Here is a 121,896-nt window from a genome sequence, read left to right as displayed (position 1 = left end):
GGTTATGAACAACATATGATGTCGCACAGCTGCAGTTGGTGCTCCCACGATTTTGAATTTCTGAAATTTTAACAATTAAATCTGGAGGGATTTCTGCCAAAACCTTCTGGGTTCCGAGATTTGTTCCTGAGTCTCTGGGATCATGACTGTTAAGCAGCTTGATCAGGACCCAGAGAGGCCGTTTGTGGGCGGTGACTCGGGGTCTTGTTGGGATGGGGAGAAAAGGGGCGGCTCCAACCCCATCCCATGAATCCCCGGGTGTCTCCTCACTGAGGGCCCAAACCTGACTTCCCAGTGGCCTCTAGAGGATGTCAGACACCGGGCCACCAGGGGGAACAGGCCAAGGCACAAAACCTATTCCCACCTGGGGTGACCCAGCACCAGTAACCTACTGCAGGGACTGGACACATTTCTGCCAAAAGCTGCTGGATTCCAAGATTTGTTTCTGAATCTCTGGGATCATGGCCATTAAGCGGCTTGATCAGGAGCCAGAGAGGCCATTCATTGAAGGCACCTCAGGGTCTTGTTGGGGTGGGGAGGATAGGGCTGGCTCCACCCCCATCCCTGAGGCCCAGTGTGTCTTGTCATTGAGGGCCCAAACCTGACTGTCCAATAGCCTCTGGAAGATGGCAGTCACCGAGATGCCTCAGGAGAGCAGGTGGAGGGGCAGCACCTTTTCCCCCCAGGGGTGGCCCGGCAACAGTAACCTACTACGCAGTACGGATGCATTTCTGCCAAAAGCTGCTGGGTTTCGAGATTTGTTTCTAAGTCTCTGGGATCATGGCCATTAAGCAGTTTGATTAGGAACCAGAGAGGCCATGCCTCCAATTATATAGCTGAGCCGGAGGTGGTTTGTGGGTGTGTCTCCCACATACCTAACTTTTGGCTGTTTACTTTCTTTTTTTTTTTTTAATGTAGGAGTACTGCTATTTATTCAGCCACTGATTAGCTGATTGAATTGTGCATGAACTCCACGTGGCCGTTTACTTTCTTGGTAAAGTTTGCCCCAAGTTTTTGGGGTCTGGCCAAAGGTACAACAGCAATTTGGGGTATCTGGAAGTCTGAAGGCGCCATGAGGCTGCTGATGCACTTGCCTCACAGGTACAGATTGACCTGACGGCAGCACCATACACCATGTTTTTGTTTTTAAGAATGTTACTAAAGAAATGCGATTCACAAAGTTGTTGAGCTGGAGTGATAGCACATCAGGTAGGTTGTTTGCCTTGTACCCAGCCAACTCGGGTTCGATTCCTCCATCCCTCTCAGAGAGCCCAGCAAGCTACCGAGAGTATCCCGCCTGCACAGCAAAGCCTGGCAAGCTCCCTATGGCGTATTCGATTTGCTAAAAACAGTAACAAGTTTCACAATGGAGGTGTTACTGGTGCCCACTCAAGCAAATGGATGAACAACGGGAGGACAGTGCTACAGATACACAATATTGTAGCACCAGTCCCACCAGCATTGTCAACTTCCCTCCATTAGTGTTCCCAGGTACCCTCCCATCCTCCCAGCATGTCACCTTGACAGGCACATTTTTTAAGTTTGATTGTTATACTTTGGATCTTATATTCTCAGTGTTGTTAACTCTGTGGTTTAAATATATGGCTATATTACTCTTCTACATACTACCAGATGTACCCAAGGCACTTGACCTCTCTCTCCTTCTTTACTTCCCATCTGCCTCTACTTACTTCCCCACTTGATTTCTTTCCTTTCTCTCTGTACTTTGGGATCACAGGTGATCTAAGTACCCTCCTTTTACCTCATTGCATTCCCTTGTCCAGTTATTCTATATACCATAAATAAGTAAGATCATCCTGTGTTTGTCCTTCTGGTTCACTTAACATGAGAACAGTCACCAGCGATTTTGGGGAAAAGCAGACCTCGTTTAGGATCGTTTATGTATTTATTTTTGGTCACATGCAGCGATGCTCAGGGATTACTCTTGGCTCTGCATTCAGGAATCACTCATAAAGATGTTCAGGGAATCATAGCCAGCGATTGAACCTGGTTGGCTGCCTGTGAGGCAAGTGTACTCACTGTACTATCTCTCCAATCCAAGAAGCTTCTTTTTATTATTGTTTCTTTTTTTAAACTGAGATTCCTCAATTAAATGCTATTAATAATGGAGACACAAAATAATCTGGTAATAACCAAGCAACTCGCTGGAGAGATGCCTCTGGACTTTGCAATAGGTCAATTTCACGAGGCTACTCCAGATGAGAGCAGGTGCTATCCCTTTACCTGCCCCCTAGAAATCCCAGCGTCCACCATCTGCCAGAACTCAATGAGAAGCCCAGGAACATGGGAGCAGTAATGGCAAATGTCAGTCCTCATGGGATGGGGGATGGGCCGGCCCTTCTCATCCCTCCACCCCAGTGGGACCTTAAGCTGATAACCACCAACTGCTTCCAGCTATTACTTAAGCTCCTTAATGGCAGTGATCCAGAGACACACAAAAGAATCTCAGAACTGAGCAGCTCACTGCAGAGACCTCTGCAGGTCCTAATTATCTGAAATTTTAGAATTCCAGGAGTGCACGGCTGCTCTTGCAGCCATGTGGCATCTTATGCTATTCATAATAAGCAATACAAAACAAATTGTCTAGTATTGCTTTTTCGACAGGTTTGAGTGGTGGTGGGAAAATTCCAAATAATAATGGTGGGAATGAATGTAATCAAAGTAGAGAAAGAGTATTATGGAAATTGTCTGCCACACAGGCAGGGGGAGGTTTGTGAGTGGGGGATACTGAGGATTTTGGTGGCGGAAAATGTGCACTGGTGAAGGAATGGGTGTTTGATCATTGTATGACCGAAACTCAAACATGAAAGCTTTGTAACTGTATCTCATGGTGATTCAGTTAAAAAGTGGTTTCTCATGCACATAATTCCAACACCACACTCATCACCATTTGTACCCCCTCTTTTTCACAAGAACTCTAAGAAGCTTCTAAATTTGATATAATCCCATTTGTTTACTGTTGCTTTCATGTGTTTGATCAATGGCACTGAATCACTGAAGATATCTTTAGAACCAATGATTCAGTGCTTTGAAGGGTTTTGCATATGTTTTCCTCAATGTAATTTATAGATGCAGGTTCTGATATCAAGGTCTTTAATCCATTTAGAATTAACTTGTGCATGGTGTGGGATTGGGTTTTTGTGAGTTTTTGGAGGACTTTTTATCTGAATATTTATTAATATTAATGTTAATATTAATATTAATGCACCACATAATAAATTAATACCCAAGAATTTCCAAGATGTGAGTTTTTGATATGTTTTTTATGGTGTGGAATTATTTTATGTTTTATATAATAGACTAGTTTTACCAACATCACTTGGTGAAAAGGCTTTTCTTGTTCCACTTCAAACTTTACTCCTTTGTTGAGGTTTAACTGTCCATAATAACTGAGGTTCTGTATCTGGACTCTCAATCCGTTTTGTTGGTTTTAGAGTCCGTCTTTGTTTTGCAATGATTACTGTGTTGATTACTATAGCTTTAGGGTAGAAGATAAAGATAGGTGAAGAGAATCACGCCCCCCCCCATCTTTTTTTCCCCCAGGATTGTTTTAGTGTCTTTGGAGGGGGAGAGGAGATGGAGATGTATTATTCCAAATAGATTTTGATGCATTTAGTTTATGTCTCTAAAAATGTAATAGGTATTTTTATAGGGACTGCATTTAATCTGTTATTTTGACAATATTAATCCTTCCAGTCCATGAACAAGGAATGTGTTTTCATGTTCTTATATCTTATTTCTTTTGGTAGGGATTCCCTTATAAGCATTTTTGGTTTGAAGCCTATGTTGTCTGATACAAGTATGGCCATCAGATCTTTCTTTTAAACTACTACTTTTATACTGTTTTCCATCCCTTTGCATTGAATTAGTGTTTTCATAATCATTCAGATGTATCTCTTGTAAGCAACAGAAGGTTGCTTTTAGTTTTCTTACCCATCAGTCACTCTGTCTTTTGGTTGGGAGTAAGGTCACTGAGGTTAAGTGAGATTATTGAAATGGAGTGCTTCATTGTTATCTTTTTTATATAGATTCTGTGTGTCTATGAAATTTTCTTTGTTTCATGGCATGTTTTATTTCTGCCACTGTACTTAGATATCTTTCTTTTATGTAGTGGCTGGTTTTCAATTGTCTCTTCTTGATTGTGCCTTCTAAATATATATATTTTGAGATTACCATGTATTTTATACATAAGACTTTGAGTCTGTATCCCCATTTGAGTTCAGTACAGGTGAGTTTTTTTTTTCTTTTTGGGTCACACCTGGCAATACACAGGGGTTGCTCCTGGCTCATGCACTCAGGAATTACTTCTGGCAGTGCTCAGGGAACCATATGGGATGCTGGGAATTGAACCCGGGTCAGCCACATGCAAGGCAAACACCCTACCCGCTGTACTATAGCTCTAGCGTCACAAGTGAGTCTTATGTACACTGTTTAAGACTTCTATGTTCCTTTCATCTTTCTCTTGTTTTATGTTGTCTTGCCACTTCCAGGTAGGGCTTCTTTGCCTCTTATAAGTAGACCAGATAATCAATAGTGGTCAGGAAAGTTGTGGCCTCCTGTATAGGATGCTGTAGAGTCTGGTAGAACTGGCCTGCAATCCCCCTGGCCAGTGTTCTGGCCCCAGACATGACCCAGAATCCTAATCCAATTAGAGTGGCCTTGCCACAACATGATCGCTGTACAGCTTAATCTATGAGCACCTGACACCTGCTCTGGGTGAATAACTATGGCAGATTGTTCTGACTTGGATTTCACTGTGACAAGTTTTAGACATATCAAGAAATCTGTTACCAATTCTGTATATCAGGAAGTAAAATATCTTTGTCACATGAAAACATTCCAAAAAGGTTTTATCTGGGACTGGTGAACCCTGTGACATTGTTGTCAGCAGTGATGAGATGGGTGCTCATGTAGAGAATATCTGAGAGAGGACCATCTCTATAGAAAATAAGAGGAAGAGACACAAAGAAGACCTGGATAAGACTGGAGAAGAGCATCCTATAGATATTTGTCTATTGTTTCTTCTCAGATCCATCCTGAGGACATTGTGCATTATTCCCTGTTTAGTAAGAATGCCTGGACTGGAGCTGTAGCACAGCAGGTAGGGTGTTTGCCTTGTACACGGCTGACCCGGATTTGATTCCTTCGTCTCTCTTGGAGAGCCTGGCAAGCTACTGAGAGTATCCCGTCCACATGGCAGAGCCTGGCAAGCTCCCTGGGATGTATTCGATATGCCAAAAACAGTAACAACAAGACTCACATTGGACATGTTACTGGTGCCTGCTCAAACAAAGAGATGAACAACGGGGCGACAGTGCCACAGTAAGAATGCCTGAACTGTCACCACACTGCTTCCTTTTGGACCAGATTGTATAGAAGGCACTACATGCTGGATGATTTTCTGCCTTTGCACAGGCAACCAGAATCAATGAAGAAACAGCAAACTCTCTGCATCTTTATAATCCAATGTATTTCCTATGTATGAGCCATTTGGTGCTCAAACCTCCAGGAATCCAGCCATTACAGAAAATACTCCTAGTACAGTAAGAAATTCCAAATACTTCTTTCTTTTCTTTTTTTCTGGTGCAGAAAGATTGTTGGGAATAGATAGGAATCAATTTAAGAACTGAACTTCAAGTTCAAAGAACAGTAGTATAGATTAATGAATATGTGTATGGGAGGGTTGCAGCTTCTCACTCTTCCACTGAATATGCAATTATTCATATCAATCCAGACTAAGACTGCTACCTATTGCAAGTCACCACCTTCAATTTCATGTTTATGCAATGGAAATTATATATATATATATATTCTTTTTGCTATCTATGTGAGCACAAATTTGCAACATTATCTGTTATACTGATTTCCCAAGGTTCATTTTTCTCTATGGACGTCAGAAGCTGCAAATTCAACAGGATATACAAATCATTTTGAATCCAGTACACAGTGTTTGGCTTTTTGGCGGAATCCTCAGTATCTATTCTCCCTGTGAGTATAGTTACACCTTCCTATCCCCAGAACAGCCCTGAGATAGGAAAAAAATTTAGTAGTCAGATTCCAGTTTGTAAGTGGCCTTTGGATTCTATATCTGGTTAGTAATTCAATTGCTCTTGAGGTTCCTGAAGCTTCTGTTAGGGGGAAGGAGAATGTTTGAATCAAAATGAAAAACAAAAGAATTTTTTTTTTAGTGAAGCGAAATAGTTTTTATTCAAAAAAAATTTAAAGACAGAGGAGAGAAAAAGGAATACATATTCAAAAGAAAAAATGGGCTTCTCTCCAATGGAAAAAGTCAAAACAAAAGACAATTTAAAAATACATTTTAAAGTAAAATTTTGCACTTGAAAGCGGGGAAATCTGGTCACAATTTCTGTGTTAAATCTCATTTGACTTTCCAAACAAGGAAGTTTCAGTATTCCCTATGATCAGAAGTACCTTAGAGGCCTCAAATTGTTGCCACTATTGCTTCTAATTTAGCAGTTCCTTAAATTCAAGAAGATTTTCTCTTTTGTTTTTTAAAAAAAATTATATATTTATTTATTTTGGCTTTTTGGGTCACATCCAGCGATGGATACTCAGGGGTTACTCCTGGCTCTGTACTCAGGAATTATTCCTGGTGGTGCTTGAGGGATCATATGGAACGCCAGGGTTCAAACCTGGGTTGACCGTATGCAAGGCAAGTGCCTTCCCAGCTGGACTATCGCTCAGACCTCTTTCTCTTCCCTTTTACCCTTTTTCAGAAATAAAGCAGATTGCAGACAAATCTTATAAGATTGACTTGTGTATCTTTTTAAAAAAGTTATCTTTGAATATTTAGTGTATAAATATATTTTACAAAAAAACCTATTAATAGTCATGTAATTCTTTAGCTTTTGTTTATCTGTAAAGCTTTATGCCACTCATTCAAATACAAACAAAAACCTTATTGAACAGAGTATTGTTGGGATGTTGGGATGTTTATTTCGTATGTAAAACCATTCCCTCTGGTCTGTAGAGGTTTTGTTTTGCTTTTTTGATCAGCTTCTATTGTGAGTCTTATGCGGGCTCCTTTACCTGTAAGTTTTTGCTTTGCTTCGGCTGCACTCAGAATTCTCTCTTTGACTTTTTCCATTTTCATTAAAACATTTCTTGGAGTTCTTCTATTTGGTTTATTTTGTTTTGAACTCTGAGCTTCTTGGATGTAGGTAGATGACACAATCCCTCAGAATGAAAAATTCTTTCTTCAGTCGATTATTATTTGGTCAGTTATTATTATTATTTTTATCAACAATCACGGTCACGGTCCTCCCGTTGTTCATTGATTTGCTCGAGTGGGCCCAGTAACGTCTCCATTGTGACACTTGTTACTGTGTTTGGCATATCGAATATGTCACGGGGAGCTAGCCAGGTTTTGCCGCACGGGCAAGATACTCTTGGTAGCTTGCCGGGCTCTCTGAGAAGGACGGAGGAATCGAACTCGGGTCGGCCATATTGGCTGCGTGCAAGGCAAACGTCCTACCACTGTGCTATCGCTCCAGCCCATTTTTATCAACAATAATAGCATTAATATAATTTCTATTAGTAATTGTAATTACTAATAGCAGTAGTATTTGGAAGGTAGTACTACTGTTGGGGCTCATCCATTTGGATTTCAGTGATCAAACCAGGGTCGGCTGTATGCAAGGCAAGCACCCTCCCTACCTTCTGTACTATCTCTGCAGTTCCATACTTTATTATTGTTATTATTATTATTATATCATCATCATCATCACCATCATTATTAGCCACTTTCCTCTCTCCCCTAGAACTAAAATTCAGTTGCTATTTCTCTTCAAATTATCCCATGGAGCTATAACACTGTCTTCATTTTTTTCCATTCTTTTTTTTAACTGGATGATTTTATGTCTCCTGTTAACCAGCACACTAATTTATTCCTTGGCATCTGTGCATCTTCTATTGAACTCTTCTAATGAATTTTTTTTTAGTTCACTTGCTATGCTATTCAATTCAATGAATTTTGATGTCTGTTTTCACATACCCTCTCTCATACATTCTCTGTGTTTGTTGGAGGTCTATTTTATTGTTCAGTTTCTTGAACATCTTTACCATTGTCCTTTTGAATTCTTTGGGACTAAGGGAGTCTTGGTGCTTAGGGATCTTCCTGGGCTTTTTGTCTCTATTCACTAATTATGGCAGGCTCCTCTACTCTTCACTGTGTTTTATACACAGTGAGGCTAGGGATGAGGGTTTGGTTCTAAGCAGACTTGGGGAGCAATCTAAGGTTCAAATGCATCAATTCTATATCAGATTCTGTGGGGCTGTGTTTGTGTTGTTTCTGTCTGGCTTCTGCTGAGTATTTTCAGTAGAAACCAGCACTATTTCCCTGAGTTCACAGTTCTTGGTCCCTCAGTCTAATCCTGTTGCCACAGTCCTTGCATTTGGACAGCTATGCACAACAGAACCAGCCCTCCCTACTCTGTGGATTAACTCTCCTCTTTGATTCTGAATGAATTCATGTATTCAAATGCACCATGATGCATGGGAAAGCTTTTGTCTTCATGTGGCTCAGGCAGCTGTCAACCTGCCACCTCAATCTGAAATGTTGGCCTGGGGCTACAGCTGTGCATCCTGCTGTAAATGCTGGCTTGGGACCCTGCCAGACCCAGATTTGTCCTCCTGCTCAGGCCTAAGCACGTGGAGATTAATAAAGCTTCAGGTAGGTTTTCAGCTCACTAATTCCTTCTCCTGGCTGTGATCAGTGAGTACATCACTCCTCTAATTTTGTGGGTGAGCTACTTAAACTCCTTAATGTTCAGAAGTTACTTAAGCAAAATCTCTTCCATAATTGTTTACTGGTTACTCCTATTATATTTTCTCCTTGGGGCTGTATTCAGTATTCTGTGTTTTCTTCTATTTTATTGCAGTGTGAACTCTGTGTAACCTCGTATGGAACCCTTCTTTGACATATTGGTCCCAACCCCTTTTTATCTTTGATTGAGTTTTATTTTTTTAATTTTTAAAATTTTTTTATTTTTTGCTTTTTGGGTCACACCCAATGATGCACAGGGGTTACTCTTGGCTCTGCAGTCAGGAATTACTCCTGGCAGTGCTCGGGGGACCATATGGAATGCTGGGAATTGAACCCGGGTTGGCCATGAGCAAGGCAAACACCTTACCTGCTGTGCCATCGTTCCAGTTCCTGGATTGAGTTTTAATAGTTAGTTCGTGGTAAGCAGTCCAATACTATAGTGGAGAGGACTTATTTTGCTTCTCCTTCTGAGATATTAGGGATGTGAAAACATTCAGGATCATGTCACCATATATGAACCCCATGTGTTTGTGGTTATGGTCTATGTGTTGGTTCTGCATATACAAATCCAGAGACCTAAGTTCACATACCCAAACTCTGCCTAGTGACTACAGTTAGTTCTTGGATAGAAATCTTGCTTTTCTCCTAGAAAGATAGTTTTGCCCCTCAGATACATTTCTTTACTTTGTGTGTGTGTGTCTTTCTCAGAGACAATTTATATGTTTTGATTAATATTTTAATTCTTTCTATGCAGTTCTTATCTCCAGGAATAGAATTCCCATATGCCAGGGTATCTGCCACATTGTTACTTATACCTCTTTATATTAGTTTCTATTACTTTCTAACAAAATCCACATATCTATCAGCTTAAAACATACAAGAGATTATTAGGGTAATTTTACAAGCTCACAAGCAAAGTGAACCCAGTTCTTTGACTGAACAAGGCAGAATCCTGTTTGACTTTAACCTTAGGATCATGTACAGACTTTGGGTTCAGTTGTCTAGATTGAGTTCAAGTTTCAGCACTTACTAATTGCCTTGTTGTGAACAAGAGGATAAGATATCCTCATTTAAATGATCACAACAAAGTAATAATAGTGTTCGTTATAATATTAACAATGCTTCTCTCTAGTAGAAAAAGTCACAAAACCAGAAGGTGGTAGAGTCTTCATTTTTCACCATGCTAACTCTGTAACATACTTTCCACACACTTGGACTTGAAATTTCTGAAATTAAACATAATTTCCCTTTAGCTGCCTCCAGCACTTGTAGAACCCAGTGCAGAACTATAAATAGAAGCCTACATAAGCATATGTTTAGATATTTACAAGTTATAAATCAAGACGAGAGTTGTTAAACAAAATTAGTTTTGTCCTCCTACTTTGGCAAATACACCTTGTGGAAAATAGGAGGGGAAAGATTTTAAAAAATTGTTGTCCGACATTTCCTCAATTTGGGGCAATTATGGAAGGGTCGCCCTGACTGTAGAGCTCTGACCCCAAAGGATGAGCTGAGGTCTGAGTGTAATCATGGAGTGCCAACTTCCCTCATTGCCAACCCTTCCTTCCCACTTCTTACATAAGCATCTCCTGAGAGCGTGCCCCTAGGATCCTGGCAAGCTAACTGATTCTTGGGAAACCAGATCCGAGACAGCCCCCTACCTCACCTTGTCATGTAGAGATAGGATCTTTAATCTATTTATTTCTCCCTTCAAGGGCCCTTCTCCTCTGAACTATTCACTCCTGGGTCCCCTCCCTGGGGTATGCTGGCACACATTCCTGGATTCCAAGCCTGGAACCCTGGTTCAGAAGGGAATCAATGCAGTGATCTATTTAATTCTAGTTGTGCAGCTCATCCGGAATCCTCTGGCAGTGTGCTACGTGAGTGTTCCCCTCAGGAGAGCTAGCACTGTGTGTTGATCACACCTAGCACTTAAGAAACATTTCATTAGGTACAAAGAAAGCCCCTGTTTGTTGGTCAGGGAACTATATATATGTATGTGTATATATGTAGTAAACTCTAGTTATATATCTATAATTATTATAATAGGTATTATTATTATACAGATTATAGTATCTATAATATTATCTATATAATCCGTATTATCATATAGACTGTATTATTATGTAGACTTACTATTGTTATATATTATTACTTCCCTACAGACTGGACAAGTTTCAAGGATAATAAAAATGTTCTTGTAGATTGTATTTTGAAAGTGATTGAAGAAAATACCCTATTCAAAGCCTAAGTTTGACCTTTTGAGGGAGGGAAGGAAACAAATATTCCTAGAAGTCTCATGTAGCATGAGTTCTTCTGACAGCTCAAAATTGTGTAACAAATCTTGACTTGCTCTAAGCACTATGGAGTCTGGTATTTTCTTCCCAATCTTTAGCTCTCCACATGGACTCATCCCTTTAGGTAATACTGATGATAAACCTGTGCCCAAATATCATTAGTGTGTCCCACTAGACTTCTTCCTTTTGACAACGATCTAACAAAAAAAAATGAGCACTGTCAGTTTCTTTTTTTTTTTTATTGCAAGCATTAAATAAAAACATGGTCTTATTCCAGGACTTCAAGTGTCCTTTCAGATGTCTCCCTGACCCCAGTCTCACTTTTGGCAGTCACGTCTCCTTATGTTTCCCTCTTATATAGATACCTGTGACCAATTAAAAGCTCACCCCAAGTAATCACTGTAATCTCTTCACATCAAGATTTTTAGGTTATTCACATTTGCAAAGTCTCATTGTCATAGAAGGTATTAGTCATAGATTCTAGGCGTACAACATGGATATCTCTGGGGATAGTTATTCAGCTGCTACCCTGCCTCTCTTCTGCACACTAGATCTTATCCCACAGTTTCTGCTGAGTGAGAATAGCATGTTTCAAAGGTTCAAAGTGGTCTGTCTAGTCTCACCTGTGGTAGTTGATGCCACCTGGTGGAATAAAGGTACCACAGCAAATATGTATCTAGTACACATCCAGAGCATACAGGGCAAGTACTTTTAAAATTTTCTGATAACTATATATTTTGAATGGTAAAAGTTATTCCAGTAGTATTTTATTTAACCAAATATGCCCCAAACATTATTATTTCAATATGCTATCGACAAAAAAATAATGAGTTTCCCATTTTCTCATATTATCTTTGAAATTACCTGTGTATTTCATACTTTCAGCACCTCTTGGTTCAGATCTGCACATTTCAAATGCTCAGCAGCCTGAATGACAAGTGGTTGCTGTATTGGGCAACGCAGCTGTAGAAAAATACTGAAAGACAGAAATACGAGAAGTAGGGAGAGTGAAGTTATGAGAGAATGAACTGGGGGCAGGGAAGTCTACCTTGGGTTGTAACTTGCTACTGAGGACAGGACCTGGCGTTCAGACCTGACCTTGGACTGCCACAAGTGATATGAGAAGGGTGGTGATAAGGGGAGGGATGAGCAGAGGGATGAGCTGTGTTGACCAGAAATAGGACTAGAAAAGTGGCAGATGCATCTCAAGGATAGAGCACTTAACCTTATTTGTGTGAGCCCTGGGTTTGATTCACAACACCAAGGGAAAGAAAGAATGAGAGAGAGAGAGAGAGAGAGAGAGAGAGAGAGAGAGAGAGAGAGAGAGAGAGAAAGAGAGGCAGACAGATAGGTTATAGTTTTACCCCTGTAGACTGACTCTGGGAAGCCACAGCCCTTACTTAGCTCACTGTACTGTTCTATAAGATGATGCTTGCCTTGCACCTGGGTTCAATTCCCTGTATTGCACATGGTCCACAGAGCATCACTAGGAGTAATCCCTGAGCACTACCAGGTTTTACACAAGGCCCTGAAAACCAAAAAAATAAAAACTAAAAATAGAACAACAAAAAACAAAAAGCAACTGACCAGAAGTACCCTGAAAACTTTGGTGTAAAATATTACCAAGATATTTCAAGAGTGAAAAGTAGCACAAGAATAGGAGAATAAGTTTGCAAAAATTTATTTTTTAAATTTAATTTTATTTTATAAAGTTGTTGACAGTAACTTATTACATTTAATATTCCAAACATCATTCTTACCACCATTATACCTTCCCACCACCAATATTTCAAATTTTCCCAACCACCATCCAAACCTGCTCCAACAGCAGTCCACAAATAATTTATTTTGTATTGCTTGTTATGAATAATCCACTAAAAATAGTAAAAAAAAGTTTACTTAGAAGAAAGTGTGTGAAGATTGTTGTATATGAGTCTTTAAGCCATTAAGACTATTAAGCCCTTGTATACAAGATTTACTCAGATGCTGTTACAGGTTGAGCTTTGTGTGCTATTTTTTTTTAATCGAGATCAGTTGCCTTCTACTTTACACCCATCCAATGTGGTGTGCTACTCCTGGTATATCAGTGGTGTAGAGTATGATATGTAACTTCAGAAATTCTAAAATTTTGATGGGATGATAGAGCTGGAGTTAAATTTTCAACTGAATAATGACTTTGGAGTCTGGAGGCGTCTCTGCAGCCTGTTAATATCTTCCAAGATTTATTTGTGAGTCTCTGGATCACGCCCAGTTAATGAGCTTATATGGCATCAGAAGCAGTTCATGGGTGTGACTGCCAGGCTCCTGAAAAGGGAAATGGGGGGAGATTGCCCATCCCTGACTCCATGATAGCCTGGAGATTTTGGTCACAAAACCCACATACCCGAGTTTTTCAGTAGATTCATTCATGGATGAGGTTCGTCTGAGCCAATGGGAATTGGCTGTCAGCATGGTGGTGATTGAGTCCTGATGGTTTTTGGCTTTCGGGACTCTGTTGGGGCAGGTTAGTCCCACTACTCTTCCTGCTCCAGGCTGCCCCAGATTCAGCCTGTCACAGGGTCTGGAGGCATCTCTCACAAAAATTTTTTACATAAGGTTCTGGTGTTCAGAATATATAAAATTTCTCACATTTACACACACATACACACACACACACATGAAGACAAATAGCCATATATATTTTTTCCCTCGAAAAGAGGCCAAACAGGTAAGACGTGGATATGACTGTTAGGGCTTCTAGAAGTATGGGTAAGTCATACTTCTGGAAGTATGGGGAAGTCGACTACCCTGACTCCATGAATGCTAGAGTTTTCAACCAAAAAAATTCTGGTGTACCTGAAAACAACCCCTCTGGAAAAAAGTATGGAGCGCTCCCTTAAACTTAGAATTGAACTGCCATTTGACCTAGCAATTCCACTTCCAGGCATCTATTCCCAGGACATAAAAGTGCGCTCTTAAAAGGACATATGCACACCATTATTCAATGCTGTAGTCAATACAATAACTAAGATATGAAATCAACTTAGGTGTCCAATGATAGATGAATGGATCATGAAGGTGTGGTATATACACACAATGGAACACTATGCAGCTTCAAGGAATGATGAAATTATGCAATTTGCTGAAATACGGTCAGAACTGGAAGATACCATGTTGAGTGGAATAAGTCAGAAGAAGAAAGACAAACACAGAATTATCTCATTTATCTGTGAAATATAAAAAGCTGGATGAGGAAATGTACTGTAGTAAAAAGGGGATGCTCGGAACATCCTTGACCCCAGAATTTAGAGAGGAGGCAGAGAAGGAAAGAAATCAAGGGGGAAAGAAAAGAATGAAAAGTAATGGGTTAAAAGGCATTAGGGCTTCAGTTATACCAGCGATATGTGTGAGGGCTATAGCTATATATGCAAGACACAGATTCAACAGAACTGGAAACATGAGATCTAAGCGGCAATGTCTGAGATTTTGTAATGTGCCTGTCCAGTTGACAGGAAGGAGTGGGATGGGGACAGAATCTAAGAACACTGGTGGAGGGACCTGTGGTTTCAGGAGGTCTCTGAACAAGAGCAGCAAAATTCAGACCTTGACCCCTTGATTCTAGACCTAAGCCCCAAAATAACTGCATCTGTTGACTGAAATAATTATGACTGTAGAGTGAAATTAAAATTTTGTAAAGGAGAAATTTATTAATAAATTTTATTATTGTATATAATTTTTTAATCAGGGAGGTTATTCAGAGACAAAAAGAGTTGGCTAGACCAAGGAGACAGACATCATATTTCTCTGGCTGACTGGCCCTGCTCTTGAAGTTTTGGTCTTGGGAACACAAATTCCCATGCAGAAGAGAACACAAATTTTTTTTGGAAAAGTAGGTATCTAGTTAATTTCAAAAATTTTTAGTTATTTAAAAGACATTAGCTTCTAATAGACTTACTCTATTGATAAAGAAAAAACAGTGTTCACAGATTCCAGGTAATTCTTTGATCTTACAGAGTTGATCTAGTCAGAGTTTTCTATATTTGGGAAGATGTTTAAGTCCTGTTTCCTAAGAGCATCCTGTAAACACAAGGGTGCATTCAGGTCCCATCTTATACTTCTAGCAGCTTGCAAACAGGATAGGAGCAAGCTTAGACTGTGACTGCAGACTCTATTGAACCTCAATTCTGCAAGAATAATGTCATTACTTGTTAACATTAGTTTTCTATGTATACCCTTCCCCCTGCCCCCCCCCCCCCCACACGCCCCATTTCAGCCAGGGTGAAGCTGACATTTTATTTTATGTTCTTTATTCATTTTTCTCTAACACCTAGCTGTGTTCAGGGATTATTCCTTGCTCTGTGCTCAGGGATCACTCCTGGAGGTGCTCAGGGGATCATATGTGGGGCCAGGAATTGCACTGGGTTCAGCCGTGTGCAAGGTAGGCACCTTTACCTCTGTACTATTACCGTGGCCCCCCAAAAATCTTTTTTTAGGGTAAGAAAAAATAAAGCAATCTCCAAAAATTGTGTTTCCCAAAAAATTCCTAGTTGGGGGAAATAAGAAAAACTTGCTATATAATCAGAGCAAATAATGAACAAACATTGGCATGTAATATTCAAATTAATAATCCTTAATGGGAGTTGCCCCCCAAGAGCAGCTCTCTGGCACAGCCATGGCACCAGACGCACATGGAAATAATCCAGAGCCCAGCAGCTTGCAGCAGAAATGTGAATGGACTAGGTGTTAAACTCCGGCACCATGCCCCCCCCAGGAGGGAAAGGGTGTCTGTCTCTTTTGCCTCACCCCCCCTCCCCACCACTGGCAGCATGGTGGCTACTGCCACAGAGCTTATTGGAGAGCCAGGTATGAGCCGGTGGTGACGGGGCAACTGCAGCCTCATGGGAAGGGGGACAGAATCGGCTCGTCCTTCATGCCCAACTGAGGCCATGAGTTGCCCCCCACAAGTGGCTCTTCGGAACGGCCATGGCACCAGACGCACAGAAAACAATCTCGTAATTATCCGGCTCTTGGCAGAAATCCCTCCAGACTTAATTAATAAAGTATCAGAAATCCAAAATCGTGCGGCTGCTATTGAGGCTGCGTGACATCATATGGTTTTCATAACCAGCAATAGAAAACAAATTATTTCACAATGCCTTTTCAGCAGTTCTGATTGTTGGGGGGAAATTCCAAACAACAATGGTGCATCTTTTGTTGAAATGATGAATGTATTCAAAGTAGAGAGTTAAGTAGAAATCATCTGCCTCACAGGCATCGGGAGGGGTAGGAAGGGGGGTATATTTGGGTTCTTGGTGGTGAAAAATAATTACTGTTGAGGGGAGGGATGTTTGATCATTGTATGACCGAGACTTTTAATCTGAAAGCTTTGTAACTTTTCTCACCGTGATTGAATAAATAAATTAAAAAAAAAAAGAACTCTCATACACTTTTGGTAGTAAATCTTAAAACAACTTATTCCAGTTGTAGTTGGCAAATATAAATCAGGAACCCCTAAATTCCCTTTAAATTATGCCCTATGATGCAGTAATAGATCACATTTTCAGGAAGTTTTGCTAAGCAAAGTGATCTGAAAAAAACAAAAAGATTTCTGTAAAAACAGTTTTCCAAGAAAAACTGAAAACAATAAAAATTTTAAGCAGGAAAAAAAATCCTTAATGGAACTTGCAGCAGCGTAGGTGCTTGGTTCGCGACTCTCTTATTTTCTGTTCCTTCCCAACACTTCCAGAAGCACTGGTTTGTATATTATCTTAACAAAGTGGGCAAAATATTTGGTAGCTGCACCAAAAAAAGAGCATTGTTGCCTCTAGCATTGAGATAGATAGTGAGATAGGTGAAGAGAATTTCTGCCACCCCTGAGACTGGTTGGGTGAGAGGGTTAAAGAGGTCAATTATGAGAAAACTAGCTTAGCCCTGAAGGTCTGTTGCTAGTTTTGATTATATATATATCTTTTTCATCTCGTGGTGTTCAGTAAATATTTGTTCAGTGAACAAAATAAATGTAAGGTCAGACTCTGCACAAAAGTCAGAGAAATCTCATTTCATGGAAAAGCTAGCTGAATTAAGGTCAGGTTTCCACAGTCATCTCTGTTTTATCTTAAGATGATCCCATGTGGGATCTGAGAGACTTTAGCACCAGGTTTTACTGAAAGGCAGAAATGGAAATACTTTCCCTGAGACCTGAAAGGCTAACTGTCACTACCTGACTCATGGTCCTCTGAGACTCATCTTACCCCTACAAACACTGGCTTATCCAATCTGACTAAGTCAGGTGTGGCAGAGGCATTAAAGGGGATGGCTGGAGTTTGGCTGACTTCTAATCCTGGGTGGTGGGTTGAATTGGACAAGTTATATAAATTCTTAGTGACTCCATTGACTCATCTATAAAATGGGAATAACAATATTTTCCAGTTCACAGAATGCAGATTGTATAGTTAAGTCACACCGGAACTTAGAATGCACACTGAACTTAGTATCTGTTAATTATTGTTACTGGAGCATATTTTTTCCTATGGATAATAAATATGAGTGAAACACATTTTTACTTAGTAACTGGCTTTACTGAGATGGGCGCTTTCTTGTGGCAGTGTGGACTGCAGCACCGAATCTCTCGTGAAAACTTAAATTTTTTTTTTGGTGTGGGAGGGGTGGTGGAGATGTGTACTGCCTTGTTCTACTGATGTCTTGAATATTTATTTATTTTGTCTCTTAGGTGACCCTCTAAACCCTCTTTCTGGAAAGGATTTGTCTGACAAGAACAGAACTCTGTCTCATTTATCCAAGGTCACGCACACAGGACTCTGTATGTGTTTATTATTACTGAAGAGAAGTTTATTTATGGATTATAAATATGAAAAAAACACATTTTTACTTAGTAACTTAAATTTGACATTCTTCGAAAATATCTTGTTTGTGTGTGTCTGTGGGTATCAGTGTAGGCAGTGAATGGAAATATGAGAGAAAATAGGGAAAGGAAAATGAGAGAGAAAGAAAAGCTGGGTTTTGGTAATGAAAAAACCAAAAACCACCTTGGTAAATAAACTGCCACAACTGAAGATGACCTTCTGAAGTTATCTTTAATTGTGGCAGTATATTCACATCTTATCATTTCTGAATATGTGTAATGACTTACGGAAGGTAACAACAAACACCATTAGTAATGGCAGAAGTTTACATACTATGCTTTGTTTTGTTTTTCGGACTTTGGGCCACATCCGGCTGTGCTCAGGGCTTAATCCTGACTCAGTGCTCAGGGATCCGTCCTGGGTGGTCTCAGGTTCAGCTACGTGAAAGGCAAGCACCCTACCAGCTGTACCATAGCTGTTTTCAACATACTATGTTTGTTCCCAGTGCCTTTTCCTCTACCTCCCATTTATTTTTGTAAACAAGTCGTTGGAGTTTTAAATTTTTGTTTAATGACTACTACAACACAAGCCTGCCGCAAGTGCTACACCAGGCATACCCTATTTCAAGACGTGGTTTATAAGCTCTTCCGAAAGGAGCAACAGTCCGCCGGCCGATAGAGGGCGCCGAGGCGCTGTCCCCAGCGTTGGTGGAGGTGGAAGGCGGGGCTCGTGAGAAAATTAAAAAAACAAAACGAGACGTCAGAAACCTGCTTTTAATTGGGCAAGCGCTTCGGCCCACCATCCAATCAGAAGCGTTTGCGTCATCACTTTCCGGAGCTAGGAAGTCACCCGCGGAAATTTGAAATGTCTTAGGGGTTGACGGAGGCTGCGGGACTGGGCGTGAAGGCGATGGCAGAGGAGTCTGAACACGCAAACGTGGAGGCCGACGAGGGGCTGGCGACCCCCGGGAAAGGTGAGTGGCAGCCGGGCCGGAGAAGGCGCAGCCTCCTCGCGACGCCGGTTTCCGGGGTCCGCTTTCCCTGGGCAAGCTTGGGTCGCCGGTGTCTGGGTCCAGCTTGGCCCGGGCGGCGCTGCTGCTGCCTGCGCGAGGCCTGGAACGTCCCAGCTAGCGGGGCTGTCAGAGTTCCCGAGGCAGCGAGCTCCACCTCTCAGCCCCACCTGGCGCATCTGGACCGAACCAGGACCGGACCGGATCAGCCTGCCTGGATGCCGGCAGCGCATTGGGGGGCCGGGGGGTGCGTATTGCTTGGTGGAGAGCGGGCGCATCTTTTCCATCGACACTCTCTTTTCGGGAAAGAGATGCAACTTGAACACTTGGTCTAGAAATTTGGTCTAGAAACTCGAATCCTCCATCTAGATTCTCAAAGAACCTATCAAAGAACACACACACACACGCACACACACACACGCACACACACAACCAAAGAAGCTAGGGAGCCAGTTTAGACACACACACACACACACACACACACAACCACAGAAGCTAGGTGAGCCGGTTTACACACACACACACACACACACACACACACACACAACCAGAGAAGCTAGGTGAGCCAGTTTACACACACACACGCACACAAAACCAAAGAAGCTAGACGAGCCAATTTAGAGACACACACACACACACACACTCTCTCTCTCTCTCTCTCTCTCTCTCTCTCTCTCTCTCTCTCTCTCTCACAAAGAAGCTAGGCGAGCCAGTTTAGAACTGCCTGAAAGCAAACCCCTGGTCTCCTAAACTTCAGTTTTCCTGATGATTTTTTTGTTTTGTTTTGGTGATATTTTAAGGTGATTCAGTATTTTTCCGTTGTGTAGTGGAAAGAGTGCTGATGTTAAGCTGTGACTTAATTCCACGACCAATCTGTCGTGTGAACGTCTTTTGGCTTCTGTTTTCTCATCTGGAAAACAGCCACTAGTCCAGTGGAGTGGTGAAAAATATGTGAGAAGTAACTCTCAAAGAGACTGTTAAGGATTGTACGCTAAAATGTAAGGGTATTTCCCTCCTGCCCTTAAAAAATGTTTTTAAACGGGCCAGAGAGATAGTACAGCTGGTAAGCCTTGCCTGGGACCAACCTGGGTTCAGTTACCTGCACCCCACATGGTCCCAAGCACTGCCAGGAGTGATCCCTGAGCAATGAACCAGTAGTAAGTCCTTAGCACCTCTGAGTGTAGCCCTAATGAAACCAAAAAGTTGCCATAAAATACATATGACATAATTTACCTTCAACGGTTTTAAAACACACAGTCCAGAGGTACAAAACCAATGCTTTGTTGTGCAGCCATCATCCCATAATTCTCTTCATCTTGTAAAAGGGAAACTATTGGATAGTAACTAAATGAAACAAACCTATTGAACAATAATTCAAGTAACTAAACTTAATTCCACCACTAAGCTGTTTTTAAACTGGCAAATGTCTTTTGGCTTTTGTTTTCTCATTTGAAAAACAGCTACTAGCCCTATGAAGTGGTGTAAATGAATAACGAATAATGTTCATAACTTTCATCAATAGTAATAAATAGGCAAAACCAATTGAACTATGACTCCAAAATCTGTCTCACTGGCTAACTGCCATTCTGCCTTCTGCTTTTGTGATTTAGTCTATATTCAGTGAAATCATTTGTGACTTCTTTGTGACTGGCTAATTTTACTAAACACAGTGTATTCAAGGTTCAGCCATGTTGCAGCACAATGCAGAGTTTTCCTCCTTTTTAAGATCAAATAATACTTTATTATATGTATTTATTGTGTTTTACATGTCCGTACATCAACTTGTGGATACTTAAGTTGCCTCAGATTTTAGCTGTTGTGAATGATGCTGCATTGAACATGGATATGCAAATGTCCCCTGGAAACTCAGCTGTCAGTTCATTTGAGTTTATATCTAGAAATAGAATTGTTCAGTTTTTTGATAGCATTGCTAACTTTTGTCCTTCTTGCTGATTTTCTTTTGATATTATCCATCCTAATGGGTGTTAGGTGGAGGTTATTTCTTTAACAACATTTATATATGCAGTATATAATTATTGCCTTGCTTGCGGCTGACCCTGGTTCGATTCCTCCGTCCCTCTCAGAGAGTCCGGCAAGCTACTGAGAGTATCCCACCTGCACGGCAAAGCCTGGCAAGCTACCCATGACGTATTTGATATGCCAAAAACAGTAACAACAAGTCTCACAATGGAGACATTACTGATGCCCGCTTGAGCAAATCGATGAACAATGGGAAGACAATGCTACAATGCTACTATTTATTATATAAGAATTATTAAATTTGAAATTATTGATATTATATAAATATAATACTGCATATACAAATGTTGTCTAAAAACACATATACTGTGCCCTTAATTGAAGTAAGTATGTTATTTTCATTTTTCCTTTTTAGGCAAGGAAACTGAAGCATAGATTGTCACACTAAGTAAGATCTCAAGTTTGTGTGCATTGTTTGTGAATAGCAGGCATTTGAGTACATTTGGGTCATTTGTGGAGTCAATTAATCCTGGTGGCTTGAACAGGGCAAAAAAGTCTAAGGAAGAAGAAAATATCATGGGGCTGAGATTGAGATTGGTGAAAGGCTGATTGGTAATAATCTCAGAAATCCACCTTAGAAATAGCTTGCTGGTCTGAGTATTGTCCACAGCATTGTTTATTTAGTAGTCCTTTTTGTTTATTAAAAACATATTTGTAGAATCAGATTTGCCATTGGCCAAATCACATCTTCTGAGATCTAATTACATGTAGCCCTAACCTAATGTGATTAAAGGTAAAGGTAAAGGTAAAGGCCTTCCCGTTGATCATCGATTTGCTCGAGCGGGCCCAGTAACGTCTCCATTGGAGACTTTTGTTGTTACTGTGTCTGGCATATCGAATATGTCACGGGGAGCTTGCCAAGCTCTGCCGTGCGGGTGAGATACTCTCGGTAGCTTGCCGGGCTCTCCGAGAGGGCAAAGGAATCGAACTCGGGTTGGCCATGTTGGCTGCGTGCAAGGCAAACACCCTACCGCTGTGCTATCGCGATAGCACAGCACCTAATGTGATTAGCATTTTCTAATCTTTTCCTTAGATACAGTCATTGAAATTAGTGAGGAGGAACTTAGTAGCTTTAATGAATATAGCCTTATGCATTATTAAGAATCTCTCAACCTTGTTGGAATGAGAAGCATTGACAGACTGATAATTGTAGAAATAAAGGAGACTTCAACTCTTCTGAGGAAGAATATGAAATTAGCTCCTTATTTTAGTACAGACTTATAGAATTGTTTTGGAAAAGAAAATTACTATGGTATTTAACCATTAAGTTTGCTACTTAGCTATGCTAAAAATTAGAACTGTATCATTTGGAGAAGATTTTCTTGGGCGATTACCCCTGGATTAGGAAAAAGATATTTCCTCCCTGAAAAACATCACAGTACAACAGTCTAACAACCTGGTGAAAGATTTTTAAGTTCTTAATAAAATTTTACTAGATTTTGATATATTTTGAAGTTTAGAAAACTGAATTTTTGAGATATTTTGAAGTTTAGAAAACTGTTTTCTGCTGACAATGAGAAATGTAAATAAAGTATCATACTCAAACTCTTGTTTATATTTGGGGTTTTAAGGCAAAAATATCAAAATAAAAGGACTCTGTAAGCATTGGATGTACCTGAGATAGTTGAGCTTCTTATCTTACTATTTGTTCTTTTAGATTTGTACCAAGATGCAGATTCATGCAGTGATTGTAGCAAGCACGATCAGCCAGGAAGTAGTTTACAAAGTTTTGTGCTGGAAGGAAAAACTCTTTTCCCAGAAATGTTCCAAACAAGCCATCTTTTATTTTATGAACGGTTCAGAGCCTATCAAGATTACATTTTAGGTGAGTTGGTGGTCTCCTTTGCTTCTTTCATATTTTCAGTTTTATTGTAGATTATCTATTTTAGTTCCTCATTTCGAGAGTTGTTGGTTCTGAGAAAGTATGCTTTAACTTTGTTCTGCTTTATGAGGTCTCAATTCTTACTGTGTTTAATTTGTTTGTAGCTGATTGCAAGGCCTCTGAGGTAAGAGAATTCACAGCTGAGTTCTTGGAGAAGGTCCTTGAACCATCTGGATGGCGGGCAGTCTGGCACACTAATGTGTTCGAGGTGCTGGTTGAGGTAAATTTAATTCTGTTGTTAAGACATTTGTTTCTAACTAAAAGTACTTTCCTTCAGGCGGTAATAACCAAAGTGCTTATTTTTAATTAAAGTTTATGAGCTGATTGAAAATACCATGCTTTTCACATCTAATTGCCACAGTGTATGAAGTGTGCCGCAAATTTTAAAGGCCACTGAGAACGAGTTACCAGGGAATTGATGTGGTTAAAGTGTAAGTCTTTTCTGACAAGGAAGAACGGCTTTATAAACCTAAGAAGTAGAGGAGGTATTTAAGATCATTTAAAAATAGAGACCTAATTATGAAGTCAACCGGAGTTTCAATTAATTTTTTTACCTTCTTAGTTGTAGCCCATTAAGTAGCTCAGACCAAATAGCGTTTTAAAACAAGCCTCTTTTTTCTTTTGCCTAACAAATTTCTAGGTATGTGGTTAATCTCTTGATAATGTGTCTCATTGCAGAAAGTAAAAACAATCTTATTTTTCAACTGACTAGGCCTTTTCCATTAGATTTGCACTCTAATTACAGCTGTGAATTTTTCTCAGCACTTGTTAACCAGACCACAAAAAAACACCCCGTTAAACTATAATATTAAACCAGGGAGTATAAATGAATACAAGTTGTTACTGCATCTCCTTTAGATAATGACATCACATACTGCAGTGATTATGAGGCAGTGGTTTGCAGCTGTTCTTTGTGATTTTAATTTCAGATTATGTTAATATCTTTGTACAGGTAACAAATTGGACTTGATAGTTCTCCCCCCTCCCATCAGTTCTGTAAAAGCAGTTATAGGCTTTTTTTAAAATTTCTGTTCATTTATTTGTTTATTTTTGGTCGCCCAAGCAGTGCTCAGGCAACTCCCAGGGCTGTATCTAGTGATGTTTGGGGTGAGGCGGGTGAGGCATAAAATGCAGAAGATTAAACTAGGGTGGGTGCATATAAAGAACTGTGCTTAATTTCTGCCATGTCCCTGGTCCATAATCATTAAGAGAGTATTAAGAGAGAACTGTGTCATCGATCTGCTCTAAAATATTGTTTCTACCAAAGGCCTGATAGCTTTATGCTTTATGAAGTCTATCTCTGGCACAGAGCCTTTTGCATTTTCCTGCTTTTCAGATGGCTGCTTCCTTTTGTTCCTTTTCATTGTTCCCAGAAGCACTGCTTCTAACCATCCCAGCCAAACTAGACTTCATCCCTACTAGTTGCTATCTTGTTTGTTTGTTTCCTTGACATTCTTTTTCATTACAGATTTTAAAAAGCCCCTCTGCTCTAATTTCATGCTTTTAAAAACATCAGGCTATAATGTTTTATATTATATCACTGTCACTGTCACTGTCCTCCCATTGTTCATCGATTTGCTCAAGCGGGCCCAGTAGCGATCTCCATTGTGACAATTGTTACTGTGTTTGGCATATCAAATACATCATGGGTAGCTTGCCAGGCTCTCTGAGAGGGGCGGAGGATTTATATATGTGTTTTAATTTAAAATAACTTTAATCACCATGTTAAATCTCTTCTTTTAAACTTCAGGTCATAGATGTGGACTTTGCAGCCTTGAAGGCAGTGGTGAGGCTAGCCGACCCTTACCTCTGTGAATCTCAAGTGAGCACATTTACGGTGGAGTGTATGACAGAGCTCCTCCAGCTGAAGGAACATCAGTTACCTCTGCAGGAGCTGTGGGTGGTATTTGATGATTCTGGAGAATTTGACCAGACAGCACTTGCAATTGAACATGTCAGGTAGGATGAAAACTCGGTGAAAATACTCATGTGGCCAGAAACTTTGAATAAAATGCAGCAATTCCAATCTGTTATTAGACCCAGATTTTAAATTCATACTTAGGATAGAGGAATGGGGAGAAAACTCAAAGGGCTGGAGTGCATGCTTTGCACTGTGGGTCACTGCGTTTGAGTCCTCTCAACTCTGATTCTCCGAGAAACCAGGACTGACTTCTGAGCTCTGAGCTGGGAGTAGCCCCTCAGCACTGCCAGGTATGGCCCCAAACCAAAGTAAATAAATAAATAAAACTTAGACTTGTTCATTGCAATATTTAAAAAATATTCAAAGACAAGGGACTCTTTAAATGACAAACGTTTTTCTTGTCTGTTTGTTTTTGGGCTACATTAGGCTATGCTCAGCAGGCTAATCTGGAATTCCACAAGATTATAAATCAATGATAATAAGTAAAAATTTTCAAAAATTCTTTTTGTTCTAGGTATATAAATGGAAAGATAAATATTATGAATAATTTTTGTGTTAATGCATTTTAAGACTTATGAGATAGATAAATTCTACAAATAAAATTTAGCAAGAGTGAAGAGAATGAAGAAAAATTTAAGGGGAAAATCTGAATAGGCCTATAGAGGTATAAAAGTCCGCTTTATCCTAAGAAATGGAATATTGTCTTTATGTTAGAAAATGTATTATAGATAGCTTAAGTATCTGCATTAATAAGTAAAGGATTGTAATAAAATTCTCCAAGAGAACCTAATCAGATATATAACGTTTGACAAAAATGTTCATCTCCTATTGCGAATGTATAAAATACTGAAGTAGAGTAGGAGTAAACAAACCTTTCTTAGTCTAGTAGAGAACAGTCATAAGTGCCATGATTGAATGCCATGCAGGGTCGAATGCTGAGGAGTTTGTGTTGCCGTTTAAAGAAGCTTCTTTAATGCTTTTTACAAGGCTGGTTTTAAGACTGTGAATTCCTTAGCTGTTACTTCTCCCCAAGGCTCTATATTGTTCCTTTAAAACTGAATGATATCTGGCGGGATATTCTTAGGGACATGTTTATTTCATTGAGTTTTTGTATTGTATCCCTCTGGATGTGGTCCTAGAGGTCCCCATCACGGCTGTGGTGGACCAGGTGGTTCCTGGCATTGCAGGGCCTGAGAGCAGTTCCAAATCCTCTGGCCTTAGCATTGAACCTTCCAGAATTGCCCCCAGACTCTCTTAATACTGCATGGGATGTTAAGAGAGTCTGGGGGCAATTCTGGAATTGCCCTCCCCTCCCCCCAAAAAGTATAATGTATTCCTTCACAACCTTTGCTCAATAACCCCAAATGTTAACATGATATAAACATATTTATAAAGTTTTTGAAAGTTCATACTTAAGATTTTGTACCTGAATATCAGAGGAAGAAGACAAAGAGGGAAGGAGACTTATACATTTAATTTTTCCAAGGGACTATCTGATTAAAGAAGGCCATTTCCAAGATACTTAGGGAATGTGTACAAACCCGTCAGCCACTTTTGCCTTTGTTGATTTCCACTTGTACAGGTGTGCCTTATGTCCTAAATGAGAAGGAAGACTTTCTGTATATTGCCTTCTTCTAGATTAATAGATATAATTTTTTAAAAAGCTTTCAGAGAGATTTTTTGATAGAGTTCCTGATACAGACATTTTGGATCTTTTGTATATAAATATATTCACTATTTTTATTATTTATTTATTTGGGTTGTAGTGATAGCACAACTGGTAGGGCGTTTGCCTTGCATGCAGCCAACCCGGGTTCGATTCTTCTGCCCCTCTCAGAGAGCCCGGCAAGCTACCGAGAGTATCTCACCCGCATGGCAAAGCCTGGCAAGTTACCCATGGCATATTCGATATGCCAAACACAGTAACAAGTTTCACAATGTTATTGGGCTTGCTCGAGCAAAATCGATGAACAGCGGGAGGATAGTGACAGTGACAATGATTTATTTATTTATTTATTTGCTTTTTGGGTCACACCCAGCGATGATTAGTTACTCCTGGCTCTGTACTCAGGAATCACCTCTGGCGGTGCTCAGGGTACCATATGGGATGCTGGGAATCAAACCTGGGTGGCCGCGTGCAAGGCAAACGCCCTACCCGCTGTTCTATTGCTCCAGCCCCTAAACATTTTTAAAAGTTGTTGAAGAACGCTGTTTGAGAAACTGGAAGACTGGTTGATATAATGAGCATGCCATTAATATTGTTTGCTGTTTTGTAGTTTTAAAAGTACTTGCTAGTTTTGAGCTTGCTTCTGTTGAGCTTAATTTAAATACAAAGAAGCAACGTGTCCAGGGTCCTGCTGCTGATGTCCCCAGGAAAAATTTAATGTTATGCAAGAATTTTATTCTAAGTGTTCAATATTAGGTCTGGCAATATAAGTCTAAATAACTGGCTTCTTCCCAGAATGGAAACAATTCTCTGTTCTTCTCTCATTAAAAAACAACAGTAGAGAGACTGGAGTGATAGTGCAATGGATAGGGTGCTTGCTTTGCACCGAACCAACCTAGGTTTCAATCCCTGGTACTGCATATGATCCCTGGAGTACTGCCAGAAGTGATCCTAAGCATAGAGCAAGGAGTAAGCCCTCAACGCTGTAGAGTGTGACCTAGCCCCTAACCTCCAAACACCCCAAAACAAACAATAATAACAGCCCCCTTCCAAACAATAATAAAACCCCAACACATGAATTTAAGTTGGTAAAGGGATGACTAATAAGTTCAGGCAATTAGGAAACAGGGAGCTGATCTCGTTTAGCATAAAAGTTAGTAGAAAGATAAGTCTCTGAAATTAGTGACAGTTTTATTTAAAGAAAAAAAATTTATTTAAAACTAAATTTATTTTGAGGGTTCAGAATCTGGTCAGTATCTGGAAAAGGTCAAATTATAAGGATTTTGTTTGATTATTTTCTAAGTATTTGAGTGCTGGATTCTTCCTGAGTGAGGTGTGAGGTTTGACTGGTTCATGAAACAAATAGCCACTGAGGACCTCTTGGTCCAAAGGTGGAAGATGATTATTCCACAAAAATCTATAGCTGATTGGAAAATGCAGTGATAGCTATAAACAAAGTGTCCTAACACTAGCTTCTTTTGCAGTGTCCTGTTATTATTTCCTGGGGAATGGTTTTGCTGTGCTTAACTCTGAAGGTTTAGCTAGACGAAAGTAGTAGAGGAAAAACATTAGGAGCTAGGAGGTTTAAGGAGCAGAAAGACCAGAGCCAATAATGGGACAGATCTCCGAAACTAACTTAGAGAAGTACCAGGATAAAAGTTAGTTATATTAGAAGATATAGGGTTTTGTCAGCCTTTTTTTTTCTTTTCCCCATTTAATTTTTTTATATTGAGGCGATATGGTTTAAGAGTAATATTGAGGTCATTATTGTATAGTTGTAGAGTACTACACTAGTCCCTCCTCAAGTGTTTAAAAATCGCTTCACTGTTTCCCCATGATCTCTTCTCCCTCCTTCTCCACTGCCTTTCCTTGTTGTCTTTAAGAGCTGCATGTATAACCATTGAAGAGTTTCTGTTCAGGTACCACCAACTTTTGTTTAAAACGTTTTGTTCTGGCTGCTTTGTTGAAATGAGTTTATTGAGATGGAACTGCCAGACCGATTAAGAGAGTGGGACTGGAAAGATAGAAGAGGAGTTAAGGCAGTTGCTTTGGAGGCAGCTGACTGATTTAATCCCCAGTGTTGTATTGAGTTCACTGAGCACAAAGTCAGAAATAATCCCTGCGCACTGCCAAGTGTGACCCACCCTCTCTAACCCCTAGTAAAGACAGAATGTGGACTACAGTTGAGATAAGAAGAGGACAGCTTGGAAGCTTATTAAGACAGTGGGATGGTTAAGATTTAACGGATATGTGGATGAAAAGATGTGGGTAGATATGGGAGAAGTAATTGGCTCTCAGCTTTCTGTTGCCAGAGAATAAATAAAAGTGGAGAAGTGGTAATGTGAATGCCCAATGTCAGTGCCCACTGTGGAACTTGTGAGTTCCACAATATTTGAGCTGGGTCAAGAAACCTGAGTCTTCGCTTACCAATCACAGATTGCTCTTCCAGCAATCCAATTTGTTTGTCACCTGGAGGTTTGAAAAAGCTTGTGAAATTGGGAGCTTTCTTGCAGAGGTCTGAGTATCCGTGGGAATAAAGTTCAGACAAATATACTTTATGCTGGGACAACCAGTTGAGCAGTGGAGTATTTTAGTTTTATTTATTTATTTATTTATTTATTTATTTTGTTTGGCCATACACACAGTGCTCAGGAGACCATGTAGTACTGTTGATGGAAACTTGGCTTCCTGCATGCAACCCTGCACTCAGCTTGTCGAGATTTCTCCCCATCCCTAGTTGGACCTTTGAAATTACTCTCTTATTGTGTAGAGGCATACTCAGATTTTAAAAAAAAATTAAAAAAATGTTTTTAAAAGAGGAACTTTAGAAGAAACTGGCAGTCTAATTTACAAGAATTAAGAGATGGTTTCATTTCCCTGCTTCTTCCTTTTTATAGCAGAACTTCACAACAGAGTTACATATTTAGTTACAGTCTGTACTTACTGTCATTTCGGTAGTGCTTCTACACCTACACCATGACTGAAATTGTGTTGAGTTCTTCATGTTCTTGTATACAGTTGTCACTTTTCTGATCTCATCATGCTTTACCTGTTGACCACATTTTAGTTATTTGATACTTTTTAAAAATTTTCTTAATATATTCTAAGGCTGGAGCGATAGCACAGTGTAGGGTGTTTGCCTTGCATGCGGCTGGCCCGGCCAAGCCGGGTTCAATTCCTCCGCCCCTCTCAGAGAGTCCGGCAAGCTACCGAGAGTATCTCGCCCACACGGCAAAGCCTGGCAAGCTACCTGTGATATATTTGATATGCCAAACACAGTAACGACAAGTCTCACGATGGAGACGTTACTGGGCCCACTCGAGCAAATCGATGAACAACGGGAGGATTGTGACTGTAATATATTCTTGGTTTAATATACTTAATATACTTGTCATATACTTCCTGAGACAGCCACCATTCCAACGGTGCATCATTCTGTTGGCCATCTTGTCTGGCTCTTTTTTATTGGGGATAGGGGGTCCATAACAGTGGTACTCAGGGCTTATTCCTGATTCTGTGCTCAGGAGATCATATGCAGTACTGACGATTGAACCGGGGTCAGCCATGCATGTGGGCAAGCACCTGTACCCCAGTCTCTTATCTTGGCTAGCTCTTCCTCTTATACTTCCATGTATCCAATCACTATTCAGTTCTTGACACTACACCTACCCCCAAGTATCACAGGTGCAGCCCTGGAGGCCCTTGAAACCTCTCCATGTATGGCTCTAGAGCCCATCTAACATTAGAATGTTGAATTATCTGCAGTTCATTTCTAGGTTGTTTTCTCCCTTTCTAATCCACATTGAAAGTACATTGGAATCATGAAGGAATTTTCTTTATAGGAATATTCAAATTAGTACCTGAAGAAGGGATGACAGAATTAGAATATTTGTATTTTCAGCTAGTAATGTATAAAATAAAGATTCTAGATAACGATCATCAATGACTGCTTTGTAACATTAGGTGAAAAACAGATGGGAAACTATTGTAGATGTAGCAGGTTGATAACATCTAAACCCATTGATCAATTTTTTTGTTGTTGTTGTTCTGGAGGAGGGGTCAAAGGATACCGTGTTACTCAGATTCTGTGGTTCCAGGGATTATCAGGATTATGTCTGGTGGTGTTCAAGGCCTTCAGGACTGTATTCTATGATGCTTGGGAAATTGTGTGGTGCCAGGGGTTGAAAAAGGGTTAACTGCATGCAGGGTATCTACCTTAAGCTCTGTACTACTGCTCTGGCCCCCCCACCCCCCACCCCCATTGAAATCACTCTTGATTATCAAATAAAATGACCAGGTATTATGTGCTTTTAGATGGCAATACACTATATACTCTTTGATGTATTCTTACCAAATAAAAACCCTTCTCTTATCCTGATCAAGTCTCCTGATCCTTATCGGTTTGTAATAAAGGAAAGAGAAAATACCAAATGATTCCTTTGGAGATGCAGTCAAAATTCAAAGTGGTAAAGCTGTTAAAATGCAAGGATAAAAAGTGGGAAAGGGGGCTGGAGTGATGGCACAGCGGGTAGGGCATTTGCCTTGCACCTGGCCGACCTGGGTTCAATTCCCAGCATCCCATATAGTCCCCTGAGCACCGCCAGGAGTAAATCCTGAGTGCAGATCGAGGAGTAACCCCTGTGCATCGCAGGGTGTGACTCAAAAAGCAAAAAAAAAAAAAAAAAGTGGAAAGGGTAATTTAGAATGAAAGTGATTTAACTAAATATAATGGCTGATCTCAGTTTGGATCCTGATTTGAACAGCCCAACAATTGTAAAACAACAATAACAACAACAGAAGAGGCTGTTGGATAATTGGATATGAAAGAATGAAAACATTTTGTTTTGTTCTGAAGATTTTTTTAAGGTGGGGCCAGAGAGATAGCACAGCAGTTAAGAAGCTTATCTTCCAGTCAGCCAACCTGGGTTTCTTTTTTTAAAAAAATTATTAGGAAGAAAGATTAGGTCACAATAGTGGTACTCAGGACTAATTTTTTAAATTTGTTTTTTGGCCACGCCCAGTGGAACTCAATTTATGGGAAACCTTTAGCTAAATCAAAGAAAATGTGACTTACGACTATGAAAATTAGCAAACATGCACTGTCCTGTGCTATTGTTGATAGACTTGTTTTGATTTACTATTTAGCTCCCAACCTTGCAAAATCCTAACATTTTGAGACTGTGAATTTGAATGATATTGATTTTTATTTCAGGTTTTTCTACCAGAACATTTGGAGGAGTTGGGATGAAGAAGAGGAGGATGAGTATGATTATTTTGTCAGATGTGTTGAACCTCGATTGAGATTGTATGTATTTATAAATACTCTTGTAAATATAGAAAAAAATAACTGTCCTTGGCTTAATCTGTGATATATATATATACACATATATATACACACATATATATGCATATATATACACACATATATACACACACATATATATATCCAGGGGTCCAACATATATAAGCAGACTCATATACAAACTGTATAATCTGGATCAGAGAGATAGTAGTACAGGGGCTTGCCTTGTGTGCATCTGACCTCAGTTTGATCCCTGGCACTGCATGTGATCCTGCTAAGCACTGCTAGGGTGTGACCACAAAACCCAAACAGATAAGAATGAAGAGCAAATAGTATAGCCCATTGACAACTTTCTAATGTAACTCTTACAAGTGCAAAGAAACCTGTTAGATTTTATAAGTAAAGTCTGAAACTACTGACTCTAAAAGTAGAGAGTTCAAGATGACCTGAGTTAATAACTCAGTTTTGTAAATCTGAATCAGCTCAGTTGAGCTAATGTGTTAAATTCCTTTGTTAACTTCAAAGACAGTTGTTTAAAAAATGTGAGATTATTTGAATTATAGATGACCCCCCTTTTTTTTTTTGCATTTTTCAAAGTATGGTTTTACTAAGAGTTCTGCAATGAAACACAATAGGCTAATTTATCAGATTTGCTTCAGGATGTTATGTTAAACTCTTGTTCTTAAATCTTATTTCACAAATAGACGAGCGTATTAAATAGTTAATGTTAATATTAAATAAAATTTTCCAAAATTCTTAAACATACTATTAATAATTTATCATATTTTGACGGGGAAAAATTGTTTCATACAAAAATACCCCAAATAAACAAACCATGCAACTGAAGTAGTTGTTTTGCACTGACTATTAAATGTAGACTTTTAACTTTCCACTAGGTGGTGGCCTAAGATTAGCTAATTTTTTTTCTTGCACTCCTTAGTGATAATAGGCAGTGCTTTGAGAATAAAATTAGAACTTAAACTACCCCTCCCTAAATTATGGAAGTCTGAGTTTTTCCTGTGTGTGTTGATTTGATTACATAAGGCAGTAACCCTTTTTAATTCTGTGAAGCCCAGTTTGACTTAGTAGCTTTCACCTGGTTAAAATAACAAGTAAAAAATATGTGAAATGTCTGATAAATGGTTCTACCTGGTTTAGAACTATAAATGACTGAGTTCTTCATAAACTGGTTGTGATTTCTACTTAGACTTTCTAGTTTATTCATTGTATAGTTTGTATTTTCCCATTGTATATTAAATAAAATGCCAGAATTTCAGTAAACTTGCATATTTCCTGTATCTGGAATACTTGCTCTTAAAAAGCAGGGATTCATTTTGATTGAAGTGAATGAATAGTAGGTGAATATTGTGTGTCTGAAAAATTTCATCTTTATTTGGAAAAAGATTGCATTCTGATTTGGCAGTGTTACATGTGTGAACAAGAAATGACTTACATACATACCTTGTACTTCGCTGGCAGACGGGATCATATAAGGCAGGATTGTCTTCAGTTATGAGCAGTAGCTAATGGTACTTGATGGAGAATCTCGAATATTATCAAATGTAGGTTAGACTTTACAAAGAGTCCTGGGCTAAGATAAGAGTATAGCTATCAAGGGGCTGGAGCAATGGCACAGCAGGTAGGGCATTTGCCTTGCACGCGGCCAACCCGCGTTTGATTCCCGGCATCCCATATGGTCCCCTGGGCACCGCCAGGGGTAATTCCTGAGTGCAGAGCCAGGAGTAGCCCCTGTGCATCGCCAGGTGTGAGCCAAAAAAGCAAAAATAAATAAATAAATAAATAAATAAATAAATGAGTATAGCTATCAAAAGGCAATTAAATAATTTAAAAATTAAAGCCGTTCAATTTTGATTTAGATACTATGTATTATAGTATTAATAATAGAGTTGCAGACATACAGTGTATCGCCACATCCACCACCACAGAGTCAATCCCTCTGCCATGTCTCAAGGTCCCTTGACATCCAAGCATCCCTTTGGTAAACTCAGTTCTGGAGCACTCCTCTCAGGGGCTTTTGCTATTGACGACTTCTTTTTCTTTATTTTTTTGTGGGAGTGGGGAGTGGGGATTTTTCTTTTTTTGGGGGGGGCTGCACATGGTGGTGTTCAGGACTTATTCTTAGCTCTGTGCTTAGGGATCACTTTTGGTAGGCTCACGGTGCTGGGATCGAACCCAGTTCTACCACATGCAAGGCAAGTGCCCTACACTCTGTATTATTGTGCTAGCCCCCATTGACCATTTCTTACTTCGTTGCTAGGTTTCTTTATATTCCACATATGAGAGAGATCATTTTGAAAATTGTCCATATTCTGTAGATTAACTTCACTTAGTATGATATGCTCTAGTTCCATCCTGGAAGTTCCTAATTGCATAATTTTTTTCTTTTCTTATAACTGAGTAGTATTCCTTTGTGTATATCTAACCACAGTTTATTTATCTATTCATCTATTCTTGGGCACTTCAATTTAACAGGTAATTTTAAAGGTAAACATGGTATATTTTCCTGCTTTTTGTATCATGTATAAATACCTTTCTTGATCTAATTCAAACCACTTTGCTTCAAAACTTATGTCTCTAAAATAGTTTATACATTTATTTACAGACTTTGAGTATCACTATAATAGGAGAGATACATTGATTGGCATAAATATTGGAAATGCTAAGACTTATTTTAAATTTTGAATCTTAGTCATTTATAATAGATCTGATCAAGAAGACATTGATTTTGCCCCCAATTTCCTGCTTACACAGTGGGTATCCAGATGTCATTAAATGAGTATGGGTTAACTAATGTAGACAGAATCCTTACTTTTCAAACATCACCTAATTCATTTACTTGAAATGCAGAAAGCAAAGATATTTAAATGTATAAACATTTAAAAAATTAGATATTTGGTGGTCACCATGATTTGTTGTAGATTTGTTTAAAATGTGATTCTGTCCTTCCTCCCTCTGCCATCTTATTTAGAGCATGACAGTTTTTTAAAAAAAAAAAATCTTCCCCCCCCAAAAAATACAAAAACTAAGGCAATAGTTCTGAACCTTAACTAATTAGAAACCTCCTAGAGACCATCTAATTGGTCTGAATTGCATGACCTGTTCATATGTGTGTTTAAATGCTCTCCAGTGTTCTAATATGCAGTCAAAGTTGAGATAACTCTGACCCAAGGCATGGCTCATCAATATGTTTTTAATTGAGAAATAAAGCTATTATTTTAAAGCTATAGGTAATGACAAGAATATTGGACTTTATTTTAAAATCTATTAATTTCACATTCATGAATTAGCTTGATTGTGCATTCATAAATTTTTTATCACACCTAGAAATTGCATCAAGTTGCTTTTTCCATTTTTGTTCGATATATAGGAGATAATATATTTATACAAATCTTTGCATACATAATTATACATAATTTCTTTCTTTCAGAATCTCAAAGGCTTATGCTTTTTACATACTCTAATAATCTTCCTCAGGGAGTATTCAGCGTGATTTTGTGCCATGATACTTGAAATGTGAGGAAGTCCTAGATGATTTAAATCGTTTCTAATTTTCAATTCTACAAATATGGTATTTTATACATTCTAATGAAACAATTTGGGATGCTTTCTTTTCCACCCTAATGTCTAGTGCCCTCTGCCACCCACTCCACTAAGATTTTGAATTAATAGAAGAAACAATTCCTTTTTAAATAATGATTATAAAAAGTGCAACATTAATGTTTAGAGTTTCTAAAGCACAAATGATTGGATCAAAAAAAAAAAGGTGCACTTCTTCAAAAGGAGAAAAGGAGTGACCTTAATGAAGTGGCAGTGCTTAAAACTTTGAATAACTTCCACTTAAGATGAAGTGCTATTCAAAAAGTCTTAACATTTTTCTGGTTATCTAACATAAAACACTTTGCTTATTGGGCCTTTGAGGACCAAATGGGCTGCCTTAATGATAGAAAATGTGTTTGAAAAGCAATTGATTTCAATTTGCTTTTTACCTTTTAGGCATTATGACATTCTTGAAGACAGAGTTCCTTCAGGACTTATTATTGACTATCGTAATCTCTTGTCTCAATGTGAAGAGAGTTACAGAAGATTTTTAAATCTCAGAAGCAGTTTGTCAAACTGTGACTCTGATTCTGAGCAGGAAAACATCTCTATGGTAGAAGGGTTAAAATTGTATTCAGAGATTGAACAGCTGAAACAAAAGCTAAAACTCATTGAGAATCCTTTGCTGAGGTATGTTGGCGATGCCCATGTGACTCCCTCCTAGCCTTCTTTTTTTACCAGGTATCTTCTGAGAACTAATTGGTCTCTGTTTATTTAAGGTATGTGTTTGGTTATCAGAAGAATTCTAACATCCAAGCAAAGGGAGTTCGTCCAAGTGGTCAGAAGGTCACCCACGTGGTCTCTTCTATCATGATGACTGGTCTGCTGCATTCCCTGGTTAGGGACAGACTTTGTCAGGAGCCATGTGAGGAAGAAATGGAAATTCAGGTAAGTGGAGAGTTTCTTATTCTTGATGGCTTTTTCTTTCCCCTTCTGATTCACTGCAGGTATTTATGAATTCTATCAAGTTTTCAGGAGTTTCCCAGAGTTGGTCTTATGTGAAATGGGAAGTACTTAAGATGTTGCCTTCGATCAGCACTGATCATCTAGCAAGCAGGCTTTGGACTTTGTGTAACAGCAAAGGAGATACTTAAAAGTATAGGTATTGGGCTGGAGCGATAGCACAGTGGGTAGGGCATTTGTCTAGCATGTGGTGGACCCGGGTTTGATTCCTAGCATCCCATATGGTCCCCTGAGCAAAGCCTGGAGTAATTTCTGAGTGCAGAGCCAGGAGTAACCCCTGTGCATTGCCAGGTGTGACCCAAAAAGCAAAAAAAAAAAAAAAAAAAAGTATAGGTATCAGAGATACTGTGGGGTTGGTTCTAGATCACTGCAATAATAACATGGTAATGGGAACTACAAAATCTTTGGTTTTCTAGTGCATATTAGAGTTATGTTTATATTATACTGTAATTTATTAAAGTGTGCAATCACATTGTCTGGAAAAGTGTAAACAGCTTAATTTTTAAAAACTATTACAAAAAAAATGTAATCATCGTCTTCACTTCAGCAAGTCATAATCGTTTTGCTTATAACAAACACATTAACTGTGAAATGCAATAAAACTAAACATAATAGAATGAATTATGCACTTCTTCTTTCTTTTCAAAGTAAGATACATTCGCACTCAGAATAATTGATACGTTGCTTTTGAAGGCTTATATTTATAATATACTGTTGTTTTCTAGTTCCATAGTGATCCTCTGTCTGCTATAAATGCTTGTTATGAAGGCGATACCGTTATCATTTGTTCTGGTCATTATGTGGTACATGGCTCATTCTCCATTGCTGACTCCATTGAGTTGGAAGGTGAGTATGAAATATTAAACAACCAAACTCTCAGGTAAGATGCGCTTAAAAAATAGTAAATTCTGGAGCTTGAATCTCAGAAAATATGATTTCAACCATTTGATTTCAAGTGATTTTCCTTGAAATAAAAAATTTACACTATTGACCAGCATTTGAGCAATTTAAGATATAGTGTTTTTTGGTATTATATGTGTTAGGAAGACAAGCACATAACAAAATGGATCATAACAAAATGAATCATTAGGAAGAAGCATACTTTCCATATTATAGGTGGTTTGTGGGAAGGAAATCTTCATTTCTGAAATAAAACTATATTCCTAGCAATATTTTTTCAAGGTTTTGAATTTAATTTGTTGCTTATTCTTGGATCCTATGTTACAAATATTTATGTGCATGGCTTTTGTTTTAATTTTAACTTTTTGTGAGAGGTAAAGTACATTTATCATTAAATCAGACCAGAATAACTTTATTTTAATTATGAGTTTTCTGTATGTCACAAAATCTGCATTTTGTATCTTGACCAAAGTAATTGCCTCTGAGGATATTAATGTTGAAAGATCCTATTAAAAATAACTTTTTTGCAGTTATGATCTTATCATATATCTAGAATGTTTCCTAAATTTAGGTTACTTCCTAGTCATTCATCTCAGTCCTGTATATTTTCATAATGTGTCAAATTTAGATGCACCTGTTCAACTATCTACCAAAAGAGCTTCAAGTTAGTAATAAAGCTTGTAATGCAAAAAACCATATATCATTTTAGGAGTTGTGCAGCTGTTCACAAATTGCTTAAGCTGTGTTCTTTATCTTTATCTTGTCAAAGCTTCTTAATGGAAGCAAGGCTGGGAGTTTAATTTCCTGCTGTTCACTACCACATCACCTCATCCCCCTTTTTGTTTTATGTGTGTAATTTTTGTTCTTTCTCCTCTCTAACATTTGATATATAATAGATGTATGTATATAAATAAAACATCTGCAGGATAAAATCACTATAATAAAAACTTTTTGGTGTAGTGAAAATAGCATTGATATTATAGCTTGTGTTGTAGATAAGAATTGTTCCTAGATTGGTGAGGAAATTATAATGTAATTGCCAGAGTGTCATAAATAACCAGATAAAGTTTTGATAGTTACCTATAAAAATAACGGTAAATTTGCTTACAGAGAAAATTTCTAAGATTTGAGGAATCAGATATTTTGAGTTACACTTGAAAATGTGAAGTTCTTTTTTAAAAAAATTAATTTTTAAAAATTGAGTCACAGTGAGATGTATACTTACAAAGCTTTTCATGATTGGGTTTCAGTCATAAAATGTTCTAACACTCCTCCCTTCACCAGTGTACATTTCCCACCATCAATGTCCCCAGTTTTCCTCTTGTTCCACCCCCTCCCTGCCACCTGCTTCTCTCTCTCTCTCTTTCTCTCTCTCTCTCTCTCTGCCTTATGGCTTGCAATACAGATACTGAAAGGTTATCATGTATTATCCCTTTACCTACTTTCAACACTCAGATCCTGTCCAAAATAATCATTTTCAACTATTATTGTCATACTGGTTCCTTCTCTATCCTAATTGCCCTCTGCACCCCGCCCCTCCCCCGCCCCCTACACACACACACACACACACACACACACACACACACGCACGCACGCACGCACACACACGCACACACTCACGCGCACACACACACACACTTGTGGCACGCTTCCAACCATTGACCAGTACTCCTGGCCTTAGATATTAGTCTCATGCTTTTTTTTAATCCCCAAAATGTTGGTAAGATTAATTTTATCTGATAGTGATCTATAGCTACTGCTAATAAGAAGAATTTGTGTTATTGTACCTACTATATGCAGGATATTCACACTATACACTATAGGGTATTTCTGGAGTAGAATATCTGTTCACTTCAGGTGATGATTTTATCTTTCAAACTACTCGGAATATATAACCTATTTATATAATTTATTTTTACCTCTGATTTAGAAGTTCTGTCTATTTTCTGTCATTCTGATGATAAATGGTTTTTTGTAGAAAATGCACAAAGTATATTTAAAAAGGATCAGAAGAAATATAAAAGTATCAGAAAAAGAATTAACTGTAATTCAGTCATGCAGCCTCTCCCACTGGCAACATTCCCTTGTTAGAGTCCTTTTGCATTCTTTAGTATTCCTCAAATCTTGTCTACTTTTCAAGTATATGTAAATTTAGTACCTTTGCAAGTTTTATTTTCCTCGTTTTTACACAATTAGAATTCTTCTTCTTTTTTTTTTTTTCTTTTTTGCTTTTTGGGTCACACGCGGCGATGCACAGGGGTTACTCCTGGCTCATGCATTCAGGAATTACTCCTGGTGGTGCTCAGGGGACCACATGGGATGCTGGGGATTGAACCCAGGTTAGCCTCGTGCAAAGCAAATGCCTACCTGCTGTATTATAGCTCCAGCCCCCACAATTAGAATTCTAATTCTAATTAGAATGTGGCTTTCCTTTTTGTTGAAAGTCAGGTAAGTTCTTTAGTTTTTTTATACATCAAATTTAGTAAGTCCATTGAGAGGGCTGGCTTCTATTACTAGTTTAATTAAGATTTATAGAGTTCCAATTTTTTTTAATTGGCTAACAATATAGATCTTTAAACTTAAAGAAAAAATAAGTAAGACCATTTTAGATCACTGTCAGATTTCGTTTAAGAGAATACTAAAATTAGATAGTCTTAGATGCTTGGGCAGTTTCAAACCTAATTTTCTTTTTCCTTCTTTCCTTCCCTTCATTATTGTTGCTATCATTATAACCAGTTGTCACACACACCTGGCTCTGGTGCTTGCACATTTAAGTTGTGGTCCTTGATGGGGGAGCTGTACATCTGGTAACAATGCTTGTAAATACTGCTGCATGCTACCTGGGTTCACAACCTTTACTTAGTTGTGGCACTCCCACATACCTGGCTGTGACATGCTGGAGATCACATGTTCGGCAGCAGTGCCAGGAGTTCCAAACAGCAGAGCTGTGGGTACTGTGCTTGGCAGTGACACTAAGCATGGAGCTCACAACTTCAGACTTACAAGGCAGAACTTTAAGCCACTGAGCCATCTTCTGACGCCCTCCCCCCGCCACAACCTAATTTATATTAGAATAATAGAATCTTAGGGAAAATTTTAGTTTTACATGCTTTCAAGCCTTTCAACTCAGTTGTAAGATTATTTTCTTTCGGTTTTTTGCACCTACCTCATGGTACTCAGGGCTTCCTCCTGGTTCTGTACTTAGGGCACCATATGCAGTGCAGAGGATTGAACAAGGATTTGTCTTCTTTAAGACAAGTGCCTTCACTGTCTCTACTGTTTCTGGAAGTCTGAGATTTTTTTCTTTTCTTTTCTGTTTTACTTTTTTCTTTCTTTTCTTTTTTCTGTTTTCTGTCTTTACTTTCTTTTCTTCTTTTTTTTTTTTCTTTTGGGTCACATCCGGTGATGCACAGGAGTTACTCCTGGCTCCTGCACTCAGGAATTACTCCTTGTGGTGCTCGGGAGACCATATGGGATGCTGGGAATACAACCTGGGTCGGCCGTGTGCAAGGCAAGCAAACGCTGTGCTATTGCTGCAGCCCCTTTTCTTTTTCTTTCCTTTCCTTTTCTTTTCCTTCTCCCTCCCTTGCTCCCTCTCTCTTTTTCTTCTCCATTTTTATTGAGTTACCATGATTTGTGATTTATAGTACTATTATATTTTTCATGCATATTGTGCTCCAAGTATCACCCTCCATCAGAGTATCCATTTTCTTCATCCATATCTCAAGGGCCCCTCCCCTCTCCACCCACTCTTCCCTAGAGTCAGCTCAGTTCTGTAGAGAAAATTTCCAGTTCTGATACCTTTGGCTTTTTGTTGTTTCCTTACTATGTTTCTTTTTTTTTTTTTTTAATTTAATTTATTTATTTATTGAATCACTGTGGGAAAGGTTACAAAGCTTTCAGGTTTAGGTCTCAGTCATGCAAATATCAAACACATTTCCCTTTACCAATACTTATTTTTTACCATGAAGAACCCCAATAAGACCCCACCCCTCACCCCTCCCAGTCCCTGTGAGGCAGATGAATTCTAGGTAACACTCTATCTGCTTTGATTAGATTCATTGTTTCATTAAAAGATTCACCACTATTATTTGGAGTTTACCCCCCCCCCCCCAAATCAGACATGCTGAAAAAGCATTGTGAAGTGATTTGCTTTCTACAGCTGGGTTCAAGAATTAAATGTTGGTTTTGGATTTCTGCTATTTTACTTATTGACCCTGGAAGTATTTCTACTGAAAGTCAGATAGTTAAGAAATTGGTTTCTGTGCTCTGGAGTCGTGCTGGAGAGCCGCTCGTGGGGGGCAACTGGTGGCCTCGGTAGGGCGTGAAGGGCAGACCGAAACGCCCCCCTTCCCATGAGGTTTTAGTCGCCCCCACACCCCCGGCTCATACCTGCTGTCCACAAGGCTCCTATGCGGCCGCCATCTTTCTTTCCAGGGAGGAAAGGGCGAATGGGGCAACACCCTTTCCCCTCCGGACAGACATGATGGCCTGGATTAACGCATAGTCCGTTCACTTTTCTGCTCCAAGCTGCTGGGTTCTGCATTAAGTCCTTGTGCTTCTGGGGCCGTGGCTGTGCTGGAGAGCTGCTCGCGGGGGGCAAATGGTGACCTCGGTAGGGCATGAAGGATGGACTGGAATGCCCCCCTTCCCATGAGGTTTTAGTCGCCCCCACACCCCCGGCTCATACCTGCTGTCCACAAGGCTCCCGTGTGGCCGCCATCTTTCTTTCCAGAGCGAGAAGGGCGGAAGGGAGCAACACCCTTTCCCCTCCAGGCAGACATGATGGCCTGGATTAATGCATAGTCCTTTCACTTTTCTGCTCCAAGATGCTGGGTTCTGCATTAAGTCCTTGTGCTTCTGGGACCGTGGCTGTGCTGGAGAGCCGCTCGTGGAGGGCAACTGGTGACCTTGGTAGGGCATGAAGGATGGACCGGAACGTCCCCCTTCCCATGAGGTTTTAGTCGCCCCCACACCCCTGGCTCATACCTGCTGTCCACAAGGCTCCCGTGTGGCCACCATCTTTCTTTCCAGAGAAGAGAGGGTGAATGGGGCAACACCCTTTCCCCTCCGGGCAGACATGATGGCCTGGATTAATGCATAGTCCGTTCACTTTTCTGCTCCAAGCTGCTGGGTTCTGCATTAAGTCCTTGTGTTTCTGGGGCTGTGGCCATGCTCCAAACTTAACTCTGATTTTCAGGGAGAAACGTTGGGTGGTTCACTTCCCATTGATCACTTTGTATATAGAGAGATGTTTTGAGAAAAAGTCCTAGTTCCCGCATACTCGAGCTGTGCTTGTAGAGGCTTCTGGTCACCGGGGTTCCATCTGGGGGAGGTGGGATGCGGTACCTACCCCATCTGGGACTTCCCGATGGTCTCGGCTCTTTTTGGAACCTGTTTTTTTCTTTTTCTCCGGGAGCTGTGGGTCCCGCCCTCCATGTGGCCCTTCTCTTCCGGCCCCTTACTATGTTTCTTTATATCCCACAGATGAGAGACATCTCTTTGTTCTTCAGTTGTGGAGGTGGTGACACCTACACACAAATTGATGAATAAAGCTAAAATAAAATCCCACAAAACTGTAAATTGATAAGTTGATAAAAAAAATAGGAATAATTCTATGCTAATACATTTTAAAATTAGCAAGAAAAAGATAACTCCTATAAGTACACAATTTAGACCGAAGAGGAGAATTAAGAAAAATGTAAGGGAAAATATGACTAGATCTCTAAAATTATAAAAGTGTATATTATCTTAAAAAGGAGATATTGGCTTTATGCTAGAAAATATAGATAGTGTTTAAATATCTGCATTAATAAGTAATAAGCTTGTAATAAAAACCTCTATAGATGTAACAAAATCACTTGAACAGACATAGAATACTCAATATAAATGAAACATTAATTCATTGTTGAAGAAAAGAATAAAATTCTTAGCAAGTTAGGAATAAACAGACCTTTCTTAATCTAGTAGAGGGTACTCATAGTGCGATGAGTATGTGCCAATACTCAATGATGAAATGCTGAGAAGTTTGTCCTTTTTAAAGATGTTCCTTTTTTTTTTTCTTTTTGCTTTTTGGGTCACACCCGGCAATGCACAGGGGTTACCCCTGGCTCTGCACTCAGGAATTACCCCTGGCGGTGCTCAGGGGACCATATGGGATGCTGGGAATCGAACCCAGGTCGGCTGTGTGCAAGGAAAACGCCCTACCCACTGTACTATTGCCCCAGCCCCTAAAGATGCTCCTTTGATGATTATTTGCATACCTTGTTTCAAGGCTATGAATTTCCTAAGCTAAGGAAAGTTTGCTTAAAGCGATGAATTTCCTAAGCTCTTGCCTCCTTCCTTCAAATCTGAATAATAATTTAGATTTAAACTTATTTAGAAAGATGTGAGGGGAGAGAATGGGAGAAGTACATGCTTGAGAGTAAACATAGACTTCTCCGGAGTGGGAAAAAGGCAAGCACAGAAACCGAGACAAACAAGCAAGCTGTGTGTTCAAGGGAGAATACTGACTTGAAGAGCAAGCCTCTTTTCTTGTGTGTCTTTTTCTTTGTTTGGGGGTGGAGGTGGGGGACACACTTAGTGGTACTCAGGGGTTACTCCTGACTCTGTGCTCAAGAATTACTCCTGTCGGTGCTCCAGGGACCGTATGGGAGATGGAACCCTGGTCTGCCCCATTCAAGGCCTTACTGGCTGTACTATCACTCTGGCCCCACTTTTTGCTTTTTTAATAAAGAAATATCCTGTTATTTTCTTCTGGCCTATAGCATTTCATTTGCTAGCTCTGCCGTGAATCTTATGGGAATTTCTTGCTGGTTTCAGTGTGCTGTCTTTCTCTTTGGCTTTTGTCATTCTGAATACAGAGTGTTTTCGAGTTTTTCTATTTGGTCTGTTTTCATTGGGAATCTTTGGGTCTTCTGAACCTGCATGCCTTCACTCACACCTGAGGAAAAAAATTTTTTTTAATTGAATCACTGTGAGATACATAGTTACAAAATGGTTCAGGATTCAGTTTCAGTCATACAATGTTCCAACACCCATCCTTTCACAGTATACATTTCCCACCAGCAGTGTTCCCAGTTTCCTTCCTGACAACTAGCCCTGTATCCAGCTTGCCTCTGTGGCAGGCACTCTCTCTGTGTCTGTCTGTCTGTCTGTCTGTCTGTCTCTCTCTTTCTCTCTCACTCTCTCTCTCTCTCACACACACACACACACACACACACACACACACACACACTTTCCTTCTGGGCATTATGGTTTGCAATATAGGTACTGAAACTATCATGTATATCCCTTTAACTACTTTGAACACCCAGTTCTTATACTCTGAGAAATTCTTATCTGAATTGAATAAGTAGTTCTTCATCAAATTTACCTTCCTTTTCTCTGGTGTGCTGTTCATTTTTTTCCTCATTGGTTTTTTTTTGTCTTCTGTTGTTGTCTAGAGGTTTCCTGTATGTCATCGAAAAGCTTACTGATTTCATCTATAAGCTTACTCTCTATCGATTTTTTAAAAAAAATATTACCTATGATTCTCCTCATTTCTGTCCTTTTGATTATAATTTTCTCATTTCCATTCTCATACTTTCTTGTACTTTGCTGGCTACCTGTACCATCACTTCTCTGAGCTCGTTCAGCATCCTCAGTCTGGTACCCTAAAGTCATTTTCTGAGAGCTTGCTGAGCTGGTTGGTACTGGTAGAGCCTTTCTTGTCATTATTTAACATTTAATTTTAGGCAGTGTGATTTACATACTATTATTACTATGAAATATTTCAGCACCATAACCTCCACCTGCATGTCCTCATACCTCCACTGTTGTCCCCGTGTCCCTTCCCCTTCAGCTGTGGTAAGCTTCCTACCGAAGACTACTACTCAATTTCTATTGCCTTTGGGCAGTTTTTATTGCCCTACATTTGTTAGGGCATTTGTTTTTGCCCTCTAATGTTTTGTTATTGCCCTCTAGTGACTTCTTTCTTTTGTGAGTGTGTGTGTGTGTGGGGGGGGGGGGGGAGAGGATTTGGGTCATACCCAGCAGTGCTTAGTGATTACTCTTGGCTCTGTGCTCAGGGATCACTCCTGGCAGCGCCTGGGTGCTGAAGATGATCCTGGAAGCAAGGCAGGTGTCTTACCCACTGTGCTATCTTGCTGCCCTACCTCATCCCCATGATGATTCTTTATATCTTGTATATGCGAGTGATCATTCTATGTCTGTCCTTTTGACTACACTCAGCATGATGCTCTCCAGATCCATTAATGTAGCAGCAGATTTCAAGCTTTCGTTTTTTCTTAAAGCTTAGTACTATTTCATTATGTACTGTAGATTCTTTATCCAGCTGTTCTTGAACACTTGGGTTATTTCCAGATTTTGACTATTGTGAATAGTGCTGCAATGAATACAAGAGTGCAAATTCCTTTTCCGAAGAGAGTATTTGGGCTCTTGGGGTAGATGTCTAGGCGTGGAATTGCTGGATCAGATGGAAGCTCAATTACTAGTTTTTTGAGGAGTGTCCATATTGACTTCCAAAATGGACTAGTTGACATTCCCACAAGCAGAGTATGGAGTTTCTCCTTTCCCCACATCCATACAACACTGGTTTTTGTTCTTTGTGATGTGGTACAGTTTCAGTGGTGTGAATTGATATCTCTTTGTTATTTTCACTTGCATATCCCAGACGATAAGTGATGCAGAGCATCTTTTCACATACCTTTTGGCCATCTGGATATCTTGATGCTACTGTTTTCATTCAGAGAGCTTGGTGGGCTTCTATCTGAATTCCCCATTGTGATTGCTATGCTCTGAGGGTTTACCTTTGTAGTTAACACTGCTGGAAGTGTCTGAGGGAATAGGCTGGGTGTTAGTGTTTTCTGTCCTGCTGTCCTCTTCACTCAGTGACAGGAGATAAAAGTTGGAGCAGTGTGAGTGGTGGCATGCACTGCCCAGTGGCGGAGAGTACAGCAGCAGCATTCCAATAACCCCCTGGGGATGTCAGCTGGGCAGGTAACCTCACCTGGGAGTTTGCATGAACATGTAGAGGGTTTGAAATGTGGATGTGGGCCTTCTGAAACCAAGATTATTTTCTTATTGTAGTTTTGAAAGAGAATTCAGTGCTGTCGTGCTACATAAGATGATGATTAGTGTAATCTTGCTGGTGTGGGAACAAACTAAGAAATTGTTATAAAAATGATTATACCGTTTGAGGTGCCAGAGCGATGCTACAGCAGATAGGATGTTTATCTTGCATGTGGTTGACCCAGGTTTGATTCCTGGCACCCAGTATGGTCCTCTCAGTACCGCCAGGAGTGATTTCTGAGTGCAGAGTCAGGAAGTAATCTCTGAGCATCATCAAATGTGGCTCCCCCACTCCCTCCAAAAAAAAAAAAAAGTGATAACTATTTGAATGCATTTCTTGATCTGTGTACATAAGCTTCCTGGCCCACAGCAGGGTCTGAGAATTCACCCAGTCTGATCCTCTGTACCCAGGCATAGCATTAGAGTTTGTGGGTTGCCCATTCTACCCTCCGTTTCAAATGCCAGCCACAAGCCTGTTTGTACTGACAGACTTGCTACAAAAAACAAATAGGTTTCAAAGCCCCTTTTTTTTGACTTTGTAGAAGACGTCCAAATTCAGGCTGTTACTATAAACCAGGTGTTCCCATGACCTCTCCCTTGGGTTCTATTTACTAGAATGCTTTACAAAACCAGGAAATTTATTGCTTTGCCAGTTTAATATAAAATCCAAGAACTGCCAGATGGGAGGATACATGGCTTCCACACCATTTCCAATTACACTATTCTGGACTTGAGAGATTGCTTAAAGAACAGGTTGAGTGCATGCAGAGTGCGCTTTGCAAGAGGGAGGTCCCTGGCTCTCTGGGGTCCCTCCAGCTCTACTGGGAGCAACCCCCAGAACAGAGGTGGGAGATTGACATACCCTGCCACACCTAACAATTAATTAGCAGCACTGGGTGTGGCCCAAAAACCAAAAAGGGGGGAAGATCCCAAAATATTGTGCCATTCTCCCAATACTTCCAGTATTCATTCACAAATTTGGAGACTCTTCACCAACACCACTATCCTGATATTTATTTATTTATTTTTAAGTTGAAATTTTTTAATGGCAGTCTATAATTTGGTATCCTTGTGTTATAAATGCAACAAAATAAAGTTTTAAAAAATAATTTTAAGAGGAAAAATATTAGCAATATGTCTAAGGTAAAAATTTTGGAAGGCTCAACAACTGTTGATCCAACTTTATTTTTTACTTATTTATTTATTTTTAAAACAACGATCCTTTTTTATTTTTTTTTATTTTGCTTTTTGGGGTCACACCTGGCAATGCACAGGGGTTATTCCTGGCTTGTGCACTCAGGAATTACTCCTGGCGGTGCTCGGGGGACCATATGGGATGCTGGGAATTGAACCCGGGTCAGCTGCATGCAAGGCAAACACCCTACCCGCTGTGCTATCACTCCAGCCCCTATTTATTTATTTAAAAATTTTTTTTAGTAGTGAAACACCATGAGGTACACTTGTAGACCTACAAACTTTCCTGCTTGGGTTTCAGTTGTACAATGATCGAGTACCCATCCCTCCACCAGTGCCCATTCTCCACCACCAATGATCCTAGTAGCCCTTCCACCCCCCCCCCCAACCCAATTCACCCCAACCTGCCTCTGTGGCAGGGCATTCCCTTTTGTTCTCTCTTTCCTTTAGGGTTAGTAGTTTGCAATAGAGGTATTAAGTAGCCATTGTGTTGGGTCTATAGTCTACTTTCAGCACGCTTCTCGCATCTCGAGCAGGCCCTCCAAACGTCCTTTACTTGGTGTTCCCTTCTCTATCTGAGCTGCGTTTTCCCCCAGCATGTGCTGCCGGCTTCCAAGCTGTAGAGCAGACCTGGTACTTATCTCAACTATTCTTGGGTGTTTGACTCCCATTCTGTTACTTTATATTCCCCAGATGAATGCAATCTTTCCCTCTCTTTCTGGCTCATTTCACTTAGTGTGGTACTTTCCATGTAGAACCACTTGTATGTAAATTTTATGACTTCATCTTTTCTAACAGCTGCATAGTATTCCATTGTGTAGATGTACCAAAGTTTCTTTAACCAGTCATCTGTTCTCGGACACTCGGGTTTTTTCCAAATTTTGGCTATTATGAGCAGTGCAGCAAAGAATATAGAAGTGCAGATGCCATTTCGACTGTCCTTTTTTGCCTCTCCAGGATATATTCCCAGGAGTGGTATGCTGGGTTAAATGGGAGCTCAGTTACTAATTTTTTGAGAATCGTCCATACTGTTTTCCAGAAGGGCTGAACCAGTTGGCATTCCCACCAGCAGTGAAGGAGAGTCGCTTTCTTCCCACATTCGCACCAACACCGGTTGCTTTTGTTCTTTTGGATGTGGGCCAATTTCTGTGGTGTGAAGTGATATCTCATTGTTATTTTAATCTGCATCTTCCTGATGATTAGTGATGTAGACCATTTTCTCATGTGCCTTTTTGCCATTCGGATTTCTTCTTTGAGAAAGTTTCTGTTCATTTCGTCACCCCATTTTTTGATGGGGTTGGATGTTTTCTTCTTGTGGAGTTCAACCAGTGCTTTGTGATATCAACCCCTTTCAGATGTGTATTGGGCGAATATCTTTTCCCATTCTGTAGACTGTCTTTGTATTTTCGTCACTGTTTCTTTTGAAGTGCAGAAGCTTCTTAGCTTAAGATAGTCCCATATATCTATCTCTGTTTTCACTTGCTTGGACAGGAGCGTATCATCTTTGAAGATACCATTAGCTTCAATGTCATGGAGGGTTTTGCCAATCTTGTCTTCAATGTGCCTTATGGGTTCCGGTCTGATGTTGAGGTCTTTAATCCATTTTGATCTTACTTTTGTACATGGTGTTAGGTAGAGATCTGAGCCCAGTTTTTTGCATGTAGCTGTCCAGTTTTGCCAGTACAAATTGTTAAAGAGGCTTTCCTTGCTCCACTTCACATTTATTGCTCCCTTATCAAAGATTAGATGATCATATATTTAGGGGGAGGTGTCAGTATAGTGGGCTGGAGCGATAGCACAGTGGTAGGGCATTTGCCTTGTGTGCAGCCGGCTGGCCAAGCCGGGTTCGATTCCTCCGCGATTCCTCCACCCCTCTCAGAGAGCCCGGTAAGCTACCGAGAGTATCTCGCCCTTACGGCAAAGCCTGGCAAGCTCCCCGTGAAGTATTCGATATGCCAAACACAGTAACAACGAGTCTCACAATGGAGACGTTACTGGGCCCGCTCGAGCAAATCGATGAACAACGGGAGGACAGTGCTACAATGCTACAGTCAGTATAGCTGATCCAACTTTAACCTTAATGGTCCAGAATCTGAGATGACCAAGTAGTTATGTTTGTTATAGGGAGCTGTTGCCTGATTTAAGGTAAAGTTTCGTCGCTCGAGAGAATAGCTGGGTCTCATTCTGATTTGGAATGAAGTCTTCATTCATTACATAGGCAGGATGAACTCATTGACCATTGCCAACTAAACTCAGTCTCTTGGGAGGTGGGAGCAGGGGGCAATGGGTGGTTGTGGGTGAATTCCAAGTTCCAGCCTTTTAATCACTTACTTGTGTGTCTTGGAAATCTGTGTCCCAGTCCTTTCAGTAGGGTTCAAAATCCTTTTATTAACAAAATGAAAGATTCCTAGATACTCCACAGGAAATTCTAAGGGTTTTGGGATTCTAAGATCAAATATGTTCCAGTGACTAATTATATTTTTCTTATATAATAATAAAAATAACAATATTATATCTGGTTTAGGGCTGGAGCGATAGCAAAGCGGCAGGGCATTTGCCTTGCACACGGCCAACATGGCCGACCCGAGTTCGATTCCTCCGCCCCTCTCGGAGAGCCCGGCAAGCTACCGAGAGTATCTCGCCCGCACGGCAGAGCCTGGCAAGCTCCCCGTGACGTATTCGATATGCCAAACACAGTAACAACAAAATCTCCAATGGAGACGTTACTGGGCCCGCTCGAGCAAATCGACGATCAACGGGAGGGCCTTTACCTTGCCTTTATATCTGGTTTAAATTAAAACGGGAATAATTAGGTAATTTAATATACTGGGTTGACTGATCTCAAGTGTCATTTGGAGTGTTTTGAAATAGAGAAATCTATCATAGCAAATGAAAAGGTCTAACATTTGTGGTAGACCTTTTCCCTTCCTATCTTAAACATTTTTTGCTTTCTTCCTTAGGATATGGTCTACCAGATGATATTGTAATAGAAAAGAGAGGCAAAGGAGACACTTTTGTGGATTGTACAGGTGCAGATATTAAAATCTCAGGCATAAAATTTGTTCAGCATGATGCTGTAGAAGGAATCTTAAGTAAGTGTCTGAATATTTGCTTACTATAGAAATGATCCCTGAAAGTATAGTATTAGCACCTGAATAGTGTATTATCTGTTGCAGGTTTTAAAAGAAATTTAACTTTCCCTGGAAAATCAAGTTTTAATAAAATACCATTCAATCAGTGGGAGACTGATTATTTAGTTTTATGGCATGATTATTCAGGAAACTTGCCCCAAAGTGAAAAATAGTTTAGCCTATTCTTGAAATTTGTGCTCTGTTTTGGTATTTAATTTAACGACATTTAACCATAACCTAAAACTGGCTGTTCACATTGTATTAATAATTGTTTCCTAGAAACTGAATCCCTTTTCTTTATTGAACCTCTTTTTATTCTCCCATTATTCTCAGGAAAGATACTTTCTGATACTTTTTTTTGTTAATGAAAATTAATTTTAATATGATTCTGCATTTCTGAGATTGTCATTGTTATTGTTTTGATGTATTACCAATTTGTAATTCCAGCAACAGTTTAAATGGGAGTTACTATTTGGAAGAATTTAGATTATATCTAATGTCACCTCTAGTTCATATTAATATTAGAACAAGCATTACTTCTTGAAGCAGTTGATTGCATGTTTTCATCATAGTCATTCACCGTGGCAAGACTACATTGGAAAACTGTGTACTACAATGTGAAACTACAGGAGTCACAGTACGAACATCAGCAGAATTTCTAATGAAGAACTCAGATTTATATGGTGCCAAGGTATGGTAACCTTTTCCTTCTGGGAAGTAGTTCAGTCTTGACATCTAATAACTAAATAAAATGTATACTGATACTCTCTTATATAAGGTTCTTTTAGAATTTAGCATTTTCAAAACACATTAGGGAAAAATAACAAAATTCAATTCATTAATGGTAAGTTTAATATTATTATGAATATTATTGTTTTGGTTTTGGGAGCCAGTACCCAGAGGTGATCTGGACTTACTCCTCAGTCTGTGCTCAGGGATGATTTTTAGCAGTGCTCAGGGGACCATTTGCAGTGCTGGTGATCCAGCTGGATCAGCTACATGCAAGGCAAGCACCTTCACCTCTGTAGTATCTCTCCAGTGCTTTAATGATAATTTTAAGGGTTTTTTTTTAATTGATTTCTTTTTTTGTAAATATTTTAACGCTTAGTTGCTCTTTTAGAAAGTTAGACTTTCAATTTTGAAGTACTATAGATGTGATCATGCTGTTGTAGAAAAAATAATAATACAGAACTAAAGCCTTTGTTTCCTCTAACTGTACTTGAGAAACTGTCAGTTTATCACTACCAGAATAACGTCATTTCAGTCAGGTTTAATGTCTCCATCACTTCAATGATACTGCATTTTTATAGCCACATTCACTTGCCTCTCCATACTAACTGTAGTCTCTGACAAATCCTAATCTATTTTCTACTTCCATTATTTCATCACTTAAAGAATGTTATACTTACGTAATCATATAGTATATAACATTTTGGGGTTGGCTTTTTTTCACTCAGCAGCATTGTTCTGCATAGCTTTTTCTAGATTGTTGCAAGTACCTATGTCCTTTTTTTTTCCCCTTTTCCCTGAATAGTATTTAGTATTCCAGTGCATGTATGGTTGTTTCATAGTTTGTTTAATTGTCAGCATATTGAAGGCCCTCTGAATTGTTTCCAGTTTTTAGCTATTCTAAGTAAAGGCTCTGAGTACTTGCTTACATGTTTTTCTTTGATTTTTGTTGTTGTTGTTGTTGTTGTTGTTTCTTTATAAGGCCCACACTCAATGGTGGTTGGGGAGAGGCATGCAGTGCTGGGCATTGAACTTAGAGGGGGGACACACACACACTCTTATCATTTGAGTCATCTCCCTGGCCCTGTATGCACATAATATTTTTTTCTTTATTAGTGAAACACCATTGAGGTACAGATGTAGACTTACAAATTTTTGTGCTTGAGTTTCAGTTATACAATGATCGAATACTCATCCATCCACCAGTGCCCATTCTCCACCATCACTGATCCCAGTATCCCTCCCAACCCCTATCCTCCCCATCCCACCCTGCCCCTGTGGCAGGGCATTCCCTTTTGTTCTCTCTCTCCTTTTGGGTGTTGTGGGTTGCAAAAGAGGTATTGAGTGGCAATCATGTTCGGTCTATAGTCTACTTTCAGCATGCATCTCCCATCCTGGGAGGATCTTCCTAATACCCTTTATTTGGTGCTCCCTTCTCTATCTGAGCTGCCTTTTCCCCCCAGCATGTGCGGCTGGCCTCCAAGCCATGGAGCGAACCTTCTGGTACTTATCATTTGAGTCATCTCCCTGACCCTGTATGCACATAATATTTATGAGAATATTATTTTCATTTCTCTGGGACAAATGCTTAGGCATACAGTTATGGATGAAATGGTAGTTACATAGTTGTCTCAGAAAATAGCACTTTCAAATTTGGTATTATTTTTAGTTAAGGCACCGTGGTTTACAAAGTTGTTCTTAATATAGTTTCAAGCACACGAGCATAGGCTTCTCCAAGGGCAGAGAGAGCCCCTACGCACATCCCAGTATTAGAAACAAAAATATGAAAGTACACATTTCAAGAGGGGAGATCTGGGTGACACATGTGCTCAGGTACCACATGTGCTTGGCCATGTGGATGCAAGCAGCACATGGACTCGTGCAGCATATGCGCACCCTTTTTTCTGTTCAAGGTATCTTTTATAGGCTCTTCTCGGTTGTCTTGATTCAGAAATTCTGGTGTCTTCTTGGGGCAGAGTCACCAAAGTTAATCAGATTAAGGGAGAGTTTGAGGAACTCCATGGGGAGGGGTCCAATCTCCTAAGGTCTGCTGAAGGTCTTATCAGGTCTTATTCTCCATATCCACAAGGTTGATCAGCCTTAGAATTTTTGTTGACCTAAGTTTCATTGCCAAGGGCTTTTCCTGTCTATCTGCCTATATTATATTGATCATTTTCCTCCCTGTCCATCTCATTTTTAGGGTCAAGGGTAATGTAGTTATTCCCCCTTTGATGCATTCCACTACTCGTTATTCTATACATCACAGATACTAAGATCTGGTTGCCCTGCTTTTTCTCTTAATGTGATATTCTATAGTTCCATTCAAACTGCATTCAAATTGCAGCAAATTGCATGATTTTATTCTTTCTTGCACCTGCATAGTATTTCATTTTATAAATATATTACAGCTTCATTGTCTGCTTGTCTGTCATTGGACACCTAGGTTGATTCCCTGTCCTAACTATTGTGTGAAGTATTGCAATGAACAGTGATTGATGTGAAAATGTTTTTTTTGCTTTTTTGGTCACACCCAGCTATGCACAGGGGTTACTTCTGGCTCTGCACTCAGGAATTACAGCTGGCGGTGCTCAGGGGACCATATGGGATGCTGGGAATTGAACCTGGGTCGGCTGTGTGCAAGGCAAACGCCCTACCTGCTGTGCTATTGCTCCAGCCGCTGAAAATGTTCTTTTGAATGAATGTTTTTATCTTGGGAATAGATACCAAGAAGTGGGATTGCTCGCTCTAGTCTTTTCTGAGAAATCTACTGTTTTTCATAGGAGTTGAATCAGAGATTTCTACTGGCAGTGGATGAGAATTCTTTTTTCCACCACATTCCTTCCAACACAGATTGCTTCCAGGGCTGTTTTGGTTTTGTTTTAATATGTGCCATTTTGTGGCAGGTTACCACAATAACTGTCCAGCAGGGGGTCACCCATTGGGGCCGGTCACAGAATAAGACATACTAACACACAAGAAGATAAACGCATGTCCAAACATTGGGGTCACCTGACTAACCAAAAGTGAGTTCACTGGCTTGCCACTCAGTATATTATTGCTCCTCCACCCCTTGCCCCCAGAATATTTTTTTTGTTCTTTTTTTTTTGCTTTTTTGGGTCACACCCAGCGATGCACAGGAGTTACTCCTGGTTTATGCACTCAGGAATCACTCCTGGTGGTGCTCGGGGAACCATATGGGATGCTGGGAATTGAACCTGGGTCGGCCGCGTGCAAGGCAAACACCCTACCCGCTGTGCTATTGCTCCAGCACTGCCCCCCCCCCCCCCCCCCCAGCACATGTTTAAGTTGACAGAGACATTAAGAACTTTAGTGAGCTCATCAAATTCAATGGGTGCAGAGGCTGGGATATTTTACATAGCCAATCAGCAGGCACCCATACAGTATGGCGTAAACTTCTGACAATCTTCTATCCTATTTTTATGCCTTTGTTGTCCCCTACATCTAAAAGACCCTAAACTGCTTCATTCTATCCTTTCTTGGACACACATTTATTTGCTGACCTGCCTCTGTTTTTTACTGGGCTCAGTGTTTGCTGCTCTGTTATGTTCTAAAAGATTTAAACTGTTTTGTGTATTCCAACCTTGGAGTGTGTTAGGATGAAGATTTACCACACCATTCTCACTGGTATGAGATGATCTCTTGTTGTTGTCTTGCTTTGGGTTTTCCTGATAATAAGTAGTGATAAGCACTTTTTCCCATGCTGATTTGCCATCAGTCTTCTTTAGAGAAGTGTCTGTTTATTTCTCATTCTGTTTTTCAGTAGGGTTTTGGATTTTTGTTGTTGATCTATGTGAGTTCTTTATTTATGTTGGGTATTAACCCTCTATTTACTGTATTAACTGTGAGTATTTTCTCCTATTCAGTTGGGTGTTCTTTATTTTCATCCTATGTTTTAGTTTTGACGTGCAAAAACTTTTAAAATTTGGTGTCAATTTATTTTTGCTGCTGTTTTCATTGTCAGTGGAATCATATCATTGAAGATAGTTTTGATATCCAAATCTTAGAGTGTTATGCCAATATTTTCCTTTGTGTGCTTTATAGATTCTGGTTTGATCTCAAAATCTCTTTGAATTGATTTTTGTGCAAGGATTCTGAGTTTATATTTTAAGGCCTAGGATATATAGTCTGTCTTTGTACATATTCTATAGCAATGGTGAGAAATCTTTTTTTTCCCCCTGAAAAAAATTTGAATATTTTAAACAATTTATGGATCATGCATTATGAGTAAATGAACCACATGTATGAGCTAATGAGAAGCATACATGTCTTTTCCATCATAGACCAGGGTTAGACCACCTGATTGATTTCATGGACCTTATATGGCCAACAGGCCAGATATTTCACAACCATTTGTAAGCACTTGAGAAGAATGTATTTTGGTGTCCTTGGGTGAAAGAGTCAATTCACTAGATAAAATTGGTGTTTTTAAGTTCTATGGTCTTTTTAATTTTTTTCTATTTCTGTCAAATTGTTGAAAGAGACAGATGTTGTCGAAATCTCTAACAATTATTTTGTGTGTGTTTCCTTGCAGTTCTGTTAGCTTTTGCTTTATATAATTTGCAGTTCTCCTATTTGGTGCTTGATAATTCAGGATTGCTATGTTTTTGGTGAATCAATCTGTTTATTATTATATAATGTTAATATCTTTCTGATAGTTTTCTTTAAAATGTACTCTATCTGATAATAACAAACCTGTTTTCTCTTGGTTGTCATTTATATTCATGATAAAGTCTTTTCCATTCTTTTACTTTCAACCTATTTATACCATTCTATTTGAATTGAATTGCAAACAGCATATATTTCGTGTTCTTTTGTTCTGAATCAAATATTTATTTTTTAAAGAAACTTTTTTTGACATAAGTTCTGAACCAAATATTTATTTTTTACAGAAACTTTTTTTTTACTTCTTTTTGACATGTGATAATGAAATTGAACATCTATGTTAATGAAGAGTTAGGATTAGACATATAAGGAGCATGTGTTTTAATTGAGGGTTTCACTTCTATGATGAAATAAGTTCACAATGCATTAGCACTCTGGCAGAACAACTATAAATCATACAAATTATAAACAAAAAATAAATTTAAAAATGACAACTATCTGAAGTCATTGTAATGTGCAGAAATTGAACCAAATTTTGGAAGGACTTCAAGACTTAAAAGAGAGAAATGGCAGAAAAAGGGCTTTCATTTTTCAGTTTATGACATAAGAATAGCACAGAAAGTAGCTAAAACCCCAATTGAAAACTTGGCATCTTTCTGGCCTCCAAAAATCAAAAGGTAATTTGAAATAACTAGTGCAACTGAAAACTTAAGGTAGTACTGCAGTAATTAGAAAGCTAAAAAGCAAGGTTTGTGGGGAGGTTTTTGAAATTTTGTTCTGAACCCTAAATTACACATGCACAGGTTAGTGTAAAGTCTCATGGTGAAGGATAATAGAACTAAGCAACAATTTGAGCTCTATCCAAGAGACAGGCTGGAGCGATAGCACAGCGGGTAGGGCGTTCGCCTTACACGCGGCCAACATGGCCGACCCGAGTTCGATTCCTCCGCCCCTCTCGGAGAGCCCGGCAAGCTACCGAGAGTATTCGATATGCCAGACACAGTAACAACAAGGTCTCCAATGGAGACGTTACTGGGCCCGCTCGAGCAAATCGACGATCAACGGGAGGGCCTTTACCTTTACCTTACCAAGAGACAGTGTGAGTTTAACTGACACTACACAACAACAATAACAAAATACAAAAACCACCTAAAAATAATGATACAAAACGTATTTCTCAAAGGAATAAAATACAATCCAGAAACTGAATAGAATATAAAAAACATCTGGGATACAGTCCAAAATCATTCAGTAAAGGGCTGTGAACAACATGACCCATTCAGAAAAGAAAAGAACATCAGTAATAAACAACTCTGAGAAGCTGGAGAGATAACTCAAATGCTTTGTATGCACAAGGCTCAGGTTTCATCCCCAGCGCTGCGTTGTTTCCTGAGCACCACCAGGAGCAACCCCCAAGATCTGCCAGGTGTAAAAACCAAAGCCCAAACCACCCTGATTTGAGCCAAATACTGAATTAAGAAAAATATTTTCAGATTACACTAAATGATAGAATGAAAAATATGCCAATAATAAATGAGTGTATTTGAAGTGTTAACAAATAAGAGGTCCTTTCAAGGCCAGAGTGATAGTGCAGTGGTAGGGCATTTGCCTTGCACGTGGCTGACCTGGATTTGATCCCAAATTCTATATGGTCCCCTGAGCACGGCCAGGAGTAATTCCTGAGTATAGAGCCAAAAGTAACCCCTGCACATCACCGGGTGTGACCCCAAAAAGAAAAAAAAAGTACTTTCAAAGAACCAGATACAAATTTAGAACTAAAAACTATATATTTGAAAATTTAAATTCTTTTTTTTTTTTTTTTGCTATTTTTGGGTCACACCTGGTAATGCACAGGGGTTACTCCTGGCTCATGCACTCAAGAATTACTCCTGGAGATGCTTGGGGGACCATATGGGATGCTGGGAATAGAACCCGGGTCGGCTGCATGCAAGGCAAACACTCTACCCGCTGTGCTATCACTCCAGCCCCCCCCCCCCCAATTTAAATTCTTTAAACTTAACAAAAATGAGGTTAACATAGAGTTATTACTATGCTTCTTTCCAACATTTATAATTTTTAGGCATCTTACTACCAGGTAGGATTTTTTTTCCATATATAGAAGTTCCTTAAATGTTTCTTAAAGGTGTAGTTTGGTGGTGATGAATTCATTTAACTTTATTTGTCTGAAAAACTATTCTTTCTTTAAATCTGATTGATAACCTGGAGGGTACAGTACTGATTGGAAGTCTTTTCCACTCAGTCCTTTGAATATATAATGCCACTGCCTTATTACTTATTGAGTTTCTTTGGAGATATCTGTTATAGGAACCCTCCTCTCTTATATATGTTACTCTTTGCCTTTCTCTTGCTGCTTTTAAAGTTCTCTCTTTTATCTTTGATTTTTTTAAACTTTTAATCATGTCTTGGTATTATTTTCAGGTTTATTTTCTTTGGAACACTTAGAGCTTCTTGATCTTAGTATCTGAATCCTTCCTAATCAAGGGGAGACATACTTTTTTTTTTGCTTCTTGGGTCACACCTGGTGATGCACAGGGGTTACTCCTGGCTCTGCACTCAGGAGTTACTCCTGGCAGTGCTCAGGGGACCATATGGGATGCTGGGAATCGAACCCGGGTTGGCTGCGTGCAAGGCAAACGCCCTACCTGCTGTGCTATCTCTCCAGCCCCTAAGGGGAGACATACTTTTTGGAGAATAACATATTTTCCAAGAGTTTATCATTGATGATGTTCCTAGTTATCATCATTTTATTAGTGATCAAGCAAAATCAACGTGCTATTTATTTTTCTAAATATCAGCACTTTGGATCCAACCAATGGATCTAAAGAATTCTAGCAGTTTATAAGGTTACTGTCTGTGGAAGACCTTTACCTAGGCCTTGGTTGCAACTGAGAAAGACATTCTGGAATAATTATAGCGTTTGTAATTGCATCAGGAGCTTTGCTTGGAAAAATGTCATCAAGAAATGCTTGAGTGGAATTTGGTAGAAAACTCTGGAGGTATTGTCCATGACTTCAAAGAATTGCCAAGGATGAAGAGGTTGAAAAAACTAAAAAACTGATTGAGATAAGTAACAGTCATCATGGTGTGGATGAGAATGACATTGCTCCTGCATCTAGAGGTGGTTCTTGAGAAACTGAATTTTTGAATTGCTGCAAGTGGAATAGGAAGTGCATACCTGAAGAAGAGAAAAGGAAAACTGCAAGAGAAGCAGAAGAAGATTTTGAGGAAACTTTATGGTGAATAGTTTAGCAAAAGTTTCTGTACACTCCCTAGCTCCTTGAAAAGTTTGGAAACTTCGACCAACTCTGAACAGTTTTATTAATAGAGATGACTGTTCATTGGGCATTATGTGCTGGCAAGCAATCTCTGATAAAAAATACAAACCCAAATAAGCCACTATAGACATATTTCTGAAAGGTCACTCCTTCTCATACCAACTTCTTCAGGAGGTTTTCCAGAAGGACCTGTGTGAGTCTCAACTATAATAGTAACAACTTTTACAGAGTATTATATAACAACTTATACAACTTATACATAAAAATGACATCTGTGTATAGTTGTTACTCTAAAGACCTTCTAGTAGAGTGAGATGTAGAGATGGAATACAGTTTGTTGATGATCCTGACCCAGTGTGAAAATAGGCTAATGTTTATTTCTTTGTTTTCATAAAAATATTTTCAGGAACTGGAGTATTAATACAGATAGTATAGGGCAGGGTCTTTGCCCTGCACACGGCTAACCCAGGGTCAATCCCTCACACTGTGATTCCCTCATATCCATCAGGAATCACCCCTGGGTACAGAGTTAGGAGTAAGACCTGAGCGCTGCTGGGTGTGGCTCAAAAAAAAAAAAAACAGCCAAAAAAATGTTTTAAAGTTTAAAAAAATTAGAGTAATAAAAGAAAAAACTTTTTGTATAGCTATACAATATGTTTTAAGTCAAGTGTTACTATAGAAGTGTCCGAAAGTTAAAAAATAATTAAAGTTTATAAGGCAAGAATATTAGAGTAGGTTAATTTATTATTGAAGAAAGAAAAAAATGTTTTAGTGTGACTTGCGTGCACCATATTTTTATAAAAGGCCTTAAGTTCATTCACTGCTCACTCACTCTCCTATAGTAACTTCAAGTCTTGAATGCTCAAGTGCCTATATATGTAATCTTTGATATCATCTTTGATATTGTTTTAATGGTTCCTTTCTATGTCTACATATGTTTAGATACACAAGTGCTACTAAATACAGTTGCTTATAGTATTAAGTACCATAACTAACTACAGTATTTAGTACCACATGTAGTTGTGTGAAATTTTATCCATGAATTATTTTTGTTGTGTTCATAAGGGATTGAATCTAGTGCCTCATACATAAAAGACAGCTCTCCCTCTAAGCTACATCCCAGACCCTGGACAGTATTACAATTTTTGTTTCGCATGTCAAACACAATGTGAAGACTCAAGAAAAGAAGGGATATTGTATTTGCTCATTTTTTTTTGTTTGCTCTGTGTTTTCTTTCTCATATCCAAGATTTTTTGGGAGACTATTTGATTGAGAGTTGTTTTTATTTCAGCCCTTGATTAATCCTGTGCCACTTTCTTCTAAAATCATTCATGATTTTTTTTTATGCTTTGAATTTTTCCACATAAAATTTTTCTCTTGACTGCTTTGAAGATTTGTTTGGTTGTTTTTGGTCTTAAGCTTTCAGAATTTTAATTCTGATGTATCTTGCCTTGGATTTCTTTGAGTGTATCCTGCTTGGAATTTGCTCAGTTTTTTGACTCTGTAGTTTTGTATCTTTTTCAAAATTTGGAAAATTTTACCCATATTTTTCTTCACTTTTTTCCATTTCCTTGCATGATGTTCATGATGTAAATTTTGGATATTCTGTTATAACCCCAGGGATCCCTGAGTCTCTGTTCATTTTGTTCTTCATTGTATTTTGTCTCTCATTCAGAGTGGGTAATTTTTGGGTTAAAGATAGTGGGTTCCTCTGTCTTCCTGCAGATTCTTTTCTCTTTCTCTTCCTTTCTGCTATTAAGTCCATCCACTGAAATTCTATTTCAAAACAACTGCTATATTTTTCAATTTTGAAATGTCAACTTAGTACTTTGTAACTTCTGTTTCTTTGCTATGAAGTTTTTGTTGTTGTTGTGCCCTCTTTTTTATTTTCATTTTTAACTAAGTATATTCATTCTGCTCATTAAAGTTTTTGTGGGGGGTTGGGGTGGGGTGTCGGTCATGGCCGCTGTAATGATACTGCCAATCAATTCTAACATTTCTGAAATCTTGGTCTTACTCATTTTGATATCTTCCTTGTTTTTGGTATGATGAGTTGTTTTCAATTGAAATCTGATTATCTTTTAATGTTATGTTATAGAAGCCTGGATCTTCTGTTTTAGATGGCTTCTCTGATACCATTACAGAAAGGTGTTGGGTAATATCTTAGATAGAAACCCAGTTCCCTGTTTGACTTCATTGATGCCCAAGTTGAATGGGGTATTCCTTAAATATTGGTTGAGAGTGTGAGTTCCATTTTCCCTTATGGTTCCCATTGACACTGTGGCTCATGGTAGTCCAGACTCTCTATTCAACTTGCTTTTGAGAGCACTCCAAATAACACTTATCTCTGTTGGATAAGGGTACAAGTTCCGGCTCTTCCTGTAGTCTCCACAGATATTGGAAGGTGGGAGGACCGTGTTACTGATCAGTGGAGATGAAAATCTTGATTGGTTCTCTCTGACACCAGTGAATATGTGTTGGGGTGCCTTTTTAGATTTTGAGAAGCTCAGGAATCTAGATACCCTCTTCTTGGTCTTTGCTGGTATGAATGAGGGTAGGCTGCTGGGTTTTTCTCTCTCTCTGTGTGTGTGTGTGTGTTTTTCTGTGATATTTTCAGACCTGTTGTCTAAAAATTTTCTGTCTTTTTAAGTTGCCTGTTTCTTTGGCATAACAGACTGGACTTGTGGGAGGCTTTTCTGGTCTTTGCTAGTGGTGGATTGCCAGTTCTTTACCTCCAAGTCAAGGAATTTGAGGCAAAAAGCTAATCCAGGCAACTCCTACTGTGTTGTTGGAGTCATTCCTCAGATCATGAGGGTCCTGGCCGGTCTGCCTTTTTATGGGGATGGGGTTGAGGGTTTGGTACACTCCTCGATGCTCAGAGTTACTTCTGCCTCTTCTCTGGGATCACTCTTTGAGGTGCTTGGTGGGCCATATGGGATGCTGAGGAACAAACTCTAGTTGGTTGCATACAAGACAACTGTTGTATTATTCATTAGTTACCCATAGTATTATCTCTCTGGCCTCAGTTCTTTCTTCGTTTTTCCGTCTGTTTGTTTTATAGATAATGTTATGGTTAGTACTTGGACCCAGCAGGAGGGAAATTTATCTATCATACTAAAAGTGACTTTATCTTCAGTTAGTGTTTAGTTACCAAATATCTGTTCAGTGTCATCACATTTTTTTAACAGGGTTGTTTCATTGCTGACTTAAGTTGTTCTCTTTTTAAAATTTTATGTTTTCTAATAATTTGAAATGACATTTTAACTGTTGTACTCTCTATACATGTATTTTTAATGCAGTCATCTCTAAATCTTTTTTCTGCATAGCCCTAAATTAAGAATTTTGTAGCTAAAGACCCACTTGGCATTATATTTTTATCCTTCAATAGAAGTTAGGTTGGAAAATGCATCTGGACTGTGTATTTAACTATGGTGCTATGCCGCCCTTGGAGGCGAAGGGTGTCTGTCCCCCTGCCTGTCTCCCTTTGCAGCGGTGGCATGGTGGCCTGCATCTTTTAGAGCCTAATGAACAGTCAGGTATGAGACTGCATTGACGAGGCATGTGGGGCTTCATGGAATGGAGGGTGGAATCGGCCCTTCTCCCCGCCATGACAATGCTCCGGGTTGCCGCCCTCAAATGCCTCCTCTGGCTCTGACCTACCATGAACCCAGAGGCATACATACTAATATTGGAACCCAGGGGCTTCTGGCACTAATCCCTCTAGGTTTATTACTAAAATATCAGAAATCCAAATTCACGTGGCCGCTATTGTGGCCACATGACATCATATGCTCTTCATAATTAGCAATAGAAAACCAATTATCTAATGATGTCTTTGTGGCAGGTCTGAATGTGGGGAAAATTCCAAATAACAATGTTGGGTCTTTTGTCGTAATATTAAATGTGATCAATGGAGAGAGAGAGAGAAAGAGAGAGAGAAAGAGAGAGAGAGTGAGAGAGAGAGAGAAAGTGGAAATCTGCCACACAGGTGGGCGTGGGTGGGTGGGGGGTATACTGGAGTTCTTGGTGGTGGAAAATGTGCACTGGAAGGGGTGAAGGATCATTGTATGACCGACCGAGACTTGAACTGAAAGGCTTTGTGACTGTTCTCACGGTGATTCAATTTAAAAAAAAAGTTAGGTTGGTATGTAGTAGACTTTTCAGATAGTTCTAGTAGTCCCCAACATGGGAAATAATAATAAATATTTTTTTGTGGCACACTACTGTAGCACTGTAGCATTGTCCTCCCATTGTTCATCGATTTGCTTGAGCGGGCCCGGTAACATCTCTATTGTGAGACTTGTTACTGTGTTTGGCATATCAAATACGTCACGGGTAGCTTGCCAGGCTTTGCTGTATGGGCGAGATACTCTCGGTAGCTTGCTGGGCTTTCCGAGAGGGGTGGAGGAATCGAACCTGGGCTGACCAGGTTGGCCACGTGCAAGGCAAATGCCCTACCTGCTGTGCTATTTCTCCTACTTTAAAAAAAACACAGCATATCATAAATGGCTAAACAGCAATATGTTTATAATGTTGTGAATTAAATTATTTCCAAAATTATTTCTTAAATAAGAATACAAGTTTTTTTGGTGTGCTTTGTGGTTTTGTTTTGTTGTATTGCCAGTGAACCAAAAGCATCATGCATGTTAGTGTATTTTTAGTTTTTGCACCACTGAGCTATACCCTGCCCAACTATATATGTTTTTAGTGAATCATTTCTGTTTCCTAAATTGTCTATCCTAATAGCATTGGTATAAATTATTCCTGTTGCCTTTTTATTGATATCTTATGATAATAAAAAACAGGAAGAGAATTGAACCTTGCATGGATCATTTTGGTTAATGTAGCAAAAATGAAACACTTTAAATAACTGCTAATTTTTATATATAATTTGAAGGAGAATCTATTATTTGACTACTATTGATTTGTTCGAGCGGGTCGAGTAACGTCTCCATTGTGAGACTTGTTACTGTGTTTGGCATATCGAATACATCACGGGGAGCTTGCCAGACTTTGCCGTGCAGGCGAGATACTCTCAATAGCTTGCCGGGCTCTCAAGTAACTTAATTTTTTTGGGGGGTGAGGGTTTTTTTTTTTTTTTGGTTTTTTTATTTTTGGCCACACCTGGTGATGCTCAAGGATTACATCTGGCCTTGTAGTTAGGAATTACTCCTGGTGGTGCTCAGGGGACCATGTGAGATGGTTGGGATCGAAACCAGGTTGGCTGAGAGCAAGGCAAGAATTCCTGCTCTATTATCTCTCCGGCCCCACTTTTATTTTATTTTATAATTTATTTCTTTATTGAATCACTGTGGGAAAAGTTACAGAGCTTTCGGGTTTAGGTCTCAGTCATGTAAGTATCACACACATTTCCCTTTACCAATACTTATTTTTAACCGTGAACCCCAATAGAACCCCACCTCCCACCCCTCCCAATTCCTGTGAGGCAGATGAGTTCTAGTTAATACTCTATCTACTTTGACTAGATACATTGTTTCGATAGAAGATGCACAATTATTGTTTAGAGTTTACGACCCCCCCCCCCCCCCCCCAATCAGATATGCTGAAACAGCGTTGTGAAATGATTTGCTTTCTACAGCTTGGTTTAAGAATAAAATGATGTCACGTGGCCGCTATCGCGGCCTCGAGGTTTTGGATTTCTGCTGTTTTACTTATTAACCCTGGAAGTATTTCTATTAAATGTTAGATAGTTAAGAGATTGGTTTCTGTGCTCTGGAGTTGTGGCCGTGCGGGAGAGCCGCTCGTGGGGGGCAGCTGGTGACCTCGGTCGGGCGTGGAGGACGGCCCATTACGCCCCCCTTCCCATGAGGTCCCTGCCGCTCCCACCCCCGGCTCAGACCTGCTGTCCACAAGGCTCCCGTGCGGCCGCCATCTTTCTTTCCAGAGAGGAGCGGGCGAGTGGGTCAACACCCTTTCCCCTCCGGGCAGGCATGGTGGCGCGGTTTAACACATAGTCCATTTGCTTTTCTGCTCCAAGCGGGTGGCTCTCTGTGCTAAGTCCTTGTGCCTCCGGGGCCGTCGGCCCCACTTTTAAAAAAATTATTTTGTTAAGACATCATGGTTTATAAAGTTATTCATAGTTGAGTTTTAAGTTAGGTTTGTAATATTTTAAAAGTAGTGTATTTTTTAAAGTTTCACTTATTTTTTAAAATTTTTAAATTTTATGAAAGCACCATGATTTATGAAGCTATTTATATTTGGTTTTTAGGCTTTTTCTGTTCCAGCACCAATCCCACCACCAGTGTCTACTGTCCTCCATCAGGGTTCCCAGGTTCTCTGCTATCCCCTGCTCACCGCCCCCTCCCCCGCAACCCCAGCCTTGACAGGCACATAAAATTTTTGTTTCTGATTGGTTTATTTTGCTCTTTAAAAAGTTTTTCTCTAAAATGTTAACATAGTTACAATAATGTTAAACTTTATGGTTGATATCCAGAGTACTGCACCATCACCATCACCAAATGGTGTATTTGGGGGCTAGGGATTGAGGTTTTGGTCCATATCCAGTTGTGCTCAGGGCTTACACCTGGCTTTATGCTCAGAGGTCACTCCTGGAGGTGCTGGGTGTGTGTGTGTGTGTGTGTGGGGGGGGGGGGGTCCATATTCAGTGCCAGGGAAAGAACTGGGTCTGGCCATAACCCCCGTTCTAAGTCTTTGGACACCAAATGGTTTATTTTTAATATATTAAGTCTTATTTCTTTTTTCAAATTCTATTTTCCAGAATAAGATATTTTTTCTTTACTAATTGAATGGGTGGAGCGATAGCACAGCAGGTAGGGCATTTGCCTTGCACATGGCCGACCCAGGTTCTGTGTCCCGAGAGTATCCCGCCTGCGGCAGAGCCTGGCAAGCTCCCTGTGGCATATTCAGTATGCCCAAAACAGTAACAACAAGTCTCACAATGGAGACGTTACTGGTGCCCGCTTGAGCAAATTGATGAACAATGGTAGAAAAGTGCTACATTGCTGCTAATTGAATGTTTTTGGATTGATCAATTTGAATAAGTAGTCATACAATTAAGTGCCCTTTTTTTTTCCAGAATCAGAAAATTGATTTATTCAACTAAAAGAGTAGAACAGTAATTTAATGTTGCTATTCTTAGCTAGTGGTGTATGTGTGTATGTGTGTGTGTGTTTGTATGTATCTTAGCCAGTGATATGTGTCTCTGTGTGATTTTTGAACATGGTAAATCATAGTAGACACCTTCTAAACTTTTGATAGAGCTAGTTGAACTTTCTATAAGACACTTCATATTTGCACTAGTCTTTACTCTTAAAAGTGTGTTGAGGCTGGAGAGATAGTACAGTTTTCCTTGGTTGCAACCCAAGCTCGGCCAGGTGTGATTCCTGAGCACAGACCCATGAGTAAGCAAGCCTGAACACACAGCCAGAAGTAAACCCTGAGCACAGTGGGGTATGGCTCCCAAACCTAAAAACCAAAATCTCAAAATAAAGATAAATTGTGATTTGTAACTTGTAGGGTGCTGGTATTGAAATCTATCCTGGGAGTAAGTGCACTCTGAGTGACAATGGGATCCATCACTGCAAGGAAGGCATTCTCATAAAGGTGAGCACCTCTTGAAACCCCCTCTTTGCAAAGGTTCACCTAAAGAATCACAGTGTCCTATTAAAACTCTCCTGTAGGGTTCTGTTGTTTTCTGGTTTTGAAATGTACAAACAATATCTAATTGAAATAATATTAGCAGTTGGTGATTGAAAGTCTCTTGTGAGAAAAAACTTTGCTGTCTATAGATCTGCAGAAATGACAGAAATGCTTTGTCACTTAGGGTTTAAACTATATTATCACATATTAATCAGCAGAGCTTTTCTACTTTTATTTTTAGAGGAGCCTGAAAAAAAGTGAGATATTTAATGCAGGCAGCATGGAATGTGACAGTTTCTTTAAAATGTGTTTTCAATGTCACAGGATTTCTTAGATGAACATTATGACATGCCTCGAATCTCTATGGTGAATAACATCATTCATAATAATGACGGTTATGGTGTTGTCTTAGTGAAGCCTACAATTTTCTCTGACCTGCAAGAAAATGCACAAGATGGAACTCAAGGTAATACTATTGTCAGGATTTTTTTTTATATAAAAACTAACTCTAAAGTACTTTATTTCATCAATATTTAATTCTGATAAAGGATCTAAGTCTTCTTCCTCTCCTTAAAAAGAAAGCTGGCAGAAGGGAACTATCTTAGAATAGTGGTGGAGGGTTATTGATACTCTGGTGGCAGGGGTGGTGAGGTAGCATTACAAGTATAAAACAATAAGGAAGCTTGTAATATATAATATTAGTAATAATAATAACGAAGGTAGCTGACAATATTAAGAGGTAGAGAAGTTTGGTAAATTCCTTCTATTATAAACTCAAGCTGAAAGAAGCTTTCAAGGTCAACTAGTTCAACTATTTATTCAAAACTGTGATATGTGGTTTTGTGTTTCTATAGTTCCCTTTATCACAGGTGGTTTATAAATTTATAGGATAAGGATGAACTTTTGATAGCAGTGATATCTCCTGCTGGTATTTTTCAAGGATGGAGGCAGAGAAATAAATGTGTTACGTTAAAGTCTGCGTTTATTGGAGTGACTCATGGAGTTTGTCTTTATGTTTTATTGGTAGAAGTTTATGCCACCCTATCTACCTGCCTTTCTTGGCAGCAAAGCTGAACAAACTTAGTGGGAAAGAAATTCATAAACTCCAATCCATGACTCAGATCACTATGAAATTTTTCTTAGAGGGAGCCCGGGCATTGACTTGAGTGAGGGAAAGTTTAAAGAACCAGAACAGAAATTGAGCTCCCATTTGACCCAGCAATACCACTCCTGGGAATATATCCCAGAGAGGCAAAAGTGTATAGTCGAAGTGACATCTGTAATTGTTTGTTCATTGGCAGCATTCTTTACAATAGCCAGAATCTGGAAAAAACCTGAATGCCCGAGAACAGATGACTGGTTAAAGAAACTTTGGTACATTTACACAATGGAGTACTATGTAGCTGTTAGAAAAGATGAAGTCATGAAATTTACATACAAGTGGTACTACATGGAAAGTATCATGTTAAGCGAAATGACTCAGAAAGAAAGGGATAGACATAGAAAGATTGCATTCATCTGGGGAACATAAAGTAACAAAATAGGAGACTAACACCCAAGAATGGCCGAGATTAGTACCAGGAATTTTACTCCATGGCTTGGAGGCCAACCACACATGCTAGGGGAGAAGGGAGCTCAGATAGAGAAGGGAACACCAAATAAAGGTGTTGGAAGGATCCTCCCAGGATGGGAGAAGCATGCTGAAAGTAGACTATAGACCAAACATGATTGCCACTCAATGCCTCTTTTGCAAACCACAACACCCAATAAGAGAGAGAGAACGAAAGGGAATGCCCTACCATGGAGGCAGGGTGGGATGGGGGTGGGGGGTGGGGGGTGGGAGGGATACTGGGATCTGTGGTGGTGGGAAATGGGCACTGGTGGAGGGATGGGTATTTGATCATTGTATAATTGAAACCCAAGCACAAAAATTTGTAAGTCTACAACTGTACCTCATGATGTCTCACTAATTAAAAAAAAAAAAAAAGAACCAGAACAAGTAATCCTTTTTATCCTGCAGAATCTGCATCAGTATAGGTCTGGAAGATTCCCCTCCCTCCCCCACAGTTCTATAGATTCAGGAGGACTTGATTGCATTATCTGCTTAAGGTTTCACTGATGCAAATTTAAAGTTTCCTTGTTTGAATACTTTGAGGGAAGAATCTGCTTTTCAGCTCATGTTCATATTGTTGACAGAATCCAATGCTTTGAAATTGTGAAAAAAAGTTCTCCATTTTCTTGCTGGTTGTTATCAGGGGATCACACTCAAGTCACCAGAGGAGCTCACTCAGACAAATCTTACATTTTAAATCTTTTTCATAAGCTTTGACTTGCTATGCTACATGCTTTCTTCATCCAGCCAGGAAAAAAAACTTTTTAATTACTTAAAAAGTAATTAAGAAACGTTTGTTTAAAAACAAAAAAAACCCTTCCTCCAGTCTCTGCCAATAATGTCCACAGGTTCTCTTCTCTTTCTCTGTCTCACTTTTACTAAACGGTGGGCCCTGAGTTCCAAAGTCAACATTTTGAACAGAGATTCTTCTTCAAAGGATGGCTTAGCTTGTTTTCTTTTTAAATAGTACATTGCAGTGAATTATGAAAAAAAGAAAAGTAATTAATGTCACAATACCTTTTCAGCAGGTCTGATTTTGGGGTGTAAACTCTAAAAAATAATGGCGCATCTTTTGTCGAAACAATGAATCTAATCAAAGTAGATAGAGTATTAACTAGAATTCATCTGCCTCACAAGCATTTGGAGGGTTGGGAGGGGGGGTATATTGGGGTTCTTGGTGGTGAAAAATAAATACTGGTGAAGGGAAATGTGTTTGATGATTGCATGACCTAGACTTAAACCTGAAAGCTTTGTAACTTTTCCCACAGAGATTCAATAAAATAAATAAATAAATAAAAATGAAAACCAAACAAACAAAAAAATTTCACGGCGGGGTGGGGGGAGTAATTAATGGTTACTTTTAATTACCATTAAAGTAATGGTAATTATTCATTGTTGGGGGTCAAAGTGGGATTAGCCACATTTGAGGCAAGCACCTTTAACCCCTGTATTAGCTCTCCACCCCCAGAGAAAATTACCTGTAAAGGCTTCAAATGATTAGGTTAGGTACCCCTGAATGATCTTTCCTTCTTTTTCCTTTTCCCTTTGGGGCAGTCTCCCTAGCAGCACACAGGGGTCAGCCTTCATTCTTGGTGACAGTTGGTTTGGTGGTGCAGGCCAGATCGTTTCAGTTCTTTCAAGCCAAGTGATGGCATGTTGCTTAGTACTGGCAGTGCTGTGTGTAAGGTTTGCTTGGGACCAAATGGTTGGCTGTTGAGATAGATAGTGTTACACATTCCAAGAATCAGAGCTCACCCTGAACCCTGTGCGTAAGACAGTACTTATCTGCCTGATAGCCTATCCCATGCCAGGCTGCCTTCCATGCTTTCTTATATCCACCCCGTACAGATAACAGAATACCAGACCAGGCGTACTGATCCCACTGGTCTTTGTTTCCTTCCTACCTAAGACAACTTAAAAGTTCTGCTTAGCCTTTCCCATGGCACGGCTATGTCCCCAACCTCCCCAGAGGTCCGTAAGGCCTGCCCAGGAGCGCACCCCAACAAACCTCTGTTTCTTCACTTTATTGTCTCTGTGCCTCTGTCTACCCAGGTGAGGTCACTGACCTTTTACCCGGTGTAGTGCAGGGGACACGGGTATGCTCAGGAGACATAGAGTGCTGAGAACTGAACTGGTGCATTCCGGGTATTGCTTCAGCCCTTTGAGTTATTTCCTCCAACCAGTTAATCTCCTTTTCTTAAATCAACTAATTAGTAAATTTCATTATATCTGCAAAATCCCTTTCCAATTTCAAATCGCTGTTTAGCAATTTTGGGAAAAATCGGAAAAGTGGATATCACGGTAGACATTTAGAATTCTGACTATTAGTGACCTCACTCAGCTGTTTCAGGGCATTCCTTCAGGAAAAGGGGCACTATTTTTTTAATATTTGCATGTGCCCCCTACAACACAGTGCTTAGCAGGTGGTAAAGATCCAGGAAATATCTACTGAATGAAAGATAATCTAGAAAAAAAGGGAAAAATAATTGAAAATCTAATAATACTATACAAGGGTCAGGAAACCTGAGTGTGAAGAGTAAGACAATTACTCACTGAGGTTTTAATGGAAAAAGATTTGTAAAATCCAGTCAGATAACAGGAGAAATCCTTGGCAAGAAAACTTTACAAAAAATTAAATTAAAAAAATTTAGACTGCCTTATGTTTGAAACACCTGTATCATTTAAAAAAATTTAATTTATTTTTAATTGAATCACAGTGAGGTACACAGTTACAAAGTTGTCTATGATTGGATTTCAATTATATCATGTTACAACACCCATCCCTACACCAGGGTACATTTCTTACCACCGATATCCCCAGTCTCCCTCTCCCTCTCCTTCCCTTCGACCCCCCCTCCCTGCCCCCTCCCTTCACTTTTCCTTTTGGGCATTATGGTTTGCAGTATAGATACTGAAAAGTTATCATGTAATCCCTTTACCTACTTTCGTTCTTTTTGACTGGAGCGATAGCACAGCGGTAGGGCGTTTGCCTTGCACGCAGCCAACATGGCCGACCCGAGTTCGATTCCTCTGCCCCTCTCGGAGAGCCCAGCAAGCTACCGAGAGTATCTCGCCCGCATGGCAGAGCCTGGCAAGCTCCCCGTGACGTATTCGATACGCCAGACACAGTAACAACAAAGTCTCCAATGGAGACATTACTGGGCCCGCTCGAGCAAATCGACAATCAACGGGAGGGCCTTTACCTTTTACCTTTATCTTATTTTTATTTATTTTATTTTAGTTTTTTTCCTCTACCTACTTTCAACACTTAGTTCATGTCCAGAATGATCATTTCCAAGTATTATTGTCATACTGGTCCCTTCTCTATCCTAACTGCCCTTAGCCCCCCTTCCTGCCCTCCCACTTGTGGTAGCTTCCAATCATTGATGAGTCCTCCTGTTTCCTTGGCCTTGGTTATTAGTCTCATACTATTTTTTTTTATATCCCACAAATTAATGCAGTCATTCTATATATGTCTCTTTCCTTCTGACTCATTTCATTCTGGGTCAAATGAGAGCACAATTTTTAGTTGTTTTTTTTATAATTAATTAATTTTGCTTTTTGGGTCACACCAGCTATGCTCAGGGGCTACTCCTGACTCTGCACTCAGGAATTACTCCTGGCGGTGCTTGGGGGACCATAAGGGATGTCTGGAATCGAACCCGGGTCAGCCTCGTGCAAGGCAAACGCCCTACCCGTTGTACTATAGCTCCAGCCCCCAATTTCTAGTTTTTTGAGGAATGTTCATATTGTTTTCCAAAGAAGCTGGACTGGTTGGCGTTTCCACCAACAAAGAATGAGACTCCCATTCTCCCCACATCCATGCCAGCGCTGATTGCTCTTCTTCTTTTGGATGTGTCCCAGTCTCTGTGGGGTGAGATGATATCTCATGTTGTTTTAATTTGCATCTCTCTGATGATTCAAATTGTAGAGCATTTTTTCATATGCCTTTTTTTGCCATTTGAATTCTTTGAGGAATTTTCTGTTCATTTCTTCTCCCCAGTTTTTGATGGGGATGGATGTTTTTTTCTTGTAAAATTTTATCAGTGGCATACATCTTGGATATTAACCCCTTATCCGATGGGTAATGGGTAAATAATTTTTTATCATTTCATGGGCTGTCTTTGTATCTTGGTCATTGTTTCTTTCGAGGTGCAGAAGTTTCTTAGTTTAATGTAGTTCCATTTGTTTATCTTTGCTTCCACTTGCTTGGTCAGTGATGTTTCATCTTTGAAGATACCTTTAGCCTCATGAAGGGTTCTGCTCATTTTTCCCTCCAGGTACCTTATGGATTCAGGTCGATACTGAGGTCTTTAATCTATTTTGATCTGACTTTTGTGCATGGTGTTAGATAGAGGTCTGAGTTTATTATTTTACATGTAGCTGCCCAGTTTTCCCAGAACCACTTGTTAAAGGGGTTTTCCTTGTTCCATTTCATATTTCTTGCTCCCTTATCAAAGATTAAATGATCATATATTTGAGGACCTGTGTCTGGATATTCAATTCTATTCCATTGGTCTGTGGGTCTGTGTTTATTCCAGTATCATGCTATTTTTATTACTACTGCTTTGTAGTACAGTTTGAAGTTGGGGAAGGTGATGCCTCTCATCTTTTTCCCAATGATTGCTTTAGCTCTTAGTGGGGGTTTATTGTAGAACACATGTACAATTACAATAAGTGTAGCACTGTTGCACTGTCCTCCATTGTTCAGCGATTTGTTTGAGTGGGCCCAGTACGTCTTTATTGTGAGACTTCTTACTGTGTTTGGCATATCGAATACGCCATGGAGAGTTTGCCAGGCTCTGCCGTGTCGGTGGGATACTCTTGGTAGCTTGCCGGGCTCTCTGAAAGGGACAGAGGAGTCGAACCCGGTTGGGCTGTGTGCAAGGCAAACGCCCTACTCACTGTGCTATTGCTCCAGCCCCTACAATAAGTGTAAGAGGATTAAATAAATTGCATGAGACAGAGGCACTTTACTTTTTCTTCAAATGCAAACAAATGCTGTTTTTAATAAAGATGCCTAAAATAACATGGGTTGAAACTGACAATAAAGGATTAGAAAAAGATATAGCAGAAAAATTTTAACAAAAGTAAAGCAGGAAAGCAATATTAAACCCAGGAGAAAGAAACTTCAAGAGAAAAGCCTCTAGGACGATGGATATAGTGAGGAAACCAAAGGCAACAGAAGCTGAGAACTGATCTTTTTAGTAGGAAGTATATCCCTTGGTGGGGCATGGGAAGGCAATAGGACAGTGGTGGTAGGTGTACACTGGGACAGTGATGGAGGTAAACTGACTCTGGTGCTCTGGTGGAGGGTGTGGTTATGGGATGTTTTGTACACAGAACCCTGCCATTATCAATATTGTAAATCCTGGTGCCTAAAATAATTTTTTTTTAAAAAAGAAGCTCAAAAGTTCTATTGTAGCAATAGGTGTCTTCTCCATGGGTGAGTTAGTATAATTAACATTATGTGGTATACGTTGTTTCTTTAGAAAATAAAACACTTAAAATGCAGACAAATGAAGAGGCAGAGGCACCCGGAAGAGTGGATATAGAAGAGCTGATTCAGTGCGCGGCTGGTAAAATGGAGCGTGATGTCAAATCTGACCTTTCTGAGCAAGTCGAAGGCAACTGTGAAATTGTAAATGAATTGGTTGCAGCGTCCACACAAAAAGGCCAGATGAAGAAGAAAAGGTTGAGTGAACTGGGGATCACACAAGCCGATGACAACTTAATGTCACAGGAGATGTTTGTTTCAATTGTGGGGAACGAGTTCAAGTGGAATGGGAAAGGGAGTTTTGGCACATTTCTTTTCTGACCACTGTGATGCGCACAAATAGCAAAACATGGAATTTTGCACAAGCTGCTCCAGTAATCACTGCTGCTACTGTAGTTGGCTTTGGGTTTTATTTTACATTTGATATATTTCATTGGGTTTTAGTGAAAGTAAATTAATTCTATCTGCCTATGTTGCACATAAAATATTTTCTGTTTAAAGAAAGGTTATAAAAACATAAAATAGAAGATATTTGGAGATTTCTTATCTCTAAACTCTTGCTTTCCTACACGGTTCTTTCATATTAAACCTATTAGTAACTTTCTACTGTAGACACACTTTAATCTAGCACTTCAGAGAGGAGAAAGAACACGGGATGAATGGCCCTTAAATGCAGTAGGTGTCAAATGTGCAGTTCTTACAGTTGTGTGTGTGTGTGTGTGTGTGTGTGTGTGTGTTTTATCCCACTTATAAGAAGCCTGATTTTTCATGCTGTATTTTCATGCTTGTCTTAAAATAAAAGCTTTTATGATTGGGAGGTTATCTGCCTAATCAGACTTATTATTGAGAATATGAGTGGGATGCATTTTTATGTTGAACTGTGTAATCATCAAAACAGTCATAGATAGCATTACAGGTTTGAATCAGAAATGAAAAATGTTACTCAGATTCAGAAATGAAAAATGTTACTCAGATTCACTGCATATGTACAGCATTTTCACTGTTTCTGAATAGGAATGATTAAAAAGAAGGTGCTGGCTGGAGAGAGCTAAAAGGGCTGATTGCATGTTTTGCATGGGACAATCCTGGATTTGTTACTTAGCTGTACATGAGTCCCCAAGCACAAAATCTGGAGTAGTCCTCAAACCCCCATTAGGTGTAATCCACACACACACACACACACACACACACCGAAATAAATCTCCAGAATAAAATAAAATAAAAAGAAGGTGCGTTTCTTTTACCAAAACAGTGTTATCATCAACTTTGTTATACAGTCTAATTACAAAATAATTATCAATTCTATGTTCTTGATGTATTATAAAACACAGCTCTTAAAGATATATGTAAAGTATATGTGACATTAATATGCTTACTGATTAAAGTTATACTGATGAAGTAATAAAATTAAATTTTCTTATTTTTCAAGAACGTTACGGGCCACGACACCAGTGACCTTTGAGGTACACACTCTATATTGGTATCTTTTAGTGTTTCAGAAAGAGTATTATTTTCTTCTAATTTTCCGACTTTGTTTTTGTACCCTACTTGGTGGTACTTAGGGTTACTCTTGGCTCTGCATTCAGGACTCACTCCTTGCTGGCTCAGGGAACCATATAGGACACCGGGGGTTGAAACCAGGTCAGAGGCTCAAACCTGAGACAGCTGTGTATAGGGCAAGCAGCCTAACTGTCATACTGTTGCTTTTTTGCTCCAGTCCTAATTTTTTTCCTTTTATCAAATTTGAATACTTTATAATTCTTATTTTTCCAACGCTATTCAGTGTGAAAGAATTTATGTTAGACTTTTGGTTTGATCACTGAAAGGTATTTTTTTTCTTTTACCCTTTTAAAATCCCATTACAGAAATAATGTGAATTGATTTTACATCAACTTCAGCCACATACCAATTTTCTTTTTTATAATTTGGTGCCAGGGATCAAATTAAGGCCCTGATAACATGGTGGGCAGATACTCTACTGCTGAGCCACATCCCTGGCCCCATGTACTCATTTTAAAACCATTTATTCAACTTAACAAAATAAAATTAGTTTCCAATGGAAACACAAATAAAATTTTTTTTTAAATTTTTTTTTATTAGTGAAACACCATGAAGTACACTTATAGACTCACAAATTTTTGTGCTTGGGTTTCAGTTATACAATGATCAAGTACCCATCCCTCCACCAGTGCCCATCCTCCCCCACCACGGGTCCTAGCATCCCTCCGACTCCCCATCCTCCCCCCCCCCCCCCCCCCCGTCCCACCCTGCCGCTGTGGCAGGGCATTCCTCCCTGTTCTCTCTCTCTTCTTTTGGGTACTGGGAAACACAAATAAAATTAGCTTCCACTTTATTTTGGAGTTCAGATTTTATATACTCTCTTATAATCTGCTAGAAGCTTAAACAGCATGATAACTAGATAAATGAATTTAATATTTTGCTTTCTATAGCATGATGTTTTTCAGATTTCATTGCTATCTTTAATCCAAAACATGTTAATTTTATTTATGTGATTATTTATGAATGAGCTTAACATATTCATTTTTGTATGAAGATATTTGGTTTTATTTTAAATTTATTTGTATAATTACTTTTAAATGGGCTGGAGCGATAGCACAGTGGGTAGGGCGTTTGCCTTGCATGAGGCCGACCCGAGTTCGATTCCTCTGTCCCTCTTGGAGAGCCTGGCAAGCTACCGAGAGTATCCCACCTGCATGGCAGAGCCTGGCAAGCTCTCCATGGCGTATTTGATATGCCAAACACAGTAAGAAGTCTCACAATGGAGACGTTACTGGTGCCCGATCGAGCAAATTGATGAACAACGGAAGGACAGTGCTACAGTGCTATTTTTAAATATCTCATTATAATACCATGATTTACCAAGTCATAATACCATCTCAGGCATTAAGTGTTTCAACACCAGTCTTTCCAGTGTCCCCAGTTTCTCACCCATCACCCCAGCCTGCTCTCTTAGCAAGTACAAAAAATATTTACTTCAGATTGTTGGCTACAACACAAAGGCAACGGGAACTATCAAAACTTAGATCAATACAAGTCAATTTGTGATGATTATTATATCTCATTACGGTGTTATAATGGAAGCCATTGTCTGAGGATTTACTTGGCTGGATGCTCAGGAGTCTAGGAGCTGAAATAATGTGGTGGCTTGGCTGCTTGATGAGGTTAGTTGTGAAGCAGGGCCATGTGTTTCTATGTTGGAGTGTGTTGGGTGCGGCTGCAGGCTGCTGGGCTTTTAGGCAGGAAAGGGAATCTGCCTTCCCCCATTCTGAGAAGACCCCAGAGTTCTTGGCACAGACGGGCTAACCTGGGGAGATTTAGAGGCATCATGTACTTTTTTTCCTTTTTCTTTTTGGGTTACACCCAGCGATGCACAGGGGTTACTCCTGGTTTATGCACTCAGGAATTACTCCTGGCCGTGCTCAGGGGATTCTGGGAATCGAACCCAGGTTGGGCCGCATACAAGGCAAACACCCTACCCATTGTGCTATCACTCCAGCCCCCATCATGTTCTTTTTGAGGTAAGTTGTGAACTTAAAATACCTTTACTGAGGTTATATAGAGAAGTATTTTGATAGTTTTGTCACTTCACTGTTTTCTTTACTTCCCAGTCTTGTGCCATGGGTCACCCCCATTTGTGAGATTTTCATCTGCGGTACTCTGGGAATATCCTGAGGCCCTCAGGGAACTATATAACCTCCATTTGAGAAATACTGATTTGAAGTATTATGTCTGAGATACTGATATTTTGTCTCAATTTTAGAGAGTTGAACAATACAGATGAGGGCTCAGGGATCAGGCACAAATACCTTGCATGTGCCAGGTACAGAGTTCAATATACCACCATCATCCCCTTACACACTTCACTACACTGGGGTGACCCTGGTGGCCTTCAGATCCACTGGACCCGAGCAGCACCACTGCTGCTATGAATAGCCCCCAGAACCCCTAAGCACTATTTGGTAACACCTCTGTAAAATAAGAAAAAAAGGAAAGGAAAGAAAAATATTTTTGTTTACTCAGAGGTCATTGATGACAAATTGTTGTTCCACTTTTATAGAATTTCTACAACTTCTAGTTGGGGAAATGTGGGGAAAGGTCTTTATAGATTTGACTCTTCAGAAATAGTGTGAAGTAGAAACCTATATTAAAAAACACAGAGAGTTAGTCTCACTTATATTTCTTTAGAATTTAAATTACTGTCATGATAGCTATTCTAGATACGAATTTTATGCATGGCATTTCATTTTTAAATGTGATTTTAAAAATTGATATATATTTTATACAAAATGTTTTAGTTGTATGTATTAAGCAATCCCTTTCCCCCAGTTATCATAATTAAGAGAAAAATATATATCTTTTTAAACCACAAAAGATTGTAACAGTGGAGGTTCATTCCTTGTCTGGCTATGGCAGGCCCCATCCTTATCTCTGGATGGAGTCTACAGACTTGTTCCTCCCCAACACCTGAGTGTCTGGTCTGGGAAAGGAAAGGAAAGGAAGATCCATTTCTGTGCAGAGGACACTTGATTCCTTCCTTCTTGCTGGCTTTTTACTCTGTCCCATTCCACATACACATTTAGTGTGACTCTCCTGATCTTTGCTGTGGGTCTTGCTCCCACCTTCCCGGGTTGTCCTATAGGGTGGTAGTTATCCATCCAGTCCATACACTAAACAGTGTATCCTTGTTCCCACCCAGGATGACATCTAGCAGTATCATCCATTGATGTGAGAGGCCCTGAGGATAAATGTGCTGTCCTGGAACACTTATGGGAAGGGACTCCTGGTCCTGGCTTGGGAAAACATAGGCTGTACTTTGACTGAGGCCCACTACTGCCATAGACTGTTCTCTCATCCTAGGTTGGGTCCTGGCATAGCTCAGACCCTCTATCATCTTATTAGAGGCAGTGGTCCTATGACCTACACTGTGCTTCATGTTCACCTTGGTTTTCCTGAGATGTAGCCGGATGTAGCTCCAGACAGCTTGACAGCTTCCTGGTTCAGAGGATAGCTCGAGAGTCTTGGGTTCATTTGTCTTTATTTTATGTGGCTCTGTCAAGAATGTTGAGCTAGATGCTGTAGCTCTTTAAATATGAATGGGGACGGGGAATCAATTTATGCCTTGTGAGGACTTGGTCTCTTTGAGAGAATGACCAAAAATGAGACTGTTACAACTGGAGCACACAAGCATACACTAAGTACCAAAGTGCTCCGAACCTCTGTGTACCCTGGAAACAAGCAAACCATATTGAAAAGACATCTCTGAAAATTAAGGGTGTGCACCAGGCTACACTTCTGCATGCCAGGAGGAAGGGCTGCCCCTGCCTCTTGGTTGAGGCCTTGCTGACTCTTGGAACAGCTAGAGAGTCGCAGACAGGATAAGTGTGACTCAGAAAGAAGGAAGGGTCAATGTTCCAGAGACCAGTACTCCATTGAAAACTTTCTTTTTAAAATTTTAAAAAATTTTATTTTATTTTTTATTGAACCACTGTGAGATATAGTTACAAAGCTTTCATGATTGAGTTTTAGTCATACAATGATTGAACACCCATCCCTCCACCAGAGTACATTTTCCACCACCAATGTCCTCAGCATTCCTCCTGCCACTCCCGCCCCACCCTACCCCCTGCCTCTCTGGCAGACAATTTCCTTTTTACTCTCTCTCTACTTTGGGGCATTATGATTTGCAATACAGATACTGAGAGGCCATCATGTTGGTCCTTTCAGTGCACATCCATTAAGAGTTTTCAATGACCAAACTCTCATCAGAACCTTTTATTTATTTATTTATTTATTGCTTTTTGGGTCACATCCAGCAATGCTCAGGAGTTACTTCTGGCTGTGCACTGGTGGTGCTTGGGGGACCATATGGGATGCCAGGGATTGAACCCAGGTCAGCCGCGTGTAACACAAACACCCTACCCACTGTAATCGCTACGGCCCCACACCAGAGCCTTTTACTGAGACTCTTTTGACCTGGCTTTCCCATTATGGTTAATTGGCACCAGGAGTCTCTGGACAGAGCATCCTAGATAAAACAACAGACAAGATCATGGCTAACTAGAGTCCTTACTGAGGATGGCATTACTGCTTCATCTCCCTTAACCATACACCATCGGCGTCTTTCTATTTGATACTCCTTGAGAGGCATTAGAGTGGCCTTAGGAGCTGTGGGGACAGAGGTGTGCCCCTAGAAGAGAAACACAAATCATGTAAAGGAAAACATAGTATTATACGCCTTGCTCTCTATATGCCTTGCTCTCTAATTTATAAACTGTTCCACAATCTTTGGTCCAAGTGGGTGGGAAGGTTCCTTAGAAGAGGCTTCTTTATTAGTTGGATCTGTGAGTCCCGTGGGTGGCAGGCACCAAGTCTGTACTCCACCTCTCAGTGCTGCAGAGAGTTTGGCGGGGAGAGGGCACCAAATTATGCTATTTACTAAAACCTTTGATTTGGTTTACTTAACTGACTTTACTCAGAGCTTCCAAAGTGCCTCTCTCAGAGGTCCTTATGGTGAACATGTAGAACTGGTCGGCCCCACTGCCTGGAATGTAAGCTATGCTAGTTGACACACTAAATACAACATTGTTCTAGGCCTGCTGAATTCCTTATAAAATGAGCCACCTGCATTTTAAAATGAATTAATTAGGCATAGTAACATAATGCTTTATAATTGCTTTTGCCATTTTCTCTTAAAATCACTTAAAGTCTCTTAAAATATACACGAATTATTCTTTTTTGTTTTAATTTTTTTTTATATAAAGATTGTTAAATCTCACCAGTGTTGTTAAGTTCTTATCTAAGGATTTACTAAGCTGTTATTTGTTAGCTAAGCTGTCTATGTTACTGTTTTTGTTTGTTGAGTTTAGCTGGCTTCTTCTATTTTACTTTCCCATCTAATTTGATGTGATCTTACTGGAATTTCATTATTGAGTAATTTGGGGGTACTGCTCAGTCCAGGGACTTCAGGATCTGTGGTCTGGACCAATGAATTGACACGGCAGTGGCTGTGGGAAGTGGGTGTTGCTGCCAGGGCTTCTGGAAGTATGGGGATATGGAGAGAAGGCTGCCCACCCTCACTCCAAGAAGATCCCAGAATTCTCAGCCTGGGCACTGTGATACCTAAAAATTTTTGAATTTTGGTATCTTTGCAGAGAGTATTAGTGAAGTGGTGGAGTTAAGCCCTTGGTGTGGCTGCTGTGGAATTTGGCTGCAGTTGCTGGGGCTTCTGCAGGGCAGGGATTCCTCTTGAGGGCACCCCAGAGTTTTCAGTGAGGGGGACTGATGTGACTTGTGAATATTAGCTGCTTGGATTGCATCTCCTCAGAGATTTAGTCGTGAATCTGTAGAACTTCATTCTTTTTTGAGAGTTGTGCTGCTCTCTATTTTCAGAATTCTTTCATTTTTGCGAAGAAAGAGAGTGGGTAGTGTTCAGTGACAGCAAACGCTTAGACCCAAACATAAGAACTGAGGCTTCCAAGTGAGTTGTGGGTACTAGGGAGTGATGGGGTGAAATAGAAGTGACATAAGGACATTATCAGAGAGTTTTGGGGAACTAGTGGTTGAAAAGGAGACCTTACAGTCTGGTTGGCACTGCCTGGTTGTGCTTGTCCTTTGGCCAAGTTCTATAATCCTGAGAAGTGGTGTCATCTCTTCTAGTGAGTAACATTTCCACTCTGATGAAGAGTGGATAGAATTTTTTGATTTTCTTAATCTCTGTGTAGGAGAAGACCAGTTTTTAGAGGAAAAGGGGTAATTCTACTTTTAAAAGGTGTAAGGAGGGGCCAGAGTGATAGTACAACATGTTGGGCGTTTGCCTTGGATGCAGCTGACCTGGGTTTGGTCCCTGGTATCCCATATAATTTCCCAAGCACCACCAAGAGTGATTCCTGAGTGCAGAGCCAGGAGGAACCCTGAGTATTTTTGGGTGTGACCCCAAAAGCCATTACGTATTTAAATGAATAAAAGGTGGAAGGATGCTTTGCAGGCAAAACAGTTGTCTGTTAGAGATGAATGAGTCAGAATCTACCCCCATTGTTGATCCCTGGCATTGAAAAAAATATATACATACATGTATATGTATCTATACATATATATACATAATGCATTACAGACTTGTTTAAATTTCTGTGGCTAAAGGGCACATAAAAATGCACTACATCTCTAAACATCAGGGAGATGCAAATCAAAACAACGATGAGAATTATCACAGACACACTGGCACACATGCAAAAGTACAGTGCAAATAGAGGTATTACCAAAAAAAAAAAAAAGAAAAAGACAAAACCTAGATCAATTTCATAGATGAACAAATTCCACTGATACAAAAATTCTCAAAAAAATCTTAGAAAACTAAATCCAATAGCATATCACAAGAATAATACACCATGATCAAATGGGGTTCATACTAGGGATACAAAGATGGTTCAACATACACAAATTAACTAGTTTAATACATTATATCAATAAAAGGAAAAGTAAAAATCGTATGATTATATAAATTAGTACAGAGAAAGCTTTTGCAAAAAGTCCAGCACCTATTCATGATGAAAGTCCTAAACAAAACAGGGATGAAAGAAAACTTTCTCAAGATAGTAACAGTGTTTACTACAAACCCACAGTTAATATTATAGACAGTGGCAAAAAACTAAAACCTTCCCCTCTGAGATCAGGCATAAGGCAAGGATGTCCACTTTCTCTGTTATTACTCAACATAGTACTGGAAGTTCCAGCTGCAGCAATTAGGCAAGAGAAAGAAATCAAAGTAATCCAATTTGGAAAAGTAGTAAAAATTGTCACTATTTGCAGATGATATGATAATATATAGAGATTATCATAAAAATTACACTACAAAAATTTAGAAGCAATAAATAATACAGTAAGTTAGTTGACTGTCAGTATATCAAAATATGTTGCACTTCTATGTGAAAATAGTGAATTATAAGAGAAAGTAAGAAATGGAAGAGATACCCTATTCAAAAAATGTTTCAAAAGCATTAAATATGTAGGAATCAACTTAACAAAAGAAGTGAAAGACCTTTACCTTTACCAGTCACTGAAGACCTTAAGAAATGAAAAAATGCCGTGGAATGGAAGACTCAACAGTGTCAAAATGAACAAGCTAACTAAATTAATCTGTAGATTCAGTGCAACCCTTATTAAAATCTCCATGACATTTTTTTAAGTAGAAGAGTTTCTTGGAAAGTAAAAGAGAAGAGAGAAGGAGCTCCCCAGTTGGAAGGAACTTAGTATGGAACTAAGTTTAAGGTAAGGGAATTTTGTGAAGCCCTCTAAAGGTTCCTGGCATTCCTTATGGGTTGGCAGATTATTTACAAAAGAAGCCAGATAATCACAGGAATGTGTAGCTGGTCTAAATCTCTTCAGGCACAATTGCCCATCTTAGTTTCCCTGTCAGCCTAGGCTCCAGGATAGAGTTTTATGTTCCTGGGAAGCCCTGGGATGTTGAGACAGAACCTTGGGGGTGTAATGAGCGTCAGGTTGATGGAGGAGAGATGGGACATCCAGAGAGGATACTGAATGCTGAGGACCCTAAGCTTGTACCTGTCCATTGTGTTATGATGCAGAAGGGACTCCCTGAGGGATGCCCCCTGACATTTTTCAAGGATTTAGAATGATCAGTGATAACATTTATAGAACTATAAAATATCTCAAATAGCTGAAGCAATTCAGAGAAACAAGAAATTGGAGGTATTGCATTACCTAACTTGAAACTATACTATAAAGCTATATAATCATCAGAGTAGCATAGTACTGGAATAAGGATGTTCTGTTGGACCAATGAATTAGAGTTGAGAATCCAATAATAAACCCTCAGATATATAGACAGCTAATTTGTGAGCAGAATTCATGAAGAAGCAAAAGTCAATTCAAAGTGGATTAGATCAGATTCCATAAAATACACTAAGGAAAATATTGGTGGAACACTCTGAGATTTGGACTTCAAGGTGCTTTCAATGATATGAGTCCATAACAAAGACAACAGAAAGAAAAATAGTACTACATTAAGTTTATTTTAAAATCTGCATTGCAAAAGAAACTTGGGCTAAAATCAAAAGGTTACCAACTGAATTGGAGAAAATATTTATATACATCACATCAAGGATTGATATTCAAGACATATAAAGCATTCACAGAGATAAGCACCAATAAATTCATTAACCTCATAAATGGGGACAAGAAACAAACTGACATACCTCTGAAGAAGACAGAAGGATGGCCAGTAGACATGAAAAAGTTTTCATTTTCACTTATTATCAGGAAAATCCAAATTAAGACAATGTTCTCAGCAGTGAGAATGTCTAGCAACAACCTGCGTTTGTGGGGATGTGCTGAAAAATATTCTCATATTCTGCTGGTGGGAATATTGTCTGGTTTAATCCCTATGGAAAACAATGCGAAAATTCCTCAAAAAAATAAGAATAGATCTTCAAATGGCCCAGTGGTCCCACTGTTTGGTATCTAACCCCAAGACACAAAAACATTCATTAGAAAATATATGTTCCTTGCGTTGCAAGCAGCTGACCCGGGTTCGATTCCCAGCATTCCTTATGGCACCCTGAGCACTGCCAGGGGTAATTCCTGAGTGCAGAGCCAGGAGTAATCCCTGTGCATCGCTGGGTATGACCCAGAAAGAAAAAAAAAAAGAAAAGAAAAGAAAAAGAAAATATATGTTCATTGCAGTGCCAGGATTTGGAAGCAACCCAGGTGTTCATTGACAGAAAAGTGGATAATAAAGTTGTAGTATATAAACACAATAAAATACTATGCAATCACAAAGTTACAAATTGTTTTCTAAAGTGGTTATTTCATTTTGCTTCCTTATCAGCATTATCTGACTAGTTGCTTCACACACTTGCCAATACTTGATCATTTCAGTCTTTTCAGTACCAGATATTTTATTAAGCATGTAGAATAGCTCATTATGGTTTAAATCTGCATTTCCCTTCTGATTAATGCTTAGAATATTTTTATGTGCTTTTCATTTCAATATCTTTGGTGAAGTATCTATTCAAGTCTTTTACTCATTTCCCCCCCAAATACCTTTCTTAACATCCCCAAAATACTTGATGAAAGAGTTTTGGGGGGGCAACTATGTTTTGTAATTTTTTTCTTTTTGCTTGGTTTTTCTAGGCATCACTAGGCTACATTTGGTGGTGCTTGGGAGGCCAGGTGGTGCCAAGGATTCAACACAGGGTCCTGTATGCACCAGGTGTGTGCTCTAGTCTTTTGAGTTCTCCCCGGCCCTGGTTTTCATTTTTTTAAATAAAATCTTTCAAAGAATCCTTCAAAGAAGAAAACATTTGAATTTTGATCAAGTTTAACTTTATTAGCATTTTATTTTATGGTTTGTATGTCTCAACAAGAGGCAAGATTTTCACTCCTTAACTCCCCTGCTAGGACCTAGGACATTTGTCAATGTGCCTTTTCTTGTCGAAATTGGGAGGGGAATACCAATGGCACCTACTAGCCAGGAATGCCCCAAACACCTTAACAGGACTATAGCCCAGTTAGAAAACGACATTTTGAAATAGAATGTCAGTTGCTACAAGGTTGAGAAATTGTGCTGCAGGACAGCTGTCAGTAATGTTTTGGGTTGAGAACTAGATACTAAATAGTTTAAGATTTTCAGTATGATCTTGCATCTTTTTTCCATCAGCGCCATCCCCTCTAAAATGTAAATACCTTAATCTCTAATGTGAGAATTAGCAGCAAAATAAATTTGGACCATGGTCTGAATTTTCTGACCTCTGTCTTGGATTTGCAATATACATAAATAATTTCAAATTATGTTTTATAACCCTACATGTAATTTTCTTTTTCTCCTATTCTTTGTGCTATTGTTGCCATATATATGTTAAACTCATATATACATTATAGTAAGTACATTAACGTACTTATATATAAGTACGTTAACATACTTATATATGTTAAAGCTCCTCAATACTTTGTTGTTATTTTTCTTTCCAATATTATTCTCTAAATTTTTAAAAACTTTTCTATTTATTAACATGTACCCCTTTAGTGTTTAAAAGATAGATTCAAATTTCTGTACCATATTTTACCTGAATAAATTCCTTTATTTTTTCTTTTGATTCTGGTCTGCTGACAATAATTTTTTCCAGCTTTCGTTTGCCTAAAAATGCCTGTCTTGTTTTCAACTTGAAAGATGATGTTGCTTTCTTAGAGAATTCTAAATTGATGGGTTATTTCGGTACTGAAAGATATTGCTTCTCTGTCATTTGACTTACGTAGTTTGTGAAAAGTAGACTGTTGCCATGTGTCCTTTTATCATAGCTGTTTTAAACATTTTATCACTGGTTGTCAGCATTTTCATTATTTGTAGTTTTGTGTGCATTTTTAAACATTTATTCTGCATGGGTTTATTATACTTCTCCACTATATGTCGTAACTTTTAAGATTTCTGTATGCTATATTTTTTCTACTCTCTCTTTCCATAGTTCAAATTGTGTGTATGTGTGTATAATTTTATATATATATATACACACATATATAACTACTTCATTTCTTCCAATAGTTGCTTTGTTTTTGTTAATTTTTCTTTCCTGTGTTTCATTTTAATAGCTTCTATTGTTATGGTTTTAACTTCATTAATCTTTAATTTTGCATATTTAAAATGCTGCTAATCATATTCAGTGGCATTTTCACTTCAAATATAACTTTTTAAAAAAATCCCAAGATAGTTCTCTAAGGTGGGAGATTTAAAAGAAAAATATATATATATATTCTCTCTTTGTGATGATTATTTTGGGCTGGAGTGGGGGTTGGGCCACACTTAGTGATGCTCAGAGGTTATTTCTGGATCTGGTCTTAGAAATTATTTCTAGTGGTGCACTGGGGACCATATGAAATCAAACCCGGTTTGGCCTCATGTAAGGCAGACACTCTGCCCACTGTACTAACACTCTAGCCCCTCATGATCTTTTTTTTTTCTACTTACTGAACTGGATCATTGTTGTCAGCTCTAATTTTATTTTCATTGATTTTTATTTTGTTTATAGGTGAATTTTCCAGTTTCTTGCTTATTTCTGTTTGGATGCTGGAAATTAGCACATTTTTTTATTGCTTATTGTTATTGCTATACATTGTTCTATTCTTTAAGTAGTGTTTTAAGTTAAGTCAGCTTATTTCAGCTTATTTCTGATTGGATGTTGAATATTAACACATTTATGTTATTGCTATGTTTTGTTTTATTCTTTAAGTAGTGGTTGATTCTCTCTTCCCCTCCCTGCCCCTGGAATGTTGATGTTTGTAATTCACTTGATCTTGTCAATGCTTACTTTTAAGACTTTGTACATGTCCAGAGAAGTTTTGTCTAGGACTAATTTATCTGATGTTTTGATATTATGAAATTGTTTTCCATTCTGGTTGGTAGAAGTGAAGTCTTTTCCTATTTATTTGTTCATTTATTTATTTGATGACTCTTTCTCCAGCCTTACGTAGTTTCTTCTCATGTATATGCAAGTTGATTATCAAAGAGCTCTCTAATCTGTATATCTCCTCTGATAGTATATATTGAAAATTCTGACTGACTTGGTTCTAAATGATTTTTATTTCCTCATTGTGGTGCATCAAATGGTCTTCATTCCTCCATTCCTCCCTGACCTTCTTCCATCTCTAGTTTTAAAAATTGTCTTCTGGAAATGTCATCTTCACATCATTTATTCATTGGAGCACTATTCACAATAACCCGAATCTGGAAACAACCCGAGTGCCCAAAAACAGATCACTGGATAAAGAAACTATGGTACATCCACTCAGTGGAATACTATATAGCCATTAGGAAGAATGGAGTCATAAAATTTGCTTATAAATGAATGGATATGGAAAGTATTATGTTGAATAAATGAGTCAGAAGGAAAGGGACAGATGTAGAATGACTGAGTTAATTTGTGGGATATATAAATTTATATATATATATATAATGATACTAATATCCAAGGTTAGTTGTCTATTGTCCCAAAATTCCAAATGGGATCCGACCACCATCTCCTTCATGCAAAATTCTATTTCACAGAGCAGGGAGAAACGGCTGCAAAGTTTAAGAGGAGAATTCTCAGAACAACCACCAACTGGGAGCTCTTTGGCACTATTGTGGCAACATGGGAAGATGCCGTCATTGACAACATTGATGAGGAATACGATTGACTGGTTCAGCATCTCCATGATTGTGTGAAGAGAGAGAGATAGCCATAAAAAAAAGACGCCTATCTTCGAAAACTCTTGAGCTTATTTGCCAACGTGGTTTGGCGCATGCCTCAGGCAACCGCAAGCTAACGTCCGAGCTCAAAAAGCAGTGCAGAGATGCATCAAGGAAGACCTCAAAGAGAGAAGAGCAGAAGTGCTGGTAGAAGCAGCAGAAGCCGGGAAAAGTATTTGCAACGCCCACCTGTCCTTTGCCAACTACAAGACCAAGATGACTGCCCTCCGACGTTCTGATGGATCTATCACATCCTCCAGAAGGGCAATGGAGAAGATTATCCATGACTTCTACTTGGATCTCTTTGATAGCCTGTCCACCTGCCCACATACCAAATTCTGCAGGATGGCTATGTCGTTCCCAATGTTCTCTCTTTCAAAATCCGACACGCCATTTCATTGGTAAAGAAACAAACAGCATCCGGCCCAGACAAGGTCAGACCTGAACACCTGAAGAACCTACCGTCAGTACTCATCAATATACTGGCTCGGCTCTTCACATGCTACATGTCTGAATGCAAGGTTCTGTCCCAATGGAAAACCAGCAGGACTGTAATACTGTACAAGAAGGGAGACAACCACGAACTGGCAACTATAGCCTGATCTGCCTGTTGTCTGTTGTTTACAAGCTGTTCACATCCTCAATAGGATTGGCAGAACACTAGATGAAGGACAACCATGTGATCAAGCAGTTTTCGAAAAGGATTCAGCACGATCGACAATATCCACAGGATAACCAAACTCATTGAGGTTTCTCAGGAGTTCAAGATGCTGCTCTGTCTAACGTTCATTGATTTAAAGAAGGCCTTTGATTCTGTTGAGATGGCCATCAAAGCCCTAGCCAAACAGGGCTTCAAACTCAATACATCAGGATCCTCTGTGAGCTGTATTGAGGATTCACTACTAGGATATCACCATTCTACGGGGAGGTGATCATTGATGTCAAGAGAGGGGTTCGGCAAGGTGATACCATTTCACCGAAACTCTTCAGTGCCACCCTCGAGAACGTCATGTGATGATTGGAATGGGAAGAAATGGGAGTGAAGATAGATGGTTGGCAACTACACCACCTCTGCTTCGCTGATGACATTTTTCTAATAACACCAAACACTAGCCAAGCAGCACAAATGCTGGCTAACTTCGACCATGAGTGTGGAAAGGTCAGACTACAACTAAATTTCATGAAGACAATGTTTACGAGAAACAGTCTCGTTCCTGACATTCCATTCGCTCTCAACAGGATGAACATCTCTGCACCTGAGTTGCGCAGGAGGAAGAGAGTGGCTTGGAACGCCTTCAAGAGTATAGAAGAAATAGCTAAGAGGACGAAGAACCTCCGGCTCCTGGCACATCTCTTTGATTTCATTGTTCTTCCTGCATTAACATACACCTCAGAGACCTGGGCACTACGAAAACAGGATGAGAATGCTATTCAGGTCTCCCAAAGAGGAATGAAAAAGCTATGCTTGGAGTATCACGTGTCACTCAAATGGGAGAAAGAATCCGGAGTTCTGACCTCTGTCGATGATCAAGAATCAGGGACGCTGTCTCATTTGCCAAGGCGTCGAAAATCAAATGAGCTGGCTATGTAATGAGATTTGGAGACGACCGCTGAACTAGAGCCGTTACCAACTGGATTCCACGAGACATCAAAAGATCGCGTGGCCACCCACCTATGAGATGGTCAGACTTCTTCATCAAGACCCTGAATGATTGGTTTAAGGCTGTTCGTGTTCCTAGAACGAACAGATGCCATTGGGCTACACTATCACAAGACAGGGACGAATGGAGACATTACTGGTACCCGCTTGAGCAAATTGGTGAGTAACGGGATGTCAAGTGATCAAGTGAATATCCAAGGTGAGGGTAAACAGGGCCCAGGAGAAGTGGTCAATGATTGGAAGCTTGCCACAAGAGTGTGAGCGGGGAGAAGGGAAGGGCAGTTAGGATAGAGAAGAGACCAACATGAAAATAATAGTTGGAAGTGGTTGTTTTGGACAAGAAATGAGTGTTGAAAATTGGTAAAGGAATACACCTGATACTTGATAACCTTTCATTATCTGTATTGCAAACCATAAGGCCCAAAAGGGGATAGAGATAGAGATATAGAGATTGAGGGGGGGGGAAGAGAGAGAGAGAGAGAGAGAGAGAGAGTGTGTGTGTGTGTGTGAGAGAGAGAGAGAGAGATAGATAGATAGAGAGAGAGAGAGAGTCTACCAAAGTGTGACAGGGGGTTGAGAGGGAGGGCGAGGGAAATGGGGACCATTGGTGGTGGGAAAAGTACAATGGTGAAAAAATGGTTATTAGAACATTATATGACTGAAATCCAATCATGAACACCTTTGTAAATGTGTATATCACTGTGATTCAATAAAAAAAGATAGAAAATTGGCTTCTGAAAACTCATCTGTTTTCTTTTCTTTCTTAGAATCAAATTTCTGAGTGGTCTGTTATCTGATGTCTAAAGAACCATTTTGCACTGTGTTTCGTCTTTCTTTTTCTAATTAAGACAGGAGAGAAATCTGAAACTTGCTATTTAATCTTGACTAAAAGAGGAAATCTGGAATACTATGAGTTGGAACCATCTTCAAAGAAAGAAGAGGACACTATATCTGTAGCCAGTTGGCAACCATATTGAATTTCTGAGTTTCTATGGCTTATTTCAGTTGATATTTTCAAAATAGCAGTTGGTCTGACCTTAAGAACTTTATGGGACCTTTAAAGAATAATTAAAGAAAACAGTGGTATGGTATCACAAGGCATTTATTCATAATACATTCACTTTTCTAGAATCAACCAACTGTAGAATTAGGGTTGGAGCCATAGCACAGTGGGTATGGCATTTGCCTTGCATGTGGCCAAACTGGGTTCAATTCTTCCGTCCTTCTCAGAGAACCCAGCAAGCTACTGAGAGTATCCCGCCTGCATGGCAGAATCTGGCAAGCTCCCCTTGGCATATTTGATATGCCAAAAATAGTAACAAGTCTCACAATGGAGACGTTACTGGTGCCTGCTTGATCAAATCGTTGAACAATAGGAGGACAGTGCTATAGTGCTACATCTAGAATTAAGAACATTCTATATCCAGATCTATTTATGTAGTTGAGTCAAAGTTTACCATGCATGTATTCCTCTGGAGGTCAGCTTTCACAACCTCTGAGCCAGGTGGACTGACATTTTTCTCACTAAATATTGGAAAGAATCGGTGTGCAGCTCTCTAACAGTAATTTTTAGCAAAACTGAACCAATTTATCAGACAATTAAAAACTCAAGAGCTTTTGCATTATTTTCTTGCAAAGTATAATAGGTCACAGTTAACTTGTGGATGTTTTGTAAAATCAAGTATTCTAAATTTACAGTTGCCCTTTAGCTGGAGGAGCTTTCATATGATGGTTGATAATATTAAAAGGAAAAAGCCTTTGGGCTGGAGCAACAGCACAGCAGGTAGGGCGTTTGCGTTTGCCTTGCATGAGGCCGACCCAGGTTCAATTCCCAGCATCCCATATGGTCCCCTGAGCACCACCAGGGGTAATTCCTGAGTGCAGAGCCAGGGGTGACCCCTGTGTATTCCCGAGTGTGACCCAAAAAGGCAAAAAAAAAAAAAAAAAGAAAAAGAAAAAGCCTCATTCGTGTTCACATATTAACAGCAAAATATTATATTAGTGTATTTAGAATGACTGAGGAAAAACACAGACCCAAGACACACTGGAGCTGGTGTGGTTGCAGTTACCTGGGGTGAGAAGCAGTTTCTACACTCAGAAAGGTAGGACTGATTTGCTTTACGCAAATGAGGTTTTCAGTTAGTGCAGTTCCGATTAACAGAAAGCCTGTTCATCTTTAATTGATCAAGTTGCAATCCTAGGCAGTCTTTGGTTTACCAACTGGTTTCCTTTTCTTAGTCTTGTTTGGGCAAAGCCAAAATATGCAGGTATACTTAGAGGAGCCAAGACCTGACCTTCAAGTTTCCTGACCGGATGAATCCATTCTTTTCTTCTTTTTAATGATATTTACCATCAAGGCTTTTTGGGAACTCACATACTCTTTCATTTTAGATCTGTTGAAAACTTTGTGAAGCTGTTTGACATGCTAGCATTGATACGGTTTCTGGTACATTAATAAAGTGCTCCTGCACTTAGCTTTTCTTCAGTGCTTACAAGGTACTGAATGAGCTGCAAGGAAGATGAGCAGTTTAACACTTTTAAAGTAATATTAAGGTTTATAGCACCAGAAATCTATTTAATTCCCTGTCATTGCTTCTAAAAAGCATTTCAAATCTGTTGTCACTGGTAAAATGCTCAGTCGTTGGAGAATTATTTTTGACTTGGTGTTTATATCTAAAGTTTGCTAGTAAGACAAATCCATCTAGTGCTGGAGGAAATTAACATTTTGGCTTTGCAACACAGTATTGATATTAGGTTAGAGTTTACAGTTCCCTGAAGTCTTTTAATCTATGGATATGGAAAGCTAAAGGATTGTAAACTTCTTGCTTTTGAAAGTCACATTGTCTTGGTCACAGAGTTTTTGTCCAAATACAATTTTCTGTTCTCTTAAATAACCATTTTGTTAAGCCAAGTCCTGTAATTTCAAATTAGATAGATGTTGTTCCTTAATTTGAAATGCAAAATCAACCACTGTAATTCCTTTTTTAAAATCAGTATAAAATGTGGATGTCCAGACTATAATTGACTATTCAGCAATTGACAGAGAGGGGTTCTGCTTGGCTCTGTGAAATGTAAGGACTAATTTGCTGATGGCATGCTGCAATGGTGGGGAAAAAGAAATCTGCTTTGTGGAAAATGATCACCTAAAAGCTCTTCTGGATGGGGAGGCTAATATAAACTAGTAATGTCAGTGTTTACACTATGAAATTAACTGCATAATGTCACATGGAAAGATCCTAGAATATTAAAGCAAATATTGACAATAGTAACACAAAATCATTTCCCTGAAGATAGAAATGTCTACAGGTATTTTTCTGTATATGTGTTAGAGCACCTAGGAGATTGAATAAAAAGGTTGGGTCTTTTTCCACATCCAGTTTTGAAGATAAAAAGGATTAGAAAATGTCAGAAGTATAGGAGGTTCTCAAAGATACCATTGTAGAGTTCATGGAAATGTATGAATGTCTTGTGTTTATTGTGAACTTTTGTTTGTAGAGATTGTAAAGCTAATTCCTAGAGAACATGGAAATGGAATTATTTAGGGTTTGCCAATAATAGGATTAGTTGTGAATCAGGTGAGTACTGAGCCTTCCGTTATTGCTCTTGCCATTCTAGAAGCCAAAGTTGCTAAGGTTTCAACCTCATTATGCTTGTTTTCCACTTTAGCTTCATAAAATGACACAAGACTAGAGAATATATGGTGTTTCTCAGCACTTGAGTGCACAGTAAAATCACTTAAAAAACCAAACCTTTTGCTCAGCCTTCTCCCCACACATACTTGCTTCCTCCCCCCACAAATTCTGAACTGATAGGACTAGAATTAGTTCATACACAGAATTAAAAAAATACCAGAAAACTCTTAAATACTGCTAGTTTAAAGCACTGATATAAGGGAAGATATGCTCTAGTAAGATACTTAAATATTGTTCAGAGGTAAGGTTGGTTGGGTTGTGTCTGCATTATTTGTGTTTTTGTTTGTTTGGTTTTGGTTTTAGTCCCACACATGGTGGTGCTCAGGACTTACTCTTGCCTCTGTTCTCAGGATCACTTGTGGTGGGCTCAGGCACTATATGGGGTTCCAAGAATTGAACTGGATAGAATGCCTGCAAGGCAAGTGCCTTACCCATTGTTCTGTCTCTGCCCATCCTACATTATCTCTTAACAGCGTTTTGTGTTTTTCAAGGCTTGACTGAGTCTAATTTGTATTCAAGCCTAGAAACAGATCTGCTAATCTTTGTTCTAACTCTTCCACAGCTGTTACATTATTGCCTGGTGGCTGTGTTTACAAAAGCCCAGAACTCTAAATATATAGTGTTGAGTGAAAATTCCTTTCCTGAGCTGTACCACCAAAGTCCCATGCGACCTTGAGCATATAAATAGTGTGAAATTTTTCTTATTGGCATGTGAGAGTAACACTGAATGGATGATATGTTTTGAGTTAATTTTATAATGTCTGCATGTTCATCCAGTGTCAGTTGTAGTAGGAGATGTCTTCTGGGCATTATGATATGTAAGATATAGCCTTGATTTCAAGGAAGTTTGGTTGGTGAGGAAACACCTAAAAAAAAATCCCATACTATTTACATTATGTCGAATGATCAATCAAGGTATACTGAGGAAGATTACATGGTACCTATATACATTCAGTGAAGAGTTTCCTTAAGATTTGTGCATTTTATTGAATGTATTATTTATAAAAAAATTAAAATCTGTCACCCTTGAGTGCTGCCTATATTCTCTGCATCTTATGAAGCATTTAAATACTCAAAATAATCCTGCAATGTGGTTTAGAAAATGTTAAGGAAATCTCTGTTGACCATTGTGAGGTCTTTATTAATGAGTATTTCAGGTGGGGCTAGAGCGATAGTACAGTGGGCAGGGCATTTGCTTTGTACATGGCCGACTTGGATTCTGATCCCTGACATCCCATATGGTCAGCCATAAGCAGGAATTACCTTTAGAAGTAATTCCTAAATTCAGAAACAGGAATAACCCCTGAGCATCTTGAGGTGTGATCCCAAAGGCCCCCAGCCCCCGCCTCTACAAAAAAAAAAAGCATTTCAGGGAATAGAAGTTCGGCAGGTGTTTTCTGCAAAAAGAGTTTATGATAAAATAAATTTGGGGGACTGTAAGTTTAAAAAGTTTTAGAATTCAGGACTAGTATGCCTGCAAGATTAGTATTCCAGTATGCATTATGAATTCTCATAGGGAGGAACTAAGGGAGGTCAATAGAGAAAATATTTCCCAAACTGGCCTAAGAATGGATTATTTTGGAGGGCAGGGAAAAATTGGGGAAAAATATTAGAAACTTCCCTTAGCCGTGTAAGCAAGGGCCTTCCCATGGAGAGCTCTCTGGCTGTCCAATTGTACAGGGAAGTAATGAGAGGAAAAGTAAGTGCTAATTCAGGAGTTGGCCATATTTGTATATAATATAGTCAGGCTATGATGCCAGGCAGCAGATATTGCAGAGAGGACAAAGACATAATTATTCTGAGATTTATGCCACAATAACCCAGACCAGGGAAACAGGTAAAATATTAACATGTTGGTATTGGTCCTATAATTTGTGCTAAACTACATCCAAGTGTGAGCCACCAAAGGTATACTCTGGTCCTGGAATGAGTCCTACAGGGAATAAATTAAATTGTGCAATATAATAGTAATAAAGGCATGAGTTGTATCCGTTTTGCAGGAGGGTCTAGATCAAGCCAATAATCACTTTCTAAGGAACATTCATATCAGAGGCCACGCAGGCCTTGTTATAGTTTATATTAGTCCATAGCACAGTGGGTAGCACACTTGCCTTGCACACGGCCGATCCGGGTTCGATTCCTCTGTCCCTCTCTGAGAGCCCAGCAAGCTATTGAGAGTATCCCGCCCGCATGGCAGAGCCTGGCAAGCTCTTCGTGGCATATTTGATATGCCAAAAACAGTAACAAGAAGTCTCACAATGGAGATGTTACTGATGCCTGCTCGAGCAAATCCTTGAGCAATGGGAGAACAGTGCTACAGTGCTACTCCACCCATGATTTTGTTTTGAGTCGTGACTTTCATTACAAGTTTACCATTCTAAAAAATCACATTTTCTTGAGTGATTCCCAAACTTGCTCCAGAGATCACATCTGCTCATCAGGGTGGATGAAAAAGGGATGATGAATACTAAGGGTAAATCTAGTCTTGACCACCACAGTGGGTTTTAGGTATCAAGGCTTGGACTAGGATCATAGACTTCTGGATAATTTCAAGTAGTCAAGAGCAGCCCTTCTGTGAACAGAAGACCTGGTTTTTAGTGTCTGGCCACATGGCCTTGGGCAAATCCCTTCCTATTTCCCCCTTCCTCTGCACAGTTTCTCTTACTGTGGATTGGAGTAGAGGTACCTGACCTTCCTCTCACCCATTTCTCAAAAGATAATAAGGTTAGATCTGTGATCTCCAAACCAGAAGGCAGCATGCAATTTTGTGCTACAATTTTCATCTTGATTGATTCTAAGCCTTTCTTTCTCTCTCTGCTTTTGGGTCGTGTTACAGTGATGATGCTGTGTTGGCTGTTCTAGAAGCTGACTGAGAGTTTATCTCAGTTTACTTTCTTTTGTACTTGTGGGGGCAATATTAGCTTTTTGTTGTATGAGAGTGTGCCAATGGGTTGGGACTATTGGATCACCTGTCTTGAATTCTCATACAATTCAGTATCCAGCCCAGAGCAGGCTTAATCTGGAGCATGAACCCTAACTGCATTATTGAATTGCTCTAGTGCCAGACGTGAGTGTAAGAAGAAAAACTGGGGTCTGGGAAGGAGCTCAAGTACGAACCCCCTACTTCCACTTGGGGAAAAGTAGATAAGCAATTGGGACTTACTTTATTACTCTGCTCTCTGCCACAAGTCACATCACTAGCATGTCCAAAGGAAAGTCACATGCTAGCAATAAGTCTGAGTTATCTTCTAGGGGAGAAAATTCAGAAGACCAATGCAGAGAGCATCAAAATTCTGCTTTGCTTCTTTTCATTGCTAGGTTACATACAAAATTATTTAGGTAAATTTAAAAAATTTTATTTTCCCCCTATGCTTTATATAAACACTGGTTTACAAAGTTGTTCATCATAAAGATTTGTTACAGACATTCAATAGCCCAACACCAGTACCAACACAATTGGACCTTTCCACCACCTTTATTTTCAATTTTCCCAACCACCCTGTAAGCCTGCTCCCAAAGCTTTAGGCCTATTTTGAAATCATTGTAAAACCTCACAATCCTTGGTGAGGTAGATTAGAACTGTGGGCAGTGTTGAGGTATAGAAGCACAGGAAGGATAAATTTTAGTTGATAAGTCCAAATGGCAGTCTATGAAACTTCTTTTACACAGGAAACAATATAAAGGGCCTGAAGTTTGCTCTGATGCATTGGATGAGTCTGCTTGCCCTATATATTTAAAATGTCCTTTAGGGGCACAAGCGCTTTTCTAACTTAAAATTTTTTAATAAAAAGGAGAGCTCTCGATTAGGGCCATGAATAGTAGGAGAATAAATAGACTGACCCAATTAATTTTTTAAAGGTTGCAAAGATTAATTGATAGCATGAACAACCCAATTGTTTTTGTAAAATTTCCAAGCTTTTGTCCTTTATTTAAAGTTGAGAGATGAGATGTAGTTAAAAAAATTTTTAATCCAAAAATTAAACTAACCCTGAACTTTAAATCCAAAAGAAAACCAGAAGATAAATGAACAAGGGCCTACAGCCTGGAGGGAGAAAGCAGAAAAAACACAAAGAAGTCAGAATCTGAAGAGTGAACTGTCAGACCCTTGCCCTCTGCCTACCAACCTGCTTCTGAGGGCTCAGCATGGCGGGGAGTGTGAGTGCTAGTTATTTTATTTGTGGGAACAGGAGAAGGTGCTGGGTCAGCATTTCTCCACTGATCTGTATAGCCTTCCTGTGTCTTTCTGTTGACAGGTAGTCTTTGTAGTAAAATACGGAGAAGTAAAATGGTTTAACTCCATGTTTCTCAAACATTCCTTTAACATATTAAAGATTGAGAGCTTTCACAGGAAAGTTCCTTGTCAACCTAACCCAGGAGAATGGATGGAGCTTTTCCAAAAATTTCTGGGGACTTGTACTCTTTCCAGTTTCCATCAACATTTTTCAGCACGTCCTGTCTCTAAAGGCAGCAGAAAATGTGAGCCAGTGTTTATTTATTGGGCACTTGCCATGTACCTTTTTTTTCCTGTGTAAAAACATTTATTTGTACTTATGTTTAGAGAAAAGGGACTAAAGAAGGTAAAAGACTCCTCAACTCCAAAGCAATAAGTGAATAAGGGCCTGCCCATTGCTGAGGGGATGGCAGCTCCAGGGTACCCCTGGGACAAACTGTTCCCTCACCATTTCACATCAGTGTCACCAGGCAGAAGATGCAGAATCAAGATGTGAATACCTTTCCAGCTATTACTGAGTGTGCAAGAGAAGAAGGGGCTGTCCAGGCTGGCCTTCGTGAGCCAGGAGGTGGGATAGAGCAGGGGGAAGGGCTACCAATTTAGTTGAGGGCACAAAGGTGAGTGCCCAGGTTCACGATCACGTTCACGATCACGACCATCCTGTTATTCGTCGGTTGCCTCAAGCAGGCCCCAGTAACATCTCCTTCGTCCTAGCCCTGAGATTTTTAAAAAAAAGTGCCATATTCAAGGCTCTTTCAGAGTTAGGAGAATGAGACCCATCATTGTTACTGGTATTTGGCATATTGGGTATGCCACGGGGAGTTTGCCAGAGTCTGCCGTGTGGGCAGGTTACTTTCGGTAGCCTGCCAGTTTGTCCAAAGTAGGAATGAGATAATAAGATGAGATAATAAGCGCTTCTGGGAGCTGGGTTTTTATAGTCTCTGAGTCTTGGCCATTGATGGGATTACACGGTGCCAGGGGGCCAGTTGGTAGTTGGTGGGTGTGACCCCCGCCTACTGGAATTTGGAGGATCTAGGTGGAGGATGCTCAGCCCCAATCGAGTAGACTTGGAGATCTCAGTCCCGGGACCCGCATGCCTCTGTTCCTCTGCCAATACCTTCATGTGTGCAGAGAGTGGTCTCAGCATGGTGGTGGCTGGTTCTGGAGGTCTTTGGCTGCCGGAGCCCTGGTCGGGGTGGGGAGGGAAACTCAACCCGCTCCCCTCCAAGGGGTCCCGGCGGTGAGGACAGCCAGGCGCGGGGGCAGGAGACTCTGCGCTGTTCTTTTCTGGGAGCTGGGTTTTATAGTCTCTGAGTCTTGGCCTCTGATGGGATTACACGGCACCAGGGGGCCAGTTGGTGTGTGTGACCCCCGCCTACTGGAATTTGGAGGATCTGGGTGGAGGATGCTCGGCCCAAATCCGAGTAGGGTTGGAGATCTCGGCCCCGGAACCTGCGTGACTTTGTCCCTCTGCCAGTACCTTCATGTGTGCGGAGGGTGGTCTCAGCATGGTGGTGGCTGGTCCTGGAGGTCTTTGACTGCCAGAGCCCTGGTCGGGGCGGGGAGGAAAGCTCAACCCGCTCCCCTCCAAGGGGTCCCGGCGGTGAGGACAGTCAGGCGCGGGGGCAGGAGACTGCACTGTTATCTTCCGGGAGCTGGTTTTTATAGTCTCTGAGTCTTGGCCGCTGATGGGATTACACGGCGCCAGGGGGCCAGTTGGTGGGTGTGACCCCTGCCTACTGGAATTTGGAGGATCTGGGTGGAGGATGCTCAGCCCTGATCGAGTAGGCTTGGAGATCTCAGTCCTGGGACCCGCATGCCTCTGTTCCTCTGCCAGTACCTTCATGTGTGCGGAGAGTGGTCTCAGCATGGTGTGCCAGGAGGTGGGATAGAGCAGGAGGAAGGGCTACCAGTTCAGTTGAGGACACAAATCTGAGTGCCTAGGTTCAGGAAGAACTAAATAAGGGGATTTCAAGGGTTGGCTTTTTGGAGTTAAAAAAAAATAGGCACATTTTCCAACATCTCCCTGTGGCCCCCGAGTTACTGCCCTAGCCCTGACCTTTTCCCATTTCCACAAAGCCAAAGGATTAAGGAGAAGGGAAGAAGATAGCCAGTTTCAAGGGTACCAAATGCTTTGGTCACTAGGGATCGCCTGTGAGAGTGACCCACATGAGCAAAAGGAAGAGTCAGTGCTAATACTATGCTAAATAGTTTTCTCTCTTATTGTTAAGGCTTTGAGATACTGTGAGGATCCTTTTCTTTGTGAACTGGAGGTTAACAGTAGTATCTTAGGGCATTAAGAAATTCCTTTGATGTTGCAAGGTCAGTGAGTGTCAAATATGAAACCAGGAAAAAAGGGTCTGACGTTTCTCACCTCCTCAGCCAAGAGACTAACCCCTCAATTCTTGAAGTCTCTGGAGCAGGAAGGAACATATTTCTTAGAGTGTAGCTTGTGCATCTGAATTTATGCAGGTGGCTATGATTGCCTGGGGGGCTGTGGTTCAGGGCTGTTCTCTGAACTCTGTTTCTTTCTGACCCTGAGGGAGTAGTCCTGGACATGCCAGAGAATTGTGGCTCTAAACTCAACCTTGTTTAGTAACAAGACCCTTCTCATGTTTTTGACTGCAGAAGACATTCAAGACGGGTGGAAAGTTTGCTGATATAGTTCTAGATTTGCCTGGAGGACCGCTTGTTGTCAATTCCATCCTCCCCCCTGCTCTGCCAAGGTCAGAGATCCCTTCAGAAGGGCTATGTGGGGTAAGCCAGGGAGAAAATAGCAACACCTTTGAAGCACTCTGAATTTGGCTCTAATTGAGCTCTTCCTGTTGATTAGAATCTATTTGCATTTATTTTCCAGCAGAAGGGTTTCTCTACTTCCTCCAAATGGCACAGAGCATCGAAGCAGGGCATCATGTACCTCTGATGATGCTATTTGGGCAAAATTAGCCAAGGTGCATTAGGCAAAGGAAGAGAGACTCAGAGACCTTGGGAAGCTCAGAGGTCATGTTCTGTGAGCTAGCTGTTACTTTCTTGTCCTCTGTGACAAGGGTCTTGGTGGAGCTGGTTAGGACTAGCTAGATAGAGGGAGCAGGAAGAGAGACTATTTTGGGAAATGAAAGGACGATTTGTAGTGGTGCAGCTGCTCCCATCAAAGCCCTCAGAAAGCTTTGGAAATGTTAACTCATTAGACCTTCCCCATCTTGTCAACAGGCAAGCTACTTTCCTAGATCCCACATATTAGATGGTGTTTACGTTCTATCACCAGGGATCATGGAAGTGGTATGTTGAGTCAGCCAGCAGGAGTCTGACTCCAGGGGGCCTTTATAAATCCATCTTTCCCAAGGGATATGGATTTAAATTCTCCAAGAGCATTTTTGAGTTCAAGGATTGCTTATTCACTTCGCAATCACTGGTGAGTTATTTGAATTTTCACAGAACTATTTTGAGCATGACTCCAAATGGATCCTCTAGGTGTCAACTTTACATTTGTTCTCCCCATTGTATCTACCTGAATTTGACAGGATTGGAAGAGGAAGACAATCTGACTAAGACTGTTTTCTTTTCTTTTTTCTATGTTTTTCTCCCCCAACCCCGGAGATGGGGGGCAGAAGGAGAAAGGTCACACCCAGTGATGCTCAAGGATTACGCCTGTCTCTGCACATAGGAACTACTTCTAGCAGTGCTTGGAGTCACAGAGAACCCTAGAGGGTTAGTGGATTGAAGCCAGGTTGGGTGCATGTAAGACAAGTGCTTTATCCACTGTACCATCTCTCCAGTCTCCCAGACTGCTTTCTTGCATGAGTGGTAACCTGGGTTCCACCAATCATTCCTCTCCCCAGAATCAATGTGCTTACTTTCATCTAGGTGTTTAAGGTCACCTCACTTATAAAGTGTTATCAAAACACAACCTAGACTTTTTTAAAAAATTTTTTAAAATTTTTATTTTTTTATTTTTAGTGAAACACCATGAGGTACAGTTGTAGATTTACAATTTTTTGTGCTTGGGTTTAGATTATACAATGATCAAATACCCATCCCTCCACCAGTGCCCATTTTCCACCACCATGGATAATATCCCTCCCACCCCCATCCCTCCCATCTCACCCTGCCTCTGTGGCAGGGCAATCCCTTGTGTTCTCTCTCTCCTTTTGAGTGTTGTGGTCTGCAAAAGAGGCTTTGAGTGGCAAACATGTTCAGTCCATAGTCCACTTTCGACATGCATCTCCCCTCCTGGGAGAGTCCTCCAAACACCCTTTATTTGGTGCTCCCTTCTCTATCTGAGCTGCCCTTTCCCCTAGAATACCCGGCTGGCCTCTAAGCTATGGAGTAATCCTCCTGGTGTTGATCTCAGCTATTCTTGGATATTAATCTCATATTTTGTTTCTTTATATTCCCCAGATGAATGCAATCTTTCTACGTCTATCCCTCTCTTTCTGACTCATTTCGCTTAGCATGATACTTTCCATGTAGTACCACTTGTATGTAAATTTCATGACTTCATCTTTTCTAACAGCTACATAGTACTCCATTGTGTAGATGTACCAAAGTTTCTTTAACCAGTCATCTGTTCTTGGGCACTCAGGTTTCTTCCAGTTTCTGGCTATTGTAAAGAGTGCTGCAATGAACAAACAAGTGCAGATGTCACTTCGACTATACATTTTTGCCTCTCTGGGATACATTCCCAGGAGTGGTATTGCTGGGTCAAATGGGAGCTCAATTTCTAATTTTTTGAGAATCGTCCATACTGTTTTCCAGAAGGGCTGAACCAGTCGACATTCCCACCAACAGTGAAGGAGTGTCCCTTTCTCGCCACATCCGCGCCAGCATCGGTTGCTTTTGTTCTTTTGGATGTGGGCCAGTCTCTGAGGTGTGAGATGGTATCTCATTGTGACAACCTAGACTTTTTTGCAAGTCCTTCAGCATTGTTATAATTTTAAAGATTTAATTAGATTTCAAGGATAAGCACTTGGATATGGGTGGTGAGTATAATTTAATATGTCTGAATGGACTTCTAGGACCAAGCATGATCCTGACTGATCTATAGAAAAATACAGTAAAGGAAAATATTAGGTTGTAGTAAGGTAAAATGTTAGTGCAAAATAAATGAATGGTTTTGCTGTATACCAAAATACATATTTTATGCAAATAATATCCTAGTACTTTCACTGTGAGTCACTCAGCCTTCACCCACCTAAGGGGATGTGTGGATGGTCCAGGCATTGAAGGTAACTACTTCTGAGGTAGGGGAGCTTGAGGACCATATTGTTTCTGCTCCTGCCAAATGGTATGAGTCCAACAAAACTGGAATATCATTGATCCCTTTCTTCTGATCTCAGGAAGGTCTTCTTAGAGCTCTGCCTGTGGATTGCTATAAATAACCAGCCAAACAATCCAGAAATTGATTTCTGAGCAGTGACTATAAATTAAATGGCTGGAGTCTGTTCATCCTTTGCACCATACTGACCCTGGACCCAGGTTTTTGCTTCTGAATCTCCAGATTTTGTTCTTTTGTGTTGGTTCTTTTGTTTTAATACAAAACTTACTGTCTTGTTACTCAAGAAAATATGTCCACTTTTACTGCTTAGACAAGAGGCTCTCTTCCTCATTCTTACTGTTATGTCTATTATGAAACTTCACGCGTAATCTTTATGCAGACAGTTCCCAGATCTGTGTCTCCAGTTTTGAACTTTGATGGTCAGAGTTCCAACAGGTAATGGAGATTCCATGGAACACCCATGCACCCTTCAAAGGGTCATGATCTCAGCACAAACCTGAGAGAACAGCCCTCAGTGTATGAGACCATGTTAGGAACATGGTGGGCTCTAATAGGAATTCTTTTATTTATTTGTTTATTTTCTTAAATTTTTATTAGTGAAACACCATGAGGTAGAGTTGTAGACTTACAAATTTTTGTGCTTGGGTTTCAGTTATACAATGATCGAATACCCATCCCTCCACCAGTGCCCATTCTCCAGCAGCACCAGTCCCAGTATTCCTCCCCCCCATTCCCCCCCCCCCCCCCCGTCCCTCCCTACCTCTGTGGCAGGGCATTCCCTTTTGTTATCTCTCTCCTTTTGAGTGCCTAACAGGAATTCTTTGGGATGGTAAGTTTGGGTTAATTTAATTCCCAAAGTGCCTCTCACACTCCAGTCCTGCACTTCTGGTCCTAACTGCAAGTTCATCTCTCCATGAACCCATTTTGCTCCTAGTAAGTAAACCTCTTTATGGCTCCACTTTCGCTTCTGTACAAATACAGAAGCTTTGCTCTTCTTTTCTTTCTTTCTTTCTTTCTTTCTTTCTTTCTTTCTTTCTTTCTTTCTTTCTACTTTTGCATCATACCTGGCAATCCTCAGGGGTTACTCCTGGCTCTACCTACACTCAGTAATTACTTCTTGTGGTGCTGGAGGGAAAATATGGGATGCCAGGGATCAAGCCCAGCTCAGCCACATGCAAGGCAAATGCTCTACCTGCTGTACTATTGCTTCGACCCCAGTATAATTTTTTTTGCATAAGTACTTTAATTCCATTAAACATTGAATCATATTTTGTTTTATATTTTGTTTTGTGAGTAGTTTTTAGTTTAGCAGTATGTGTGTATGTGTGTGTGTGTGTGTGTGTGTGTGTGTGTGTGTGTGTGCATGAGCACGTGTGCACATGCATACATGCATGTGTTTGGGCAAGATGGGGATTAAGCTCAAAACTTCACACATCCATGACCAAGTATTGTACTTTGTGGTTGAACGTCATCAGTGACCATGAGATCCAAACTCCCACTCAAAACTCTGTCACAGAGATGGCTATGTCATAGTTAATGTTTAATATCTCTGATGTGGGGAACCTACCATCTTCCAGTTCATTCTGCTTCACTGTTGGATACTTCCAGGTAGAAAGTAGAAATGTCCTTTTATGACAGATATCATGGGTCTTTATTCCATGTTAGCCCAGGGAAACCTTTTGTGTGCTATGTGTAACTAGCATATCATGTCTTTCCAGCTTCAAGGGAACTTTGTATTTTCTTCTTAGTGTCCTGGAAGCCTTTCCTGAATGAAAAGGGTGACTGTAATTGTTTTCCCTGTTGAGATGGAAAGGGAGAATTTAAAGAAGAATTTAGGTATAAGAAGGGGAAGTATGAAGGGTAGGTATTTAAGACAAGGATGCTAGAGTTTCTGTTGGTTGACAGCCAGCATCTGCTCTGGTTATTAGACCCCCATATCTGTGCTAGATGCTTGACTTGTTGAGGGGAAGTCTTTCATTTCCTGCTCTGGCTACTCTGCCTTTGTTGGAATTTGGGATTGATCTGGGGAAAGGCAATCCAGATCATGATAATCTACTAACATTTTTCTAATCACCCTTTCTAGGAATAGGGCCTGCATTTCTATTATCCAGTTGACTAGAGAGGAAAATTGATTTTGGGAATGCAATCAATGTGACTTCCAAAAATAGAAGGGATCTGGAGAAGACAATGACTGAGTCCTAAGAGTCTCCCCACCTTGGAGTTATCTGAAGAAATTAATAAGGCAAAGATAGAAAAGAAAACCATTGGTGGCCATTTGTCCCTCTGTTTAGAAAATCTGCTGGGAGTTGAAAGAACTGAAGCTGATGTCCAGCTTAGGGTAAGATGCTCAGACATGGTAAACTGGTGTTCTACAGAGAGGCTTTGTTTAGTCTGCTGTGTTCCTTAAAAGTCAGATTAGTGACCAAGAGGGGTAAAAATGTCACAGAAAATTAGAAGGCAGAACTTCTATGATTCTTGAAATCCTAGGCAACAGTACCTGGGTCTGGAATCTGGTAGTTCAGTTTTTGAGCAGCATCAGTGTCCTGGTTGGCCTGTACTCCCTCCCCCACAGCCTCTTGGCTGAAAGAGACAGTGGCTGTGAGCCAGGAAGCCCATGTAGAAATTGGCACCCAGATCAGAGGGAGAGAGAAAATAGCATTTTTCCATTAGTTTGGAATAGTAAGGTATGTGTTGAATCACAAAAAGACCGGCTTATTTCATTCCCCTAATGACACACATACAAGTACTTTGGCCAGTTAATGTCAATAGGAGAAGAATTACTCAATAGATACTAAACAGCAAATCTGGGATACCTGGGTCAGCAGTGACCACCAAGTTTAGCAAGAAAATAGTCTTATTCATGAATTCATAGGTTCTTGAATATAGTATGAAATACTTGTATACAAAACTCCAGATGTAGAGTTGGAGACACAGTTCAGGAAAGTAAGGCACTTGCCTTTCATGTGACTCTGGTCACTAGCCTAGTTTGAATTCCCATTACCACATATCAACCCCTGAGAACCACCAGGGGTCATTCCTGAGCATGGAGCTAGGAGTAGCCCCTCAGCAGTAATGGCACAAAAATAAAAACAAAAGTTCAGATGTTTATGAATGCAGTTATTTATTGAGCGGGTTTTAAAAGGTAGCTTTGGACCCCTAATGTTCTATGTCCTGGACTCAGCTGGTTCTTTGCTGGTTCTCATGTACCTTGTCCTTGGTCTCTTGCTGATTGTATCCATCAAAGCTCATGCTGGTCTTTAGAAAATTCCTCCTAAGTGCACTGCTGTCTTGTGGTCTTCCTGGTCTGTTGCTAATGCTCTTTAGTCTGTTGCCTGGGCTGCACAGCTAATTCTCATGACCTGAAACTCAGTGGCTGTTTATCTCTGGCTTTACTTAAATCTCTGACCATGTACTATTAGTAAAAACTGCTGGTGACCTGTCACCTGCATGGGCCTTGGTGAGAGGTAAAGGGAAGTCATTCTTATGTGGACTCAAAGATGTTACCTGACTTGGGGTTCCCTTTATTTCTTACTCTTTCCCTTCCCTCAGTAATCCCATTATCTATTTCTGACTGGCCACCTTTTCTACAGAGGAGATTTAAAATGACCAGATAAATTAGCTAGATTTACATGGTGCCCCTCCTTAAATGGTTTATAAAGCATCTGCCATGTACACTAGCAGTCTTTGGAACTGAATTATAAACAGCAATAAATTTTATTTATTTGTTTATGGTTTGGGGAGGCACACATGGCAATGCTCAAGGCTTACTCCTGGCTCTGTCAGGCTAGGAACCATATATGATGTCTGGGATTGAACAGCCACGTGCAAGGCAAATGCCTTACCTGCTGTACTATCACTCTGGCTCCTCAACAATGAATCTTATAAATGAAAATATCTATGATTTTTATTGTACAGAATGCCCTTTAAAGAACTTGAAATCTAATGGCTAGATAGTCCACCATTTAAGACTTACTGAACATCTTCCATAACAGGCACTGCTCTGAGAATTGCAGACATGTGACTAGAGCTGGGACTGAAAACCCCACCACTGCCTGCTAGTCAGATAAACTGAGTGGTCAGGTGTATAAGTGCCATTTTGAGATGGTCTAGAATTTGGTCCATCACATCCAAAAAACCTAGGAACTTAGTGGATTCCTCAGTTAAAGTATTTCTTCTTGGGTCTACATCATTTTCCCCCGAAGTAATAAAATTTATTGATTTATTTAGGATCTACATTGTTTTTATTTTTATTTATTTATTTTAAGTATGAGACTGCATTTATTTAACTTGAACAGTATTTCATTAGTTCACTGTAATTTTTAATAATTGTTATAAACTTTGGGATATGGAAGTGAGCTTATGTAATAAAAATATGGGGCTTTTATTTTAGAGAAATTTAAATTACATAGAATACAAATATATTTATATGAACTATATAGCACAATCTTAATATCTAGATTGGTGATAAATTTGTGAAAATAACACTAAGAATATTTGAAACCAGTTCCATTTGGTAATTATTGTGTATTCAAATCCAGCAAAAGTGCCTGTTTCCTTACAATATACAGACACTATGTCTTATATACTGCTATAGTTTTCCCTCTTTGCATAGTCTTGAATTAAAACTAAATTTGCATTTAAACCAATGGTTCCCAAAGATATTTAGGCACTACCCCTTTTCAGAAAAAAAAATAGATTATGCAAACCTCCCCTTCATCTTACCAAAAGTCTACCTCTCTACCTTCTTTAGGCCAAAACAAACATATTGGGAAAAAAAGAAAGAAAGAAAAAGAAAGTGCTCACCTCAGTGCATCTAAGAACATGGATAACACTTAAATATTCCCAGTGCCCCTTGGGGATGATATAACTCCTCTTGGAAAAACTGACTTAAATTTTTTAAGGAAGGGTTGATGTTGGTGGGCTCCCCGGGTGATTTATGTGAAGAGGGGAGGAGAAAGACGGTCACTTTCTCCCCAAATGCCCCTGCCACCAGGGACCCAGTGTTACTGGGTTCTTGTCTCACCTCGCAGAAAGGAATTTCAGGAGTAGACAAGCAGATAAGCAGTGAAATAAACAGATTTTATTTGGAGGGCTTTTTAAATTGTGAAGGGAGAGAGAGAGAGAGAGAGAGAGAGAGAGAGAGAGAGAGAGAGAGAGAGAGAGAAACGCCCTCAAGAGAGAATACAGGCTTCTCCAAGAGCGGAGAGAGCCCCATACACATCCTAGCATTAGACACGAAAGCGTGAATTTACACATCTCAAGAGGGGAGATGTGGGCGACACATGTGCGCAGGCACATGTGCTCGGCCACGTGGGCACAAGCAGCACATGGGCTCCAGCAGCATATGCACCTACATTGTTTATAAATTAATTACTTAGTATTCTGTGTTTGGACAAATCCTCACTTAGCTACTTTTGAAGGATCTTTAGACTGTTGACAAAATTCATGCTTAAATAATAATGTAAAGTTGAACATGTTAAAAAAAAAAAAAGAAACATGTGAAAAGTGATACACTCTGCACCAGTACACCCACACTGTCTTTAGATAGGTTTCCCAACCTGGACACTATTGACACTTGGCCCTGAAGAGTTCCTTGCTGAGGGCTCTGTTCTGTGTGTTATAGACTGATCAGTGACACTCGTGGTTTCCTTCTTCAAGGCTCCAGTAGCATCTTCCCAGTTTTGATAATCCAAAAGAGCTAGAAGATATTTAGGAGCCCTGGTTTGATCCCCAGCACCTCATGATCTCCCAACATTCCCTATTCTCAAATCTCCAGACAGTGACAGATTTTTCCTGTGGAAAAAATTGCCTGAGGTTGAGAAACACTGCTTAAGAATAAATTCTAATAATTAGAAATTCTGAATCAAAGGAGATACACCGCTTGAATAATTTGTTTACATGTCCCAAGATAAGAGTTGTGGGAACCTTCATGGTTGAGTGTTGGGATGGCATGGTGAGTAAGAAAGCATCCTTCTACATCTGTAGAACACAGTATTCTGGGGGGAAGTTGAGGTGAAATTCAAATAACATACAGTTGCCATTTTAAAGTGTAAAAGTTTGGGGCTGGAGAGATAGTACAGCTCGTAGGGTGCTTGCCTTGCTCACGGTGGACCTAGGTTCCATCTCTGGTATATCATATGGTCCCCTGAGCACTGCCAGGAGTTATCCCTGAGTGCAGAGTGAACACATGAGGTATTGATGCAACCTGCATTTCTCTCTAGTTTTATACTTTTTAAATTTTTCTGGTCTGTGTTTGAGCCAAGTACTAACCAGGCCCGACCCTGCTTAGCTTCCAAGATCTGACGAGATCAGGCATGTTCAGGATGGTATGGGCAGAGCATAGCAGATAGGGCATTTGCCTTGCACGCTGTCGACCCAAGTTCGATTCCTCCGTCCCTCTCAGAGAGTCTGGCAAGCTACCGAGAGTATCCTGCCCGCACGGCAGAGCAGGGCAAGCTCCCCATGGTGTATTTGATATGCCAAAAACAGTAACAAGTCTCACAATGGAGGCGTTACTGGTGCACGCTCGAGCAAGTTGATGAACAACGGGAGGACAGTGCTACAGTGCTACAGTGTGTTTGAGCCACACCCTGCTGTGCTCAGCGCTCTCCAACTTGACATGTGGGACCATATGGGGTGCTAGGCATCAAATTCAGGTCATCCATGTACAAGAGGGGAGGGGAGGAGAGGAGAGCAAGGTACCCTACCAGCACCGTACTATCTCTCCAGCCCCAACTTTTACACCTTAAAAAAGAATCACCTCCTACTTCTTTTTTTTCTATCTGCCTCCTGTTTCTGGATTTGTCTGTTTTGGATCAAGTGGAATCCTCCTATTAAGCATGGTGTTCATCCAAGTTGTAGTGTGCATTGATACTTTGTTTCTTTTTATGGCTGACTAGTGTTCCATTGTATGTCTATACCATGCTTGATTTTTCCACTCATTTGTTGATGGACATTTTTTTTGTTGTTGGTTTTAGTTTGGGGGTCATACCCTGCAGTGCTCTGGAGCTACTCTTGGGTTCATTGTTCTGGTTTGCTTCCCGTGGTACTTGGTACTTGTGGAATCATGCATTGCTGGAGATCAAACCCAGGGCTCTTGCATCTCCATCCCTCTTACTAGAAATTTGGGTGGTTTTTATCCTTTGGTACACATTAATCATGCTCTGATAGACAAATTATAGGACAATGTAAAATTTTCTGCCTATCAGAGTAACAAAGTTTAAAAACAACTTGAGGTATTTTAAATTCTTCTGACTTTTATAAGATTAATTACTTGTAGCTGTGTGTTCAATGACATTCATATTATGATGTGGACAACAGCTGTCATTTTGACTGATGTCTGCCATCAATAAATCAATCTGGAAATATGTTCTGGCTACTTTTTGTCTGATCCTGTGGTAAGTGCTATAGTGGAAAGATTTTAAAAATAAGTATCCAGTAGATGTGTTTACTTTTTTTTTTTAACCCATCCTCTATCCCTGTCCCCAAAGAGATTATTCTCTAGAATTTTAAATGGTAAATAAGAATTCTGTGCTTGATTCATTAGGCTACTGATTTTGTACTTCTTGACTTTAAATATATCTCAGAGGTAGATGATCCTCTAAACAATATTAGAATGATTGGAATTCCACAAAATTTGCTTTCTCCAAATTTCTGTGCAGAAATATGATATGTCCATCATGTTACATTTGTGGAATTCTGGACTGCTAACTTCTCAACATTTTCAGCTTTCTAACATCTAGGCATTAGAAGAATTTGCAGGATGCTCTGAAATTTTTTATTTTATAAATAATTTTAGTTTTTTTCTTGTATGGGGTGGGGGACAATCCCTTTGAATTAAATAATCTGGGGCTGGAGAGATAGCACAGCAGGTAGGGCATTTGTCTTGCACGTGGTTGACCCGGGTTCGATTCCCAGCATCCCATATGGTCCCCTGAGCACCGCCAGGAGTAATTCCTGAGTGCAGAGCCAGGAGTAACCCCTGAGCCTCGCCAGGTGTGACCCAAAATAAATAAATAAATATATAAATAAAAATATAAATAATCCATATAAGATTTAGAGAAATGCATCTTTAAAATATAAAAAATAAATTCCTAGTTCATTAACATATACTTCATCCTCTGATAATAATAGATTGACAAATAATGTTTTTTATATATGGACACCAGCTGAAGAGATAGCACAGTGGGTAGGGCGTTTGCTTTGCATGCGGCCAACCAGGGTTCGATTCCTCTGTCTCTGTCGGAGAGCCTGACAAGCTATCGAGAGTATCCCGCCCACACGGCAGAGCATGGCAAGCTCCTCGTGGTGTATTCGATATGTCAAAAACAGTAACAACAAGTCTCACAATGGAGGCATTACTGGTGCCTGTTCGAGCAAATCGATGAACAGCCGGAGGATAGTGCTACCGTGCTATATATGGACACCACCTACATCAGTTTGCGTGGGTTGTCACAACAAAGTAACACAGAATGGGTAGTTTTGAAAAGGAATATTTGGGGGCTGGAGAGACAGTATAGCCTGAAAGTCACTTGCTTTGCATGCTGCCTATCAGGTTAGTTCCCCAACACCCCAAATGGTCCCCCTAGCACTACCAGGAGTGATTCCTGAGTGCAGAGCCAGGAGTAACCCCAGTGCATCACTGGGTGTGACCCAATATAAAAAAAATTATTTTCTCACATTTCTGGAGACAGGAAGTGTAAAATCATAGTGTTGGCAAATTGGTTTCTCCTGTGGTTTTCTCTTCTTGACTTGCAGATATTTCTCTCATCTATCTTCATACAGTCTTTCTTCTCCACTTAATGTTTCCTAATCTCCCTTGTTCTTATGAAGACACCAATTACGTTGGATTAGGGTTCACCCATTTCATCTCATTTATAGTAACTACTTCTTTGCAAAGTCCGTGATTCCAAATTCAGTTACGTTCTGACATTTAGGGGGGGTTAAAATTTCCAGATATGAATTTTGAGAGAATGTGATCAAGCCCATAAGTTATCTAATTTGGATAGTTTTGGGAATCCAGATAAGATTTATAAAATGTTGGTATTACAAAATGTTCCAAAGTAATATTTTAAAATCATTTTCAAGTTCATAAGTTAACTTTAGACTATCTACTTCAAGGTTGTCCTAAACTGGGTTTGCTTTCTTAAAAGTAGATGTATCATTTTGATGATTGTATTGTTTATATTTAATGATTAGAAAATAAATTCATCAACTAGGTTAACCACTCCTGCTCTAGGTATTCTCTTTATATTGATATATAATTTTTGTTGAGATGTAATTCACACATCATTAAATTTATTTCCCCCCTATTTTAAAGCACCCTCTCAGAGAGCCTGGCAAGCTACCGAGAATATCCTGCCAGAATGGCAGAGCAGGGCAAGCTCCCCGTGGCATATTCGATATGCCAAAAACAGTAACAACAAGTCTTACAATGGAGATGTTACTGGTGCCCGCTTGGGCAAATAGATAAACAACAAGAGGAAAGTGCTATATGCTATATATATTTTAAAACATACTATCCAGTGGTTTTTAGTATATCCACAAAGTTGTGAAGCTATCAGCATTATTTCAGAATATGCTCACCATCCCCCAAAGACACCTCAGCTCCTTGTCAGTCACTCTTCCTCTCTTCTTCCCTGTCCCGTTGATGACTAATTGGCATTTTATGTGTGAGAATGTCACATAAATAGAACCATACAAGATGCCGTCTTTTGCGTTTGCTTTCTTTCACTTAGCATGTTTTCAAGGGTCATCTGTATTAAAAATACGTATCAGTAGACTATTGCTGCTTATGTGTTTCTTTTTATTGCTGACTAATATTCAGTGCATTGAGATATCTGGTTTTATTGATCTATTTACCAGTGAGTGGCTATTTGGGATGTTTCCACTTCTGAACTACTATGAATAATGCTGCTGTAAGTACTTATGTTGCTTATGTACAAGTTTTTATATAAACATTTTCAGTTCTCATGGAGTTATATCTATCAGGAAAAATAATGACATGTCTATGTTTAAATTTCTGAAAAATACTAAATGTTCTACAAATTAGTTGGATCATTTTCCATTTCTACTAGCAATGTTTGAGGGTTGCTCTTTCTCCATCTCCCTGCTGATATCTGCTTTTTGTTTATCTAATAAAGTTATATCCTACCTAGTAGGACTACCTTTATTTTAATTTTCTTGGAAAAACTTTGTGAATGGATTACATGGACACAAATGCTGGATTTCTGATTTGGAAGGGTCTGACTATTTTGTTTCTTTCTGTTTCACTTGCTATCTCTTTTTAAAATTGACTCTTTCCCTTTATGTATTTTAAGTTTGAAGCAAAACATCAGTTTATGTTTTCAAGATACTGTGAAAAGTTAGTATAGACCCCAGCCATTTTGGTGTATGCTAAAATATTGCTCCCACCATGCATACCTCATCCATGTTGTCACCCTGCCCTATGCTGTAGTAAGTGAAGGGTTGGCCTTGGGGGGCTCCTCCCCCAGAAGCAAAAGTCAGCATTTGCCCCTGAATCAATAAGGAAATTTCCCCCTTGTACAATCTAACCCCTCCCCCAATTTTGTAGTTTAACATTGAATTCCCCCCCCACCTCCCTCAGGTATACAAGTACTTGCAACTCTCTTTCTAATGACAAATCAATTTAATACCTTAATGTTACAGACTTGGGAGAATAGTTATGTATAAAGCTTTTGCCCAGTCGGCTCCCCCAATCTTTCCATATAAAGAGCTTGAGTCATCCATGATTGATGGAGAACATTAGTGAGAGAAGTTAGAACCATTTGATTTATTTTGTTTACTTTGAAAAATAGTTTTCTCACTTGTCAAATGGATTAATTATGAGAAATGAATTGTGTGACTGGGTGGGGAGACAGGAAAGAGAAAGCCAGGATTTAGCTCCCCTTTGTTTTTGAGGATGACCCTCTCCCCAGTTTTCTGGTAAACTTCAAGGCCTGGTGCCCACACTGCAATTTTCTCGGAATGTTCAGGAATGAGTGCTCACTCTAGAGGGGGTTGGGGTAGGGGGAAAAGGGCATTCATTTAATTATGTTGTTCTTTAATTATAATTGCCTCACCTTAGCTTCTGTGCATATTGCAGTTCCCTCATAACTCAATGCCTTCATATTATTTAATATCAAATACTGTAATAAAATACATTTTATATAACATTTAGATCTAATACATTATTATCATTAGTAGTAGTGGTCATAGCAGTAGTTGTCATCATCATCATCATCGTCATCATCATCACTCTCGTGGTATTTTGTCCAATAATTGGCTGTGCTCAGGTCTTACTCTTGACTTGGTGCTCAGGGATTACTCCTGGGAGGGCTACGAGGACCACTGTGGTGTCGGACCTCAAACCCAGGATGGTCAAGAGCAAGGAAAGTGCCATTCCTGATGTACTATCTCTCTGGCCTGATCACCCCCTCTGGATGGTGAGTTCCAAGAAGGCATGAACTATTTCTTCCTTCTTCATGGAAGAAATCCCAGTGCCTAGATCTGTGCCTATTACTAACAGATGCTTAATAAATACTTGTTAAATAAAGGAAAGAATGAATCAATGTTAAAATATAAAATAGAGTTTTTTGAACTACCTACTGAGTATTGTGGTTTAAACTACCTATTGATTCACAGTGAGGTATCTAATGTGATGGGAAGAACCACTGGCATGCAGGGCAGCCTCTGAAACAGTACAAGGTGAGCTCATTTTGTGAGCAAATTCTGGGAGTGAAAAATTCACAAGAACACAGATGAAACAATCAGGACCTAAGAAGCTCTAGGGAGTTCCAGGTATATTGTAAGGCTATTTTTTCAGGTGAAGGGAGTGCAGGAAGGGGGGGGGGTTGGTAAGACACATCTGGCAGTGGGGAGGGAGGGATGAAGAGGGTGCTCAGGTGCTCAGGGATCACTTCTGACAGGTTTGGGGAAACCATATGAGGCGACAGGGATTGAACCTGGGTAGGCTGTGTACAAGGCAAATGTCTCTGGCTCCCCAGTAAACCTATCTTTTTTCACCATGGGGTTTCATTTTGTGCATAGTTTCTGCCTTAACCTATAAGCTCATAATAAAAAGTGCATAGTTTCAGTCTTAACCTACAAGCTCAAAAATAAAGAGGAATGGGGCTGGAGCGATAGTACAGTGAGTAGGATGTTTGCCTTTCACGTGGCAGACCCGGGTTTGATTCGCAGCATCTCATGTGGTCCCCTGAGCACCACCAGAAGTAATTTCTGAGTGCAAAGCCAGGAGTAACCCCTGTGAATTGCCAGGTGTGACCCAAAAGGTAAAATAAATAAATAAAAAAACAAAACAAAAAATAAAATAAAGAGGATTCTGTAATGTGGATGCTTAAAAAGAATCAAAAGCCCCCAAATCAGAAGACTGGTGGAGAGCTCGAGAATGTTGGGTCTGGCTGCTTAAGTGAGCTTGATAAATAAGATTGTGGAAGGCAGCTTTTTTTAAAAAAAATATCTAAAATCCCTTAACTGTGAATCTGAGGGTTGCCTTTGTTTTTTCCCTAGCAGAAATAAGGCAAGGCTGATTCTTATCGTTGATTCCTCTTGGGGTTTGATTCTTTGTCAGAACCCTCCAGCCATTCTGTCTAATCCCCCTTTTCTAGCTGACTTTGCTTCCTGGGGGAGGAGGCCCCCAAGGCCACCCCTGGCTTGTTCTGGCATCTGAGGGCTGCTGGCTGTCACCTCCTGTTGCCATCTTCAACACTTGGTTTCACATTTGCCTGTCCTTTGTGCCTTTCCCAATTTGTCATTATTATTTTTGTGATAACAGAGAGGCCAGTGGGAGTGGAGACAGCAAGCAGGCAACAGATTTTACAGTTGATTAAATACTCAGAGAACTAAAAGAGATGTGGACTGGCCTGCCCATTGCTTACCTGCACCCTGTCACACACCATCTTGCCTTTGCTTTCTGGGTCTCTTGGTACCCACAATCCATCTTCCTTGCATCACACACAGGCGTTTGTTCTAATTAGAGAACCTGGCTTAACATTTCCCTCAGTGTTAACATTTTGAAAGCAGACATTTGGAAAAATATAATTTCTTGGGCTTGTGTTGACTTGTGGTGCACGTTAACACTTCTTTTCCCTAGTGGAAAAGCTTTTAAAAGCACCATGACTAGCATAAAGATGAAACATGGACTCTGGTGAGACATATCAAGTTTTTGTGAAGGAAAAGTCAGTCTTTAGCTTGGTTACCTCACATGAGGGACAATTACATGCATTTAGATTTGCCTACTGGAAAGTCTCTTCTGAAGCCTGGGGTTTTGTTTGTTTGGGGGACCCCATCCTGTGGTGCTCAGGGATTACTCTTGGATTTGTACTCAAAGATCACTCCTGGTAGGAGTCAGGGAACATCTGAGGTGACAGGAATTGATTCCAGGTTAACTGTGTGCAAAGCAAGCTCATCCAATGAGCTTTCTCCTCAGTCCCAGGAACGTACAAGTTCACATAGCATCCCATATTGGCATCACTGTGAGGTTTGCTCATAGTAGAGATGGAGGCCAGCATCCCGCAGAAAGTTCTCTCCTGCTCCACAAAGGATTTGCTTTCAGCCTTCTGATTAATTACAATGCAGACTACTTGTATTCTCTGCTGAAGTACAAGGTTTACTGTCCTGTGAATAGGATGAGGTGCCCTGAAACCTAGCCACTTTTTTCTGCCTTTCTGTAAAGTCTGTTTATTCATTCAAAATGGTCACGTTTCTTTTGTTCATCTGAATAATTGATTAAACTGTAGTCACCATGATTCACAAATTTATAGCAACTTGGGAGGAAAAAATATTCTAGTTGTGTGCTTTTCATCATGCCGAGTGGTTTAGATAACAAAGCAAAGAATGCAGTATATTTTAAGCATGGGGTAAGGCAGGCAGTTAGTTGGTGTCTGGGGTAAGCAAGTCAGAGCTTTGCAGATAGTTAATACAGGCAGGCAGTATAGGCATTTATTTACAGGAATAACAAATAAGAATTAAAGCATTTAAAAATATTAACATTCAGCAGCACAGAGCAGAACGTTCTAACTAGCTTTTGATGTCTATGGATAAGAGGAAAGTCCTCGTGGGCAAGAATGAAGCTTCTGAAAGAATTGAAGATGAAAGAGAATTAACAGAAAGTTCCACGCCCATACAGACTCCCTGCCCTCCCACATACAAACTTTGGTCAGAAGGACTCTTGTTTAACAAAATATAGCAGCACATAGCATTCTACAAGATGGAGTGCGATAGTCAAGAGATTGCACTAGTGGAATGAGAGGAACACCATCTAAGTCGCAGTGTTGGCCTGAGTGAGAGGAGCAGAAGTAACAGAAAAAAATGAACAGAGGACACCGTGTGGCCCCCTGAGCTGCAAATCTGAGTGGGAGAGAAGGGCTTGTATTGCTTCTGAGATACCTAAACGATAGAGGTGGGAAGAGACACAAGCTCATCTAAGGGCTGCCAGCATGTCATGTTGTGGCAACGTGCAACAGATGCAAATGTTGTGGAGAGACTGAGCTGTTTTTTTTTTTTTAAATTTTTTTTTTTATTTCTTTATTGAATCACCGTGGGAAAGGTTACAAAGCTTTCAGGTTTAGGTCTCAGTCATGCAAATATCAAACACATTTCCCTTTACCAAAACTTATTTTTTACCATGAGGAACCCCAATAAAACCCCAACCCCCACCCCTCCCAGTCCCTGTGGGGCAGATGAATTCTAGTTAACACTCTATCTGCTTTGATTAGATTCATTGTTTCAATAAAAGATTCACCACTATTATTTAGAGTTTACCCCCCCCCCCCCCCAAATCAGACATGCTGAAAAAGCATTGTGAAGTGATTTGCTTTCTACAGCTGGGTTCAAGAATTAAATGTTGGTTTTGGATTTCTGCTATTTTACTTATTGAACCTGGAAGTATTTCTACTGAAAGTCAGATAGCTAAGAAATTGGTTTCTGTGCACTGGAGACGTGGCCGTGCTGGAGAGCCGCTAGTGGGGGGCAACTGGTGGCCTCGGTAGGGCGTGAAGGGCGGACCGAAACGCCCCCCTTCCCATGAGGTTTTAGAGACTGAGCTGTTAATGATGATACTAGGAGTCGTCTCAGGGACACTGAGGATTGAGAACCTCACATGGACTGTAGATGACTCATCATTTTGAGCCAGACCTTTGGGTCAGAGATGGAAAAACCAGAGATTTGCTTTTACGGAGCTCAGAGCCAGGGAAAGGAACATAAACAAGATAAGAATGGAGTTTAGAGATACCTTAGCCAGCAGTGACATGCTCCACAAAAACTTCAGATTTCGTTGGCATAGAGTCCAGCTCCCATATCTATGTGGATATCTGTCCTGATTCCCTACTCATGAAGCCAGTAGCACAGCCATTCACTTGAGTGATCTGGTCATTCTGAAGTGAATTATAATTGTCCTTGATCTAATTACATTTTTTAGTTTTTAAAATAAAAATTTTTTTATTGTATCACTGTGAGATAGACACTTACAAAGCTGTTTATGATTGGGCTTCAGTTATACATGTTCCCATACCCATTCCTCCACCAGTGTATATTTCCCACCACCAGTGTCCCCAATTTCCCTCCCATCTCTCCCCATCCTCCAACCCCCACCCCCCCAGCCTTCCCTATGGCAAGCACTTTTCTTCTCTCTCTCTCTCTTTCTCTCTCTCTCTCTCTCTCTCTCTCTCCCCCTCCCATTTTGTTGCCCTTGATTCTGAAACTGGCGTCAGAAACTTAATTAAGGTTTCTTGGGCCAGAGAGTTACCTCAAAGGCATAAGTGCATATTTTGCATGCAGGAGGTCTAGCTTTGATGTCTGTGGCACAGCAAGTTCCCCAAAATAGTGCCAAGAGTAACCCTAAGTATAGGTCTGAGAGTAGCACCTGAACACTGGCAGGTGGTGCTTCCCAAAACAACAGTTTCTTTACTCCATTTTTCTTTTTAAATCTAAAGATTTTAAATTATTTTGTTCATCTTTAAAAGAAAATGATTCCGAATCTTACCTAATTCACAAAATTGTATATAACCATACATTTTTTTTTGGGGGGGGGGAATGGGAACCTAATAAAAGCTATAGATTACCTGTGAGTTGGGGAGTGAGACATCAGGGGCAGGGATATGGGACAGCAAAAGGAAAACCTAAAAGAAATATACTGGTAAATAATGAGTGTTGTGATGATGGATTTTCTGTTCAGAAGTTCAGCAGTGGTAGTGTACAACGGGCTAATTTTGAAACAATTTTCTTTTAAGTTTGTCTTTGGGAAAAGATGAAGGAGTGATTCACAAGCAAAGGAGAAGGATGGAGGTGCCAATGTCTTTCTTGGGGTGGGGAAAAGGACTTGGGGAGGAAGAAGTCCCACATCCTCCTGGGAGCAAGACCAACACACCCTCTCTCTCTCACCATGGTCCAGGGACAGAGCACTGTCTGATGGGTCCTGGGGTGTGTGTGTTGGGGGAGAGGATGGGGATTCTCCTGGTGAATGGTCTGAGTTTGGTGGGGGAGGCTTTAACACTTTGGGAATTGGTTCTGTGATGAAGGGAGAGAACAGAATGAAGGGCTCTGCTGTAGTCCTGGCAGGGGTGGGCACAGCATGATCACAAATGCCTACACTCCCAGAGGGTGCTGCTCCTTTCTAAAGACCTCGCAATAGCCCAAGGAGTCCAGTTAACTCCAGGTGAACTTTGACCCTTGAATAAGGGACTGGCAGTAAGTTGGACAAAACAAATGTGATCTCTCTCCTGGTTGCCAGGCAACCAATTGTGGCCCATTTTGAGGTGAGCAGTACTTTTTAAAGAGAGTTTACTCTGGAAAGCTCATTTTATCTTTTTGAAATGAACTTTATAAAACCCAGTTAACATGTGCTGTTTAAGAAAAAAAGAAAATGTTGTCAGAAGATGAAAGTATACATTCTCATTCCTTAGGGGAGAGAAACACTCAATATTTAGGGGTTTGATTTGATATACTTTGTGATTATAGAAGCAGCTGAAAATATTTAACAAGGGATCAGTCTGATTCATACTGCTTTACCTGTGGCAGGCTTCTTACCAGACACACCACTGCGATGGATCCTGTTAGATGAGTGTGGACACTGTGGCTCTGAGTCGACCAGGAATCCTGACACTGATACAATGAGTTAGACAAAGATCATAACTCTCGCACTGTGCTCTGCAAGGAGGAACAATAAGCCTGAAGAGAGCAGAACCTGAACCCAGGAAGCAGGATAATTTAGCAAAAGCAGAATATGTTTATTACGAAAAGAGAACTGCTAGTCAAACTGGCACAATGGAGGCCTCTAGCGAGATCTCAGCACAGTTTCAGTGAGTTTTTTTATTGTGTGTCTGGACGGCTTAGGCAGGAAGTTTCTATTTTCTACAGATGAACCAGTTTCAGAAAGTGGGTGAGCAGCAGGTGTGTAGCCAATTCTGGGAAGGAAGTGAGTTGTATATAAAATGTTTTTGAGCCAATCATGAGAAAGTATATAAAATATTTTAATCTGTTCCTGAGAGAAGTATGACTGGGCCAGTTCTAGGAACTGAATGGCAGAATTGAGTGACGGGTACACAGAGCATTCTGGGTACTATTCATTGTCTTAGCAGTGTGCCAAGCATCTTGAATATGGGGTCTTAGCTTGGTCTCTCCTCACCTGGTCAATGCTAGCTAATACTACCCCTGCACACATACATTTCCTCCTTACCTTTTATTTTCAAAACAACAACAAAAAAATCTAGAAAGTTACATTTTTAAAAAATTGAATCACCATTAGATATGGATTTTAGTCATACAATATTCCAGCATCTATCCCTCCACCGGTGCACATTTCCCCCCATTAGTGTGCCCAATTTTCCTCCCATCACCCCCTCCTCCTAACCTCCCTCCCTCCCTCACTCCCTCTCTCTGTCTCTCCCTCCTTCCCTCTGCCCCCCTCTTTCTGTGTATAATTATTCCCTGAAACAGAGAGAGGGTGTTAGACCAAAGTGTTACTTTAGTCTCCCTTGTACTTTAGACCCAAGTGGAGCTTTTCTCTCTATGCAGCAGTGTTTCTCTGGGCACCCAGAGCCTGGGTTTGGCTTCGAATCGTCAGAAGTCCCTGCTGAGAAGTTAGGTTGTTGTCATCCTTTCATTTTTGCAGCTAAGCTCCATTTCTAGGCTTTTATTTTCAGGAAGTAATTAAGGATACATGAAAAGAAATGTTTTTTAAGACTTTAAGGCACGCATATGCTGCCCCAAGCCCATGTGCTGTTTGTGCCCACATGGCTGAGCTCATGTGGTGCCTGAGCACATGTGTCCTCTGCATCTCCCCTCTTGAGACATGTATTGGAGTTCTCTTTGCCTTTGGAGAAGCCTGTGTTTTCTCTTGAATGCATTACTTCCGCCTTTCTCTTCCTCCTTCCCCTTACTAAAAATCTCCAAATAAAATCTGATTTTACTTAAAAAAAAAAGACTTTGGATGCTTATCACCAAACTATGTGGATAACTTCATTTTGACAACTCACCTCATTCCCAGCAGATGTACGGTGTCAGAATGTGGCTGCTGGCTTCAGAGGAAGATGTCTGTGGAGTTTGTGTTCCAGGAAATAGTTGCTTGTGAATTCTTCAAGAGACAGTAGTCTTCCAAAATTTCCTATTTCCAGCAGAAGAGAAACAAATCAGATCCTTAACCAAAACAACTTTTTCCTTTTGTTTCCTAGGAATGAAGACCGGCCTTATTGGGTCCTAACCTCTTTCTTAGTGACTTAGATTTGGGCATTGATGTCACTGTTTAT

The 121,896-nt window shown here is 39.9% G+C and overlaps 1 protein-coding gene and 1 pseudogene across 1 annotated transcript; both read left to right on the top strand.

The window, feature by feature from the left end:
* The first annotated feature begins 4,747 nt into the window (after positions 1 to 4,747).
* On the top strand, positions 4,748 to 5,760 carry LOC130043678 (transmembrane protein 183-like; annotated as a pseudogene).
* Positions 5,761 to 18,854: 13,094 nt separating this feature from the next.
* SHCBP1 (SHC binding and spindle associated 1) lies at positions 18,855 to 74,663 on the top strand. Its single transcript, XM_056136104.1, has 13 exons — positions 18,855 to 19,215; positions 22,652 to 22,819; positions 22,981 to 23,096; positions 24,627 to 24,835; positions 31,676 to 31,768; positions 35,780 to 36,013; positions 36,103 to 36,271; positions 37,072 to 37,192; positions 50,473 to 50,604; positions 51,216 to 51,334; positions 66,789 to 66,875; positions 67,236 to 67,377; positions 74,016 to 74,663. Exons 1-13 carry the CDS (start codon positions 18,855 to 18,857, stop codon positions 74,339 to 74,341), a joined length of 2,277 nt encoding a protein of 758 aa, XP_055992079.1. The 3' UTR covers positions 74,342 to 74,663.
* Positions 74,664 to 121,896: the final 47,233 nt, after the last annotated feature.

This window comes from Sorex fumeus, unplaced genomic scaffold (genome assembly GCF_029834395.1).
Source record: "Sorex fumeus unplaced genomic scaffold, SorFum_2.1 ptg000122l, whole genome shotgun sequence".
Lineage (NCBI taxonomy): Eukaryota > Metazoa > Chordata > Mammalia > Eulipotyphla > Soricidae > Sorex > Sorex fumeus.
This window is presented reverse-complemented; position numbering and strand designations above follow the sequence as displayed.

Bases quoted from the DNA above. Each gene is read 5' to 3' on its own strand.
- SHCBP1 (XM_056136104.1), top strand. From the start codon at position 18,855: ATGGCAGAGGAGTCTGAACACGCAAACGTGGAGGCCGACGAGGGGCTG. The intron at 19,216-22,651 runs GTGGAGAGCGGG...TTGTTCTTTTAG, and splicing joins CGGGGGGTGCGTATTGCTTG to ATTTGTACCAAGATGCAGAT. The intron at 37,193-50,472 runs GTGAGTATGAAA...TTTCTTCCTTAG, and splicing joins TGACTCCATTGAGTTGGAAG to GATATGGTCTACCAGATGAT.